The sequence below is a fragment of the Hakea prostrata genome, chromosome 2 (genome assembly GCF_041222555.1).
Source record: "Hakea prostrata isolate BN-2017 chromosome 2, UWA_Hpros_2, whole genome shotgun sequence".
Classification (NCBI taxonomy): Eukaryota; Viridiplantae; Streptophyta; class Magnoliopsida; order Proteales; family Proteaceae; genus Hakea; species Hakea prostrata.
The window spans coordinates 65627252-65771430 of record NC_142601.1 but is presented as its reverse complement, the minus strand read 5'-3'; the positions used below and the strand labels follow the sequence as shown (position 1 = coordinate 65771430).

Below are 144179 nucleotides of genomic sequence, written 5' to 3'. Positions count from 1 at the left end.
AATACCGAAACCGTTTTTTTGTAAATATTGAAACCGTACCATACCATGTAAATTCAATACAGTGCAGTTCTGGTTTTCGGTATTCAAAGTTGGTATCGTACCAATTGACACCCTTACTTTGGGTCCCAGATGGATCCCTATCTCGAACTAGGAAGGTGGTGGCATGTCCCCCTGATCATCCTTTGCATCCTCCTACATGGCATCGTCACCTCCCTCCTCACCTGCCTCCTCCTCTATAATAATTGGCATCTCTGGTGAGTGAGCTCCGCCTAACAGGTGCATTTGTGCTATCAATCGGTGACCAATGGTGCCATCGTGGCCAATAGGGACATCCTCCTCTCCAGTGAAGTTGACCTCAAAGTGCTCAAAGATCTGAGTCAACAATATCCCATAACCGTGGTTTCCACCCCTTGGATGCATCATCGATAGATCAAGAAATTCTGGATGACAAATGCCAAGTCCATCTGATAACCGGTATAAATGGTGAATGCCATTAATGCCTACAGTTGGGAAATCTCACTCTGGTGTTCCACCTTGGGCAGCAGGTTTCTACTAATAATACATGAGATGACTCTATAGGATGGGAGCAGAATAATCAGAGAGGTGACATTGTTGCATGTGTCGTCACATATGGTTGAAAAGATGAGTACCCTCTCCTCCCAATGAATGACATTGTCTAACTTAGCCCCTGGTGCAAACCATCTCCTCTCTATATGGATATATGGGACATCCAGAATCTAAGCGAGAGTCCAAGTGGAGAAGCGAATCTCAGTGTTCTTCACCCTACTCTCTATAATCCGCCTAGTGTCCTTGTCTCCCATGGGCTGCTCATGTAAGGTCATATTGCTTTAAAACAACCTAACAAGTTTGGGATAGGCGAGGTCGTTCAAAGATAACATGCTACCCCAACCCATAGCCACAAATTTCTCTGCAATCTTGAGCTCCTCTAACTCATCAGTGACTATGGGGTGACCCAACTCAACCGGTAGGTTCCTAAGGTGGGCAAAGTACAAAGCCTAAGCCCCCTCAAATCTGAAGAAGTCGGGATGCACTAGATCGTGGGCATCACCTTGACCACATCCATGACCATGACAGCAAATGGGGACCATCCTAAAACCTCTACGGGCTGCCATCTAAGTGAAATCTGAATTATTTTGAGAAAAGAAGAAAAGAGGAAGTTAGAAATTGTCAATGAGATATCCATGAGTGTCTAGAAATCCATGAGTGTCTAGAAGCATAAAGAACAATAGATATATGCTTAGACATCACTAAAAGAAGAAAAGAAATGGCTTTACAACAAGAAAACCTAGAAAGGGAAGTTATATTGTAAACTGACAACCCAACCGAGAAAAAGAGGGTTTTGATTGGTGGTTTACCTGTGTGGTGTGAATGGAACACGTAAAGGACAGATTCGTAGTCAATCAAGTCTTCGAAAATCCTCTCTTGACCTAAGAACAAAGTTCCCTAGAGCTCCAAGGGTTTTGAGAAGTGTTGGAGTGAAAATGAGACCCGAAACACTAATTTATACTTGGTTTTGTTGCAGACAAGCAAACGGTCGTTTGGGCCAGTCGATTGAACCAATCAACCTCCATAAGTGATCGGTCGGTGTCCAAAAACCAATTTTGCCTAGTTTTAATCTTGTTTTGGGTATTTTGGAATTTGTATTGAATCCAACCTTTGCTTGCTTATGTTTGCATGAAATGATGTATGCTTTAAGTGAAGAAATGCTTTCTTTGGTCTAACAATGTAATGTTTCAAAATTGGAAATTCACAGGATGGTGCAGTTAAGGAACCAAAATGTGAATTATGAAATCCTGCAACACCTTAATCCAGAAATCCATAGTGAATACCCGAAGTGTCACATCCTCCCAGCCGGTACTTAGACCAATGGTGATGTGAGAGAGTGGTGACCTATACCCCCAGCCATGGAATGTCCCGAGGGATGCCGGACCCATTACCAACTGATGATGAGTGATTGAGACCTTCCTAAAGAAGTACGGTGCTATGACTTAAAGCATGTTTGCCGATAGAGACCAGCATATGTAGAGTTAGATTCATACATTCATTGTTTGTTTCATACCATATTGCATTTATGTTTGTTCTGAAATCCTGCCATTTATGTTATTATGGATTTAACTGCCTTACTGAGTTTCTTTGAAACTCATTCCTTTATTGTACAATGTTTGTTAGACTATTCTACAGGTACTGAATATTATGACGGCCCCTATAAAGAAGCGCAAGGAGAAGAGGCATATCTCTAGGAAGGTGATTGCGGTTACAACAATTACACTGAAGATCCCGCGAGTGGTTATGCTCCGTACGATGCTTAGTCCAACCATAGAGTGGAAGCGCCCTTGTGCTGTTTATGAGATTTATACTTATAGGGATGTTGTCTATAAAGTTGAGAACAATTTAGTTACCTATTGTACCTGCTACTAGGATTAGATTCTGTCTTGCTTATTCTCTCTTAGAACTACTTTTCCGCTGGTTGTAGAGTGGGATTTCGCCTCACTTTACTTATCTGATTTAGACACTCTGACTATATCTAGTACTCTGATTTATATATGATTCATTCTTTCCTTATTTGGATCTATGGTTTATCTTCCGCACTTTTATTGTTATTGTTCATGATTATGTTATTGTTTATGTGGGAGGTTGATTACTCGATACCTGATCTTCGGGCTGTGGATCACACTCTCGGGTATGCCAGATAGGGTACCGGCTGGGAGGATGTGACAGATTGGTATCAGAGCCCAAGGTTCGAGGAAATCCTAACCACAAAAGACAATAACTGAACATTCTTGAGTCATTGATCTGAAATGACTCCTCTACTCTTAGAAGTGAATAATAGAACACTTGGATTAGAAACTTAACCTATGAAGCATAACAGAACATTTCCGAATAACATACCATAATTATACTTAAACAAATGTCGCTAATGCAAAGAAAAGAAAGGTGCATAATATACAATAATTAAGTGAAACAAAAGGAACTTCATTAATTTCAAAAGCTTTTACAACGATTACATCTGAAATGCATAAATGAAAATCCTAGGGTACAGTCTATCTAGGTGATCTTCTCGATCTCTCGTATGCTCTTAACTCCTCCGCTAGCCGAGTCACTCGATGCTCTATCCTATCCTCGTCGTGACTCCATCCTCTCATACATTTGCTCTCTCGTCCGACCTCCATCCTCTCTAGCATGGAAGTCATCGATCTCATCTGTGCCTCAAGATCTGAAGTCTCTGGAACTGCATGAGAAGGGCCACCTGTCTCGAAGTGTGATGAAGGAAACCCGTGATGCACTGGCTCAACCTCGTGCATATCTCGTATCATCTCCGGCCCGATCATCACTATCGGGACCGATATCCTCTCCTCCATCCTCCGACTCCTGATCCTCATCCTCCGACTCCTCATCATCCTCACCCTCCGGACCAGGAGATCTCTCGGATTGCTGCAGCCTCTCATCCGACGAATGGTCCGAGTCCCGATGACGTATCCCCGTGGAACCGGTGTCCACTAGTGTATCCTCGAAACTCACCCCGAAATGCCCGAAGATCAAGGTCGGTAGCCTCCCATAGCAAAGGTTCCGCATGCTAGGCCGCAGAACCAAGTCCAAAGCATGACCTGCTGAATAATGTCGGAGAGATCGATCTCGAAGCCCATGTAGATGCGGTAGATGACTAAGGCCTCCATCACTGTGACCCGATGGTGATGTCCGGCCTTCGGCATGATGTTTCAGCCGACTATGCGACCGATAATCCGTGCAGAATCCGTCATCCGTCCGCTGGTCCACGGAGTGAAGCATCGACGACTATCCCATAGCGTAGAGCATATCTCGTGAAGCTCGTACGGCATCGGATGGCTGTCCAAATCTGCTCCTGCAGGTATCCACACACACCGCTTGTGGATAGTAAGGAACCCGCAAGATCTCAGCCAGTGCTCGGGTGGAAAAGCGAATCCGAGTCCGGAAGACCCCGCTCCTTAGGACAAGTCTAAGTGGATGTCCTTGACCTCGAGCCTCCTCTGTGTAGGTTAGGTTGCTGAAGAACAACCTCACTAGCTCCGGGTATACCGGCAGATCCTCGGTGAAGAGATGAGTCCACTGCAACGTGTCGAATCTCTACCGAATCCTAAAGACTCTGAGCTGGCGTAGGTGAAGTAGACGTCCCAACTCGATGTTACAGTAACTAAAGTAGGCCTCGTACAAAAACTCGGCCTGAGGTGTGTCGAACATGTCCGGTCTCCGAACCTCCTGTCTAGGCTCTGAAGGAACCTGACCTCTGCCCCTAAGTGCCCCTACAATGCGACCACGACCTCTACCTTGTCCTCGCCCTCCCCTCTGCATAGTGTATCTGTGAAAGAGACAAGAGACATTTCCAGTTAGTGCTACTTTAAGATTTGAGCCAAAAGGGTATTTTCGTAATTTTTCGAAAAATTTCAAATTTGGGGGAAATTTGATTTGAACATACTAGCATGTGCGCAATACTTGGAATTTCATGTCTATGAAGTTTGTTTGAAGAAAATCGATCGAAAACTTGAATTAAAGCAAAAAAAATCAGCAAGAAGGAAAATTTGGGGATTTTGCATTTAGGTCAAAATTGGATTTTTGAAAAGTTGAAATTGGTTAAATCAAATTTTATGGACCTATCTACAATATCATCTTGAGCATGTAGCATTTGATTTCATGCGAAAATTTCAAGCGGTTTGAGAGAAAACGAAAATTTTCTAAAGATAACGATTTCGGTATGAAAACGTTGCGAGATGAACACCAATATGTTAGAACTTGTTGTCTATGCATGGCATTGTGTTTAAAACCTAAGGAATATGTTTCTAAGCATTCCTAAGCATGATTTCTAGCATTGGATACAAGCAAAGCATGGTCTTGATTGAAATGCAAGCATGAGAAGATGAAAATGGAAGAAAGAATGAGAGATTTACCTTGTTTGTGATGATTGTGTGTTGATGTGTTGTTGTTGAAGCACCAAAACACCTCAAGAACACTTGTGAGAACCTTTGGAGACTTTCCCTAGAGCTCTCTCACCTTTGGAAGAGGATAGAATGAAGTTGGAATGTGGAAATGAGGCTTATAATGCGAATTTTCGCATTCTGTCTGCATTGGTCGACTCATTGGTCGACTGGGTCAGTCGACCAATCACTCGACCAATGGTCACAGAGACCTCTTTTGCTGTTGAATTTTTGGAAAATGTGATTTTTGCCTTATGGATTATTGTTTGATGACTATATGGATATGTTTGAGCATGATTTAAGTTTTCAAATCATTTGGACTTGTGGTTTATGTTGAAACTTCAAATTCGGTATTTTGATGTTCTCGGTTTTGCGGGAATGGTTACTCCGAGAAGTGGGCGTGGTGAATCCAGTGGTCAAGGAGGTGGTGAAATACCTCAGGGAGGTGGTGAAATACCTCATGGAGGTGGTGAGATACCTAATGTTGATCAGGGTACCCATGAGATACCCGGTGCCCCGAATGTTGGAAGCTTCCGTGATATTGCCAATATTATGGGCAATATGATGCAAGCAGCAAAGCAGCTCGGTTCAACCAGATGTTGGTGGGTTTCATGACTCGCATAATGAGACTCGAACCGGTGCTAATGTGAATCCTCATGCCGCAGTCCTGAATGCGGGAGGTTTAGCTGGAACTCCTCATACTCGCCTGATAGAGAGTTTTCTGAAGATGCAAGTACCAACTTTTACTGGAGTTACCAAGGACCCCTTGTTTCCTAACAAGTGGTTTCGTGAGTTGGAGAAGGCTTTCCGACATCTGCAATGCTCGGAAGCTCGAAGATTCTCGTTTGCTGAACAGTGTTGCAACAAGAAGCCGATGCATGGTGGATCTCCACTCGGCCTGTTTTGGAAGGTTTGCATGCAGGGAGTTGTAACTTGGGAGTTGTTCAAAGAGGCTTTTTGTATGAAATATTTCCCCGAGGCGGTGAAGGATGCGAAGGAAGCTGAGTTTATGGTTCTCACACAAGGATCTCTGTCTGTGTTGGAGTACCAACAGAAGTTTGAGGAGCTTCATTTCTTTGCTCAAGATTCTCTGAAGGTCGATCTCGCCAAAGCGAAGAAGTTCTTCAAAGGACTCGCGCCCGCCATTAAAGCTTACCTCACAATCCAGCCTATAGTGAGCTATGCTCAAGTGGTGTAGAACTCGAAGAAATTGGAAGAAACAGAGAAGGAAAGTGCACGTGTGCAAAAGCCCTGGCAGCCAAGGAACCCTGGGATGGTGGATCGTAATGATCGGCGTTTTGTGAGACCTACACCCTACCCCACTCCTACCTTTCAGCCTAAGAGTGTAGGTCGAACTCGGGTTTTCAGCAGCCCGGCCGGTTTAGACAAGATGGCGGAAACCGACCACCAGTGAGTGCAAGTGCTAGGCCTTTTGTTCGAAGCCCTCTCGTTGCAGCCACCCCAGCTTGGACCCAAAGAATCCTGTTTGCTTTTACCGCAAGCAAGCTGGTCATTTCGCTCGTGCTCGTCCCGAAGCGGCCCGTCCAAAGAGCTCCGCTCCAGTGGTGAAGAGTGCTCCTACTCCTCCCTCCTCGGTAGAGTGTTCAGTATTTCCAAGTCTTGAGCAGGATCCAAGCCATGAAGTGATTACATGTACATTGTTAGTTGCTTCTATTTCTGCATTTGTCTTATTTGATACGGGTGCATCTCATTCGTTCATGTCATCTCGCATTCATCAAGAAGACTCGACCTAATCCCCGAGAAGTTGTCTAGTTGTTTATTGATTAGTACACCTACTGGTCCTGTTGTGAAACTAGATAAGGGGTTATCTAAATGTCCCGTGTTGATTGGTGAGAAGAACTTGGAAGCCAATTTTGTAATTCTTGATATGAAGGACTTCGATGTTATTTTGGGAATTGATTGGTTAACAGCCCACAAAGCTGTGTTTCTTTGTTCCTCAAAGAAGATTCAGTTCCATATTTGTGGAAGTCCGGTCTTAGAATTTCATGGTGAGAAGAGAAGGGTTTGTAAGAAGGTGCTTGTCTCGCATTGATGCAAGTCTATGCCCTAGTGGATGATGCTTCATCTGAAGGCAAGGGTAAAGTGGAGAAAAGAGTCGATGAAGTCAGGGTTGTCTGTGACTTTTTTGATGTCTTCCCTGATGATCTATCGGGAGTGCCTCCAGACAGGGATGTCGAGTTTTCTATTGATCTCGTCCCTGGTGCCGCTCCGGTATCTAAAGCTCCGTATAGGATGGCTCCTACCGAGTTGAAAGAGTTGCAAAATCAGTTGAATGAGCTCATTGATAGAGGTTTCGTACAACCTAGTGTATCACCTTGGGGAGCTCCGGTCTTGTTTGTCAAGAAGAAAGACGGTAGTATGCGCCTGTGCATCGACTACCGTGAGTTGAATAAGCTGACTATCAAGAATAGATACCCGCTGCCCAGAATAGATGATCTCTTCGATCAGTTAAAGGGTGCAGTGGTGTTCTCAAAGATTGACTTAAGATCCGGATATCACCAATTGAAAGTGAAGTCTAGTGATATCTTCAAGACAGCTTTCCGAACACGGTATGGTCACTACGAGTTCAGGGTCATGCCCTTCGGATTGACCAATGCTCCTACGGTGTTCATGGATCTCATGAACCGAGTATTTCACGATGTGCATGATAAGTTTGTGATTGTATTCATCGACGACATCTTGATCTATTCGAAGAGCGAAGAAGAGCATGCGAGTCATCTAAGTTTCACTTTGCAAAGATTGCGAGAAAAGAAGTTGTACACTAAGTTTAGCAAGTGTGATTTCTGGCTTAAGAGAGTAGTATTCCTTGGCCATGTGGTTTCAGCCGAAGGTATTCGTGTCGATCCTGAAAAGGTTCAAGCTATGGCTGATTGGGAAAGACCGAAGTCGGTAACGGAAATAAGAAGTTTTCTTGGATTGGCGGGTTACTACAGAAGGTTTATTGAGAATTTTTCTCGGTTGGCTGCTCCTATGACTAAGTTGACCAGGAAAGAAGAAAAGTTTGTTTGGTCTGACGCCTGTGAGAAGAATTTCCAAGAGTTGAAAGATAGATTGACAAGTGCCCCGGTTTTGACTATACCCGATAGTTCCGGTGGTATGACAATTTATACCGATGAGTCAAAGATTGGATTGGGTTGCGTATCGATGCAACATGGCAAGGTCGTAGCCTATGCTTCTCGGCAATCGAAAGATTATGAGCGGAATTACCCCACTCACGATCTAGAACTTGCCGCTGTTGTCTTTGCTTTGAAGATTTGGAGACATTACCTCTACGGTGAGAAGATTGCCATTTTCACGGATCATAAGAGTTTGAAATACTTCTTCACCCAAAAGGAGTTGAACATGAGACAAAGGAGATGGTTGGAACTAGTCTCCGATTATGATTGTGATATTCAAGATCACCCTGGGAAGGCAAACGTTGTTGCTGATGCTCTTAGTAGGAAGAACCAAGAAGAAGACCTTGGATTTGAATGCTTTGAGTTTACCATTGTGGTCTTCTATTGAGAGTTTTGATTTGGAAATTGTCCCCGAGAATTCTGATTTTATTCTTTCTCGCCATGACGGCAAGATCTGGTCTTAGAGATAAGATTGTTGCTCTGCAGAGTTCCGATCAAGAACTTTTGATCAAAGTTGAGAAGATTTCTTCGAATCCCGAGTCGGACCCCGACTTTGGTATATCCATGGATGGTGCTTTATTGTTTAGAGGAAGACTGCGTGCCTGCAAACGAAGAAATTAAGAAAGAAATATTGAAGGAAGCACACCAGTCAGTCTTTACTATACACCCGGAAGCACCAAGATGTACAAGGACTTGAAGGAACATTTTTGGTGGATTGGTCTCAAGGCTGATGTTGATGATTTTGTTGCCAAGTGTGAGACTTGCCAACGTGTGAAAGCCGTTTGACAACCCCCATCTGGATTACTTCAACCTCTTCCTATTCCTAGTTGGAAGTGGGAGGATATCTCTATGGACTTTGTGTCTAGCTTGCCTCGGACAAGTAAAGGCAATGACACCGTGTGGGTGATTGTTGATAGGTTGACCAAATCAGCCCACTTCATTCCTATGAAGATCACTCATACTCCGGATAAGCTAGCAAGGCTTTACGTGGATAATGTGGTTTGCCCGCATGGTGTGCCATTGAGTATTGTTTTTGATCGTGATCCTAGGTTCACCTCAAGGTTTTGGAATAGTTTGCGAAGGCCTTGGGAACCCAATTGAACTTGAGTACCGCTCATCATCCACAAGTCGATGGACAATCCGAGCGGACAATTCGGACATTGGAAGACATGCTCGGATCTTGTGTGGTGGATATGGGTGGTAATTGGGATGAACACCTAGCTTTGGTTGAGTTTGCCTATAACAACAATTATCAAGCAACAATAGGCATGGCTCCATTCAAGGCTTTGTATGGCAGTACTTGTAGGACACCTTTGTATTGGACTGAGACAGGTGAAAGAAAAGTCTTAGGTCCTGAGATGATTGAAGCTACGAGTGCTATGGTAGATATGATAAGAGAAAGGATTAAGTCTGCCCAGTCAAGATAGAAATCTTATGCTGATAAGAGAAGGACAGATTTGGAATTTCAAGTTGGAGAGAAAGTTTTTCTGAAGGTTTCACCAATGAAGGGTGTGATGAGATTTAATGTTAAGGGAAAGCTTAGCCCTCGTTTCATTGGACCTTTCGAGATTTTGGAAAAGGTTGGACCTGTTGCGTATCGATTAGCATTACCTCCGCCTCTTGCTGGTGTTCACAATGTGTTCCATATTTCGATGCTCCGGAAATACATAGAGAATCCGGAACACATTTTGCAGCAAGCACCTGAAGGACTTAGTGCTGATTTGACCTACGATGAAGAACCGGCCGAAATCTTGGATAAGAAGAACAAGCAGTTGCGGAATCGCACCATTCCTTTGGTGAAGATTCGGTGGAAGAACCATACCCCTGAAGAAGCTTCTTGGGAGAAGGAAGAAGACATGAAGGAGAAGTTTCCTTACCTCTTTGGAAGCACAGGTACGCTTTCAATTTCGAGGACGAAATTTCTTTAAGGGGGGGAGAATGTAAAACCCAGCCCTAACCTTGACCCGGAAACCTTGTTATTTGTAGGTCCAGTGACCCGAAGTAAAGTAAGAAGTCAGCTTTGGGCCATCCCAGTGGAGGACTTGGTGTCTGGCTTTGAATCCATGAGAGTTGATGATGAAGTTCTATTTATAGAAACTGAATCTTGATGTAGATCGGATTAGTTGATGGAGTTGGAGTGCTCTCTAGCATGGTTTGAAGGCATTTCTACCTATTAGGTAAATCACTTGATAAGTGTGCAAAACCCCTTTAGGATTGGATTTGATCTGGGTCTTCAATTCCCTGTTTTGGAATTGCTGTCTGCATTGGTCGACTGATTGGTCGACTGGACCAGTCGACCAATCCACTCGACCAATGAGTGCTGTCTTTGGCAATTAGGTCTTGCTTGCTCTATTTAAGTCCAATCTCGAGTCTACTTCGTATTTTCTGCCTCCAAACTCTTTGGAACGAACCAAAGACCTCTGCAAGTCATCTCCCTTGCATCCTTGGTGATTTTCTTGACGGATCTTCGTCAAAACTCTTCCTTTTGCATCAAAGGTATGTCTACACTCTCTTCTTCTCCTCCATCTCTGTTTTTCTTTCCTTTTTGAGTTGAGATAGTAGAGGAGATGCTGCATTCTCTGTTGCAAACATCTCTGGACTTGTCTCTCATGATCTTCCTAAGGATTAATGGCTAAAACAATGATCTTAACCATGATCATTGCAAGCTTTTGAAGGAATCATGATCAAACCATGATCTAGTCTTTGTTTATCTTTTGATTCGAATTCTGATCTCCTTGGATCTACTATATTGATCATGTTAGTAGTCAATTGCTGTGTTTTCTTTTCATGATCCATGATCTATCAATCTTTAGTTGTTTCTCTTCTACCATACCATGTTTTCTTCATAAATCATGATAGTTACATATATGGTAGGTTTTGTTTCCTTATTTAGATTTATGCTCTTAGGCCTATTTTCTTGAAGATCTAAGTATGCTTTTCATGATACCTCTACCTGAATCAATGATCCATTCTCCTATTGTTCTTGTCTTTGATTTCTATCTTGAATTCTTCAAGAACCATGATTGATCTAATTATGGTAACTTTTTGTTTCCTAATTTGTATCTTGATGACTTGATTTGATTAGTGTTTTGAGATCCCCTATATGTTAGGATACTACTAATGTAGTTTACCCCTTGATTAGTACCCTTTTGAACCACCAAATTCGGATTTTATATCTTAAAACTCTGATTTTATAGGCTACTGTCTGCATTGGTCGACTGATTGGTCGATGGACCAGATCGACCAATCCACTCGACCAATGAGTACAGCAACTCCAGAATTGGTCTGTTTTGGATGTTTTGGTATCTTTTCTGTTAGGGATCTTTCCTAATATGTTGTATGCACTTGTTTAGGACCTTCTTTCCAAGTTTGTCAAGATCTTACTTGATTTCTTAGGATTCCTTTGCGAGTTATAAAAGGTAAGGATGGTTACTTCTTTAACAACATGAATTGTAAATCTTAGTTTCTATATTTGAATCTTGTTAAGTTATTTCTTTAATTAGATTCTTATAATGTTATACTACTGTGGTACTGTCTTGATATCAGTAGCATTACTTATTCATATTGAATTGACTCATGTATGATTTACTTACCAGTTATATACAAATTGATTGTAGTTATTGATTTCTTTCCATATATGAAGTTACCATGTATGTGTTGATATGAATTGATGCATGTGTATGCTTAAGTATGGTTTGGAAAGGAGAGGTGTCCTTTTGACACTTCTGTCCTTGGACTACTACGGGAATATTATGGGATGTTTCCGGAGATGCCCTCTGGACACCTTCCTAAACTGTTGGATGACATATTTAGGACTATCTAGTAGTGTTTGGCTAGGATGTCCCGTTATGTCAGACCCTAATCGGAGGGGTATTGAGACCGAACGACCTGTGGTAGCAATGGGGATTCATGGGCGCTCAAGACCGGTAACCAACCCGTGAGAGGACAGGAATCACATTGTGGGGGCCATTTATTGGTAGGGTTGCATATGGATAGACTTGGGCTCACGGGCGCTTAAGACCGGTAACCAACCCGTGAGAGGACGTGAGAGCTTCCCGTTTACCATATGTGGATGACCAGTAGGGTTGATGAGTCCGTAGTCAGGGACTATGAGGACTCTAGTGTGAAGGATACCGGAAAGGATCGTCAGGGACGAGGAATGGACGTATCTGGATCTGACTTGATGTAACTAAGTAGAAGACTTGCATTTGTCTAGGCTTTACCCTGACATGCGCCGGTACTTAGACCAATGGTGATGTGAGAGAGTGGTGACCTATACCCTCAGCCATGGAATGTCCCGAGGGATGCCGGACCCATTACCAACTGATGATGAGTGATTGAGACCTTCCTAAAGAAGTACGGTGCTATGACTTAAAGCATGTTTGCCGATAGAGACCAGCATATGTAGAGTTAGATTCATACATTCATTGTTTGTTTCATACCATATTGCATTTATGTTTGTTCTGAAATCTTGCCATTTATGTTATTATGGATTTAACTGCCTTACTGAGTTTCTTTGAAACTCATTCCTTTATTGTACAATGTTTGTTAGACTATTCTATAGGTACTGAATATTATGACGGCCCCTATGAAGAAGTGCAAGGAGAAGAGGCATATCTCCGGGGAAGGTGATTGCGGTTACAACAATTACACTGAAGATCCCGCGAGTGGTTATGCTCCGTACGATGCTTAGTCCGACCATAGAGTGGAAGCGCCCTTGTGCTGTTTATGAGATTTATACTTATAGGGATGTTGTCTATAAAGTTGAGAACAATTTAGTTACCTATTGTACATGCTACTGGGATTAGATTCTGTCTTGCTTATTCTCTTTTAGAACTACTTTTCCGCTGGTTGTAGAGTGGGATTTCGCCTCACTTTACTTATCTGATTTAGACACTCTGACTATATCTAGTACTCTGATTTATATATGATTCATTCTTTCCTTATTTGGATCTATGGTTTATCTTCCGCACTTTTATTGTTATTGTTCATGATTATGTTATTGTTTATGTGGGAGGTTGATTACTCGATACCTGATCTTCGGGCTGTGGATCACACTCTCGGGTATGCCAGATAGGGTACCGGCTGGGAGGATGTGACACGAAGGCCCGAAGTGAAGGAAGAAGACAGTCGTGGGCCACCCAAATTTGAACCCATTAGGTCTTACCTAGAACCAATGGATGTAGATGATGAAGATCCCATTTCGAAAACCCTGAGTGATTTTGGAAGAAGTTGCAGTTTTATTGATGATGGATTTGGAAAATGGACTATGAGTACAATGTTGACACAATCGAAAGGTCCTATAGAACCAAGTAAGACCCTTTCTTAAGTTGGAAATGGACTCAAGTGGAGCTTGTGGCTTCCGGAGACCAAAGGACCATTTTTTACCAAAAGGAATTGCTTGGTCAATTGCCTTGGTTGCCCCAAGCGACCAAGCCAAGTGACCAAAGCTTCCCCGAGATAGATTTGTTATTTTTGGAAATTAGGTTTCCAGAGCTCTATATTTACAAACTTCGATATAATTTAAGCCACTTTGCCTCTAAGCTATTAGAGAACGTTTGAAGAACCCTAGAGCTCTCTTTTCAAGGTGAAGGAAGATCCCCAAGCATCCGTGAGAGTTTCCTCCATCAAATCTTCTTCTACAAGGTTAGTATTTGATCTCATTCTCTCTAGATCTATTCTTTCTTCTGTTTCTATCCATTATTGTGATTGTGAGGAAGGTCATATGCTATTGTAATGACCTACTTCTTCATCCTCATAGTCTTGAAGTGAATCCCTATTCACTCTATTCTTTCTGTGAGCAACACGGTGTGATTTCGGTATTTAACCTAGCATTATGACCATGATCTTATTCTTATTTGAGTTGTTTGACTTCTTGTCACATCCACCCAGCCGTCACCCCATTTGGAATACCCGGGATGTGATCCACAGTCCAAGGATCAATGATCTGAGGTCCATGACTCCCATATACATGGTAACATAATCATGAACAGTAATAATCAATGGTAAAAAAACAATTAATACTAAGTATCATGAATAAGATAAGATTAAATAAATCAGAGTGCGGAAGACAATAACAGTAAAGTATAAACATAATCATAAAGGTGACAGAAGGTATGATAACCACTCTCTCAGAGCAGCGGAAAAGAAGTGTGATAACGTTAATTACATGTCCAAGTGTCAAAAGATAATTCCAAAGATAAGTTAGTTACAAGACCAAAGGTTCCATAAATACACCAGGGGAATGGGGCACTAAGCTAGGGTTTCTTCTATACTAATGGTAGTCTCCTCAATAGTACGGATGAAGTAAACCCAACGTTGCCGCTCCCGCACAACTGTGGGGCTAACCCTGGTGCGGATAGTAATCCTCCTCGGCTCCAATATACGGATCCTCACCGACGCCACTACCTGGAGGGTAGTATGTGGAATCATAGTCCGCCTCAAAGGAGGTGCCATCGTAGTCCTCGGTACCTGGAATATAATCTAAAAACATTTGTACAAAAAGGAATGAGTTCGAAGAACTCAGCAAGGCAGTTATTCCATAATTAGAAATCATACACATTCAGAACATAGTATAATGCAATGCAATATGGAACATATGATGCGAATATGAGTCTAACTCTATGAATGCTAGTCTCTAGGGTAGACATGCTTTAAGTCATAGCACCGTACTTCTTTTGGATCATTAGTCACTCTCCCATTTCCATATCTTGGGAATGCCTGGGGAAGATCGGTAAAGTTATCAAAAAAAAACCATGGTAAGGGGATCAGTCACCGCTCTCTCACATCACCATTTGGTCAAGTATTGGCGCATGTCACAGTAAAGCCTAGCCCAATGCAAGTCATCTACTTAGTCGGTCAAGTCAAATTCAGATACATCCATTCCTCGCCCCCGACGATCCTTTCTGGTATCCTTCACACTAGAGTCAGCGAAATCCCGGATTCCGGACTCATCAACCCTATTGGTCATCCACATATAGTAAACGGGGAGCTCTCACGTCCTCTCACGGATTGGTTACCGGTCTTGAGCGCCCGTGAGCCCAAGTCTATCCATATGCAACTCTACCAATAAGTGGCCCCTTTCAGGTATCCGTAGCATGGTTTATGTCCCCTACCGGATTTATTACCGGCCTAGAGCGCCCATCCAACCATACACTACCACGGGTTGTTCGGTCTCAATGCCCTTCTGATTCGGGTCTGACACGACAAGATAAACCTAGCCAACCAACTAGACAGTCCTATGTATGTCATCCAATAACCTGGGAGAGTGTCGATAGGCACCATCGGAGAACATCCCATACTATTCCCTCCGATGCCTAAGGACAGAAGTGTTAATAGAACACTCCCCAATCCCAAGTCAATACGTAAGCAATCACATATTCAAGTTCATCATCTTTCATGCATCCAATGCATCTTATCATAAAAGTTAAAACATGATATTGAAATGAATCATCATAGACGTAAGTAAACAAGAATAGTAATGTAACATGACAAGAGTATAAAGATGTCAATACTACTGTTCTAATACATATATAACAGTCTTATTAAGATTTAAAAGTAATCCAAAAGGTTCCATTCATAAACAAGAACATAAATCATAAGTTGGTGACCTATATGTTTATGGAGATAACCATCCTTACCTTGGGTTGGATTGATGATGAATTGAGAGTACCAAGAAATAGTCCAAAATAATTGTTAAGGCCCTAAACAAACATCAATAATAAGTTAGAGAAGGGATTAAGAAGATTGGATATCAATTGGATCAAAACTCGCCAAGGTTGCTGTCAGCAACAACTTTGGTCGATGGTTTTGGTCGATGGTATCAACCAAAAGGATCGACCAAAATTTCCTTCGGACCAGAATGATGGATTTTGGATGTTTTCATCCTAACTTGGTTTTCCGGTGTTCGGATCAATCTGAAACTTGGGGAAACACTTAACAACAGTAGTAGGACACTATAAGTCAAGAAAATTACCCAATCCAATGGTCCAAACAAAAACCCCAATTTGAGATAACAAGTTCAAGTGATAAACATCATGGCATGAGTTGGAATTGATTGCATTGATGAGGAATGGCATGTAATAGTTAGAGGAACTAATAGAAATCCAATTGGAATCATATAGAAGTGATAATCATGAACATAGCATGCCCTACAACTCAGTTTGGTACAAAATGACATGATGTTAATAGAAAAATAGAGGAGTACATAAGCTAGGCATGAGGTGGAGGCATAGCATCAATGGATGGCTAAGAAACTCATAGATTAATCATGTGTAGACACTTGGAGTGGTGGTTGCAAGGTTGTAGCACCATTTCCAATGTCTCACCAGCAAGAAGGGAAAAGAAAAGAGTAGAAAATGGTAGGGTAGAGAGTGGAATGGTGATTCATACCTTAGTGTGGAAGAAGTAGACAAGAATCAATAGTAAACAATGAGTTTTTGATGAGGTGCCCTTCACATTAGCCAAGGAGGTGCCTTGGGAAGCTCTCCCCACGATTTCAGGTGAGAAAATGATTGCACAAGGTTCAAGGCTCGAGGTCATAATAAATAGAATAGGAATATTCCATGGAATCTTTAACTTGGCAGATTGGGAAACTTTGGTCGATGGTTTTGGTCGATGGTATCGACCAAAAGGATCGACCAAAATGTTTCTCAACAAAAAAAACAGGTTTAGTTCAGCAACTTCAAGTAGGGATTTGAAAGGCTATACAAGGTCAATTTGAGTGAGGTTTTCTTCCACAATTCAATCAAGAAGTCTAGTTTCGGGGAATACCTTTGGATTGTGTACAGGAGGTCAATAGGTACATCAACAAGATTAATCTTCTTCGATGCGCAGACTTTCCTTAAACACTGATAATGCATTTAAGCAAGTGGTATCATCATCAATGTCCATAGGCTCAGTCTCCGAATCATGATCATCAATCAGAATGGTCCATAGGTCTCTTCTACCACCGCTTCGGGTCTTCGGACCTGAATACAACAGTGGATCCGGGTTAGGGTCAGGGTTAGAATAGGGCTAGATATTACACTTCTAATCTATGCTAGATCTATTCCTAGGTTATTTTCTGATCATGATCTACTAATTTCTTATCTCTAGAGTGAATTCCCATTTAGTCTAGTCTATCCGTGAGAATCTACGGATTAGGCCTATTACGTGATTTGTTAGATCTTCACTCCGATGACCATGTTAGATGTTTAGATCATAATAGATAGTCTCCATATACTATTTCAGAATTTTTCCTTTTAATTTCGGAGTGTTTGGAACCCAAATGAGGAGTTTTCGATCGAATCTTAAGTTTTCTGTCCATACACAAAGGCTTGGTCAACTGCCTTGGTCTCCCCAAGCGACCAAGGGTGTCCTAGACAACAACTTTCTGTGTTTTGACCCCGATTTGACTCCAATCCTTTAGGGTTTGTTCCTTATGTTCGATACTTGTTTGTTTAAGGTTTCTTTGGTGATTTTGGACCTACCCTTTGATCTTTTCTTCAAGGTTTACGAATCGAGATTGAGGTGAGTACATTCACTCACAATTGACTGATTACATCCATTATTTTGATAGAACTTGTATGCATGTATTAGCTACTGTTATAGAACTGATTCATAATTGTTGTACTTCGGTAATTTTAGAATATGTGTCACTATGTTAACTTGCATACTTGTATGAATGTAATTGATTTGATTGTGATTGGACCTTGATATGATATATTGTGTAATCGTAGTAAGATGTGATTGCGTAGGTTGGGTTGTGGAATGGGGAATGCCCTTTTGGCATTTCTGTCTTGGGACACCAGTGGAGGTGGTATGTGACGTAGTCCTATGGTGCCCCTTGGCACTTTCCATAACTACCAATTGACATACTTAGGTTTTCTTTGGAAGTGTTTAGCTAGGAAACCTGTCACATCCACCCAACTGGCACCCTATCTGGCATACCCGAGTGTGTGATGCAGAGCCCCAAAGATCAGTATTGAGGAAATCAACCTCCCACATTTACAATAATATAATCAAGAACAAGACTAAATCAATGTTAAACTATATTAACTGAAAGATCAAGATAAGATTTAAGAAAATATATAATAAAATCAGAGTGCGGAAAATGATACCAATAGAATAAATCAAATGTAGAGTGTAGCGAAAAATCACTCTACAGTAGCAGCGGAAAAGTAGATCGAAAGTAAAAAGAAGATTACACCAATTCCCAAAATAGAAAGAAATCAAAATCAAAATCTAAACTAATATTTCTTCAAACTTAAAAAGAATTCTTCTAAGAGTAAATGTCTCAATGTCCAAGTGCTGCTGTACTAGCACATGAGTACAACTAATCCTGATATGCTCCAGTCTCGTACTGGCAGTCTTCACTGTTGTAGTCACCGTAGCCAGTACCTTGGGTGTAGTATGAGTCATCCTGGGTAACCTCATTTGCTTGTCCTTCATAGTCATCTGTACCTGCAGATAAGTCTAACAAAGATGTTGCAAAAAGGAGTGAGGTCAAAAGAACTTTGCAAGGCAATTTATTCCACAAAAGCGTGATAGCAAAACATGAAGGATGCAACATAATATAAAATAGACATGCAAGTATGATTCCAACTCTATGTATGCTGGTCTCTGTTGGCAAACATGCTTTAAGTCATAGCACCATGCTCCTTTGGGTAGGTCTCAAATCACTCTCCCTCAACCATCTCGACATCTTGGGTTCTCCTGTGGTAATTGGGTCTTGCATCCCTCTTGGACATTCCTTGGCTGGGGTTTAGGTCACCGCTCTCTCACATCACCATCGGTTTGAGTATTGGCGCATGTGAAGGTTAAACTTAGTCCAATGCAAGTCTTCTACTTAATATATCAAGTCAGAGTCAGATACTTCCATTCCTTGCCCCTCGCGATCCTTTCTAGTATCCTTCTCACTAGAGTCAGCATATCCTATGGCTACAACCAACTTGGACTACGGACTCATCAACCCTATTGGTCATCCACGAATAATAAACGGGAAGCTCTCATGTCCTCTCACGGGTTGGTTATCGGTTTTGAGCGGCCATGAGCCCAAGTCTACTACTGCAACCCTACCAATGAATGGCCCATCACAATGTGATTCATGTCCTCTCACGGGTTGGTTACCGGTCTTGAGCACACACAAATCCCCATCGCTGCCCCGAGTTGCTCGGTCTCAATAACCTTCCAAATCGGGTCTAATATAACAGGGTAAACCTAGCCAAACACTGCTAGACAAGCCCTAGGTATGTCAACCAATAATCAGGGAAAGAGTCAAATGGCACCATTGGAAAGCATCCCATACCACCTCCACTGATGTCCAAAGACAGAAATGTCAAAAGGACATTCCCCATTCCCCAATTATACTTAAGCAATCACATTCCCAAATCAGTCATTCACAAGCACAATTGATAACACAATACATAAGGAAATAATCATTCATACATGATTGAAATAATAATTGAATCACATGAACAAGTCCTACTGTAGTTGAAGAGATTATAGCAGTAATATAATTATAAGAAAGCTAAGACAACAGTAGTATGATCATGCTATCCAAATCAAATAGAAGTAAACATGCATATTAGGTTATTAGGGAACAACAGTCCTAACCTTAAACAACTTCGAAGAATTCCAGAGAAATAAAGAGGATAGGTCCAAGGTTAGAAAATAAACCCTAAACAAGCATAGTTCAATCATTAGGAACAAGTTCACGAAGATTAAAAGTCAATTGGATCGAAATAGACCAAGAAAATAGCTACTATCACTGTGGGCTGATTGGCCGGGTCTACTGGGCAATCGACGCAAGGTACAATACAGAACAGAACCCTGAATTTTGATCTGAAACTCATCTTCTGGGATTCAAAACACTCCGAAATTTTAAGGGAAACTCTAAAATAGTAGTCTAAGACTATCTAGCATAGTTTAGACATCAACCATGATCAAAATGATAGAATTCTAAATTAATAAAAAACTAGGGTTTTCAGAGAAAACAGTCCGTGAATTCTATAGAGAGGCTAGAGAGAATGAGAATTCACTCTAGAAGAATAAGAACAATAGATCTTAGATAGGAACTAACATAGGAATGAATCTAGCATGCTACGAAATATAAAACAATAGAATGGTTAACAAATCATGAAGATCACACTTGATTTCCCTTCGAAATCATCATGTGAAAAATTCACAAGGTTTTAGAGTGTATGGAGATCCACTCTAGAACAGCAGGGATAGAAGGACCAGTCATGGTAATGACATAAGATCACCCTCCTATCAAAGGGAATCGAAGGAACTAAAAGAAATAGAAGAGGAAGTGTAGATAGTAGTGAATACCAACCTTAATGAAGAGGATTCGCCGAAAAAACTTGAGAATTCGCAAAGGATCTTCCATAAACCCAAGGAGAGGTCTTGGGAGAGGCGTCCTACATTATCCAGAGGCTTTAGAAACAAGTGTGGCTGAAAACCACGTAGTCCCATTAAATAGAGCTTTAAATCAGAGAATTGACAAAACAGCCCCTGTCACTGTGGGTCGATTGGCCCAGTCAACCCAAGCAGTCGAACCAGGTTGACAGAAAGCCCAGATCAAGGAATTAGAGCTCCAAACCTCAAACTTTTCAATGGGGCTTCTCCCAACTCAACAAGTGATTTACCTAGCATTGAGGGACCCTTCAAACCAAGTCCAATCAACCAAGCTCTTCTTCTTCAAGATGCAGCTTCTTCTCCAAATCTGACAAGGTTTCCAAGTGTGGGACTCCATCATCAATCTCCATGGGTTTTGGGTCAAACACCATGTCTTCCATTGAGATGGCCCACAATTGCCTTTTTCATTCACTTCAGGTCTTTGGACCTACAAACAAATGGGTTCCCGGGTTAGGGTTTGGGCTGGATTTCACAAAACCCTCTCATATCACACCCTATCGGTAGGGGCATAGAGGTTGAATGACCTGTCGCAGTAATGGGGATTTGTGAGCGCTCAAGACTAGTAGCCACCCCGTGAGAGGACACAAATCACATTGTGGGGGCCATTCATTGGTAGGGCCGCACTTAATAAACTTGGGCTTGTGATGCCTAAGAGTGCAAGAAGCATAAAGGGACACGAGAGCTTCCCATTTATTATCTGTGGATGACCAATAAGGTTAAAAGTCTACGGAGCCGAGAAGGAGACGGTGACTCTAGACGTAAAGCGGAATGGATCACAAGAAGCAAGCAAGGGAAGTATATGACCCTAAAGTAGATGTGAATGAGTAAATGACTTGCATTGGGCTAGGTATAACCCTAACACGCACCAATTCTTATACCAATGGTGGAGTGAGAGAGTGGTGACCTAAACCCCAACCATGGAAAGTCCAAGAAGGATGCCCTGACCCAATTACCGAGGAGAACTCAAAAGACATGCTTAAGAGCAGTGAGGGAGAGTAACTGAGATGACCCAAAGGGGTATGGTGTTCTATCTTAATGTATGTCTACCACTAGAGACTAGCATATATATAGAATTAGAAGCACACTTGCATTACTGTCTCATATCATATCGCATCATGCTTGTGCTAAACTGTTTGTATTTGTTAATTGTGAATTGAACTGCTTGCTGAGTTTTTTTGAGCTCACCCTTCGGGGACAATGTTTGTTAGATGACTATGTAGGTTCAGAAGAGATCCCAAGCACCTATGCAAAGGACCCTTCCATATATGATGCAACTACGGAGCCAGTGGAAGAAGTTGGTGACCAGTGGTACAACCTAAACACCGGTCTAGACTATTATGATGTCACCTACTAATAGCAGTAGACATCGTCTTGTTCGTCGTTCGGAGCGTTAGCTAGATGCTGATCGTAAGATGCAAGTGTATAAGCCCAAGGTGAAAAAGGCGAAGGTCGAAGAAGAAGAGGAAGAGGAAGAACCGATGGAAGACATAGACTAGATGTAGACTTCCTTTATTTTATTCGATTGTAGTACATTAGATTCGACCTAGCTTTCGCATTGATCTTAAAGTTTATTTCCGCTATACTCTATACTCTGATTTTGTTATGGTATCATTTTTTCCACACTCTGATATTCTTTTGTGATCCTTCTAATATCCATTTCTTGATTGTTCCTTTAATTACTTTTATACAATGATTATTCTTTGCTCTAGGTTACACTATTGTGCCATGTGGGAGTATGATTGCCTTAAACTAATCTTCAAGGTTGTGGATCACACCTCTGGGTATTCCAGATAGGGTACCAGTTGGGGGATGTGACATAAATGATGGCTAGAATGTCTTTGGAAACAATACGAATGCCAAATGTTGGTATTGCTGCTATTAATGTGAATACCAGGAATCCATGAAATGGAGAGCCTCAGTTGGAGGAAAACCTAACCCACCAAATCCCTTTCTATGGTTACGGTGCAGGATGTTATGAATATTTTGGGGAATGTAATGCATCTGCAGCAAGCTCAGTTCAATGATATGATGCAAGGATTTATAGCAATGCAACAAGTCAAGCAAGCAGCTCCTAACTCTCATGGAGTTGGTACTGTAGAAGCAGGTGTTAATACGGATGGGTATGCTCTTAGACCACATGCAATGTTGATGAAACATTTTTTGGAACTCCAAGTTCCTGCTTTTACTAGAGTAACGGAAGTATTTAGCCTGGCACTTGTCACATCTCCGAACATAATATTTAGTATCTTCTTGCATGGTTGACCAAGAATATCCCCGTCTTAATGCTTTATCTACAAGTGCTCAAGCACCTATTTGTGCTCCGCATACTCCTTCATGTTTCTCCCTCAAGACCTTATTGGCTTTTGGGGAACATAAACACCGAAGCAATGGTTGGGTTGTTGATTTCTTGTATAGTAGATATTCTCTAACAGTGTACCGTGTTGCTTGTTGTTGAATTGTTTGAGCCTCCTTTTTATCTTCTAGAAGCTAATCGTGCTTTAGAAAGCAAATGATCGGTTCCATCCAAACCTGTTTGACCTATATTTGCATCTAGTTGACCACATTGCTCAAACTTTTTAATTCTTCCAGGTGGACTACTAGCTTCATGATGTCTAATTCTTCTATAGCTAGGTCAAATAATGCATTTGCCTGGTCATTCTCTGCTCTCGGCACTTGTCTAATTAGTAGATTTATGAAGTGTTGCCTATATTGGTCGACCAGACTGAGATATTTACCCATTCTCTTTTCTTTCACTTCATATACTCCATTCACATGGTTCACAATCAACTGTGAGTCGCTTTTTACCTCCAAATTCTAGATTCCAAGCGTTGTAGCTAATCTGAGGCCGGCTAGCAATGCTTCATACTCGGCTTTCTTATTAGAAGCCCTAAACTTGAATAAGAGTGCTTATTTTATTCCAAATCCACTGGGCTTTGTAGGAGTAACCCTGCTCTGATCCCTTGTGCATTATTGGATCCATCTACAGATAGAGCCCAACTTTTCACTTGCTTGGTGACAAACTCATCTCCACCTACTCATCCATTGATGTTGAGTTACAACAATAAAGTCCGCCAAGGCTTAGCTCTTAATGGTCGCCCGGAGTCGGAATTGAATTTGATGTTCATTGAGTTCGACTAGCTAAGTCTGGTCAGTGCAAGATCTTCTTTAGTAGAAAATTTGTCAAAACTGCTATTGGATGAGACTGAAAATATGGTCCGAGTTTTCGAGCAGCTATTACTAAAGAGGGCATTTTTGTCTACGTTTGGGTACTTGGTCTTAGCATCAATCAACACATGGCTTATATAATATATTGAGTTTTAAATGGTACATTCTTCTTAGATGAGCACAACACAGATAACAGGATCATGTTGCTAGGTAGTGGGGCAGCTCTTTCTTAGGGGTCGAACAGACAAGGAGTGGAGGATGTGATGGTTTTGGCTTCAACTCATTGAAGGCCTTTTTGACATTCTTCGTTCCAGATTTTTGTCTTATGATTAGTCATAGCTTTGAAAAAAGGTAAACACTTTTCTCCCAATTGAGCAATTACTTGTTTGATGTTGCTACTTGATCAATAAGACACTAGATTTGTCACATCTCCTTAGCCAATACCCTAACTCCGATACACGGAGGTGTGATCCATAGTCCCAAAGACAAGTTCAAGGCGAACATATACCCACATAGCACTATAATATAATCATAAGCAAAGAACAATTACTGTTTAACTATTATTAATGAAATAAATCAATAATTAATCTCATAATAAATTTCAAATAATATCAGAGTGCGAAATGAAATGATACAAATCAAGGAAATAACTGTAGAAAATAGTGAAGAATAACTCTACAGATCAACGCAGAAGGTAGATCAAATCTAATGTGCTACAACTGAATAAACTAAAGAAATGAAGAAGTCTAAGAATCAATGTCTAATCTAATTCTTCTATAGGTTCTTCATCTTCATCTTCTTCTTCTTCTTCTTCGATCTTCATCTCCTTCACCTTGGGCCTATGCACTTGCATCTTCAGATCAGCAGCTAACTCACGTTCCCAATGATGAATAAGACGGTGCCTATTGCTATCAATAGGAGCTATCATAGTGGTTTAGACTAGTGTATGGGTCGTACCACTGGTCACCAGTTTTTCCCATTGAGTCTGCAGTTGTATCATATATGGAAGGCTCATCTACACCGGTGCTCGGGATCTCTTCCGAACCTGAAAAATCATCTAAAAACAAATCACCGAAGGGTGAGCACAAAAGAACTTAGCATGTAGATCATTCACAATAAACAATTACAAACAGTTCAGAACAAACATGATGCAATATGATATGGAACAACAATGCAAATATGCTTCTAACTCTATACATGCTAGTCTCTAATGGCAGACAAGCATTAAGATAGAATGCCATACTCCTCTGGGTAGTCTCAGTCACTCTTCCTCACGGCTCTTAAGAATATCTTTTGGGTTCTCCTAGGTATATGGGTCCTGGCATCCTTCCGACATTCCATGGCTGGGGTTTAGGTCATCACTCTCTCACTCCACCATTGGTATGAATATTGACGCGTGTCAGGGTTCTACCTAGCCCAATGCAAGTAATCTACTGAGTCATATCAATCTCAGAGTCGGATACCTCCCTTCTGTGCACCAGACAGTCAGTTCCGGTATGATAGCCTCCCTTCTGTGTTTAGGCAGTTTGTTCCAGTATCTCCCTCCCTTCTGTGCACCAGACAGTCAGTTTCGGTATGATAGCCTCCCTTCTGTGTTTAGGCAGTTTGTTCCAGTATCTCCCTCCCTTCTATGCACCAGACAGTCAGTTCCGGTATGATAGCCTCCCTTCTGTGTTTAGGTAGTTTGTTCCAGTATCTCCCTCCCTAGAGTTGTCGTATCCTATGGCACCGAACCTATTAGACTTCGGACTCTTAACCCTATTGGTCATCCATAAATAATAAATGGAAAGCTCTCATGTCCTCTCACGGGTTACCTACCAGTCTTGAGCGCCCATGAGCCCAAGTTTATTATGTGCAACCCTACCAATGAATGGCCCCCACAATGTGATTATGTCCTCTCATGGATCAGATACCGGTCTTGAGTGCCCATAATCTGCATTGTTGCCACGGGTCACTCGGCATCAATACCCTTGCTGATGGGGCAAGATATGACAAGGTTTCCTAGCCAAACACATCTAGACAAATCCTAAATATGTCATCTAATAGTCATGGAAAGTGTCAAGCAGCAACATAGGAAAGCGTCCCATACCACCTCCACTGATGTCCCAAGACAGAAATGCAAAGAGGGCATTCCCTATTCCATAATTACAACTTAGGCAAAGGCAACACAATATGATTTCACAATATATCATATCAAAGTCCAATCACAATAGGATCATTCACAAACATACAAGTATGCAAGTTAGCATGATGAAACATATTCTGAAATTATAGTGGTATAAACAATATGAAAAAGTACTAACACGTGCATACAAGTTCCATCATGATGTAAACATGCCAATTGTGAGTGAACATACTCACCTTAAATTCAATTCGTAAACTTCGAAGAAAGAGATCAAGGGTAAGTCCAAGTCACCAAAGAAAGCCTAAACAAACAAATATTTAACATAAGGAACAAACCCTAAAGGATGAGAATCAAAACGGAGTCAAAACAAAGAAAGTTGTGTCCAGGACACCCTTGGTCGGTTGGCAAAGCAGTCAACCAAGCAGACTGTGTATGGACAGAAAACCTAAGATTCGATCGGAAACTCCTCGTTTGAGTTACAATCACTCTGAAAATTAAAGGAAAATTTTGAAACAACATATGGAGACTATCTATGAAGATCTAAGCATCAAACATGTTCATTAGATTGAAGATCTAATAATCACATAATAGGCTTGATCTGTAGATTCTCACAGAAAGACTACATTCACTCTAGAGATAAGAAATCAGTAGATCATGATTAGAAAACAACCTAAGAGTAGATCTAATATAGATTTGAAATCAATTAACTCAAGTAAGAAAAGAGCATGGTCATCATGCTAGGTTAAACACCAAATCACACCGTTTTACTCAAGGAAAGAGTGAATGGAGATTCACTCTAAGACTATGAGGATGAGGAAGTAGGTCATTACAATAGCATAAGACCTTCCTCACAATCCCAATAAAGAGTAAAAACAGAGGAGAGAATGGATCTAGAGAGTAAGAGATCGAATATTAACCTTGTAGAAGAAGATTCAACGGAGGAATCTCTCACGGATGCTTAGAGATCTTCCTTGGCCTTGAAGAGGGAGCTCTAGGGTTCTTCTCATGTTCTCCAAAAGCTTAGAGGCAAAGTGGTACGAATTAGATCGAAGTTTGTATATATAGAGCTCTAGAAACCTAAACTTCCAAAAATACTCAATTTGTCTTGAGGGAAACTTTGGTCACTTGGGGCGACCAAGGAAATCGACCAAGACATGCCAGAGGGTATAAAACAAACTTTCGATCTCTGAAAGCCTCAAGCTTCAGATGGTCCTTCACCCACTTAAGAAAGGGTCTTACTTGACTTAATAGGACCTTCCAAATGTATCAACATTGCACTCATGATCCATCTCCCAAGTCTAGCATTATTCAAATTACAGCTTCTTTCAAGGTCAGTTAGGGTTTCGGTAATAGGATCTTCATCATCAACCTCCACTAGTTATAGGTTAGATCTAATGGATTCCAAAGGGATGGCCCACAGCTATCTTCTACCTTGTCTTTGGGTCTTCGGACCTACAATATTGATTTTCAGGTTAGGGTTTGTGAGGGATTTCACAAGATTTCTCTTATGTTCCTTAGTGGTTTCATATTTTGAATTGCCTTGAGTTTTTCTGGATTAGCTTCAATTTCTTTTTGAGACACAATGAAACCTAGAAATTTTCCCGATGAGACCCTAAATGCGTACTTTTCTGGATTAAGCTTCATTCTATTTGTTTGGAGTACATTGAACAGTTTTGTTAGGTTGGCATTGTGGTCACTTTTAGAGATGTTTTTTACCACCATATCGTCCACATGTACATCCATATTTCTGCCAATTTGGTACACAAAAAATTTGTTTGCTGCTCTTTTATAGGTTGCTTCGGCATTCTTTAATCAGAATGACATTATCTTATAGTAGTAATTGTCCCTGTCAGTCATGAAGGTGGTATACTTTTGATCATCTGGGTGCATCAGATCTGGTTGTACCCAAAGTAGACACCCATGAAACTGAGCATCTTGTGGCTGGCAATTGCATCTATAAGAAGATCTACCCTTAGAAGTGGATAGCAGTCTTGTGGATAGGCTTTGTCGAGGTTGGTGTAGTTCATGCACATTCGCCACTTGCCATTGCTTTCTTGACCATCACTACATTAGCCAGCCAAGTTGGATGATTGATGGGTCTAATGAATTCTGATTGCTTTAGCTTTTGGGCCTCTATTCAGATTGCCTCATGCTTCTCAAGTGAGAAGTTTCTTCTTTTTTGGACAACTGAAATCGCTTGAGGATCAATACACAATCTGTGCTCGGCCACTCATCTGTTAATGCTAGGTATATCATCTGCTGACCAAGCAAAGACATCAAAGTTTTCTTCTAAGAATTGGGTTAATTTGACCTTGAAATTTGTATCTTGTTCCACCTCGATCATCGTTCCCCAACCATAATCTTTAGAACTAAGATAGATTCTCTCCAACTTTTCCACTAGTTATACTCTCTGCATTGCTTCCTCATCTTGATCATCATTTACCTCTACCATCATGGTAGAACTTGCTTTTGCCCTTCTCTTCATATAGTTCACATAACATCATTGACTAGATTTCTGGTCGGTGCTGCATTCACCAATATCATTCTTGGTTGTGAATTTCATCTCATGTGTAGTGTTTACACTACAACTTCTAGGGCACAGAGGGTTGGTTGGTTGGTTGACTTAAGATGACGTTATAAGACGAAAAGTCCCTAAGAACCATGAAGGTTGATTGGACGACCTTGTCATGTGGGTGCTCGCCAACCCTTAGGTCTAACATAATTGTTCCCTCAACATGGGTGGAGGATCCTGTGAATGCATATAATTGAGAACCACATGGGACAAGCATCTTCTCGCTTAATTTAAGCTTCCTGAAAGACTCTAGGGATACTATGTCTGCCAACGAACTAGTGTCAACCACAACACTGTGAATTTCTATGCTAGCCAAAATTACTTTAATCACTAGTGCATTGTCATGGGGAGTCTTGATCCAGCATGTCGTTTAAGAAGAAAGTGATGGGTTCTAATGCAACCTTGACTTCCGACCTATCGAGTTCAGCATTGCCTATATACCGTGCTTTTCTTTGTCTTTGATTGTCTGACAAACTCTTCTGTTGGACCACTGAGCACTGTATAAATTGGAGATTGTCTTCGCTTTTGATTCTCATCTCCATTCTATGGTTGATCTCTGCTAGGGCTTCGACGTCTTTCTCTACTGGTTGACCTCACCCTCTCTTTGTCTATGGTAGGTGACCAAGGAGCTTCTTGCTTTGTTTGGAGATACTTCTTTAGATGTCCCTATGCGATGAGTTTCTTGATTTATGCCTTTAGCTGCCTGCAATTGTTAGTCCAATGACCACGATCTTTATGAAATTCATAGTATTTCTTTTGTCATGTTCTTCAAGTTGGGACTGAAGCTTGCTTGGCCATTTAAGAAGACCCTCACATTTAATCTACATTAGAATCTCTGAATAGCTTGTATTCAATGGAGTATATGCTCCTTCAGGAGACTCTTTTTTGGGATTTGGTTGAGCATCTTTGTTGGCTGCTGCAGTCAAACTCTTGTCTACTAGAGTTTGTCTTTACCAACTTTTGTCTCTATCGCAGGCTCTTTCTTATTGGACTCGATTATTTATGATATTAATGCATGCTTATCGCATCGTTTGAGCAAATCCGCATAGTTCTTTGGCATATCTAACATGAGATACTCAAGTAGACATTCATGGGTAAGTCCTCGATAAAGTGCATGAAAAGCTATATTCTCATCCATATTTTCAATCTGAATAGTTAGATTGTTAAATCTCCGAAGGAAGTCCCTAATTGGTTTTGAAGGACCTTGTTTAATTGAGGAATAGGATGTCCTCTTTCTTCTTGGTACTTACCCTACTTTGGAAGCATGGCAGGAAGACTCAACCAAGCTCGTCAAAATTAGAAATTGACCCATTCTTTAACCTTAGAAACCATTCGGACGTTGCTCCAGTCAATGAGGCTGGAAAGATTCAGCACAAGGCTACTTGACTGTGCCTATACAAGGACTTTACTGACTTGTCGTGTATAATGTGATGCTTGAGGCACTTGGTCCCGTCGAACATAGTGGAGGTCAGACACTAGAAGTTTTTGGGGATGCCTGCTTCTGAAATATCCTGAACAGACGGATCTTCCTTTAGTACTGAATAAAAGTCATCTTTGCTTGAATCTTTCAGCTTTTTTAGTTTTTCATCTGGTTCCTTGAACCACCTGTCAACATAATCTACTTCTTTGGACAGAATTTCATTATTACCAACTCCTTCGCTGTGGTCAGCCAGGGGAGAACTACTTTTTCGATCTTTAATATCTTCATCCCCTGGGAGAGAGGGTCCTCGATGTGTACTGACACTGCCCCGCACGCTGGTCTGGTTGGATCACTAAACTTCCCTTTTTCTTTCTCTCGATCTCTCTAAGAGGATCATGGAGATTGATTGAGCGGAGGTGCTCGTCCATCTTGCTACTTTGATGCTCTATCATCCTACCTTCTGTCAGGATTTCTCTGTTGGTCGAGCCCTGATGGAATTACTTGTTGATGGATGCTGGCTCTAATTAGCTCATTCATCTCCAACAGTTGTTTTTGTGATTCGTTAAACTGGATGATGGTTGCAAACTGGTAAGATGAACCTACAAGGGCAACATTACGAAGAGGGGGTTTTTCCCTTCCTCGTGGTACATCCTCTTTATTCACCTCCTAACCATCTTTCTCATTCGGGTTACCCCCAATTAGAAACCCTAATCTTGTGCACATGATGGCATTTGTATCAATTTTCTTTAGATGGTACCAAAAACTGTTGCTCCAAACACCTATTTGGCATGCAAGCAAATCGACTTGCAAGAACATGTGTTCAACCGGTTGGTCAAGCAACATCTCTGATGATCAAGTCAATGGAAGCACTCAACTTTAGAAGAAAATAACACTAATTGTAGAGCTTAGAATGCTTGGGAGTAACCAAAGAGTGCATACCTGTTGACAGTAAAGGTGTGGGTATTTATAGACCCTAGGAAGTTGTTAAGAAATATCACCTAAACGCAGCGGAAACAACACAAGAAAGAAAGAAAGAGAACAAGACACCAGATGTACTTGGTTCGGTCCAATGACCTACATCCAAGGATGAGTAGTGAACTCATCAAGCAATGCAACTATCCAATAACAAAGGTATGGTTACAGCTCTAAGATCTTGAGATAAGAACTCTATACATGGACATGAAAGGTAAACAACAAGACTAGGAACAACTACACCTGAAACTTGTAGAAGAACCGTAGCTTCAACCTCTCACCAATGCAGATTCAAGAACACCACAACAAGTGTCTTCACTCCTCAATAGCAAGTGCTATTCAACCACCATGAGAGCCAAGTCACAAGAGCAAGATCAACACTAGGGCATATCAACCGAAACCACCACTCAACAGAGGAAAAGCAAGAACCAGAGGAGAACGAGAGAGAGAGAGAGTGTCGTGTTATATGAGAGCATAACCCTAAAACCCCCACATATGATGATAACACACAATGGAGCTGAAAGGACCAAATTGCCCCTCTAACAAACACGTAAGACACACCCTATCATAATTACAAGTAAATGACAGAAATACCCCTGTTACATATACAACAGAAGTTACTTGCATAATGGTTGTAGAGTCCACCCTAGATTGTCGTTATGGAGTCAGACTTAAGACTCCAAAAATAATTCAATCCTCCTTTCTTCTACCGGAGTCCTTATCACGGACCTTGGGGAAGTTGGTTACAATTCAAACTGAACACGTTGCTTAGTGCACTCGTATCTGAGTCGGTTTAATGTTTTGTCCATAGTTTGGTCGATTTGGTTCACTATAGTTGACCCTGGTCGGTCAATAGGGGTCGACCATATCGATATTGCTTTTGAATTGCCTGCTTCCTTTTAAGCCCCTAGGCTTCTTGAAGATCCATGTCTGTTCCGCTACCGTGATTAATTACACCCTTGGTTACCAAAAAGAAAAAAAGAAAAGAATAATAATACTTTTCTTTCCAGAGAAAAGACTCGTATATTGCAAGCGTCAATCGAAAATGCTGAAGCTTCCCGCTTCTAACTGAAAAAGTGTGGAAAACAGATAAATGTTTTTATCATTTCTCTGGAAGCAGGGAGACTTTCCTCCTTTTGCTTTTCTTTGTCCGTTTGGTGGTGAGAGCTTCTCTGAATCCTGTTGCCGATTCCAGTAGTGGTGCTCGGGGCTGGAATTCCACAACAATAAAGCAAAAGGCCAAAGCTGAAGCCTCGTCACTATCTTGTATCCCTTCCACCATGGCAGTATTCTTAAACAAAACAAAGAGCTTCAAAAGCACAAGATCTCTCACTGCTTTATTGTTATTGAAGACAACGGTAGACACTTACCCCACCTGGTCAAAAAGGAACGACGTCAACAGTTCCTCTGCACTAGAAAAATGGCCATTCTCTATCAGTTTCACCTTCCATTGCCCATTTCCGAACAACTTCTCTTCTCTGCTTTCCTGCTGAAACCAAACACAGACGGGAAAAAAAGCGAAACCTCATCGATTCTTGTGTTGCTTCAACGGCCCTTCTGCCAGAAATGGCCAGTAGCAGCGGCACCAAGAATGATGGTCCGCCCAAATCCCTCTCCAGAAGGTTGACGAGGATGCCTACCACGGTCGATGCTCTTCCTGAGGAAGAACTCATCGACAGTGAACTCGTGCCATCATCAATTGCGGAGATCTCTCCAATTCTTCGTGTTGCTAATGAAGTAGAGCCTGACAATCCGCGGGTCGCGTACCTATGTTAGTTATTCTTCCTCTTTTCATTTGCTTTTGTTTTGATTTGTGTCACAACTTACATTTGCCTGTCTGATGTTGGCGCTATTTTGAACTTTTCCATATGAACTGAACTTTGAGCTTTTTTCTAATTATGCATCTAGCCTATACCAACGTTGTCATGTAGGAATAAATATCTTGAAATAACTACCAACAGTAAACTGCTCAAATCTGTAGACCGTCCATAGTAACAGTTTATTAGGATGATTGGGATTAGAAGCAAAGTTACTGCTAAGAACTTTTGACTGGTGTGTGTTTTCTAGACTTGGAGATTAATGGGTTTAATCTTGAAGAGGTGGAACTGAGTTATCCATGTCTTGGTTTCAATTTAATATTAATGGCGGGAAAAAAGGAATCTTATAGAGATCATTAATAGGCTGAAACATATGGCCATTATGTGAAATGGTGTACTGACTTGGGCAAAGTTCAAAAGCTTGTCTCTAACAGGTCTCGACTAGGTCAAGTTTCTTGAGACCTCATTGATTTTATGCATTTCATTCCCCATTTTGGAATGATATTTCGGAAAAAAAATGGCCATGTTGGATATTGACTTTCTGGGAAGATTATTTTAGGCTTAATAAGCTTATTTAAATATTCAAAATGTTAAAAAAGAAAATAGCACCTAATTTGGTGTTTTGCTTGCATCCTTGGCTAGTACATAATGTCAAACCCTAAAATGACCTGTATACATATCTTTTGAGTGCTGCAAGACCTAACTATGCATTAAATATATTGAAACACATAGTTTTTGCTACAAACCACATGATACAGTTTTCACAATGCTTATTATACAGACACCCAACTAAGTACACTGAATATTGCATAAGTTGTAGACACCTTACTACTCTAGTCTTGTGTTTGTCAAGACTCTCAAATTGCAAGTAAATAGTATAGTACCATGAGTATGTAACTACCTACTAAGGATGTTGAGGTTCATAAACTATTTGAGATTTCATTGAGATTTTTCCGAGATTCTCGAACTGTTTGAATTTTTCCGAGATTCTCGAACTATTTGAGATTTCATTGATATTTTGTCTCGACATGGTCGAGTTCGTTAAGTTCTCTAAGATCTTGCCTATTTTTTATCTATAGACTTGCAAACAAATTCGGATAACTTATTATGTAGAAAACAAGATGATTTTAGTCCTCAAAGATGCTCGAGTTAATGGGATTTATGAGGTGGGGACTCAGTTAGAATCTCCATGTCCCATTGTGAAGAGTAGACATGGTTTTACTTCTAATTTGGATCAAGGTTGTCAAGGCGACAAGGTGAGGCGAGGCGATAGAGGGCAATGAAAACCAAGGCGACAACAAGCAAGGCAACAAGGTGACACAAAGTTGCCTTGATCCAAAGATGGGCCTCGGCGGAAGCTTTGACAACTATGATTTGTATCCAGTGAATGGGACTGGAAAGCCATTGCTGTGAGTACAAGGGAGGCTAGTGTGTCCATGTACAGCTTTGCTCAAGCATTCCTGAGACATAGCTGCTGGATGTGCATTGGTAGCTGTTAGAAGGGTAAAACAGTCAAGAAATAATCTTTGGGGTTTAGCGCCTGATTGATTAGGAGTAGTAAGTCCCCTTCTAAGTCTGTCTTCATTTCCATGTTCGATTAACTTGTTTTTCATATAAATAATAAAGATTGAGAGCTGGAGACTTCATGACTTGACTGTGAAGCTCCAATACCAGAATCGTGTCTACTTCCTCTTTCTCTCATCTTCACTCAATATTTTACGTGGTATCAGAGCACAAAGTCATCTGATTCCCTGCATCTTCAGCTCATTCCATCTCTGATATGGTCCTGGAGATCCAGCAATACAAGAGGTTTTGAAGGTTTGTAAAACTCTCTTTTGAAGGTGTTTCTAGGTTGTCCACCGCTTCTGGTTTGAGACATTGATAGGTTAGTACCATTATTTTCTGGATTTTTTTTGGTAGGCAAGAAGAATTTGCCAGGTTGTTTCTGCTATACCTCTTTAGGAAAAATTTCTTTGTTTCTACTGTAGCTGTTTTGGAGTTTTGTCTCTGCTGATTTGAAGTAGGCTCTTGGACCAGAAGCTTTGCTTCCTTTCTGTTTTTGATCAACTGAATTCTGTGCATAAATGTTCTGTTTCTGCGAATTTTTTGAAGAAGATCCCAACTGTGATTGAAGTTTATTTACTGTCCTTGGTTTAGAAATTGGTTTGTCTAGTAGATTTGAGATGATAATTTTCTGTTTCAGTGAGTTTCTTTGGTTCCTAAAAAAAGAGGGAAAATAGGAAAAGAAATATATAGTTGCTGGAAATTTGCTGTTTTTTGGCTGAATCTGTTTGTTCTTACTGTAGTTGGGTGAGGGAGATATTCTTGTCTTTTTCGGGTGGCTTTGTCCTTGCTGTAGTAAGGTTTCGAGAGATTTTTTGTATTCATTGGGTAGTTCTTGGTTGAGGGCAGCAGTTATTGTTTGTTGGGAAGTCTTATCTGTTTGAACTTTGAAGTCTTAAGTTTGGATTGATCTACCCTGATTATGGAGAAACTGAAACTGCACCTAATAAGAGCACCTAATTTGTGATTAATGATTTGGGAATAAGTAGAAACTCTAACATCCTAAGGCAAAGAAGCTAGAATTGTCTATTGAATATGGTAAAATGATGCCATTGGCACTTGTCCCAGGTATTACTATGTTTCAGAAAAGGAATCTTTCTTGCTCTTCTTTATATGGATCTTTTCTCTTCAACTCTGACGAGAGTATCAATTATCGTTGTTGGAAACTTGTGTTGCTTCTTTTTTCCTTTTTCTGTCTAAACATTTGATATTTTGCACAATCTTTAGTAATGCCTGACGTCATAATATACTTCTTCAATTAGGTCGCTTTCATGCGTTTGAGAAGGCTCATAAAATGGACCCGATGTCAGCTGGACGTGGAGTTCGTCAATTCAAAACATATCTGCTGCATAGACTCGAAAAGGTATAACAGACTACTGTTGGCATTTGATAATATTTTCTGAAAGATGCATTCTTCTTTTTTTTTCTTCCAATCAATACAATCCATATTAAAAGCAGTTTGACACTGAAACTGAATGAAGAGTCTCCAACTTTTATTTATTTCATAAATGTTGACAACTTGACATGATTTGGTTGATTTAGTTGCTTAGGTATTGCTGAATGACATTTGTTTACTATTAACATATAAAATCTCATTCTCTCTCTCTCTCTCTCTAAAGTAGAACCCATGTAAAAGGGTTTGTCTGGGGTTTTTCCAGCACCGGGACTGCTGACCTGATGCACCAGCCTCCTTTACCAGACTTGGGACCAGCAGCAAACACTGGCATAGTTCATTCTCCCCTCTCTCTCTCTCTCTGACCATAAAATACTGAAATTTTTTCTATGGATGATAAGTGGAGAGCAAGTAGAGGATAAACATAAAAGGAAAATAAAAGCCACTACTCAGAACAATTGCTATCAAAAGAAACCCATCCCTATCACCTCCTTCATTATACCGGGAATGGTGCAGCCTTACTATATACCATTCACAACAAAATGACACAAAACTGACATAAAAAAATTACCTTCCCCTCCCTCTTTTAAGAAAAAAACAAAGACAAAATATAAGATGGCATCCTAGACTTTCAAAGTTTTGTAACACTTAATTAAATGATATTCTAAAGCATAATAGAAGCCATCCTTAGTCTGTTTATCACGCAAAAACACCAGATAGTTCCGAACTTCCATGTACCTACTCTCTGCATCTCCAGCAACCTTGCTGTTGCTGTAAGCCTGTAGCTTGTAAGAACTAAGAACCAACCAACCAAAGCAAGAAGGTTGAGAACAAAGAGGGAACAGAAAAGAGGAGACATCAGACAAAGAGAGAAGAATCTGAACCCAGCAATAGATTCAATGAGGTGACTCTAGTGCTGGTAGTGGTCTTTGTTTATAATAGTAACATAATTATAATCTACTAGCAAAGCTAAACGTACAAAGCGCTAGAAAGAACCGCAAATAATCCATAACTACTAAAAGGACTAATAAAAACTAGGACTCTCGCTTATTCATTAAAAAAAAGGGTAGGACTCTTGCACAATTTGGATACTTCTGCCTATTGTGAGCAATCATATGCTACTACACTAAAATACTCTTATAGTATCACACTTAAAAACTCCCTTCAGTCTGGAGATACAAATCTCCCATGCCTATCTTGGATCAACAATCCGAAAAAGATAGCCAGAGAGATTGATGATGCAGATTCACCATTGAGGTAGGCTTGTTTATTAAGAATTAGTGTAGGGTTGGGTTCCATATACATGTTGGGCCTTTCACAAGGTGTAATCACTAAGAAATTAGTTTTAAGAGCCTAAGGTGGTGGTTATTAGGTTGCATACGGGTTAATGGTTTTATTTCCAAAGTTTGTTTTTGGTGTTTTGAATTGTACCTGTTTTTGTGGTTTGAACCTGCTGTTCAATTGACGTCATTTTGGCTTAGGGAATATTCCTTTTCATCTTTTGTGTGTTTAATGGAGCTGTATTAGGACTTTCAGTCCATTTCAGATTCATTCTTATGTTAAGTCACCTAGTGACTTAAGGATTGGTGTAGGCCTTTGCAACTGTATAGGTGCTTTTGAATCTGGACTCAGATCTTGAAGTGACTCTTTTGGCCACAGTGCTTCACAAATACCCTGTGCCATTGCTTTAAATTCTGCTTTGACATTGAACTTAGCAACCACTGCCTATTTCTTACTCCTCCGAGTTACTAAGTTTCCTCCCACGTAGGTGCGGTATGTAGAGGTAGACTTTTGACTTCCTATCATCCGGGCATCTTGCCCAATCAACATCTGTTTATGCCTCAATGTTCAACTGTCAATGAGGAGAAATCCAAATTCCTTTCCCTGAGGTGACCTTTAGATTTCTTAGGATCTAGTAGTCAACAACCAGGTGTGTGGAGTAAGGATCATGCATGTAATGACTCACCAGGCTTACAGAAAAAGTGATGTTTGGTCTAATATGAGACAAATAAATCAGTTTCCCAACTAATCTCTGATAGCTAGTCTTGTCCATGGTTTCCCCTTCTTTAACCTTCAAGTGTGAGTTAGGCTCACTAGGAGCTTCAGCTGGCTTGCATCCCAACATCCCTGTCTCTATCAATAGATCAAGAGTATATTTCCTCTGAGAAAGAGAGATGCCATAAGCTGAATATGCCAGTTCAATGCCCAAAAACTATGACTTTCCCATGTCTTTGATTTCAAGCTCAGCCCCCAAGAATGCCATTAGAGCTGAAATCTTTGCTGCACTACTGCCCCGTGATAGCAATGTCATCTACATATATTAGTAGTGCTGTTATGTGAGTGCTAGTCTTCTTGATAAACAAGGGATGGTTAGGGCCGATGGACATGATGGCTCCGTGATATCTTCCAAACCATGCTTTTGGGGACTGTTTCAACTCCCACAGAGCACATTTAAGTTTACATATCTTCTTGTGAGTTTGTTTAGAAGTAAACCCTGGTGGTACATCTTTTTTTTTTTTGGTATAATACCTTGGTGGTACAGTGATTAATACATGCATGGTTAATACATTACCATGCATGTATTAAACGATTGCAATAAATGAGTAATCTACCTAGAATAGAAAAATACAATAAGAAAAATACCTGTAATAGAATATTACAATCTGATCTACTTAGATTAAAGATACTAATAAAATATTATGATATGATTCTAAGATTTTCCACACTCCCCCTCAAGCTGGTGAATTGGCATTCTCCATTCCCAGCTTGGATATGCATTTTTGAAAGGCTGAGTTGCTCAATCCTTTAGTAAGTACATCAGCAAGTTGACTATGTGTAGACACATACGGCGTACAAATCAGTCCGCTATCCAGCTTCTCTTTGATGAAGTGTTTGTCAATCTCAATGTGCTTGGTTCGGTCATGTTGAACAGGGTTATGTGCTATACTGATTGCTGATTTGTTGTCACAGTAGAGTCTCATTGGTCCACCCCATTCAGCCTTTAGGTCTTCTAAGATAATCTTCAACCAAAGTAATTCACATATTCCTTGAGCCATTACGCGAAATTCGGCTTCTGCACTTGACCGGGCCACAACATTCTGCTTCTTGCTCCTCCATGTCACAAGATTGCCACCAAGAAAGGTGCAATATCCTGTGGTTGACCTTCTATCTATTGCTGACCCTGCATAATCAGCATCAGTGTATGCTTCTAGTATCATTCCTTTATTCCTTCTAAATAAAAGGCCTCTCCCTGGCGTCCCTTTTAAATATTGTAGCACACGGTGAGCTGCATGCAAGTGAATTTCCTTTGGACTGTGCATGAATTGGCTGATTACACTAACTGCATATGCTATGTCGGGCCTTGTGTGAGACAAGTAGATTAGTCTTCCTACTAGTCTTTGATACATCTCTCGGTCCACAACAACATCTTCTTCTGCATTCCCAAGTTTACTGTTGGGATCTATTGGAGTGCTTGCTGGTTTACACGCGGCCATTCTTGTTTCTTTAAGGAGATCAATGATATACTTTTGTTGAGAGATGAAAATGCCTTGTTGAGAGTGAGCAACTTCAATGCCAAGGAAGTATTTTAATCTTCCTAAAGCCTTGATCTTAAATTCCTTAGCCAAGCATTGAGTCAAATTTTGTTTCTCTTTTTCTTCATTTCCTGTCACTATTATGTCATCAACATACACAAGTAGTGCCATGATTCCCCCTGATGATGAGTGCTTGATGAACAATGTATGGTCTCCTTGACTTTGCTTGTAACCCATACTAATCATGACTTTAGTAAATCTGCCAAACCATGCCTGCGGTGACTGTTTGAGTCCATATAAGGCCTTTTTTAACTTGCATACAGTATTAACAGCTAAATCATTCTCATAACCCGGTGGAACTTCCATGTAAATTTCTTCCTTTAGTTCACCATGCAAGAATGCATTTTTAACATCAAACTGTTGCAAGTCCCAACCATAATTTGCCACCAAGGATAGTAAGATTCTGACAGTATTCATTTTTGCAACTGGAGCAAATGTTTCAAGGTAGTCAATCCCGTAAGTTTGGGTGTAGCCCTTGGCTACCAACCTTGCTTTGTACCTTTCTAAAGATCCATCTGCTCGATACTTCAATGTATAGACCCATTTGCACCCCACAGGTTTCTTCCCTTCTGGTAACCTTACAAGTTCCTAGGTTCCATTGCTTTCTAATGCTTCCATCTCCACATTCATAGCTTGCTTCCACTCCTTATTGGATAAAGCCTCAGATAAGTTGTTAGGAATGGCAATGGTGTTTAAAATTACCAGAAAGGCTCTATAAGATGGGAAAAAATGTTTAAAGGACAAGAATTGGGCAAGAGGGTACATGGGTTTCATTGTGCATTCTCTAGTGCCTTTCCTAATGGCAATAGGAAGGTCTAGTTCATTACTATCTGTGGGCACATCAGATTCGGTTTGTAGTGAAGGATTAGTCATTTGTACCTCATTTCCAGAATTTGGATTGGAGTCTTGAACTTGCACTGATTCTGGAACAAGATTCTTCTTCCTTGAAAACACCTTTCCTTTGCCAAATCTCACATGCTCAATATCAGAAGTAGGCTCTTTCATTTCAAAGTTTGTCATATGTTCATGTTGTTCACAGTTTGACACAGGTGAGTCTGACACAAGTTTAGGTTGTTCACAGTTTGACTCAGGTGACATAGTGAAGTATTTGGGAGTGAAATCTAAGTCAAGTAAGGAATTCCCATTCTTATCTTCCATTATTGAATGCTCCCCCTGAAGATGAGATGTGGAAAAATAAGACTTATGTTCATGAAAAGTGACGTCAATGGAAACATAGAACCTTTTTGAAGGAGGGTGATAGCACTTATAGCCCTTTTGAGTGGAGGAATATCCTATAAATAAACATTTGAGTGCTCTAGGATCTAATTTACCCCGATGTGGTCCATGAATATGAACAAATGAGACACACCCAAAAATTCGAGGAACAATGTTATTTGTCATTTGTAGGTTTGGGTAGAACTGGGAAAGGACATCCATTGGACTCTTGAATCCTAAGACTCTCGAAGGCAGCCGATTTATGAGATGAGTTGCTGTGAGGACTGCTTCCCCCCAAAATGACTTAGGCACATTGTGTTGGAATAGGGAGGCTCTAGTTACATCAAGAAGGTGGCCATTTTTCCGTTCAGCTACTCCGTTTTGTTGTGGGGTATTAACGCACGATGACTCATGTATAATTCCCTCCCTTTGAAAGAATGGAGTTAGAATTTGATTGAAATAGTCTTTGGCATTATCAGATCTAAATCTTTTTATACTAACTCCAAATTGGTTTTTAACCATGGAATGGAAGTTGGGAAGAACACAACTAACGTCGGATTTGTTTTTGAGTAGAAAAATCCATGAGACACGAGTGCAATCATCAATGAATGACACAAACCACCTAGCCCCAGACACATTAGGAACTCTAGAAGGACCCCAAATATCACTATGAATGAGATAAAAGGGGATGGAACTTCTTTTCTTGCTTAAAGGAAGTGGTACACGCTTGTGTTTAGCAAGCTCACACACATCACAATGAAACTCATCAACATGTATGCCTTGAAACAAAGAAGGAAACAAAAGACTGATTACCCTAAAGGAAGGATGTCCAAGTCTATGATGGTAAAGCCATATTTTTTCTTTATTGGTTTGAGAAGGACTACCATTAGTAGCATGTGATTGGCTTGGTGCCTCAAGTTAGTAGAGTCCATCCCTTTCTCTAGCATGTTCAATCGTCCTCCCCGAATCCTTGTCCTGAAATACACAATGACTATGGTGAAAGACTACATTACAATGTAAATCTTGTGTGAGTTTCTTCACAGAAACGAGATTTGTAGATAGTCTACGAACATGTAGGACATTTTTCAAGGTGAGGGAGGAGTTGAGCTCAATATTTCCAGTTCCAGCCACAGTAGTTAATGAGCCATCAACAGTAGCTATCTTCCTACTACTTGGACAGGGAGAATATGTGGTGAAAAGATTTGGTGAGTGTGTCATGTGGTCAGTTGCACTTGAATCTATGATCCAGGGGCTTGAAAGAGAATTACTAAAGACATTTAATCCAATAGAAAGTGGAAACACACCTAAATATGCCAAAGAACATGTACCTGGTTTTTTGTTAAGGTTGCTCAAAAGAGTTTTTATACGTTCTATGTCCTCCTGATTAAGGCTAGCAACCTCTTTATTAGTGGCTTCAGGTTGCTGTGTAGATGTAACATGCGCCTGGCCATTATTTCCAGATTGCTCTCCTTTGTGCCCCCACTCTCGGCTAGAAGGTTTACCATGAAGTTTCCAGCATTTTTCCCGTGTGTGACGAGCTTTCTTGCAATAGGTACACCATAGATTGTCTCTTTTTTGCTGTTTGGATTGCCCAGTTTTTCCACTTTCAACAGCAAATGCCTTGTCGGTTGTGGGAGTTGAATGCTCTCCTCCTTGAGATACCATTGCTGAACTATCAACACTTGTAGGCTCTAACATCAGTCCTCTTCTGCTCTCTTCCCCTCGAACCAATGCTACAACTTCATTGAAACACGACACATCTGGTTTTCCAAGAATCTGAACCCTTATTTGGTCAAACTCAGGATTTAACCCAACCAAAAAATCATAGACTCTATCTTGCTCAATATACTGCTTTACTACTGCAGCATCCTCAGAGCATTTCGTCTTGATGACTCGGTAATGATCCAACTCTTGCCACAAAGCTTTCAGCTGGTTGGCATATTCTCAGAATCGTTTTATTTCCTTGTTTGGCTGCTACTGTTTTAACCTTGACCTCATAGACTTGGGCCGCATCTCTCGCCTTAGAATACGTCTGTTGGATAGCCTCCCAGATGTCTTTGGCAGTTGCCAAGAACATGCATGTATCACTGATTTCTGGAATCATAGAATTCCACATCCATGCCATAATCATAGAATCTTCTTCGTCCCATGCTTCATATTTTGGATCTCCTGGTTTCGGTCCATCTCCAATCAGGTGGCTCATCTTTCCTTTGCCCTTCAGAATGGTCCGAATGAGTTGAGACCATTTATAAATAATTTCTTCCATCGAGCCTGTAGGCAGATTGAATATTCTGCAATCCTCCATTCTACAGATTTTTGATTGTCTGATCAAATGCAGTCCCGGAAGTAACCTCTCTTGGTTCTGACATACTCTTTGTAGGTGCTTAAAAATAGTATGTGAAATAGTAACCAAAGATGCAGTAGAACGATAGACAAGACGGAGAAAGAAAAAAATTTGTTTTTCAGGTAAGGAACAAAAAAAAAACAGAACATAGCTGAATAAAGAATGGCGATAAAGGCCAAAGGAAGAATAATCTTTGTTTGGTGGAAACACCAGAGATTAAAGGCAATGAAGGCCTGAAAGCTGAACAGCAATCCCAAGATTGGTTGGCTCTGATACCATAACGAAATAGGAATTGAAGTGTTTTATTCTTGTGTGTATTATTCAGAACCTTACAATCAATATATACACAGCTGCTATCTATGAAATAGGAAAGAATATCCTACCTAGAAGATTAGAATAAATGAGAAATCTTCCTAGAATAGAAGATTACAATAAATGAGAAATCTACCTAGAATAGAAGATTACAATAAATGATAAATCTACCTAGAATAGAAGATTACAATAAATGAGAATTCTACCTAGAATAGAAGATTGCAATAAATGAGTAATCTACCTAGAATAGAAAAATACAATAAGAAAAATACCTATAATAGAATATTACAATCTGATCTACTTAGATTAAAGATACTAATAAAATATTATGATATGATTCTAAGATTTTCCACAGTTGTCAAAGCGACAAAGCAACCAAAGCGATGGAGGGTTTCTAGGCACTAAAGCGACAATAAAGCAGGGATTAAGTGGTCAAAGCGTTATAGTGTTTTTTTTAATTTTTCTTTTTAATATTTGATCCAAATATCAAAAGTTACATAAAATTCCTAGCATTTAAATATGGAACATTTTGCAAACTTAATGAAAAGTTCATTCATTTAATCAATATATAGGATTGGAAAATGTAACATAGTCATTAACTTCAAATATCACAACGTTAAAAGTCACAAATCAAACTTCAAAATTAACTCAGACACCAGCTGATGCAATGACAAACAGACAAAGATGTTTGCATCAGATTTACAACACATCAAGCAAGGAAAAATGGATCCAGAGAGACAAAAAGGAACTTAGACACTAATAACCAAGAAAAGTAACACAAAAAAGTGCAATATCAGAATGTCACAAAATAATGCTATTTCAAAATAACAGAGATGTGAAAAATTGCCCCCCCAAAAAAAAAAGAAAAAGAAAAAAGAAAAAAACACCTAACATGGTCGCCTGAGAAGACTATTGTGCTGCAGAAATCGCTGGAGATAAATAAGATAGAGGTGCTGCACTGCTGCTGGTGTTGCAAAGAAAGAAAGAAAAAAGAACCAAGAAAAGTAACACAAAAAAGTGCAATATCAGAATGTCACAAAATAATGCTATTTCAAAATCACAGAGATGTGAAAAATTGCCCCCCCAAAAAAAAAAAGAAAAAGCAAAAAGAAAAAACACCTGACGTGGTTGCCTGAGAAGACTATTGTGCTGCAGAAATCGCTGGAGATAAATAAGATATAGGTGCTGCACTGCTACTGGTGTTGCAAAGAAAGAAAGAAAAAAGAGGCGTTCTGTCGATTGGAACTCAGTCAACTCACTCATCGCCAGTGAGGAAGAAAAAGGGGGAAAGAAAGATTAAAAAAGAAACAAAACCACCTACCATTGGTGATTGGAACTCGGTCAACTCACCGTTGTAAGTCCAGTAACCAGAAAATGAAGAAATAGGTGTTCCTTTAGAGTCACTGAGGAAGAAAAAAAGAAAAAAGAAAAAAAAGAAACACTTACTGCCGGCGATTGGAGAGAGAGATGATGCAAAGAGGAGTTCCGGCGAGCGTGAGAGCCGAGAGGACCGAGGAGTTCCAAAATGAAAAAAAGTTCCGTTAGTGTCAGTGAGGAAGAAAAAGGAAAAAAAGAAGAAGAAAGAAATAGTTACCGCTGGCGATTGGTGAGAGAGATGATGCATAGAGGAGTTCCGGCGTGAGCGAGAGCCGAGAGGACTGAAAAGTTCCAAAATGGAAAAATAGTTCCGTCAGAATTATTGAAAAAAGATAAAAAGAAAAGAAACGCTTACAGCCAAAGAGAGAGATGATCACTGGCACTGCAGAGAGGAGTTCTGGCGATTGAAGAAAGACTTTGAGAGAGAGGAGACTGAGGAGTTCTGTGAGTTCCGTCTGTTAGGCGCTGCAAAGAGGAGTTTATTTCGATTTGGAGTTTTCAGAGTTTTCGATTCTTTTTAAGTTTGCCCTTTTTTCCTTTTCAACCCAATTTGCCATAGAATTGATTCCATGTACAATAGTTCTTAATTGATGTATAATCTAACCAATGGAGACCTTTAGATTAGAATCAGATGCATTTATATTATACACCACTAATTTGGTATCTTCTTTTTTTTTTTTTTTAATATATATAAAAAGATTTTTTAAAAAAAGCCAATAAAGCGGTCGCTTGGTGACCAAAGTGTCCGCTCTGATGCTTAAGTGACATAGTGGCTGCTTTATTGATTTAAAAAAAAGCAACGGTCCCTTTGACTGGACAAGTACCGCCCGGACACTTAAGCGACGCCTTGGCAACTGTGACTACATGCATATACACCTCCTCTTGAATCTCCCCATGAAAGTAGGGATTCTTCACATCAAATTGCTGAAGATCTCGCCCTTGATTCACTACACATGAGAGCATCACTCATACTGTGTTCATTTTTGCAACTAAATCAAAGTTCTCTTGGTAATCAATTCTATATGTTTGAGTGAATCCCTTGGCCACTAGTCTGGCTTTGTATCTTTTTGCAGTACAATCAGCTTTATGCTTTATGACAAACACCTATTTACATCTAAAAGTCCTCTTTCCTATAGGTAAGGTCACTAGATCCCACATTTGGTTTTTCTTCAAGGCTCTCATCTCTTCATCTATAGTTTCTTTTCAGTATGAAAGAGCTAATGCTTCCTGCTTGGTGTTAGGAATAGAAGCATTGGACAACGAAGAAATAAATCCTTGAAAAAACTAGGGATAGAGAATGATATGAAATAAAGTTACAAATAGGGTGCTAAGTGCATGCTCAGAGTTGCATCCTTAATGCAATTGGTAAGTCTAATGAAGGATCATAAAATAAAACAGGAATAGAATTACCAGGATTAGTCTCTGCAGGACCAGGAAGTGGAGCTTCCGACTTGCTAGAAATAGTAGCGGGAATTTCTGGTGTTGTTCTCCTTTGATAAGTTTTCAAGGGAGATTGCAATTTAAGTAGTTGCTCCCTTTATGTGTCACAGTCCTTATTCATTCAACGACAGTTGTTCATGTTCGGTTACTCCATCTTCTGCATGGGCATCATCAGCAAGAATATCAGAAGGGATTTCCATTAGAGGGATGAGAACTGGAACGTCTTCACTAGACTCAGTCTCCCACTGAAGAGGTGTAGAGGAAGAATAATATCAAAAGGGATTTCCATTAGAGGGATGAGAACTAGAACCTCTTCACTAGACTCAGTCTCCCATTGAAGAGGTGTAGAGGAAGAATAGGGAATGTTTTCTTGGAAAACTACATCCATGGAAACAAAGATTTGTCAAGAAGGTGGATGATGATGCTCAAGGATCGATGCTTATGTTTTGAGGCTGGTTTCATCCTGGCCAAAACCAAAATCTTGAGATCTTGATTGCAATTTCGATCAAAACCTAGTACTTTTCAAGCAAGGTTTTGACCCTAGGTTTTGGGCTTATGTGGCCTCCATTTCATTTGTTTTCTTGTCTCTTACCTATTTAAAGCACAATAAACACAATGGAACTAGTAGCTTGCCCAAAAAACCACTGAAAAGTTATCATTCAAGTATACTAGCAAATGATTGGTTCCAACAAGTACAAATTGTATTGCTTATAAGTATAAAATCATTAGCATATATGAATTGTTTAATAGAATGGTTACATACACTACAAGTCAACAAATTACAATGTCCAACTAGATCAAGTGATGGTGTCTCACATATATTAAGTTCAAGCCCATACATCATGTATACATATGTATGTCTTCAAAATACATAATCTAAAACATGATTTTTTAAATAAAAAAATTAAAATAATAGTAGCAATAATAAAAACAAATATGTTTAATAACACTCATTGAACATAGTCCTAGACTAAACATATATTAATTTGAAAGCAATACAAGATCATTTAACGCATGAATAAAGCAAAAATAAAGAACTGGGAAGTTTGGAATTGTTGGGTATGGCTTGTGCTTCACATTTTGTTGTTGACTGACATGGGGGAAGGCAAAGGAATTGTGGAAATTAGGTGATAGAAGTTGTCAAAAACCAAGGAAAAGCAAGTTCGAATGCCAAAATCTAGTTGGGAAACATAGGCTGAAATGGTCGAAACCTGCGAAATATCATAGGTTTCGACCGAAAGCAGTGAGTTTTATAAAAGAAATGGATCGAAACCTGGTTTTGACCAGTTTCAGTTGAAATTTCAGCATGTTTCGGTCAAAACATTGTACCAAAATGATGTCTGCGTAGTTTCTTTTCATTTTAAAAAATTGCAGGCATTTCAATCTAAATTTCAGGGGTTTCAATTCGAAATTTATTCTATAATAACGCTTGTTCCCCTTTTTAGTGGCAAAGTATCCATTGAAAATACATTGTGAACCGTGAGGATCAATTTTACCATGAACATGATGGTTCAAGCAAAGGCAAGAAACCCAAAGACCATGGTAGAAGATCTTGCCCACCTTGAAAATTTGAGATCGCGATCATCTCGGCGAGATCTCGGTCGAGATATGTGATTTTTTGGCATTGACTCAGTGGCCCATCTCAGTGGGTTTAAGGTCCCAATTGGGTTATTTGGTATTTAGCCTATTTAAGGCATTTTGAACACATTGGTGGCCTTGGATTTGTCAGAAAAGAACCCTAAGTATGATTTCTAAGTCTACTAATAGTGTGAAACTGAAATGTTGTAGGAGTAGGGAATGCAAGGTTATAAATATACAATAAGGAAGATGAACTAGTCATGTGATTGGTTGCCCCAAAGTCAATTATTTAGGAGGAAAAGCTTGAGGACATGCTATGGCAACCAAAAAATACCTGAGGTGGAAGGAAGCTCAAAAGGGACCATGCCAGAGGTAACACTAGCACTAGACGTTGGTGTGGAAGAAGACATCTCAAGCTTGGTCACCAACTGATGTTGATGCTGGAGCTCATTTGACAAGAGAGGGGTTGGTGCACTAGAGTCTGTTAGATGGGCTTGATTTGCAGCTGCTGGGAATTTCCACCATGATTGGCAGTGTCCCCTTGGCCCCTCCATAGGAACTGGATGGTCAACCACGTAGTTTCCAGTACTTATCTTTTGTATGACTTTCATGGCTGCAATACCGCACTTAACTGGAGCACGAGAAGTGTCACTTGTACGATTTTGAGAGCCTCCTGTAATAGCAACCAAGGCTGATCTCTTTGGTGTACGAGTATGAACCATAATATTTCTGCGGTTATCCTCTTTGTCAACCATGGCATATGCCTGCTTTTAGATGGGAAAAGGTTTTTGTGAAAGAATATGTGCACGTATTTGATCATATTCTATATTCAGACTAGACAGAAAGTCATATACACGAAGCTTGTCTTCCCACCTCTGATAAGTAACAACATCAGTGGCACACGTTGGGGTAAACCGCCTATAGAAGTCCTAGTGTTCAGGAATATCCTTGAAGGGTATTATAGTATTGAGAGAGGATGAGGTCTTTTTGCTGTAATTGATGAAGTTTCCTTCGTATTTCAAAACATTGTGTCATTACCAACCTTAGAATATGTCTCTTTTGCAACTTTCCAGACTGTAGCAGCATTAGGAAGGAGGTGATTTTCAACAATAAAAGGTTTGATTGAGTGAAAAATCCATAACAAGGTTCTCATCAGTTCCCCAATTATCTTGAGCTGAACTAGGCATTGTTGGTTTCATTGTCATACCATGAAGATGTCCGGTAAAACCTCGAGCACCCACTCCAAAAGCAACAAAACGAGATCATCGAAGATAATTCGTCTAGTTGAGTCTAACAGAGTTCATCTGAAAAGGGGGAAAATCATGTTTACAATTAACAAGAGCATCCTTTGCAGTAGACGAGCTAGAAGAGGCGATAATGCCCTGGGTTTTTGGGGTTATTTTTCGCTTGGTTTTCAGTGTGCAGCCTAATTTGAGGCCAATGAACATGATGGGAGTATTATTTTTGCCCAAAATCTAATACAAAGTGGTGTTCTTGACAGACACATGCCTGGCTGTATGTGGGTGAAACTGGAAGTCTGGATCATGAATTTTAACAAACGTAAATATGGATATGTTCATGGAGAAAATTTCAACTAAGACTGAAATTTTGGTTGAAACATCAAAATTTCGGTTGTAACCTAGGACTTTTTTCTAAAAATTTTGACCCTAGGTTTCGGGCCTTATATGACCTCCAAATGGTCTGATTTCTTGTCTCCTGCCTATTTAAAGCATAATAAACACAATGGAACTAGTATTTTAACAAAAATACCATTGAAAAGCAAACATTCAACTATATACTACCATATGACAAGCACCAAGAAGTACTAATTGTATTACATTTACATATCATGGTAATGGTTAGAAGTTACTTAATTTAGGGCTTAAAACTTACGAGTTACAAAGTTTTAAGAAATACAAGTACATAGATAAGTAGGCAACAAACAAACAAAACTACAAAGGTGATAGACTACTACCCTTTAATACATCTGTCCTTGTAATGTTTGCTCCCTATCCCAAGCATAATACATATCCCATGACATATGGACTATATGGTTGTCGAGGTAATCGATAACTGCAGCTCTTTACGTCGCCTCATCCGCATGGCTAAGAATTTCTAATGTGGGAAGTCGGAGTAAATAAATGCTAATGGAGGGGCTGGTAGTGGTGGTTGAATGTCTAAGATTTGATCTACAAGCATATATGACCCCGAAGAACCTTGGCAGTCAGAAGGGACACCATAATAAGCATAACCATGAGGTCCCATTAGTATTTGACTTTGATAGTTGGGAGATATACTATAAGGTCTATAACTGGAACTAGAAGCAGAACCAACACTCTCAATAGCACTATCAAGTGACTGGGAATCGGCCGGTATATACCACTTGATCCTCTAGAGGTTGTGGCTCTAGAATCATGTAAGCTTATGGATCCCATAGAGCCCACCAAGCTTCCTTACATCAACCGAACAATAAGATCTATATGATGATGTGTCCTCTGTGTCATATACGTGCTGTTTCCCCCTTCCCCTTCTTGGTATATGTTAGAGCAGTACGACATTGAGATGTAGCTCCAGCATGGTCAGAATCCTGTGTCACATAGGTGAATTGACTCTCATTTTTGAATCTTGGTGGTTGTTCTCCCCATCCTTGACTCTCAGCTGCTGGTGGTTGTCTCTCCTTAGGATTAGCCGAATCTTGATCATGAGGTCTAACATCATCATCATCCCCCTCCATCATCATAATCATCATCATGATCAGTAGCAGAGTGGGGGGGGGGGGTGCCTAAATTGCATCATCCTGTTTGACCACATAATCAAATCCTCACTCTGTGTGGATGCACCGGGTGTGGCACGAAGGGACATGCAGGCGTTACATGTGCTCTCCCCTTATGGGCCAAGAAGTCATCCACATCAGCCCCATTTTCTTTGTAATATGTCTACTCGGACAACCTCCTTCCTCATCTAGCAATGATTCTCCACTATCCTTGATCCACTCAACTATGGGTTGTCATCATCATCCATCTCAAATATGTCAGCTAACTTGATTATGTTAGTCTCTCTGTCCATCCCTGTCTAATATGATCCTCTCGTAGTCTCATATTATAGTGTATGTAGACAAGGTTCTCTAGACGCTTCACACATGCACCTCTTTGAGTGGATGAGGCTGAAGGTGCTCCAATGGTAGAATATGTCTAAGAGATCACTTTACATGCAAACACACTCAAGTGGGGTGAGTTACAGCCATATTGCAACCACCATTCAGTTGCAACAAACATAGACTTGGAGTCAATACTTAAGTAACTAACTAAAAGATAGAATATAAATAATTAAATACTAACTAAAAGATAGAATATAAATAATTAAATATATAATGAATCAACTTACCTCTAGGGTAGATTCCCTTCCCGATATGGCCACAGAGCGACCAAAACTCCCAGTAGCATCCCTAAATTCCTTTATTTAATATAAAATAAAAATAATAACTAGGTTAATAACTTAGAATAAAACTATGAATTATAAGTTATGAAATCACAATCTCACCTTCATAATGATGATTGCTTGTTTAAATAGATCCGGTTCCATCCTCTCCACTGTAGTTTGGATGGCATTTATCAAATCTTGCCTTATCCAAGCATGTGTTTGTAGTGGTACTTGGGATTTAGATAGTATGCTATGTAACAAAAAGCAAGACTAAGAGGAAATATTGTGATTATATTATGAAAACTAAATCCGCCACTAGACTTAATAATTCACTAGCCTTATGTAGTGGATGTTGTAGTTGCTTCTCCCATCTATTTTGGACGATGTCAAGGATTTTCTTGTTGCCTCGTTGGATGAGTTGAGCTACCATCCTTAAAACATGCACCACGGGCTCTAGCATCTTCACAACAATCCTCATATTAAATCAGGAGATGTCACTAAGTATGGTATTCTTTGCTCTCCTCCTTGTGGTTGAAGAACCCTCCTAGTTAAACGTTGCTTTGATGCAAACATGGTCCTAAGGCCAACATTCTTACACTCAAAGCTCTGTAGCGCAATCTAATTGGTTGTAAATCTGGTTATCCCGGCCCCACCAACTCACCCTGACATCGGTCCCTCATCATCTTTAGTACATGGGCATGTTATAGATGAAGATGGTGACATGTTGGGCTTGCTCCACTGTCTTCTTCACAAGCTTGACGTCACCCATGTCCTTTAGCATGAGTTCAATGCAATGAGCAGCACATAGAGTCCAAAATAGCTTATATTTGTCCAGAGAAGAATGTCTAAATTAGTAGTGAACCATCAACATCAAGTACGTATGTAAATGTAATGTATTTAAAATTATTATTAGAATTATAAGCATGTTTTGATGCCTGGGGTTCTCCATCATCATCAACCTAGCTTTCATGTAGTTGGAGGCATTATCATTCACAATTGGGACCACATTCTCCTCTCCAACCTCCCTTATCACTTTCTTCAACAATTTATAAATGTATTTTGCATCCTTATTCTAACTGGATGCATCCACTAACTTGAAGAACACTGTCCTCCCATCACAGTTCAACATGAAATTGATGATTAACTGTCTAGTGGGGCTAGTCCAACCATCAACCATCACAATTACTCCATAATGAGCCCACATAGGCTTCATTCCCTCAATGTAGTCATTCAGTTTCCGTTTATGCCTAGGCAGGTATACATTGTATATCTCATGCGGGGTGAGCCCCTGTATACCACAATCCACCCCTCCTATCTCCTTAATTATATCCCTATAGTAGGGCCCTTGGGCTGCATGTGCTAGAATGTTATGGTATAATGCCCTTTTGGAGAAAGCCATCCCCACTTTCTCCTTCACACTCCCCCACAAATGCTTCATCTTCTTTTGTTTATGCTCTGACCTCCTAAATAGTGCCGGATCATTACAAAGAATCTCAAGATTAGGATTTGTAGCATGTGCTAATGAAGCTTGTCCCATGTCAGGGCCTATGGGATAGGAATCTCCTCCTTCACACTCTTACTCCTCATAGGGGCCTAGGAGCTGCCCCCATACCTACTGGCTCTCTAGAGGACCCACAACCCATAGCTCTCTGCTGCTTCCTTACATCATCCATCCTCCCTTGCTTTATACTCATCCTCATTGCTCTCCTCATTCGTGCTGCCTTTGGGTCAAGATTGGTTCCATACTCAGATGGCTCATCTGGGGCAAAGTCCTGCTCTCCTAGATCTAGGAGGTCATCTAGATAAGCATCCTTGAATGCCTCCTTCTGTATTCTCTTTCTTTCCTCTTCTGCTTTCCCCCGACCAAGTATTGTGCTATTATCTTCTTCACCTCTGAGGGCATTTTAGTGCATCCTATTACATTCGCCCAGTTATATGAATCTTTAATCTAGTAGCCCCACCTTCTCTTATTTGTTTTTTGCAATAATTGCACTCATTCTTCTTCCTATCAGTTATCGATGGCCTCCTGTGTTGCCTAGCTATGTTTGACATCTTTCAGATAGAGTGCCTAATACAAGAGATACAATCTTGAAAAGCATCGCAATGTGCTCTAAAAATTACATACATGCTTCTACTAATATTCTTCTAATTTTAATTATATAATAAAAATAAATATAGTATTTTTAAGTATTTAAATAATTTTTAAAAATATTTTAATATTTTTAAATAATTAAAATAAATACTAACAACAAAAAACGATTCAACACCATCACAACATAGATCAAGTGATGGTTTCTCACATACGTTAAGTTGAAGCTCATACATCATGTATACATATATATTTTAGCTATATACCTAATTTAGAAAATAATTCTTAAAAAGAGAAAAATCTTAAAATAGTAAGGAAGAACCAAAAATAAATTTTAACACCACACAATCATATATCAACACTCTGAACTAAACATACTTTAATTTGAAAGCAGTCCAACATGATTTGAGGCATGAACAAACAAAAATAAACAATGGGAAAGTTTGTTAACTCACCTTGCAAGAATCTCAAAAACCCACCAATGGAGGACCAATTGTGGTGTTTGAATGCAATGGAGTTCCACAAATTAGGTGAAATGATGGAAGAAATCAACAAAAAGTGAAAAAATTTCAAAGGGAGCCGAAATCTTGAGGGGCGGAAGTGGGAAACCTATGGAACTCAAAATTGGGTACTTAATAATGTGTTGTTTCGGCTGAAACATGTTGGTACTAAAATTTCGGCAAGTTTTGACCGAAATTGCCCCCATGTTGTGGTCAAAACAAAGTACTAGGATGAAATTTGAAAGTTCCGTTTCGTTTTCAAAAAGTGCAGGCATTTAGGTCAAAATTTCCCCAATGTTGACCGAAATTTATTCCTTGTTTTGGGGTAAGGAGGCTCTAATGAATCTCTCATTTGCTTTCGCTGGTTCAAGCTTTCAAGGTCAAGTTTGCACTACTGGAGACACAAAAATGGTGCTGGAGGTTGATGGCCTGCAGAGGTGGATATTAAGCTGAAGAGAAATTGTAGGATTTTGGGGCTGTGATACCGAGTTGAATATCAGAGGATTTGACTTGGCAGTAAAAGACGGGCCTAATGAGTTAAAGATGCTACAAATAAAGAATGCTAGGTGGAGATGACTCAGCTTCACCTTAGCATACAAGGTATATTGTACATGGACAAATACATTCCAATTGACACCATCAGCAATATCCTTGTTTCTAAAGCCGAGTTCACTCCATTTCTGTTATAGTTTGTTGGTCTCTATAGTTTGACAACCTGAATTGCCGAAACACCATCTCAATGCCAATCAGTGTTTCAGTTAGCACTGTAGTGCTGGTTGCCAAGCACTAAGTGGCATACCATAAAAAAGTGTCGAGCTTATATTTTCATGAAAGTCAATTTTAAACCATTAAATATAGGGCATATAGCACATTACTCAGTACATGAGGCTCCTGCAACTGTGCAATCGAGGGATGGTCGTAATCTGTGCATCCTTACTGGTACTTCACGGAGAGGCTGTTTTCCTGACTTGAACCTATGACCTCTAGGTCGCAATGGAGCAATGTCATTGTCGTGTCAAGGCCCACCCTCTAAATCACACCTTTCTTATGTGGACCGTTTTCATACTTTATAATCTGTTAATCATTTACCATTTTGTAGTTGCTCTATTTTGTTTTTGATATTGAGAAGAAAAACTAATAGCCAAGTCTACTGACAGGAGTTCTTCATGTGTGTGTGTGTGTGTGTGTATATATATATACAACTGACTAATTAATTACTTTTTGCATATTGGGGAAGTTCTAAAGTGCTAGTTGACTACTCCCTCCATTCTTTAAAAACTGTCCACTTTGAAAAAATACTAATTTTAGGATTGAATATTGTTAGGAAAGGGCAATTTAGGAAAGGACAGATCCATCGAGAGTTAGTGCCTTGCGCTAACTCTCGATAGGAAAAAGAGGCGGTAATTAAGTGTTTTATACCAATCGAAATTGGTTGATGCTTTCCTATATAGAATAGACTTGTAAATTAGCCTATATATAGTGAAGTTATTTTGAGGACTGCTCATGAGTTCTATATGAGCCTCCAAAACAAAGTCGCTACTTCCATCTTCTCGTCTCTCTTATTATTCACCTTATTCTTTCTCAAACTAATATGGTATCAGAGCTGTAGGTCCTCTTATTCCTTTCGATCCTAAGAGTTAGTAGCACAAACAGTAGATTCTATAGAAAGGAAAGAAATTGCACCTGGTGTGAGAGTCGTTTCCAGAAATTAAAGGGGATGCAACACCTTACGCTGCACTTGTTGGTGGTGTTTGTTTGAAGATTGATGCAGCTCCTTACGCTGCCACTATTTGGGTGTCTCTATTAAAGATCGATGCAGACTGAGCTTTCTTTTCAAGGAGAGAGCTGTGCGATGACCTCTTCTCAAGATCGTTGCCTCGATTGATGCTAGACTTGTGCTGGAATTTGCCATTCTCAGGTATGATAAATCTCCGATTGATGAAGAAAATTTCTTTTTCTGCGATTTGGGGCTGAGGAAGAGTGACCGTTGTTGTCTTCCTCACTCACAATCTGTTTAGGGCTGAGAGAATCTCGTTTTTGGGCATTTTATCAGTTTTGAAACTGGTTTTGAGTTGGTTCAGTTTGCTCTATTGGTTCAAGTGGTTCAATATCTGGTGGTTCGTTTTTGGAATTAATTCTGATTCTGAGATTAATTTGATTATGGGATTATTCTGGAATTAATTCCGATTCCGGGATTAATCTGCTTCGATTTCGATTTCGATTTCGATTCTGGGATTAATCCGATTCCGATTTCAAAACTAATCTGGATCTGATTTCTGAGATTAATCTGATTTGGTTTTAATTGTGTTTGGATATGGGAGAAACTTCAAGTAAAAATACCATGACTGAAATTATTTCTTCATCCTCTCATCGGTTAACTAAGAAGAAATTGGAGGGTATATCAAATTTCCACCAGTGGAGGGCTATAGTTAGAATTGTTCTTATTGGACGGGGACAGATAGATCATTTGACTAAGACTGTACCTAAAGATGATGATACTTAGGCAATTGTTGATGCTCGAATACTTGGGCAAATGTTTAATTCCTTGGCCGATAATATTGTAGATTTGGGTACTCACTTACAAACTGTGAAGGAATTATGGGAGTATTTGAATGTGTTGTATTCTGGTCAGAATAATTTGGCTAGAATCGAGTAGATAGGAAAGGTAGAGATATTACCCAATATTTTGCAGATTTTAAAAGAATGTATGAAGAACTAAACTCTCTTCTACCTATCTCCTCTGATGTCAAAACTATGCAAAATCAAAGAGAGCAATTAGCTGTTATGGGTTTCTTGGGAGGTCTTGGAAAGGAGTTTGAGGCAGTTAGAGCACAGATTCTTGGTAGTGATCATGTACCCACGTTAACTGACACATTTTCAAGAGTTCTTCGTGTTGTAAGGGAGAGTACCAATAACTCTACAGAAAATTCAGCTTTGGCAACAATTTCCCGAGGCACTTCTGGAGGACAGGCCCCTGGTGGACAGAATATAGGACGAACTCAAGGAAATAATATTGGAAAATATTCGGGTTCACACAACTCTACTAACAATACAGGACTAGTTAAGACTTGTCATCATTGTGGTCGTCCAGGACATATTCAACGATATTGTTGGAAGCTTCATGGGAAGCCCCCACACATGGAGAATGCAATCATCACCTCTGAATCAGCGTCTACAACTCCTAAAGTTCATCCTGAGGGTAAGACTGTAAAGATGACTGAGGAAGATTATATTCGTTTCACTCAGTTTCAGGCCACTCAACCACAATCTGCCACTGCCACCCTCGTTCAGACAGGTAATGCTACTGCTTGCCTTTCAACCACATCTTGCCCATGGATCATTAATTCAGGAGCTTTTGATCATATGACTGGGGCTACAGGTATATTTTCCTTTTTTGTTCCATCATCCTCTTTGGTTACACTTGCTGATGGCTCTCATATCAATGTTAAAGGAGTGGGTACAGTTCAACTCACTCCATCCATTACCCTACCCTTAGTTCTTTACGTACCTAATTTGCCTTTTAATTTATTATCTGTTCATAAATTTACTAATAACTGTTTGGTGAAATTCTTTCTTGGATATTGTTTATTTTAGGATCTTACTAATAAGGTCAAGTTTGCACTTCTCGTATGTCTGGGGGGTTGTATCTATTTGAGGAGATATCCTCTACTGCTTGTTATAGTATTTCCATCCCCCATCAAATACATTGTCGGTTGGGGCATCCCCTTTGGAAAACCTAAAATTGGTAGATAAAAGTTTTCATTCTCTTTCTAAGTTGGACTGTGAGTCTTGCCAATTTGGAAAACTTCAGCGTGTGAGTTTTCCCCCTTGTATAAATAACAGATCAAACCACCCTTTCTCTTTAGTTCATTCTGATGTGTGGGGACCATGTCCTGTTACTTCTACTTCAGGTTACAAATACTTTGTTACATTTATGGATGACTTTTCAAGAGTCACTTGGCTTTATTTAATGAAAAATCGTTTAGAATTATTTGACATATTTTGCAATTTTGTTATTGAAATTCATACTTAATTTGGTGTTCCTATTCGTACTTTTTGTAGTGATAATGGCAAAGAATATTTCTCTGATCCTTTTTGTAAATTTATGGCTTCTAATGGGATTCTTCACCAATCCTCCTGTGTCGATACTCCTCAACAAAATGGGGTTGCAGAAAGAAAAAATAGACACTTATTGGAGGTCACCCGTTCTCTTTTATTTGAGATGAAGGTTCCTAAATCCTTTTGGGCTGATGCAGTTTCAACTGCTTGTTATCTTATTAACAGGATGCCTTCATCTGTCCTAAATGGCGGCATTCCTCATTTTCTCTTATTTCCTTCATCTCCCTTATTTACTTTGCCTCCCCATGTATTTTGTTGTGTATGTTACATTCATAATCATCGCCCAGGGATCTCTAAACTTGATCCTCGTGCACTAAAGTGTATGTTTGTGGGGTACTCTCGCACTCAAAAGGAATATCGTTGTTATTCTTCCGACTTACGAAGATATTTTGTTACTGCAGATGTGTCATTTTTTGAGTCCACTCCTTTTTCTACTGAATCTCGTCATTTTTTGAGTCCACTCCTTTTTCTACTGAATCTCATAGTTTAACTGAACTAAATGATGATCTATGTATTCTTCAAAGTGTGTTTCCATAGGGTACAGTTCCTTCACCTCCACCTCCGCTAGACATCACCAAAGTGTACACACGCCGTCCGAAACCACCGGCTCTCCCCTCTGCACCTACGGTCTCTACCTCTTTGCCAACTTCGTCTGCTGATCTTGCAGACGTCCCTGCCAAATCTAACCTTGATATTCCCATTGCTCTTCGGAAAGGTACTCGTTCTTGTGTTCAGTATCCCATCTCTAACTTTATTTCATATTCTACTTTATCACCTGGGTTCTCTACTGCTCTATCTACTATAGAGACTTATCTTATTCCTAAGAATGTTCTTGAAGCCTTGTCTAATCCTGGGTGGGTCATTGCAATGAACGAAGAATTACAAGCCTTAGAAGACAATTAGACTTGATATCTTGTGCCTTTACCCTCAGGAAAGACAACTATTGGTTGTAGGTGGATATTCATTGTGAAAGTTAATCCTGATGGTTCTTTAGCTCGCCTGAAAGCTCGTCTCGTTGCAAAGGGCTATGCTCAAGTTTATGGCGTAGATTATGTTTATACTTTTTCGCCTGTTGCCAAGCTTACTTCCATCCGCATTTTAATCTCTCTTGCTGCTACCTACTAGTGGCCCTTGTTTCAGTTGGATGTGAAGAATGCCTTCCTTCATGGAGATCTGCATGAGGAAGTGTATATGGAGCAACCACCTGGTTTTGTTGCTCAGGGGGAGAAGAATAAGGTTCGTCGCCTCCGCAAATCATTATATGGTCTCAAGTAGTCACCTCGAGCATGGTTTGGACGATTCACTACTGTTGTAATAGAATTTGGGATGACTTGTTGTGAAAGTGATCACTTTGTATTCTTTAAAAACTCTGATGCAGGCAAAATCTTTCTTGTAGTTTATGTTGATGATATTGTCATTACAGGAGATGACACTTCAAGAATTGATAGGTTAAAGACCTATTTACAAGAGAAATTTCAGACCAAAGAATTGGGCAAGTTAAAGTATTTTCTAGGAGTTGAAGTTGCCCAATCAACAAAGGGCATCTTCTTATCTCAACAGAAGTATGTACTGGATTTGCTTTCTGAAACAGGAATGTTGAGATCAAAACCCATAGACACTCCCATGGAATGTAACTTAAAGTTAATGCCCGAAGATGGAACCATTCTTGATGATCCAGAGAAGTACAAAAGGCTTGTTGGGAAGCTGAATTATCTGACTGTGACTAGACCTGACATTGCCTTTCTTGTCAGTGTTGTGAGTCAATTTTTGTCTGCCCCACGAACATCACACTGAGATGCAGTTATACGAATTTTGAGGTATCTTAAGAAAGCACCAGGATGAGGACTTCTTTACACTAATCATGGACATAGAAATGTAGAAGGATTCTCTGATTCTGATTGGGCTGGATCACCTATTGATAGAAGATCGACTACAGTCTACTGCACATTCGTTGGATGAAATCTTGTATCATGGAAGAGTAAGAAACAAACTGTGGTAGCAAGATCAAGCGCAGAATCTGAGTATCGTGCTATGGCACAGGTAACATGCGAGATGGTATGGATAAAACAATTACTCCAGGAATTAGGAATTATTGATGACACACCAATGAAGTTTTGGTGTGATAATCAAGCTGCGGTTCATATAGCATCAAATCCAGTTTTTCATGAACGTACGAAGCATATTGAAGTTGATTGCCACTTTGTTTGTGAGAAGTTACTACAAGGCATAATATCCCCCAAGCATGTGAGGACTGGAGAACAACTCGCAGATTTGTTCACCAAAGCTCTAGGGAATACAAGGGTTACCTATATTTGTAACAAGCTGGGCATGAGTAATATATATGCTCCAGCTTGAGGGGGAGTGTTAGGAAAGGGCAATTTGGGAAAGGACAGATCCATCGAGAGTTAGTGCCGTGTGCTAACTCTCGATAGGAAAAAGAGGCGGTAATTAAGTGTTTTATACCAATCGAAACTGGTTGATGCTTTCCTATATAGAATAGACTTGTAAACTAGCCTATATATAGTGAATTTATTTTGAGGAGTGCTTATGAGTTCTATACGAGCCTCCACAACAAAGTCGCTACTTTCATCTTCTCCTCTCTCTCATTATTCACCTTATTCTTTCTCAAACTAATAAATATCTTTCATCCCACTTAGGTTGACTATTTCCTAGTTCACCCTTAATCTACAACATGAATTTCAAGTTGATCTTCATTGACAACATAGGAAGTAGAACAACTTGGGTATGATGTCAAAGGGTAATACAGAAACCGACCAAAATTATTGTGTTTAATGTTTGAGGTGGACTATCATTCCAGAACAGTTAAGAAGCCAAGGTGGACTATCATTCCAGAACGGTTAAGAAGCCCAAGGGGACAGTTTTAAGGAATGGAGTGAGTATTTTACATTTAAAATTTCCCTGATGCTGGCTAAAGTATCATCTGCATCTTTTTCTTGAAGTATATGCGAGCTTCAATTGTAAATGTTTAAATTGTTTATAACATTTTGAGAGTATTTTGGTACCAGGAAGATGTTGAAACAAGGCCCCAGCTTGCAAAAACTGATCCCAAGGAAATACAGAAATACTATCAAATTTTCTATGAACGAAACATCAGAGACAGCCACAATCAGAAACCGTAAGACTTATTGTTGAATATAATATCTGTTTTCCTGGTTTTCTGTCTAGATTCTGACAGTTATTTATAGGGAGGAGATGGCCAAGATCTATCAGATTGCTTCGGTGTTATATGATGTTCTGAGTACTGTTGTGCCTGACAAAATTGATGAACAGGTTAGATTATTTCTTTAACAATATTAGTTGATGGTTTTTTCTTGTAAATACTTTTTAATCTCAAAAACAAGATTATTTGCAGATACACTATTATGCTAGAGAGGTTGAGATGAAAAAGAAGCAGTATGTTATCTACAACATCCTTCCTTTGGGTGCAACTGGAGCTAAGCACGCAATAATGAAACTTCCTGAGGTTTGATCTGTGTTGCACATTTTCTTAGCGGCTACAAATATATTGTTCCATCTGAAAACTCAGCCTAATCTTTTTTCCTACTGGAAATATAGATCAAAGCCGCGATTAGTGCTTTAAGCAAAGTGGAAAACTTTCCAAAGCCTAGACCTCTGCCTGATGAGCCTGATATCAGGGAAATAGCCATCCATGATCTGCTTGATTGGCTTTGGGTAGCTTTCAGGTTTCAGGCAAGTTTCACTTTCTGTTTCTACTGATTTGTGACCTGTTGTTTTGCTATGTAGATGTCTTCTTTGAGACCATGATTGTGAATTTCTGTTCACTGAATACTTAGTGTTGCATACCAATAGGTCTAAATGCCCTATCCCTTGCTTATGTTCAATGCAACTCTAGCTTGTCTAAAATGCAGTCATGTGATTCAAGCAAATAAGCACGCAATGCGATTGCAATATCAAATCAGGACACACAAAGTCCATGAAAATGGTGGTCCATCTATTATAAAGTAAAACACACGTAGCACACAAAATAGTGGCAAGGCCTACTCGAATGGGAGAATCAGAAACTAAAACCCAGCAGTCGATGGCTTGAAGGGTCTGCAACAGCCTTTGGGTTCTTTTTATTATAGCAGCATGCCAGCACCAACATGGTTTGACTAGAAGAAAGCATCACCAGATGCTTTCTCAGTTGCAGTAAAAAACACAATACTCATGGTGAAAAGAATTCAGAAGGAAACAAGATAGTTAAGAGAGAAGAGGGGGTTGGGTGGGGGGGCCGTATGGGTGTCTCATTCTAAGTTATCTCTGCTGTTGAACATAGATTACTCTATAAGCGATGGCAACATGGACTTTTAATGTCTCCAAAGTCTAATTTTCTATTGCAATGCGAGGGCCCATTTGGGAAAACTTTACAAGAAAAAGTTAAGTACTAATTCAAGTTATTCAACAATCAAAAAAATACTTTGTTGAAGAAGAATCAACTCAACAATAACATGGGAGCAAAAATAGAAACTACCTAACTAAAAGCTGATTGGAGACTAAGCTTTATATATCAGCCAACAATGCAAATTAGAAACGAAGTTGAATTATAAACTAATAATTATAGAAACTTGTAAGTCTACAAAGTTAGTAACTATGCTGCAGTCAAATTTTGGATGTGGGTCCCACACCTCCAACAAATTTTCTAGGAGTAAACCAACCAAGGCAAAATATGGGTTGTGACACAGTTCACATGAACAGTGTTTTTGGCCTTTTTTTCTTCATGTTTTGTCCTACATCACCAAAAATGTTTGTCATATAGGGCCATATATATTTTGAGCCAACATCTAATGATACAAGCCAACTACTACCAAGCACCCCTATTTGTATATGTTTGTGCTAATATTGAACAAATGTTGGGCTTCAAGTTTAAATCTTCTCCAAGGAATGTGTTCTAAAAAATTCTCCTCCAATTGTTGTTCTTGAGCATCGAATCCAAGTGTTCTTGTCTATTTTTAATAAAATTGGAACAAATAAGTTATTTGGAACTGTTCTCACAAACTGGTGATACCCAGTTGAGTTTAGCAAGGATAGTTGAAACATAATATTTATATCTCTAACATTCCATCTCCGTTTGACCGAGTTGTTTATATAATTTAGGTATCTGTGATTTGAATTATTACACCATTTGCTGTGGCACCAATTTTCGAACATGTTGTTCGAAGAGTTGAAGAAATCTTGACTTGTGTTTGAAGGACACAACAAGGTTTTATTTATACTCGTAACTTACCAATAGAGCAAACCAAATCTTCCTATTATGGGAATCTTACAAGAAAAATAAGAGATCCTAGGATATCCTAAAAATCCTAGTAAATCTACCCTCAATAAGGAAAACACAAAAATAGAAAGTAAATCTAAAAAATAAATCTACTACCATCAATTTTGTCTTACAACACTTCCCCTCAAGTTGGAGCATAGATATTTATCGTGTCCAACTTGCCAATAATTCCACTAAAAGACCTTGGTGCTTAAGCTCTTTGTAAGCACCTCAATCTTCTCTTTGATAAAATGTCTGTCAATCTGCACACTCTTGGTCCTGTCATGCTGTACTGGATTGTGAGCTATGCTAATTGCTGACTTATTGAGTACAATTGTGTAGGAACCTCTGAATGTGCCCAATCTCCTGAAGTAGCCCTTTCAGCCACAGTTCCTCAGGAATACCCTGAGCAATCGCCTTAAACTTGGCCTTGACACTAGACCTTGCAACCACAGCTTGTATATTGCTCCAGAAAAAAATTTATGTTGTTTCTTAGATCATCTCTTATTGATGAGGGGATGTATTAAATATATATTGACCGTGTAAATTTCCTAATTTGACTAATAAAAGGATTCCCAATCACTCAAAAAGATTCATTAAGATAAATAAAACTGAAACAGAATTCTACTTGCTATTCAGTATCCTTATCTAAAACTTAAACACTGAATTATTTTTCTTTGGTGATTTATTAAGGTTGTTCAAACGGGTCAATTCTTTGATGTGCTCTAAGAACAAGTCTGCAGCTGGTTGATGAATTTGGACCATCTGATTTTTGTTTTTTCTTTTTCTTTCTCATGTTATACATAGACGGGACATTATCTTTACTGGAAAAGCTAAGTGAGTGAGGGAATGCTCTAGGGTTTATTTTTATAGCTTTCTAGGTCTCCAAGTGAGACTAATGAAATCATGGGTCTTGATCCTTTATAGCTCTTACACATCCAATTATTTGAACAAATTCTTAGTAATTTGCCCCCTCGACATCATTTGTCTACGATTGTCCTAAGAAATATTACTTGGACATGTATATGTCTTTATACATTCAATTTTAAAATTTTCGTCATTTCCATAATTTATACTGTATATCTTTGTCTAATGTAAACTTCCAGAAATTCTTTTACTTATGTTGCTGTAAAATGTAAATAAAACATTCATCACTAATTATCTTCCCTCTGTAAAAGAATAGTTATGTCATTTTACTCAACATTCAGAACTCAAATTGTGTGGCAAGTGAAATTCCTAAAAACTTGCCTAAAATTTGAAATTGTTTAATAGCCAACTGGAGTACTAGACAGAACATGGTGGTTATAATGATTTTAATTGATGATAATCTTGGTAGGCTGGTCCACTGTTGGATTTGAATATTTTGCAGTAATTTATGTGTTCTAGCTTTATGATGTATCTCATCTATTGGTCTAGTGTATGTAATGGAACCTTCTTTTCTAAGAACTTAAATTTTGTTAACAAGTAAGCAGCAAATAAACAGCACTATTCCTCTGACTTTTTCTTCTTGTCATCATATATGTTCGATATCAAAGAAAGGAAATGTTGCAAATCAGAGGGAACACTTAATATTATTACTTGCAAATGCCGATTCAAGGAGCAGGCAGAAAGAAGAATATGTTCTGGTAATTCTCCTGTTGGGCAGGATCAGTATTTGCTTTCAGCACTCTGGACTTGCATGGTTCATTATGGATTGACATAGACCCTTGTTGCAGCTGGATACAACTGTTGAGGATTTGATGCAGAAAATATTAAAAAATTATTTCTCATGGTGTAAATACTTGCATCGAGAACACAATGTCAAGTAAGTGGTTGGAAGTCATATCATGTATATGGCTTGGAAGTAATTGATTATATTTCATGTCTAGATCATTTATTTCTTTTCTTATTTTTGTGTGCAGAACTGAAGATGCTGCTGCTGACAGACAACAGTTACAGCTTCTTTATATTGGACTGTATCTTCTTATTTGGGGTGAAGCTTCAAATGTTCGATTCATGCCAGAATGTATTTGCTATATCTTCCATAATGTATGTTTCCTTTCATGTTGATGAACTAGTATAATCTTTTCACACAGATTTTGTCTGTCTTCGGCTCTCTTAGGTATCATTTTTATTTATTTTTCCAAAATCAGTACTGAATCATTGTTGGTCAAAACATAAAAAATGTTTGGTGATCAATGCGTAATTAGTTTTATAACTTTTGAAAGTTGTATTTCAGAAACATGTTTATTGCCCATTAGCAAATTCACTCTGACACCTCCTCTGTCACATTGTCACTTGACAGTTACGAATTCCCATTCTTTAACATCTCCTAGAAGCCCATGACTTTTCATTTCATATGCTTAACAGGGGCAAATGATTAGACTTAAAATTCAGGACCAAGAAGGGAATCATGGTTTTTTTTTCTCAATCTTTGCAAAACTGATTATCACTTGGCTTTCATGTCCAAAGGTGAATTAGTTTATAAGACATGATTGATAAAAGATGTCAGAGGTGAGGATCATGTCCACCAAGTTCTCATAGCCCAACTTGAATATCCACCCTGAAGAACTGATGGAAGTGGTTATCAGCAAGAAGAAAAGGAAAACAAAAGGGGGGAGTGTTTGTGTTTCACTGAAATTGAGGACGAGCAGCAAGTCTTGCTGGAATCTCTTGCATTAGGACTGAATGATACATGACTCATTGAACCTCTCCCTCCACTCCAGTATCTGCATATCTGTTCCTCCATCAAGGGTTTTCAGATTAAATTAAAAAAAGAAAAGAAAAAAGAAAAAGAAAAAGAAAAAGAAAAAGAAAAAGAAAAAGAAAAAAGAAACCACCAGTCCAGAAGTGTGAGAGGTGCAGTGTTGGACGTCAGGGGGACATACGCTGGTTTGAAGCAAGTAGATGTGTGAGAGGTGCCACTTGACAATGCTGAAATGAGAAGGTTGTAAGGGTTGGGACATGGAATAAGAAGTAAAAGATGAGGGACAGGAGGGAGGAGATCTTTAAGAAGTACTTATATAAAATAGAGGGTGATAGGACACTAATGTGGATGGGCATTCTAAAGGCAGGTGAGTTCCAGGGGATCATCTCCACACAACCATGTGGGAGACAGAATTGAAAGACAAGGAGACGTGGCAGGGAATCACTGGGGAGCAGCTACTGTTGGGTGTATTCAGAGGGTATGGCTGAGGTGGAAAGGAGTTAATTAAGATTTGTCTTGGGGTTGTGGTTTTTGGGCATATGATGAGAGGAGGGAAGGGAGGGGGAATGGAATTTTCGGGCAATTTTTCCTGTGGAGAGGGGAAGACCCTCGGTTAGGGAAAATTCAGGACAGCATTCAAGTTAGGGAGGTTGTATAATGCAGTTTGAGTACAGTTTAATGGTTGTAATGCAGCTGAATTCATTCAATGAATGAATTAATCAAGAAAGGGATTCATTTACATCCTTCTCAAGCTCTGTTTTGCCTTTGAATTGCAGGAGGTGTGTGTCAGTTGTGATGGTAATCGCAGGAGGAGATTGCAAGAGGTTGCTTTAATCATCGAGTGTTAACGGGGGTCTTATCAACTGGTATCCAAGCAGCCACGATTCCAGGGAGACGAGATGCCATTGTCCGTGTTTACTGATGAAGAGAGTGCGCAAAGCTGGTTGGTCGAAGTTGTGATATTCTGTCTGGAACACCAAATCAAAGAGGAACTTTGGCTATGAGTGGCTCTCCAACACTTATAAGAGGAAGCATTGGAGTGGTTCTATAGGAAGATTTGGCCAGAGCTTGATTGGATGAGCTTCAAGGAAGCCTTGAGAGTCAAGTTCAGTGGAGGGAAGGAGAGAGCCGAGTTCAGATTTGGATTCTTACCACAACAAAACCGCGACTAGAGTTAGTGAGATGGAATTGCAAGGCCAAGCTGTACAGGGAAGGAGAGGTGGATGGGTGGCCGGAAAGAACCGGCTGGCTGTATTGTCAAACTTGAAGAAGAAGGCATCTTCTTAAGGTGGTCCATTCCCTGATGTTCAATATGAATGTGCCTTCTCGAATTTGGGGGGATGCAGTCCTTACTGCAGCCTATCTGATTAACTGAATATTGTCCTCTGTTTTGCAATAACACTGTCCCCTTGAGGTTCTTTTAGGGACAACAACTTTTACTATACCACCCAAAGTGTATGGTTATGTTGCCTTTGTCTGGAACCCCCATGTTCATGGTAAGTTGGATCTACTTGGATTATAGTGTATTTTCTTAGGTTATCTTGCTACTAGAAGGGCAATAAGTGTTATCACCTTGCTTTTAGTCGTTTCTTTCTCTCTATGGATGTTGAGTTCTAGGCACAAGTTCCCTTCTTTGTCCCTACACCTCTTTAGGGGGAAAGTATAAGTGAAGAGGTTCTGGTTCTTGTTCCTCCTTTGGATATTTCTCCCTAGATTCTTGCTAATGATACTCCTTTGGAAGTTGGAGTGACTGGACAAGAACAGTTGGTGGATGATGTGTAGGGGGAGCAAAGGCCCCAAAAGACTTATCAAAGGCTATCTGTGCGAGAAGATCCCCCTTTTATGCCTATTAGTTGGAAGCTTCTACTCCTAGTCTTGAGGAAACAGTTCTTGGTGAGTCTGTTACTCAAATATTCCTTGATCCCACTTTGGACTTACCAATTGCATTATTGTAGTATCCACGCACATGCACCAAACATCCTATTTCCAACTTTGTTTCATATCAGTCCCTATCCCTAAATTTCAAGGCTTTGTTTCCTCTTTGTCCTCTACTTTATTTCTAACACTTGATAGAAAGCATTGTCTCATTCAAATTGGAAGGAAGCAATGGGTGAGGAAATGCTAGCTTTGGAAAAAAAGAATGTGGGAATTAGTGTATTTGCTTTCAGGAAAGCAGACTGTTAGGTGCCTATGGGTGTTTGTTGTCAAGCACAACGCATATTGGACCGTGGAGAGATACAAGGCAAGATTGATGTCCAAAGGGCTTCACTTAGACTTATGTGATTAACTACTAGGAAACATTTGCCCTACTTGCCAAGATGAATATAGTCTGGGCTGTCCATTCATGCACAGTAAATAAGAGGGGGGGGGGATCCTACAACGGCTAGATGTGAACAATACTTTCCTCTATGGAGAACTTCTAGAGGAGGTATATATGAATGTGCCACCTAGATACGCTACCACTAGACTCATGGTAGAGTGTGCAATCTGAAGAGCGCCTTGTATGGGTTGAAGCAATCTCTTAGGACTTGGTTTGGGGGATTTGATATAGCCATGATTTCCAATGGCTACTAGCAAAGTAATGCAAATAATACCCTGTTCATCAAGAGAGAAAATTCCCATACCACTATACTTCTAGTCTATGTAGATGATATTGTGATCACTGCAAGTGGCGATGAGGAGATTTCAGCCTTGAAGAAATTTCAGGGAACCAAATTTTAGATCATGGACATGGGGAAACTTAGATACTTCCCTCTGGGGTATTTTGCTTATTTTGAATTTTCAAGCAAGCACAGAGTTTCCCACCCCTTTCCCACCTCCCTAGGCCATCACACCTTTACCCTAAGCCCTTTCCCTGACATGCACACCTAGGTTTTCCCCTCCCTGTTGTACCTGCACCAACACAGTGGCATTCCCTCACCCCAGTGGCTCCCTTCTTCCCCTCCCCTCACCCCACAATAGCAACAGATCCCTTAGGAAATTCTGCAGGTCTGAAGTTATGAAAGTTGCATCTGTTTCAGTTCTGAAACTGCAGACAGTAGCCAATTTGCCCTTCCCTAACCCTAGCCGACACCTACCCTCACCCTAGATTGAGTTTCACTTTGAAATTCAATGTGAGGTTTCAAATTTTTTACAGCAACCTCAGTCCTAATTCCCTGTTGCAGCAAGGTTCCCTGAAGCCTTAAGATACCCTAAACCACCTAGTTCAGCCTTCCTAATTGCTGGAAATCCTGGGCAGCCCTAGAAATCTAGTGAGATTACCTTACTACCCCTAACCCTAGATTCAGGTTGCATTATGGAGATTGGCAGACATTTTATCAAAGAAAAGATTTAAGCTGGACTGATTAGTATCATTTTTGTTACCTTTGACAATCGGCGGGCTCAGCCCATAAATGGCCTTTTGAAGTTGGTAAACTTTACTATGGGCCTCCCACTGAGCAAGAAATCCTGAGGTTGTTCTATATAGACTTCCTCCTAAGCATCACCATAGAGAAAAGCATTCTTAACATCTAGCTGAAGGAGGGGCCAATCAATTGACTGCCAATGATATAATAACTCAAACATAATATAGTTGAGCTACGAGGTAGAATGTTTCAAAATAGTCCACACCAAAAGTCTGGTTCTAACCCATAGCAACCAACGGTGCCATAAGATGCCCATTTGACCCATCTAGAAGATCTTTTGCTATATACACCTACGGGCAATGAACTAAATCCTTATTTGAAGGTAATTCCATTAGAGACCATGTCTGAGTCTGATGGGATAATATGGCATCCATCTCAGCATCCATAGCAAGTTTCCACCCAGAATAAGAGAGAGCCTTATGATGAGATTTAGTACAAGTAGGAGATATGTAGGAAGATGGAATGACTGATGGTTGGAAGATGGAAATATGTTATATATTTTGCAATAGGATATGTAGGAGAAGGTGTCACACCCTGCCTAAACTAGGTTCAATGTGTGACTGGTATGCTACACTGGCAGACCGCACAACTCAAGATTGCATAGCTTGGGCCAATTTCACATCCACACATAGATCTCAATATCAATGGCATAAAGAGGGTAGGGCATGCCACCAGCCCTTGATGAGCTAGGGGCATATTCCAATCACTGGGCTGGACATGGGCAGCAGCAGCCCAGGGTGGTGGGGGGCGCAAAGGGTTATTTTTCTGAAGGCGGTGAGGAAGGATAATACATGCTAGGCACCCAGTCTTTTCCCAATACGGATACCCTAATCAACCAAAATGAAGTTTGGAACAACACATTATTTTAAGTTAAAAAGGTCAGGACACAATACTTTCAGATTTATGAAATTAATACAGAATACTTGATCCTATTTTCCCCTTATTTTTACTCAATTTCCTCTCCCTCCAGGGAAGGAATTCTGTTAACAATATCTTACATGTATGAAACTGCGACCTTACCAATATATCTTAAACCTATTCAAAAACAAAGATTTGTTTGGACAAAATCAAATTTTTGCCAGAAAGTTTGGGGGGGGGGAAATTGAAGAACGGAACTCTGTCCTACAGTGTGTAACATATACTCATAGATTCTGTGAGGTATCAATTAATAACAAAAGTACCTACGAGCTTTTATACTTATGTATGACACACCTACTTTCCAAAATACTTAAAAATAAGTTAATCCACCCCTTTACTTGCTCCTGTTAGTTGTGACTTGTGAATGGTAAGAATGTTGTTGTATTGAAATTTGGAAGCTTTATACTTGTGCTAATTCAGAGCAAATAAAGTCTTCATGCCATTATTTTTGGCCGATAGGTTATTCGTTTTTTTTCCTTCAGACATATTTGTGTTCGAAATAGTAATCATTTTTCATCCTTATGCTCTAATTATCCTTTTCTCTGTGGACAAATAAGATGGCAAATGAGCTGAATAAAATTTGGAGCAATGCACATTTAGTTACTGGAGGTACAATTCAACCCGCCCACCAGCATAAGGATACATTTTTGGATGAAGTTGTGACGCCTATTTACCAGGTCCTGCGAAGGGTAATTACCATATTCCAATTGTTGTCATAATGTACCAATTAAGGTCAACTCTGAGCATTTGTTGTTTTGTGGAAAAGGAAGCCAAGAGAAACCAAGGAGGCAAAGCAAGCCACTCAAAGTGGAGAAATTATGACGATATAAATGAATATTTTTGGTAAAAGGGCTCATATTGTTATTTTTTCTATGGGGGCTGAATTTGGAGTATAGATTATCTTCACATGCAATGTGCTTAGCTCAGTATTCATACCATGTTGTTGAAATTTCTTGTTCTATTCCAGGTCAGACAAATGTTTTGAATTGGGGTGGCCAATGGACCGTACGGCAGACTTTTTTGTGCATTCTGATGCGACGCAGCCTAGAAATGAGGTTTTTAACCATTTGTATCTTTGCAACTGGCTGGAGAAATCGAGTTTAATATTTTCCATTCTTTGGTGCTACAGATTAAGAGATAAGATCACTAATTCCAGTGTGGGCAGCTGATAGCAATGACTGGAAGTTAAAGAACAAAAGTGTTGTACATCAATGTATCCAAGGGGAAGACATTCTCAAGACAGGGATTAGGCATTTTCAAAGTGTAGGAATTGGGGACAACGGTTTTAATGGGCATGGGAATAATGAGATTGAATTTTTTATTTCCTGACTGCTGCTTCTTGGATTTCTCTTCTTCAGGGTTTTTGTTGAAATTTTGGAGAAGTTTTAGGGAGGGTTATGGGAGCAATTGATTTCTTGTTTCCCTTTGCCAGTTACTTGATTGGTTGCTAATTTTCCTGTTTTCTCTTCTCCTTAGACTCTGATTTGCTTTTTATCTGGATTTGTCATGAAAATGAATGAATTAAAGAACTGAAAGGTGAATCATGATGCATATGTGGAAGAGATTAAAAATTTACGTTGAAAGATCGAAGGTTTTATATGGGAAGATGAACAAATATGCTAATGTCATTTCTTGAGCTGTTCTGAGAAACCAAATAAATATTGAGAAGGGGGATACATAGTGCATGTCTTAGCTTTCCTGTTGAAGTATATGGCTTTTTAGGGGATCCATTCTAGATGATCTAGGTGATGATAAAGCATGATGTTAGTGCTCGGAAATCCCCTAAAGACACTGATGTATTTGGTTACGACTACAATTTTATGCTGGTTTTGGTTCTAGCACTGAATCATCCGTTGTAGCTTTCCCAACCTTTCTTTCATCTTATTTGGTTTTTGGTGTAAATTTCTGCTTCTACAATGGAAGTCATGCACTTTAAAAGACTTTTGATATCATGCTTGTTTGTTGTGCAGCGGCCTAACAATGTCACTGCTGGAAAGAGAAAGCCCAAGACAAATTTTGTCGAAGTCCGGACATTTTGGCATCTTTATAGAAGTTTTGACCGAATGTGGGTATACTTTATATTGTCTTTCCAGGTATGTTCAGTTATACGTTTAGCAAACTAGGTGTTTTACTTTCCTAGGTATGAAATACAACTATAGTGGTACTTCTATCTGGTCTTCAGGCTATGGTAATAGTTGCATGGAGTGCTGGAGGATCCCTGTCAGCTCTTTTTGACGAGGATGTGCTTAGAAAAGTCATGAGCATTTTTGTCACCTACTCTATACTGAATTTATTGCAAGGTTAGTGACTGAATCTCCTTTGACTTCTCTAATATTTCTCTGGTAATTTAGTTTTAGTGTTGTTAGAGCTAGAATTCACTGTCCACATTTGGCTAATGTGCACTGTAGAATGTAGTCTTGAGCTCATAGCTGTATCTATTTTCACTTCATGCATCATTTTTACTACTGTGGAGCCTACAACGGCCATCTGTTGCTTGGAAATGGTTTCATTTAAAATTTCTCTGTTGTTATTTTATCTTTAGTGCCTGCTTTCTACTGCAGCTTCTCTGGATATAATTCTTAGCTGTAGAGCTTGGGGAAGCTTGAAATGTACTCAAATAGCTCGCTATCTCCTGAAGTTCATGCTTGCAGCTGCATGGGCAGTAATCCTTCCCATAGGCTATTACAGCTTTCTGCAGAATCCTACAGGACTTGTCAGATTCTTTAGTAATTGGGCTGGTAATTGGCAAAGCCAGTCCTTCTTTAACTTTTCTGTTGCAATTTTTATGATGCCCAATATATTGTCTGCAATACTATTTGTTCTTCCACCTTTACGGAGACAATTGGAGCGCGCAGATTCGCATGTTGTTGTATTTATTATGTGGTGGGCTCAGGCAAGTCTATGCTTTGTCTTTTAGCAAGTCTTTATTTCCTGTCTTTTGCATTATTTGACTGATGCCTTTACTCTTTACCAAACTATGGGTTTTTGCAGCCAAAACTATATGTTGGAAGGGGCATGCATGAGGGCTTGTTCTCACTACTCAGGTAATATGCAAGAAGAAGACAACTTCTGGGTTAAAGATAATTCCTTTGTTTTGCTGACAGGGAAAATATTTCTTCTTCTCAGATATACTCTGTTTTGGGTTCTTCTGCTAGTCAGTAAGTTTGCATTCAGCTACTATGTTGAGGTGATTTGGTTTCACCCAATTGTGTACTCTCGCAGTTTACCATGTTTTGTCTGTTAAACACAAATCTTGTGTTAAACATCTTCTGAATGTTTTGGTATACATATATATATATATATATATATATATATATATATATATATATATCTTTGATTTGAAACTTCCAATTTAGCAATTACAGAATTACTGTTCTCGCAATTATCATTTGCAGCTACTACATTTTTCAAAGTCTAACAATACACTTTCTGTGAGCAGATATTACCATTAGTTCAACCAACAAAGTTGATCATGCAGTTGAAAGTTTCTACTTACGTGTGGCATGAATTTTTTCCCAATGGTAATTTTTTTTAGTGTAACTCATTTTTCTTGGAAGAAGTTGTTGCCTATCCTAATATACTGAAACTATTGCAGCAAGATATAATATTGGTGTTGTTATTTCAATATGGGCACCAATATTTCTGGTAAGAAACTCCAGACCAGGCCTCAAGGAGTGATGTTTTGATTATCTTTTGATTGTAGGCTTCAATATTCACATTATACTGTTGGCATGTAGGTGTATTTAATGGATCCACAGATATGGTATTCTATTTTCTCCACCATATTTGGTGGTATCAATGGAGCCTTCAGTCATTTGGGTGAGGTTAGTGGCAATGTAGCAACCTTCTTCAGTACCATTAAGAAACTTGTTATGGAAATTGTTCAAAATTGTCTTGATAGTAATTCTCCTTATGTTGCTGATAATTGGTTTCAATGGAGAGACACACGTGTTGTCGGTTGTAATAAATAATGTATAATGCTGGTCATCATGTATGCTTTTTGCTTCTCTTTAGATACGGACTCTTGGGATGTTGCGCTCCAGATTTGATTCTGTGCCAGGAGCTTTCACTGAACGCCTTGTGCCATTACCAAATGAGGGTATCAAAACAAACAACTTGGTATGGGTATTTATGTGAGACAATCTTGAGATGTTTATCATACGTTATATTTCACTACTGAATATGTTTAAAAAGTATTAACCATATTTAAATTTCAAACTGCCATAGCTGTTGTACATAGGTTGGTATGGATCATATCCATCCTGAGTCTAAACAAAATATAATCTGAGTTGTGAATTGTCAATTGTGATTAATCAGCTTTAGAAAAAGCAGGATACTGAATGGAGAATTAAAGAGGAGAAAACATCAAACAAGCAAAAGGAGAAATGTTTATAGTAATTTTATGGGTTGGTTTGGCGGTTCAAAACTGGAAAAAGCTTGGCATCTTCAAGAACTCTAAACCTTTGGATCATATCAGTTATCCAGCCCAGTTCTGGTAGTGAGATTCTAGCTGGATTAGGATCTAGCTCTCAAGAAATTTGTAGAATGGAGATGTATATCTGAAGGCAATAAAACTAAGCACAGTATCCCAACCCAACCTAGATCTAATCTTTGTTTAAGTTCCGTTAGGTTGGATATGTATCACATAGATGCAAACAAAGATCTGCTCCTAGGAATCTGAACTGGATTGAGTATTTTGGATCTGATCATGGTTTGTGTCTTTGTGCTAGTCAGCTGAAAATATTTTACAGCTAGTTTCTGACCAGTCTAATTAATGACACCTGGTTTGTTAAAAATGTATATTGTGCATAATTAGGATGAGTCATTGGAAAGAAAGAATATAGCAAAGTTCTCCCAGGTGTGGAACGAGTTCATCAATTCTATGCGCGAGGAGGACTTGATCAGTAATAGGTAAGACTTCTCTTTCATGATGCATTCTGTATTTAGGCCTGAGGTTTGAGTTATTTCTTAGGTGGTTTTTATTGTCCAGGGAGAGAGACCTGCTTCTTGTACCATATTCTTCAAGTGACATATCTGTTGTCCAGTGGCCACCTTTTCTTCTAGCAAGTAAAGTATGTCTCATGCAATGCTTCTTATGTTCAATACTTAAATTATATGATTGGCAAATTTACTGTGCATCACTCTCTGGTTTTATTTTAACTAGATACCAATAGCATTAGACATGGCGAAAGATTTCAAGAGGAAGTCAGACACTGATTTATTTAAAAAGATTAAGAGTGATGCTTACATGCATTCGGCAGTTATTGAATGCTACGAAGCAGTCAGAGATATACTAGATGGCCTTTTGGATGATAAAGAGGATAAAGCGTGAGAATTAGTGCTTTTCTGTAACATTCTTTTGATTATAAGATATATTCTCTTGGTTTCTCTTCCTAATTAGCAGGCTTTATGATTTTGTGGCTTTTCTCCATACAGGATTGTCACAAACATATGCAGTGAACTGCATACTAGCATACACGATCAGAAATTCTTGAATGAATTCAGGATGAGTGAACTGCCCAATCTCAGCTCTAAGTTGGAGAGACTTCTAGTCCATTTGGTCACATTCTTGTTTAAACTCTCGTTTTCCTTCATTATTAAGTTGTGAGCTGTTGATTTGCTTTCCTATTGATACCATCAATTTTCATATTTAATGCTACATATTGACAGAAAGCCAATCAAGACAATGTTGAGTCATATAGGACCCAAACAATCAATGTCCTTCAGGATATTATGGAGATCATTACAGAGGATGTCATGGTTAATGGGCATAGGTAAGATTCCATTCAAATGGTTAGTTCGTTACTGCAAAATGCTTGATAATTTAGAATCTTATTTTCTTTTTCCCTTCCTATTTCTAGAATCATGCAAGGAGCTCATGGAGACAAAAAAGATGATGATAAGAAACAACAAAAATTTGGAAAGATAAACTTCTACCTAATGCAAGATAGTTCTTGGATGGAGAAGGTAAACCTTGGCTTCTTGTCTTTATCTGATTTCTGAAAGCTTGCATCTTTATCTTTATATGGTCAGTTCTTTGGTTATGTGTTTCCTCTTAATTTTCAGGTTGTTAGGCTTCACTTGCTTTTGACTGTTAAGGAATCTGCAATTAATGTGCCCATGAATTTGGAAGCACGCCGCCGTGTCACTTTCTTTACTAACTCCTTACTGATGAAAATGCCAAGGGCTCCAAAAGTCCGAAAGATGCTATCATTCAGGTTTGATCCTTTGAATCAAAGTCCTAGTAATTCTGTCATGCATGTCGGTAGTGATAGTATGTACATTCATAAAAGATGCTGAAGTATTGTTGAAAGAGATCACAACATAGAATAAAGAAATTATACAATATTAAAAAGCCAAAAAGAAAAAGGCACGTGACCTTCAAATGGCCTAAAGTGTCCTTCTGATGAATAAAGGCACAAGTATTTTTGAGGAAAATAACTTTCCTTTAAACATGTACAGATGAGATCCATTTACCAAAACAGTAAAACTACCAATGTCGCATCAAACTACAAATCAATTTTTCCTCGACTCATGACTGAAAAGCATTGTATCATCATCTCCATTCTCCGTCAAATAAATGTATGGCAATAATTAAGGTATTGACTACTCATCTACCTGTTGCTAGGTTTACTAATGTGTCAAATGAAATATTAAAATATCAAACTTGTATAACATGGAGAATAGTGCAGAACCAGTGCATTAATTTGGAAGTCTTAGTGAAGGTGAGTTTTTCATATATGGTGGTCTATTTCCATGAGGTGTCATATAATATAAAATCCATATTGTAAAAGTTCTTGGAATACAGACCTTTGCCGATCAATCAAGTATAATGCATCAAATGCATGAATTAAACTGAAAATTAAAATTCGAAAAATACCATGATTTCGACTCACAGACCATGTAAATCTTCAATCAGGAATAAGTATGTCTCCATTGCCACTTAATTGAACCATCCCTCTAGTGTTACCTATGTATATGAAATTTCTGTGTTAGAATATAAGGTGAAACAGCAAAGTAGGGAAGAAAAAACAGTCCTGGGATTTAGTGCCTCCATGTAGAACCCTTGTACTGGTTTATAAGTCCTAGTGTGATTTGTGTAATTTACTCTATAAATAAAGGTTTTCTTTAGGAGTTCCTCACAAGGAATGTGAGGTCTCTCATATTCCCTTCTCCCTTTTCTCTGTTTCTCCTAATCCCTGAAGATGGTGTCAGAGCTGCAGTGCTAGCATCCTATTCCTTGCACCAAAGCCTTCTTTTCCTGCTATTTCTTGACGACAACTGCTGGTGTTTTACTTGCTTATCAATTTTGAGGGTGGTCTAGAAGTTTTGGTTGAAAAGGGAGAGTACCCTATGCTGGTTGTGATTTTTTGTTTGTGAGACTGGTTCAAACTTAATGTGAAGGAACCCAGTTTCTTATTTTTTGTTGAAGGGTTAGAGGAAATTAAATTTAGCTTCCGTCCAGGTATGTACAGCTGAGCTTCAGTCCAAAACATATCTGAATCTAAATCTGGACCTAACACCACTGTTACTGAGATTATGTCCTCTATATCTTACAGTAGTACTCAACAAAAGCTATAAGGGACTATCAATTTCAATTAGTGGAAAGGGTTGTATTGACAGGCCGTGGTCAGCAAGGGCAATGAGACATGGAAAGCTGTGGATGCTCAAATCATAGGACAGATGTTAAACTCTATGGAGAGAAACTTTATTGACTTATTCACATATTGGTACGGTGAAAGAGTTGTTGAACTGTTTGAACATGCTAGAATTTCAGCACCATCAGCCTAGGGACTGAAAGTAAATTTAGAAAGAAGAAGAAGAATAGAAGAAGACTGAAGAAGAAGAGAAGAAGAAGAGAGAACAGCAGCAGCCTGCGATTCTGGAACAGCTCCACAGAATTGCAGGCCTAGTTTATTTATAGTTTTCAGATCTGAATTACATCCTTGAGTAGCAAGTAACCTTGCCCTCTAAAAAGGAAATAAAATTACAGCCAAAGGACAGACTTGACTAACACAGAACTCTGTCCAAAATAGAAAGAAGAGAAATAGGAAGTATGAGAATAGAAAGAAACTGAAAATAGAAAGTAATAGAATTCCAACTCTTCAAGCTTGTGCACCAAGTAATATATTGAGACTTGCACATCAAGGCTTGTGCAATTCTCAACACTCCCCCTTAAGCTGGAGTATGCACAAAGAAAACTCTAGCTTGGATAATTAAGAACAAGCTTGAAAGGCAGCACCAGTCTTGGAACTGTATAGCAATAGCATGTGTTGATAAACACTGAGAGAACATCATCCAGGAGACAATCAACAAAAAAAAAACCCTTTAATTCTTCTTGTCGAATGAACCATCCAATAATGAAAGCAATCGGCGATATTGAAGACAAACAAAATCCATTAGGATTGCAACATCAAAGGCACTATCCAAATAATGCCAGTAGTAGGGAGGAATCTCCACACTAATAAATTAAAAAAAAATAAAAAAAATTGTAGCTCTAATGTCCACACATAGCCTCTTGCAAGAAGGCAAAGTAGTAGGCAAAGGTATGGGTAGGTAAAAGGCAGTATTGGTTACTGTGGACCATGTAGGTAGGTAAAAGGACTGTATGGGTTATTGTGGACCAAGTAGGTAAAAGACAGTAAGGGTTACTGCGGACCAAGTAAGTAGGTAAAAGGTAGTATAGGTTACTATGAACCAAGTAGGTGGATAAAATGTAGTATTGGTTTCTCTGACCCAAGCAGGTAGGTGAAGGTAGTAAAGGTGTTGTTGTAGAATACTATCTTAGGAGGTCAAAGAACTTCACCAATAATATTCTTCAACAAATCCTAAGTAGATATGGAAAGAGTCTCCAATCTCCCCCTCATATGTAGCATTACACGTGGACAATTAATGAGAACCATTGTTCAGTATAGGAAGATTCCAAGCAATAGTTTCCAATGTGCCCTTTTATGGTAGATATAATCTTCATTCTTCTAGCAAGTCTGAATCCAAGAAATACTTTCCAAACTCTCCTTATGGTAGATTATATGGTGCATGCATCTGCCAAGCTTCAAAAAGGTGGATTCACAAGCTGATGTAATAGGAGTCCACACACACAAAAAAATGGTTAACATATGAACCCACTAGTAATTCTATAATAAACCAGATTTTTTTAAGGGGTATTGGTAATTGGTAAATAACGAAGTGATAAATAAGAAAGGAATATGGAATAAGGAAGCAAATTAATGGTAATCGAGTAAAGAGAAGCTGAAATCAGATTAAGTAGATAAGTAATGTAATAATTTTCAACCCTTAATCAAGAAAAAGCTTATGATAGAGTTCTTAGAACGTTAATTTGGCAAGTACTAGAGAAAAGAAGTGTTGCAAGTAAATATGTAGACATAGTTAAGGATATGTATGATGTTTCGGTGACAAGTGTAAGAACAGTGGGGGGCAAAGTAATGAATTCCCAATTACAGTTGAACTACATCAATGATCAACTTTAAACCCATATCTATTTGCACTTGTAATGGATGAATTAACCAAAGACATTCAAGATGAGGTCCCCTAGTGTATGCTTTTTGCTGATGATATTGTGTTGATAGATGGGACTCAAGTGGAGATTGATACCAAATTAGAATCATGGAGAGTAGCTTTGGAATCCAGAGGCTTTAAACTAAGTAGAACAAAGACAGAATATCTGTTTGTAACTTTAGTTATGATTCTGACAGATGATGAGGTGGTGATACTTGATGATAAGGAGATTCCTCAGAGTGATTGTTTTAGGTACCTAGGTTCAATCATAAATAAAAGAGGTGATATAGAGGATGATGTTTCCTAAAGAAATACAATAGGGTGGATGAAGTGGAGAGGTGCGTCTAGGGTCTTGTGTGATTGGCATATTCCATTAGAGCTTAAAAGAAAATTTTATAGGACCATTGTTCGACCAACTATGATGTACGGTGCAGAGTGTTGGGCTGTTAAAAAGAATCATATAGATAAACTTAGTGTAGCAGAAATGAGGATGCTAAGATGGATGAGTGGCAAAACTAGGAAGTATAAGATAAGGAATGATCATTAGAGTTGGTTTGGGAGTTGCTCCCATAAGTGATAAGCTTCGAGAAAGTTGTTTGAGGTGGCACGACCACGTTCAACAGAGACCTATAAATGCCCTTGTATGGGGAAGTAATATAATCCAAATTGAAGGGACTAGAAGAGCTAGGGGTAGACCTAAGATAACCTTAGGAGAAGTGGTGAGAAATGATATGCATAGCTTAGGCGTTGTATCTAGCATGACCTCAAACAGAACTTATTGGAAGGCAAGAATCCATGTAGCTGACCCATTTAGTTGGGACAAGGCTTATTGTTGTTGTTTGTAATCAAGAAAGCAAACAAACTGTATAAAGGGGAAAAAAAGAAGGAAAAACAAAGTAGAGGTTTTTGTAGGAAAATAGAAAAGTAGAAGGTTATGCTCAACCTTAGTTGCCAAAAACCTGGGAAGGAGGTGGTAGTACTTTGGTATTGCAAAAACAACCATATCTTTTCAATATTTGAGAAACAAGGAAAGAAAATGATGCAACCAGTCATGGATCAGAAGCTGAACCAGAAAATCCCAGAAAATAGTGTCTGTCAGAAGAAAAGAGGGCAATAGAATGTGGTAACGAAACCACCAGAAACTTCGCAGATTGTGATTAAATTTCCTTCTAGGTAGATACACTAATCCCTCAAAGTTTCAGCAGCATCAACATCTATTGCAGAATGAGGCAGCGTATCCATCATAACCCAGATGAGAGGGTAAAAAAAGAAAAGGAAAAAAAAAAAAAGCAGATCGATCCAAAAAACCAGAGCTGTCATGCACAGATTCAGATCTCGGTCAATAAGAAAACATATCACCCTGGGTCTTCAGCAGTAGGAATGGTAGATGACTTCATATGTGTCGTTGGAGAAGTTATTACCACATGATTATAGCAGCTATAGGTGTTTGTGCACCAGGTAAGAAGAAAAAACTTAGAATTTGATCACTGGCGAGAGAGAAGAAGGTAGTCCCTAGGCTGATTAAACCCGCTTTGAGACCATGTTAGAATTTTAGCACCTGTAATTAGCCTAGGCACTGAAAGGAAATCTAGAAAGAAGAAGAAGACTAGAAGAAGATTGAAGAAGAAGAGAAGAAGAAGAAGAGAGAACAGCAGCAGCCTGCAATTTTGGGACAGCTCCACAGAATCGCAGGCCTTGTTTATTTATAGTCTTCAGATCTGAATTACATCCTTGAAGAGCAAGTAACCTTGCCTTCTAAAAGGAAATAAAATTACAACCAAAGTACAGACTTAACTAACACAAAACTCTGTCAAAATAGAAAGAATCGAAATAGAAATTATGAAAATAGAAATAAACTGAATTTAGAAAGTAATAGAACTCCAACTCTTCAAGCTTGTGCACCAAGTGATCCTCCAATACTGATTTGCACATCAAGGCTCACGCAATTCTCAATGGAACATTTTGTAATCGGGTAAGAATAACCTTTCCCACATCTATGAGGTGTCACAAAAGTTTTATAGGGTTAATAGGAAAGGCTGACTTTTAACCCAATACTTTGTTGATTTTAAGATATATCAAGAGTTTAATGGCATAGTACCTATTACTTTTGATGTGGTTGAGAGTTGAGACAACAATTAGCCATTATGAGATTTTTGGGAGAGCTCTGAAGGAATTTGATTGTGGTACATCTCAAATTCTTGAAGGAGATGACAAACCCCAAGTACTCCGTATAGAATTTCTTGAGTTTATCTCCACCAACAATTCTACTCTAGCTCCTTTTACTTTAATCATGGGTCTAGTGGTGGTCAGCTTCTGGTCACTTGTAGTCATGGGGGTTGAGGATGAGAAAAAAACCCAATACAAAAGGAAATACACAAGGATCTATATATATTATAGGGAATGTCAGGACTTGTCAACATTGTGGACGTCTTAGCCACAGAATTTGTTGGACACATCATAAAAAGCTACCTCAGGTTGCTAACACTGTATCATCAACTACTTCTACTATTGCCATTCCGCAGTCTAACTAAGAAGCTTTGAAAATGTTTGATGAAGAATATATATTGTTCATCTAGTTCCAACTACTTCAGTCTCAGCCTCCTACTGCTACCGTTGTTTAAATAGGTAATGCTACAGCCTGTATTTCATCTACCTCTCTTTCCTGGATCACTAATTCATGTGCATCAGACCATATGAATAGTGTCTCAGGTAAGCTTTTCTCCATTTACCCATCTTCATCCACTGTGACCCTTGCTGATGGTTCCCATGCTAATGTTGAAATGTTGAAATCATAGGAATAATTAGTCTTACCCCTTCCCTATCTTATCAGATGTTCTATAATTATCAGCGTTCCTTTTAACATGTTATCCGCTCATAAACTTACCTTTTCCTAAGTCTGTTTCTAAAGCTTTGTCCAGTTTTGGGTGGACTATGATGATGACTAATGAATGGGCTACCTTACATGAGAATCGAACTTCGGATATAGTTCCCTTACCCTTACCCTCTGGCAAAGCTACCATTTGATGCTGGTGGGTGTTTGTTGTTAAGTCAATCCTGATGGTACACTTGCTTGGCTAAAGGCCAGACTTGTGGCTAAAGGTATGTTCAGGTTTAAGGTGTGGACTATCTAGGTATCTTTTCTCCTGTGATGAAGCTCACCTCTTCCCGGATTGTGATCTCATTAGTATGGTTATCAAAGCTTCCACCTAGGCGCCTAGGGGATCAAGGCGATGCCTTGTCTCCTTGCTTGGTGTTGCCTTGGTTTTCTGCCTCTATCGCCTTCCCTTGCATTGCCTTGTCACCTTGACAACCATGCTCATTAGCTGCTACTTATCATTCGCCACTGTTTCAGCTTGGTGAAGAATGCTTTCCTCAATTACGTTCTGCATGAGAAAGCCTATACGGTGCAACTTCTTGGGTTGTTGCCCAGGGGGAGAATGGGCTCTAGTCCTTTAGTTTGAATTCTAGTATCTTATTTCTTGTCAAACAAGGTCACAGCGATCTGAAATTTTATTGTTCGTCTATGAGTCCCATACTTACACAAAAAGTTTCATATAATAAATTAATGGGGACAAGGAGACATACCAGTTCTAAGGGTGTGAATTTAGTATCAGAACTAAAACCACCGACATAAAACCGTCCTTTCCGAATTGTTTCTTCCATATAAATAATTAATATAGACTAGGAGATATACCGGTTCTAAGGGTGTCAATTTTGGTGCGAAACCAAAACCACCCTTATAAAATCATCCATTTGAGCTGTTAAAAAAATGGTACAGTATGGTTTTTATAAACAATTTCTATTGCAGTATGGTATAATAATGGTTTTGGGTGCAGTAAAGATGGTAGATACCAAAACCGTTCTGCATAAACTGTTTATACCATTTTCTGTGTTGCATGCCATTTTTGTACTGTTTGTACTATTTCTGTACCATTTTATACCATTTATATACCATTTGTATACTACCATATCGTACCATTTAATTTCGTATATGTACCTTTTTTAAATCGCTACCATACCATATTGTTATGGTACCAAGGTTTTGTAAATGTAGATATAAAATGGTATGGTACGGTTTCGGTTTTGGCTATTCATCTTTAGTAACATGCCAGATTACCAAAATTTATTGGTTGACATCCTTAACTGGTTCCCCTATGAGTCAACTGCATCAGTCTACATCGATAGGGAATTGAAAATCATCCTAAACCTCTCTAGAGTTTGCCATGTGGTCTAGGTTTCTCCTTTTATTGGTTACAAAACTAAGGAAGCTATAGACAAGCCAATATAACCTAATGCGGAAACCATGAAAATACCTAGATGAGGTTGGAAAGCACCTGAACGTTCTTCTTGTTAAGATTTGTGTGAGATATGGATACAGCTTCTGTTGGATTGGAGATTGGGACCTTCTATAGTTTTGTTTTGGTGCTGCCTTCTATAGTTTTTATTTTGGTGCAGCAATTTTTTTTTCTTCTGTAATTTCCTATTTTCTTGTTTTATTTTTTTGTTAACAGAATATTGGCTGAATATTCTGTCTTGATCTCTTGTAATATTTGTTTCTAGTTTAGTGGACAGAATATTCTATCCTAGTATATTGTAATTGCAGTGGTTGGCAATTCTGGAAGATCTATCCAGAATCGCAGGGAGTTGTTCCTTCTCTGCTGGTTCTTCTTCTTTCTTCTTTATTCATTTCAGAATCTGGTTTGATTTTTAGAGTCTGGTTTCTGACATGGTATTAAAGCATTAATCTAATTCCTAAGTTGCTCTTTTTCACCTGCTGGTTTGAGAGTCGTTTCCAGTGATAGTTCAATTCCACCTACAGCAATCACCTGTCACTGCTTTACATATGATATAGATCCTTCTTTAAAAGATATTTCAAGTGATCTAATTTTTGCTGCTACTATGGTTGAAGACCCTAGAGAAGCTTAGCATTATCAGTTTCCTTCTTCTATACAGATTAAGTTCCGTTAAAAAGAAGAATCTGTTCGAACTAGCACCTATCAATTTTTTTTTTTTTTTGGGTTCTATCTATTTTATTTGGCTCTCTAGGCTGCGCTACTTTTTTTTTGGATGAATAAATAATTATATTAAAGAAACGAAAGCAAGAGAACAAGGTCTTTAAGAAGAAGACCGAAAAGAAGAACTAAGACCCCAGGAGACAACAATAAGCCTGTTCCTTGGGGTGTCATCAATAGGGGGATGGAGAATAGCTAACAATCTAGAGGAAACATCAAAATAAATGTCATTCCAAATCCTGTCTGTAGATCGAGATGAGATTTGGAGGTCCATCTCCGAAGATTGCGCTCCCACCAAAGGTAATGGATCAAGGCACAAAACACTAGCTTAGTGATCCAATTGTAGATGGAAGAATCTGAAAAGTTTATTAAAATCCAAGACCAATCTCGCCCAAACCCATAGGAATGCCCCGAACAGGGCAAAATGGAGGTAATGACTTTTCCGTAGATAAATCTGGAGAAAGGGCAGGAAAAGAAAAGGTGCTCAAGGTTCTCCAAACCGGACCAACAGAGGATGCAGTTGGGGCTAACGGGGATGTGGCGGGCAATGAGGAAGGATTGGGTGGGAAGGGCGAGGTTAAGGGCTCTCCAGAGGGTTAGGGAGTGACGGGGAATGTGGTTTTTGAACCAAACCAATGGGAGCCGGGGGTGTTAGGGCTTGTGGGATTTGAGAAGGTACCAGGCTGATGAGGTGGAGAAGGATTTGGTGGGGGGAAGGGAGCCAAATGGTGAGGTCACAAGGGGAGCTATAGAGAGTAGGGAGAGATTCCCCAAACCTGTGTGAGAATGGGCAGGGGGATAGGGATTCAGGATCCATTAGAGATGAAGGCTGCTAAGGGGGTGAACTTGGGGATACGAGTGTTATAGATAGTGCGGGGGCCAAAGTGTTTAAAGAGAATGCCCAAAGGATGCCACGGGTCAAGCAAGAAGGAAGTTGAGGAATCAAAAGAGATGGAGGTAGAAATAACTGAGATGGCTTGGGGACGAAGCAGGAGAATTTTCCTCCAAACCTATGAAGGGTTGGAGGGCATAGAAACAGTCCAGAAGGAATCCGACCGGAGAAGATAAGAGTAAACCCACTTAACCCAAATAGAGTCATGTTTTGAGGAAATTTTCCAAATGAGTTTGAGGAGGCAGGCTAAGTTAACATCGATGATCCGGCGGGTACCAAGGCCACCTTCGGAGGTAGGGCGACAAATGGAGGACCAACTGACCGGGTGGATGAAGCGTGAGGCTTCCTGCCCTTTCCAAAGGAAGGCACAAAATAAAGATTCCATCGCATGGATGTTGGACTTGAGGATGGAAAAGATTCCGCACCAGAAGAGATAGGAGGACTGGAGCACAGAGCGGATGAGAACGGCTCGTTCGACAAAGGATAAAAGCTTACTCTTCCAAAGTTGCAATTTCTTACGAATAATGTCAAGCATTGGAAGGCAATGGTGGCGAGTGAGCCTACCGGGAATGAACGGGAGGCCAAGATTGACCACAAGAGAGGAGTCGGGCGAGAAACCCGAGAGCTGGAGAAGGGAGGCTCGAAGCTACTCAGGGATACCAGAGAGGAAGATGGTGGACATACCGAGGTTAACCCGAAGGCCAAAGAGAATTCATACTGTGAGAGAGCTAAGAGGATGGAGGATATGGAAAGGTGGTTTGTTTTAGAGAAGATCATGAGATTGTCAACAAAAGCAAGATGGGTGAGATTTAGGGATTTGCACTTGGGAATGGGGGAAATGAGGAGTTGATCGGTTTCGTTTGAAGGATATGGGAGAGGACTTCCAAGGCTAGAGAGAAAAGGTAGCAAGAAAGGGGATAGCCTTGGTGGATGCCAATGCGGGAAGGGAAGAAGCCAATTGGGGATCCATTGGCAAGGATGGAGAAACGGGGAGTGGAGATACAAGAGTCGATCTAGTGGATGAAAAGGGTCGTGAAACCCGTGGAAAAGAGGACATCGCTAATGAAATCCCAGCAAATAGAATCGAAGGCTTTATGGAGATCAACCTTGAGGAGTGCAGCTGGGGAGTGGTCGAATCTATTGAAGCCGCTAGCAATCTCCGCGCAAAGAAGAATGTTATTCGCAATATTGCGGCCTAAGATGAAGGCTGATTGATTCGGGCTAACAAGGGAGGGAAAAGCCTTTTTTAGCCTATTCGCAAGGACCTTAGAAATGAATTTGTAGATGAGGTTACAGAGGGAGATGGGCCGAAAATCAGAGAGGGAAGAGGCTCCTTGCTTTTTGGGGATGAGACAGAGGAAGGTTTGATTGATGGAGGAGAGCTGGGAGGGGTTGAAGAAGAAGTTGCGGATGGCGTGGACAAAATCGCTCTCAATAAAATCCCAAGAGGCAAGGAAGAAGCCCATATTGAAACCATCGGACCCGAGGCCTTGTTAGGCTTGTGGGAGCAAATGGCAAGAAGGATTTCTTCTGTGGAAGGGATACCACTGAGAAAGGAGATGAGAGAAGGGTCAATGACTTTATTGATGAGACTGGGGGAGGGGGGGGTGGGGGCGGAAGAGAGGAAGGAGACAATCTTGGCCTTGATACTAGCGGGATCAGAAATGCAAGTACCAAGGTTAGTGATGAGGGAGGGGATGGAGTTGAAGTTAATCTGGGCCTTGAGAGATTGGTGGAAGAAGGCAGAATTGGAGTCCCCGAGCTCCAGCCATTTGATTCTGTGGCTGCGGTACTTGACTAAGCTCTATGAGTAATCTATGGAACTGTTTCATTGTGCCTGTCAACCATTGATTTTTGAGTTTTTACAGATCTATTGAACCTGCCAGGGGAGAGAGGCCATCTGAATTTGAGAGTTGTATTTCTCAGGTTTTTTTGTTTTGGGAAAGCTTTATACATAGATACTCCTAAAACTTGTTACAACAATATTTCTATCCTGTACTACCTGCTGGTTTGGGTGCTGGTTTGAAAACCTCCAAATCTACTCAAAGGATCTTCAATCCATGTTCGGTGACTAAAATCAATTTCTGGCAGTTCCTTTCATAAAAAGCCTTTTGGTGGACCTGCTCTTTTTATACCTTCCTTGGTCCATTACAGTCCTCTTTTTCTTCAAATTCTGCCTAGGATATTGTCATTGCAGCATTTTTTTGCCCTCTTTGTCTAGTTTTAATCTTATCACAAGGAGGAAAATTAGAATTTCCCTTTGTTTGGTTTTCACTGGCTAGGATTTTAGAGCTGTGATGGCAAGAGGCCAGAAGACAACCATGACTTCAAGAACAATCCTGATAGGCCCCTCATATCTCATGTGTATCTCACTAGCACAAGAAGAAAGCTAGACTTGGCGAACAACAGCTAGGGAAGGCAATCAGATATGGTCCTGAGAAGGAGGTTGTTGAATAGAGAAAGCAATCAGATCTGGTCCTAAAAAGGAGGTTGCTGAATAAAGAATGATTTGCAGAATATTGCAAAATATTTATTACTGAATAAGAGTGATTTGGGGACAGGCATAATATTTCAAAATATTTACTACTGAATGAGAGAGATTTGGGGAGATTAGGGTTGATTAGGGGTTATAAATAGGGATAAGATGTGAGTAGTAGTTAAGGATTATTTATGTGAGTGTTTGGGCAGCAATGGGGTAACTGGCACCATTGTAATCAATCTATCATTGTTCTTCGTTATTCTATCTATTAAACAATATTAGTCTTGCATTCAATTCGTGGGTTCTTATCAAGTCCCCTTAGTTTAGGTTAATTAGTTTCTTTTAAAAGTTTTTTAAATGACATTATTAGCACTTTCCTTTTGCTTATTCCACCTTTAAATCCTTTTTCTAATAGGCTATGTTTTTTTTCCTTTGATTATTATTATTATTATTATTATTATTATTATTATTATTATTATTATTATTATTATTATTATTATTATTATTATTATTATTATTATTATTATTATTTTAAATTTATTTATTTGGGAATCTCATCACTAATTGTTACCCGTACCTTCCAAATTATTTACATGCTGCCATTAAAAGTTTTTTCCTTTCAAGTTTACCCTTTGGCTTTGATTTGTAATTCCTTCTGAGATTTCTTCTAATTATATTGATGCCATTCCGATTTCAATTTTGTGATATTTACAGATTTGACATTCCTTTCTTGTATTAGAATTTGGTTGCTGTGCTATTTTTTGGTTATTATTTTGTCTAGTCCATGTGTAATACTGCATGTGAGGGGGAGATTGGAGACTTTTTCTATATCTACTCAGGATTTGTTGAAGATTATTATTTGTGAAGACTTTTATTCTCCTAAGACGGTATTCTATACCTTTTACCTACATGGTCCGCAGTGACCCATACTGCCTATTACCCACCTGGTCTGTAGTAACCCATATTGCCTTTATTTACCTACTTGGTGTGCAGTAACCAGTACTGTCTTTTACTTGCCTACTTGGTCTGCAGCAACCCATACGGCCTTTAGCTACCTACTTGGTGTAGTAACCTATACTACCTTTGACATACCCATATTGTTACCTACTACTGGCTTCTTGCGAGTACATATTTGATTTTGGGCTGCACATTTTATCTTATTGTGTGGAGATTCCTTCTTACTATTGGCATTATTTGGATAATGCCTTACATGCTACTATATTTATGGATATGGTTCATCTTTAACATAGCCTATTGTTCTAACTGTTTGATGGTTCGCTCGAGATAAAGATTTTTGCTTGGCGAAGTTCTCTCGGTGTTTATCGGTGTCGGCTTGTGCTCAAGATTAAATGAGTTTTTAATATGTTTCTTTTATTTAAAGGTGTAGCCTTTTATTTATATACTGTAGCTTGAGCGGGAGTGTTAAGATTTGTGTGAGATATGGATACAGCTTTTGTCGGATTGGAGATCTAGATCTTTTGTAGTTCCTATTTCGGTGCTGCAATTTCTATTTTCTGTAGTTTCCCTTTCTTTTGCTTTCTATTTTTTTTTGAATAGAATATTAGACTGAATATTCTGTCTTTGATTTGTTCTAATATGTGTTTCTATTTAGTGGACAAAAAATTCTATCCTGGTATATTGTAAATGCAGCCTATAAATAAAATAGCCTACAATTCTGGGAGATCTATCCAGAATCGCTGGGAGTTGTTCCTTCTCTGCTAGTTCTTCTTCTTTATTCATTTTTAGAATATGGTTTGATTTTTAGACACTTTTGTTTACTTCTTCCTTTTCTTTTTCTTTTTGGTTTCCTACTTTTTCATTTCTCTCTCTCTCTCTCTCTCTCTCTCTCTCTCTCTTCTTCTTCTTCCCACTTGGACTTGGACCCTCTCCCTGTCATGATTCTTTTTTACTCAGTTTCTCATGTTTTTCTCCTCTCTTTTTTTTCCTATTTGAATTGGGATTTCATAAAAGCTGTTTTAAAAAATAAAAGATCCTTTATTGCACTATGGGTTCGAACATGGTGCAAAATTCGCCGAAACTGGTCATTTTGCTGCCCTGAAATTTTGGAATGCTTCAGCCTAATTTCTACCCCCAGCTTCAGGTGGTATTTGGGGTCATTTTGGCTTGGGTTTTGGTGTCTAGCCTAATTTCAGGCCAATAAACACTAGGAGTGTTAGTTTTTTCTAAAACCTAACCTAAAATGTTGTTAATTATTGGCACATGCCCAATTGTATGCGGGCCAAAGTCTGGATATAAACAAATGTAAATGTGCAAATGTTGCAAGAGAACACAGAGATCTTCGTTAAATTGCATAAAAAAAGACATCAACTAAAATTCATTGGGTGCAAGCCTTTTAATCTATTTTTTCATAAATATTTAATAATTTTTAAAAAATTAAAATAATTATTTATTGGGTGAAAAAGTATTTCAACTACGTGAGATTGTGGATTGGCCCGTGGAGTTCGACATATATTAAATTCATACACATTCAAGGGATATATCATGTATATTTGTTGCATTTTTAGTGTAGAAAAATAGAGTTTTTGACGCCCAATAATAAATAAACAAATTACTTTGTGATTCGACACGTTGAGTTTGTAGATTGACCCACAGTTTTGAACATATATTAAGTCCATACCCAACCGACAACATTCAATCATGCATTTTCTAAAAATCAAGTTTTGAGAAGTGTGGTTACCTTTGAGATGAAAATCTCCAAGATTAAAGTGATACACTGCTTGACTGACATGATACATGTATTTTCTGGCAAGAATCATGCAAGAACTACCCCCAGACGTCAAAGATCGACTCAAAAAGTGAAAAGAGTCAAGCTAGAGGAAGAAGCTCTTGAGTTGAGAATCAAAATTTCGCCCAAATGTGGTGAAATTCCGATTCTGGCATGGCATTTATGAGATTTCGCCCAATGGTCAAAATTTCAGTGGCATATTAAACTTTTTGTTTTCAAAAGGGTGAAATGGAAAAATTTTGCCTCATTTCGCGGAAAAGTAGTACTATGGTTTCGAACCTTGACCTATCACTAATTACACTTAAATCCAACCATTCAGCTAACACTTGCTTATGAATATCTATTAAAATAAGCACTTTAAACCATGGGTCTGGCTTGTTGCTCTAATATTTACTCATTTCTATTTTGTGTAGTGTATTAACACCATATTTCAAAGAAGATGTTCTCTATTCTGACGAAGAACTTAACAAAGAAAATGAGGATGGAATATCAATTTTGTTTTACCTACAGAAAATATATCCTGGTAATCCTTCTCTCCTAGGGCACTCAAATATGTAGTGCTCTTCTTTTCTTGAATTAATATGGACTCACTCAGGTGATTAATTGTGTGAACTCCTTTCATGACTTGGAACTAGATGAGTGGAACAATTTTCTGGAACGTCGTAATAATGAGAAAGATGTTAATAATAAGGCTGAGTTAACTCGTCAATGGGTATCTTACAGAGCCCAGACACTTTCCAGAACAGGTTTGAGGCACCAAAAAACTTTTGCAATCTGTCTTTCATATGTGTTAATTTTGACATAATATTATTTATATCTTTATCCAGTGAGAGGGATGATGTACTATAGGCAGGCACTTGAACTTCAATGCTTCCTGGATATGGCAGAGGATACCGGTAGGTGGTTTTCTGCTGCAAATTTTTGTGCCCCTTGTTCCTATTCACTGCTCTTCAGTTTTTTTCATTACATATTTGATATTCATATCCTTCTGTAATCATGTATGGCCATTGACGGAATTAATGACCTTGAGTTATTCTGGATTCTCCTGCAGCCATTTTTAGTGGTTATAGGACAGTAGACCATCAGGAGCAAGCAGTTGCAGATATGAAGTTCACCTATGTTGTTTCCTGTCAGATCTATGGCCAACAGAAAAAATCCAGTGATCCTCGTGACCGCAGTTGTTACCAGAACATTTTAAATCTCATGTTGCAGTAAGCTATAATTCTTTTATAGGATGCTAGTAACTTCTTTTAGTCGGAATGCAAATATATTGATTATTTGTGACTGACAATCACACAACCTTGCACAAAATTGCAGGTATCGATCATTACGTGTTGCTTACATTGATGAGAAAGAGGAGAATGTGAATGGGATACCTGAAAAGTTCTATTACTCTGTTCTTCTCAAGGGAGGAGATAAATATGATGAGGTATTAATTATTATTATCTATATCAGATGTTTCCAATTACTTCTTCTGGGATAGAGTTAAGATTCTTTAAAGGGTTAGAATTTTTTACATTAACCAATTACGGTGAAAGTAAGGATGGAGCAAGGTTTCAAAGTTTTATTTTGGTCACCATTTTGACCATGGTTGAATCTGGAAATATTTTGCAGAAATGATTGCATAGCATCAAATCCATTTTGTCTGAAAGAGAAATGGTCATTTGTATTCCCAGTAAGTGGTAGTGTGGTACATTGGCTTGAAATTTCTATGAATGCTCATTTAAGCACAACTAGAATTCTCACTGTAAAAACAACACCCAAAATGATATTTGGCTTTGAACCCCAGGTTTCTTGCTCATAATGCTGCAAGTTGTATTCTTTCCTTAAAATTAGATGTAGATTGAAACATTTTGATATGTGTATCTCTTAAAATTTGACGTGAAATATCCTTTTTCAGTCATGTCATGGGAATTTAGATGAGTTTGGAGATGTTTGAATTCTCAACGAATAAGTTTTCAAAGAATGATGAATCATATCTCTGTCAGAGCAGCTCTCATGATTGATAGAAACTCCTAACTAGGGTGTCACACCCTTTAGCATTATGGCCTCAAAGGATGTATCTGGACTCTTTCTTCCACATTGAAGCACCTTCCCACCCAAATCACCGTAAACAAGAATAAGCTTTGCATACGTATTGTGTATTTAATTTCTACCATCAAGTCTTGAAGCTGGAGTGGACATGAAAGAGGACCGACACCCCCCTCTCACCCCTCCTCCCTTGCCTCTTGCTACCTCCATCTTTCCGGCCACCCCTTCTCTTCCATCCCCCTCACGGCCTTATCCTTTGGGCCTCTCTTGTTACCTTACCTTCCCAGCCCCTTAGAAGCTGGGCTTCCCTGCAAGTCTGGGACTAAACCCCCCGACCCTAGTTGACCACCAGATCACTGAATTCTATACAATTGGTGTACTTGATAATGTAGCTTCCATTTTCTATGCTCATGACCCCCCTTCCATATTGTCCAGGCCTCACTGACCAAGCAATAGAAGCCTTTTGGTACCCTAGGGGCATTTCTGTTAGACCATGCCTTCTTTCTAAATTTTCTGATGAAGACAACAGGCAAAGCTCTTGAAGGAGGGCCATGGATGGTTGAGAAAGGCACTTATTTCTTTGGCTATAGCACCAAAACTCCAGCTTACAAGCAAGGACCACAACTCCCTTCCCCTGTGGGTCTCACTCCTTTGACTCCCTCTCCGCTACTAGTGCATTGAGGGGCTGAGCATCAAAGGATCCACATTGAGTGCTCCTCTCTTCTGATACACCAAAACACTGAAGAAAGACCAACTCTCTTTTACTTACGTATGGTTATATGCATAGCAGTGGTTCGCTTCCTTTCATTGATTTCTATAATGGAGTAAATTTGGTTCTCCTTCAGGCAAGAGGTTGCATATGTTCGAAACCCCCTCACATCCAAACCTACAAAACCTTCGGCCACCACTCTTGTGCGAAGGACAAACAACCTATAGCTCCTGAAGCCAACATAGTTCCCCTAGGTGGCTCTCTCATGGGAAACTCTCTCCCCCCCCATCCCCGCCTCCATCCCCCACCCCCCACAAAAAAATAGAAAAGAAAAAGAAAAATTGCTGGTTAAACTTAATAGAGCTCCCCCAGAGGCAGGTTAAAGCAGTGAACCATGCTGACCTCGCCAGTTGCCATCTCCTCTGGTAATGTTAAGCTGAGAAAATGTAGCAGTGGTACCACCAAAATGACACTAATCATAATTGCTTTTCTCCACTAGCAGAAGATGCTGACTTTAGAAGCTCGATAGAGATCTTTGTTCGAGATACCTCCCTGTAGATCTTTGTTGCCTTTGCAAACACCTGCTGCTGCTTTTGCTAAATGCTACCTTATCTCTTTGCTGCCTCTCTATCCTGCCATCCTTCTGGGTTGCTCCTGCCAACTCCTTATCCTTTGACCATTTCTTTCGTAAATGTAACCCTTCAGCCTCTGTCACAATCCTCTACAACAGAAATTCTTCATCCTTTTAAGTTTTAACGTAACTTACTGTTGAAAGACCCCGGTAGATTTATTAGTACTTTTCCTTTTTGGTTATTTCCTTATTGGGAGTAGATTTACTAGAATTTTATTTTTCTTGTAAGATTCCCACATTGGGAAGATTTAGTTGCTCCTTCAGAAACAAGTCAAGATTTCTCCAATTCTTCCAACATGGTATTAGAGCCACCTTTGATCTAGGAAACTTGAAAACTCCATCGCAGACCTTCTCCAACACCACCACCGTCCCTGTTCCCATTCCACCACCATCACAGGCCTAAAAACTTCTCACAATAGCCTCAGCCATGATTGTTTAGCTTCCATCACCACTTTTTTTCTCCCGTTGTCCCTCCATCAAGCCATCGCCTAGATCTTTCTCTCACACACACAAACAAATAATAATAATAATAATAAAATAAAAATAAAAAAGAAAAAAAGAAAAGAAAAGAAAAGAAGAAAGAAAGAAAGAGAGAACAACCCATTGCCACTATCTACAGGTATTGCCAGTGACTTGTAGCAATCTAGAGAGGCTCTGCCATCTTCCTCTTCTCCTTTTTTCCATCTTCTGCCTACAACTTATCTTCCTCCATCTTTTCACTTCTTCTTTTTTCCATCTCCTAATTGCAGCTGCATTGCTTGACCTGCGCAGCATTTCTTTTTGTTCTTATTCCCCACCAGAATTTTGCACCTGAAAAAATCCCATTAGAACTCCATCGTGAGCCACCCATGACCAGTAGCCTCTGCTTGATTCCCTTTTTGAGCATCGGATCTGGTTTTTTAGCATCTAAGCCCTCCTTACCTATCATAACACACTAGCCCTGGCATTGATTTCTATTTTTTTACCTTCTAAGCCCTCCTTCTAATCTGTAATAATACACTAACCCCTATAAAAAGGAGGGGGGGGGGACTAGAACCAAAGTTGCCTCTCCATGTTCTAAATTTTTTTCCCACCCTAAATCATCCTTTATGAGTTGTTTTTGGTGCTGAACAATTTTTCTCCCACCAAAATCTATTTTTTCTGAGTGATCTGTTATAGTTCCTTCAATGGCCGATCCAATTACCCCCGCCTCTTCTGGTACATCTGGTATTAAGAATCCTCCCATTTCATATGTTTCTTGGAACTGTGATTTTCCTCCATTCCAGTTGACAATTGTTAAGCTTAATGGGACCAATTACCTAAACTGGTCTCGTTCTGTTTCTTTTGCGGTTGGTGCTCGTGGACTTACTGGGCATCTTAACGGAATTTCTATTAAGACTTCTTCACCTGGTATAGATTAAGACAAGTGGGAAACAGAAAATGCTTGTTTATAGGATTTCTTCTCAATTCCATTGAACTAACTACTGCAGAGAGTTACATTCTTCTTCCTGGTACTGCAACGATTTGGAGAGTTGCCAAGGAAGCATATTTTGAGGTTGGGAATGATGCTTAGGGCTTTGAAATCAGAGGAGAATTCATCAGTTGCAACTGAAGAAGTTTACCCTGTCTCAGTAATACAACACTTTTTGAGGCTATTATTAGTCTCTTGACTTCTATGGCCATTTTAGTCCATCTTGTGTTGTGGATGTTGTTGCCTATTAGAAATGGGAAGACAAGCTTAGAGTGTATTATTTTCTGGCAGGGCTAAATGTTAAGTATGATCAGATTCCTGCACACATTTTATCATAGGAACCCTCTTTGGAAGAAGTCTATGCTATGGTTGACACTCAAGAGAGTCAGAGGATAACTATGGTTCACACTCAGACATCTGACAAGTCTGCATTAGTGGCTGGTTCTAGCAACAATTAATTCAGTTCTGATGATTCTTGCGCTCCCGTGAAGTGCAAGTACTGTGGAAAAGAGCATCATGCATCATATAGACGATAATTGTTAGAAGTTGTATGGACGACTAACAAATTCTCGTGGATGAGGTAAGAATGGAAATAGGAGCAACAGTTAAGCATCTACAAATGAAGCTAGTTTTAGCACCATGAGTACTCTACACCTCTTTCCTCATACGAGCTCCAACACCTTCTGTTGTTAATATCCAGACTTTATATATCTTGATTGGGCCTTGGGATCACAATACTATGCTACATTGAGAGGGGAGAGAGAGAGAGAATTAGGGTTGATTGGGGGTTATAAATAGGGGTAAGATGTTAGGAGGGAAGGATTACTTATGTGAGTGTTTGGGCAGCCGTAGTCTAAGGGGTAACATTGTGCTGTGGGGGTGTCTAGCACCATTGTAACCAGTTTGTCTTCATTAATTGTTCTTGCATATTGTCTTTGTAATTCAATATTAGTATTTCTGGTATTCGCTCATCGAGTTCTTATTAAATTGGTATCAGAGCACGTTTTGATCCGTGGGAAGCAATGGAAACCGGATTATCCATGTTTTTGGGGGAAGGGGATGTGCATGAATGGCTTCTTCAAGTTTTGTTTTTCTGTTGGAAACACCAGATCAATGATGAACATAGGTTGAGAGTGGCGCTCCAACATTTAGAAGGAGAGGCATTAGCATGGCTTTACCGGAAGAACTGGTCAAACTTCAATTGGTCAACCTTCAAGGAACCCCTAAAATTGGATTTCAGTGTTGAGCAAGTGATTGAAGTAGCGGATGAGCAAAAAATATCAGGTCCGAGCAAGTTAATGGCATTACAGTGTATGGATAATCAATAATGGAACAAATAGAAGCAGCAAAGGTTGAAGTCGTAGAGAATGCTTTGAAAATTTTCGTAGCCTTCCAGACAATGGGTGAAGGTATCCCCAAAGAGTAATCATGGCGATGAAGCATTAGTAGAGATTTTCAAAGAGTGAAAAAGAGGCCAAAGGTAATTTAGGATGGGAGGAGCGATGCCGGGATAGAGTGGAAAAAGGCTGGGTGACAAGGTCTCCGGCAAAGCCACCTTGAATAAAGGCAGAAGCATTAGTAGTAGCACTTGCCGAGTTGCAACGCCGGCATTGGAGGAACCACATTATGCCTTGGAGGTTGTTACTGCATGATTTGCAACACTGTTTTCTCCAAAATCACAGAGAATTGGTGATTGAAGATCTGGCGCCAAGCTTTGAGAAGGAAAGTGGGAATTGATTATCGGAAATCTCGTTGAGGAAGAGCTGGAATCGATTTTTCCAGATCCAGCAGTGAAAATTTGGGCGGTGGTTAGGGTGTGGATCGCAGGTGAAGTAAGGAGGAAGAAAGGGATTGAACCGGCGGTTCAAGCCCAAGTGTGGTTCAAGTGTATCAGACCCCTGGGCCATTTGGAATATTTATTTTTATGTAATAAACCCACGTAATGGGCCTTGAGAACCCAAATAGATTTGACTACCCAAAGGCCCAAATCCATGGGTTGTGGACCAAATGTTAAAAAGGAAGCACTAGGGCCTGCCGAACTAAGCAACGCGCCCAAGATTCAAAATCTGAAGTGTGGACCTGAAGGAGCCAAATTAATTCAAAAGAACAGTGGCCCACTCACTTATTTTATGGACCCAAGGGTCAAGACGCTAGGCAGGAGCCCATCCGGTGTTATATTTTCAGGCCCAACCCAGCAGTTGCTTTAGCTCCCAAGCAAGTAAGGGTCCAAAAACCAAATGGCCCATTTGCCAAACATCATAAACAGTGGTATTTTAGGAAATACTATGTTCAACCTTCTTCTTTTAACCCTACAACTGATTTAGGGAACCAGCACCGCCTACAGTTGCTCGCGATCAAGAGGAAGGTTGCGGTGGCTCGTGCGGTAGTGAGCGTGGCTTCTATGGTTGACGGCGACCCTGAGGAGTGTGTTGGCGCTTTCTATTTCGCCAAGGACTCCATTTTTGGTTGGACATGTGTGTTGGAGACAAACTGCAAGCCTTCTACAGCAAGAGAAAAATTGGAAGTTAAGGGTGTTTTTGGTGCATGTGAGTACACTTCATTGCATATGCTAACAGAGACGCTTCCATTCGAGTAACTGAAAGCAATTACTATGTGTCGCATTCCTTTTGTAATGGATCCTTTTGCAACTTCGACATCAAACAACACATTTCCCCCCGCCAACTTGATGGACCAGTATGTAGGGGACTATGCAAAATGGCCTACTTTTGGTCGCTTCCTATGTACATTTGCAGAAAATAAGTGCATCGTTCTCAATCTTGTAGGGGAAAGGGCTGCAAATGATGATGGTATGGGGCAATCAGTGCTGCTAATCCACTGCATGCCCTTAACACATATATTGACACGAAAATCAGGGAATCCACAGATTGGCCAAGCTTGAGCCTTGAATACATTCTTGATGCTTCAAAGAACGGAAACCCCCTCCCCCACCCCAGTCACCTTGCAGTGAATGATCTTTGGAACTTGCTTCCTAACTTCCAAAGAAATTCCCTTGACTCTTGCAACATAATCAGCTGGTGTTGTGAGAATTGATTATGGTAGAATGGCTTGTTAGATAAATGTGATGTTAACTCCTTTATTTATAATCATGTGAAAAGTATATTGTTACATAATTACCCTTACTTGGAATCAAGAAATAGCAAACTAAATAAATTAACCAAACTATTTATAGAACCAAACCATAAAATCAAACCAACCAACACTCCCCCTCAAGTTGAGGCATAGATGTTAATCATGCGCAACTGGCCTACAATTGGGAGAAAATCTCCTTGCTTCAAACCCTTAGTGAAAATGTCAGCAACTTGGTCTCTAAAACTCACAAAAGGATACAAATCAGTCCTTCCAGGCTTCCGGCTTTCCTATGACAAAGAGCTTGTCAATCTCATTGTGCTTCATCCGATCATGTTGTGCAGAATTATTAGCTATCTTAATGGCAGCCTTGTTGTCACAATACAACATTATAAAGCTTGGAACTTGGACTCCAATGTTTTCTAGCAGACTTTTCAGCCATAGCAACTCACATACTCCATGAACCATAGCTTTGTATTCAGCTTCTATATTGGATAAGACGACCACATTCTGTTTTTCACTCCTACAAGTAACTGGGTTACCTCCAACAAAGATACAGTAGCCTGAAATTGATTTCTTGTTAGGAGACCCAACCCAATTTGCATCTGTATATGCTTTTACCTTTAGGTTTTCTGTGGGTGACAATATATCCCTTTTCCAGGAGTTCCCTTCAAATATTGTAATATTTTAGTAACAACCTTCATATGAGCCAATTGAGGATCATGTGTGAACTGACTCACTAGGCTTATAGCATATGCAATGTCAGGCCTGGTATGGGACAAAATAGATAAGCTTCCCTACCGACCTCTAATATCTTCCTTTGTCAACTGGTTCTCCCTCTTTCTCCTTGAATTTAGTTCTACCTTCAATAGGGCACTACCTTATAGCGCAACATTTGCATTTCAGATAATATGTCTAGGACATATTTTCTATGGGATAGGGAGATGCCATTATTTATTCTGGCTACCTTGATTCCTAGGAAATATTGTAGCTTCCAGATCTTTATCTCAAACTCCTTGCCGAAGAAGTCCTTTAGCCTATGTATTTCTTCTTCATTATTCCCTGTGATGACAATATCATCACATAGATAATGAGAAGAGTGATTTTGGTACCTGACTTCTTGACAAACATTGTATGATCAACAATACTTTGCTTGTAGCCAATAGAAGTCATTGCCCTCTGGAAGTGTCCAAACCAACACCTAACAAATTACTTCAACTCATAAATCGACCTTTTCAACCGACAAACTTTCCCTATAATACTGTCATCAGAAAAGCCATGTGGAATCTCCATGTAGTCTTCCTCCTCCAACTCTCTACGTAAAAAGGTGTTTTTTACATCCAATTGATGCAAGCTCCAATCTTTGTTCACAACTACAAACAATAGAACTCTGACAGTGTTCAGTTTTGTAACAAGGGCAAAAGTCTTCTGATAATCAATCCCATAGGTCTCTGTAAATCCCTTTGCAACTAGTGTAGCCTTCAACCTATTGATTGACCCATCCATATTCTGTTTAACCACAATCACCCACTTATAGCCCTCGGATTTTTTTTCCTGGAGGAAGTTTAACTAGCTCCCAAATATCATTTTTCTTCATTGCCTGCATTTCCTCTGTCATGATTGCCTTCCGTCTTTTATCAGCATAGGCTTCCTGCCAACTCTTAAGAACAAATATAGATGATAGAGAGGATATAGAAGCACGGTAGGAGTCGGACAAAGAATCATAAGAAACATACTTAGCTATAAGATGTTGAGTACAAGATCTCACTCCTTTTCTAATAGAAGTAGGAAGATCATAAGAAGATACCTCAGGGAGAGCATTGGAATCTAATTTTGGAGCAGGAGACTAGAGTGGTAACATGTCTACTTTCTCCACATGCTTTGGTGATTGGGATACTTTCTCAGATAAGTTTGCACCTCCTTGTTTAGATCAATTTTTTTTTGAAAAACCTCAATAGTATGCCTCACAAGATTGGTTTCCTCCTGACCAAGATCCTCATAAAGCGCAAAAGGAAAGGAATTAAATCCTCAGGTATGTTGGCTGAAGTCTCCCCTTTGTTAGGAATTGTTCCTGAACCCCTAAGTTGTGTTGTGGTGGTGTCTGGGAGTCTAGGAGTCTGTATGCATGTTAGGATAGTCTGGAGTAGGAAAGAACATCCTAGATAGAAAGTCCACATAAGTTTGCACCAGTGCACCCTGATCTGATCATATTCCACATTTAGATCAACCAAGAAGTCATTTATTCAAAGATTGTCAACATGCTTCTGATAAGCAGCCACATCATCAAGATTCGTGAGATGATAGCCCCCATAATGATCCAACTCTTTCTAAAGAGATCGCAATTCAGCATAGTATTGAGCTACAACCAGTTCCTTCAGGGTAATCTTATGAAGCATCTTCTGTAGCTTATAAACCTGTGCATCATTCCCCAAATTGTCCATACATCTCTGTAGTAGACTTCCAGATTTGGATTGTAGTATTAAGCAATAGATATCCACGGGCAAGATTTGGATTCATGGAATTCAAAAAAAACGACATAACAAAAAATTCATTTAAAATCCACTTATCTTGAGAAGCGCCGGTGGTGGTGGGTGTTGGTAAATGACATTTTAGCATTGCCACATCAGCCTCCATTAGTTTTGATGATATCAAACACGAATTACTAATGTCTATATTAAGTTGTGATTGTCTAGCTCATTACAAAAGTAAGTGGACCAAATCCAATTCATTGGATCAAACTCACTGAATGCTCAAGCCCAAGTCAAGATCAAATCAGTTTAGACAAGGAACCAAAGTCAAGATAAGTGTCAAGATCAAAGCACAAGAAGATGCGAAAATCAAGTTGCGGGACTTAGGAGACCTCCACATGCAAATCAAATGTAATCGCACTAAATTATACGCATATCATGTCACTAGACTGACCTAGAACATATTAGGAGAGTGTATGACGCTTAGGGTTGGCTAGAAATACCAAAAACCCAATTACTTTGCACTCTGTGCTGCAAACGGACATCCGTCTGAGCCAAACGCTTGTCTGTCTAGTCACAGAGTGCCATACGGAAATCTGCCTGGCAATTGAAAGCCAGACGGACGTCCGTTTGGTTTTAAGTTGCCTTAATGACTACTTTTTTTAATAGATACGTTCCAGACAGATGTTCGTCTGAACTGAAAATTGGGAGAAAAACTTGTCCGTTTTCTATCCCTTGGGTTTGGGCTAAGGCACTCAAAGACCATCTATGTAAGTCCAATTCACCCCATTTGAGAGCAAAAACCTTGCCAATTGATCAACTACTCTCCAAACACTCTCAAGCTCTCAAATTACAAGAAATCAATTGTGTTTTGCTTCTTATCCTCACTCAACCTTGAAGAACATACCAAGGTGTTAAACATGTTTGTGGAAGCCAAGCTTGAGGTGATTGAAGGCATTGGTGGTGCATTCATTTTGATTTGAGCATACGCTCTCATTGCATCACACTCACACAAGAGGTAAAGTGTCACACCTTTTGTTAGGTAACATCCTTCTCTTGTATATTGCTTGTTTCCAATTCTAAGTCTAGGTAGATAGAATTGTTTGGGTGCTCTTGCCCGTGAACAAAGATTGAAGAGGTTGCTCTTGCCTCGTAATAAAGATTTTAATGGGTAAAGAATATAGAAAGAGAATCACTAATGGAAATCTCTTTTGAAAACAAAGAGAGGAGTGGACATACACTTGTAAAGTCGAACCACTATTACTTCTTGTGTTATGGTTGTTTGTTATTGTTTAATTTCATTTGGATTTTCAATTCATCTTAAATTTGCAATCAAACCAAAGAATTGGGCAACTTCGCAAGTTGCAACCTATTCACCCCCTCTAGGTTGCACCAACAATTGATATCAGAGCGGGAGCTTAATTTGAGATTGGAATCAATCTATAAAAGAATAAAAGATTATGGCCTTTCCTTTTGACCAAGTACCCTTAAGAACCGAAGGACTTAACCCATCTAGACCTCCATACTTTAATGAAGAAGGTTTTGCCTATTGGAAAAATAGGTTTGAAGATTTCGTTTGTGCACATGACTTCTATGTTTGGGACATCATCGCATGTGGACCAAATGAAATTCTTAAGTTAGATGAAGATGGCAATAAGATACCCAAACCCAAGGTCGAATGGAGTGTAACTGACAAGGCCAAAATTCAATTAAACCACAAAGCAAAAATATTTTTGCAATGTGCTTTAAGTGAAAGAATCTACAATAGATATGTGATTTGCAAGAGTGCTAAGGATATTTTCGATAAGTTGGTTGTTACATATGAAGGGACCAACCACATAAAAAAGATGAACTTAGATATTTATATGTTTCAATATGAAGACTTTAAAATGTTAGATAATAAGAATATTACTTCTTTATTCAATAGATTCATTAACGTTGTTAACAAGTTGCATAGCCTTGGAAAGGACTTCACAAATAAGGATATGACAAGAAGAATTCTAAGAGCTCTTCCACCTTCATGGAGACCTAAAAGGACTACAATTCAAGAAGTGAAAAATTTCTTAAAAACTATCCTTGATGAGTTTATGGGGTCTTTGCTTGCTCATGAAGCTAAGCTTGAAGAGGATGACAAGGTCAAACCAAGCGTGCAACAGGATCGAAAGAAGAAGTCCATATCCTTAAAAAGTGCCATCAAAGTGAAAGAAGAAAGTGAGAGTGGACGGGGACTTTGAGAATGAAATAAACTCAATCATCAAAGAGCTCAAGAAACTTCTCAAAAAGAAAGGAGGAAAGCATTTTCACAAAGGATAATCCTCTAAGGAGCACAAAGCTAAAAATCTTTCTAAGGAAAGAACTCATGCTTCTAACAAAAATGTAACTTGTCGTAAGTGTAGGAAACCGGGTCACATCAAATCCGAGTGCCCAAATGAAGAAAAGAAGAGAGCCTATATGGCCGAAACATCCTACATCACTAGTGATGATGAAGAAGAAAAGGAAGAGTCTGATGAAGAGAGAATCAACTTGGTTCTTATGGCAAAGTCCAAGGAAGAACAAGAGGACCTTGAGGTAAATTCTTCTTATAGTTTAAATTCCATTAATAATGGTGATATGGGATAAATGAATCAAATGACATGGATAGGGACAACTTAATTGGAGTCTTGTTCAAAATAATTAAGGACCCTAAAAAAGCTTATTAAAGGAGAGCGTGTTGTTATCTTCTCTTTTATGCATTCATGTAGGGGGAGAGTGCATATATGAGGGAGAGAATGTTGTTTTATACATTAATATAGGGGGAGCATATGTTAAGGGGGAGAGTTATTTGAGGGGAAGCATTCCATGCTTTTCTCGTTTTTGTTGATGACAAAGAGGGAGAAATTTTGGTAACATAAAGATATATATGATGTTTTATGTAATTTTCCATGATCGGGGGCATTTGAGGTACTTCATGCATAAGTGATAATTTTACTATCTCTAATGATTATTCATATGCTATATCACTTGTGTCTTCATTATCATAAAAAGGGGGGAGATTGTTGGAAAATGACATGTCAGCATTGCCAAATTAGCCTTCATTAGTTTTGACGATAACAAACACAAATTACTAATGTCTATATTAAGTTGTGATTATCCAACTCAGTACGAAAGCAAGTGGACCAAATCCAACTCATTGGATCTAACTCACCGGAGGCTCAAGCCTAAGTCAAGATCAAGTCAACTTGGACAAGGAACCAAAGTCAAGATGAATGTCAAGATCAAAGCACAAGAAGATACGAAAATCAAGTCAAGTTCAAAATCGGGACGTAGGACATCTCCACATGCACTCATATGTAACCGCACCAAATTATACACATATTATGTCACTAGACTAACCTAGGATATATTAGGAGAGTGTATGAGGCTTAGGGTTGGCTAGAAATACCAAAAGCCCAATTATTGTGCACTTCCAACCGACTCTATTCAATTTTTTGGGAATGTTCCCCAAAATTTTTGCCTCGAGGCCTCCCACCCCTGAACTCCCATGCCTACCTTGGGAATCCTATTTGCTGACCTACCATTGATACAAAGTTGCCAACAATGACGACACCCAAGAACAGCCATTGCATTAGCAAACTACCCCTTTTGGAATCGTTCGCAACAAATCAAAGTAAGCACTCTTCTCTCCCTTTGTCAACATTAACGAAGGAGCCAGCACCAGCCACGTGCTCCCCCTGAGGCCCTGACTGAGGTCTGCTAGGACTGCTTGAACATTACTGCACTAAATTGATCTCTTAGTTTCTCAATGCTTTCTTTGTAAGAGCCTTGGTAAAGATGTGAGTAACTTAATCACTTGTTGGCATGAACTCTAAATTAATAGCCTAGTGAACCACATTGCCCTTTAGAAATGATAAGGGTTGTCTGGTGAACATTATTTTGGGAGTTGTTTAAAGCACTCATATTCATGGTAGGAGATTCAATCTCAAGCTTCCAAAAAATGCGGGATCTCAGTAAAGATATTGTAATTTTTAGAGGGCTCAACTTGAGTGAACTCGAGGGCGCATCTCATAGGGTCAGGTTGGGCTGAAACTTGGTATTTTGCATATTTTAGGCCTTCTAAACACATTGGTGGCGTTAAATTTGTGAGAAAACATCCAGCCATATACTCCCCTTGACTGAGGTTTGCTACAACTGCTTGAACAATCAATTGATATAAATGAAAACTGAGTGATAAGATACATCAAAATAACATAAATCGTGCAGAATTCCTTAGGAGTGTTACAGGTGAAGATTTGGTGAGATTCAGGCAAAAAATACGGCTAAAAAGGGTCTTGCAGTCTGCTGTCAAGAGAAGAACCGAGAGGTACGACAGGGAGTCGAGACAAGATAGGAATCTCATCTCGATCGAGAGAGTAGATGTAAAAAGGGGTTGTTTCGAACCGAGATTTCAACTCAACCAAGATCTTAGTCAAGTTTGGGTATTATTCCAGTATTGCACTTGGTCTAGCTAGAGCCCCTGGAAAGCAAGATCTTGATCGAGGTCTTGGCGAGATCTCCTACCATTCTCCCATTATCACACATAATGGAGACTAGTAATCTATGACAACTCCAAAGTCAGCCACATGTCTTTTCATAGAACCTGCATGCAACATGTCACTGCTGCTATATGTTCAGCCCCTGCAATACTCATAGGTACAGAATCTTGTCACTTGCTGTGCCATGCAACTAGGCTTGAACCTAGATAAATAGCACCAACACTTGTACTTTTTCCATGATCAATGGGACCTGCCCAATTAGCTTCTGAAAAAGCAGTCAATGTGAAATTAGAATTCGGATAATACAATCCATATTCAACAGTAACCCCTCTGAAAACCTTAGTGGCTAGAAGCTCGAAATCACTGAAATTTGTGAGTTTTGGGCCGGGACAAGTGACTTTTTATCCCATAAAAACTGTTTTTGCCCCATCTTGGTCGAGATTTTGACCAACTCAGCCGAGTTGTTAACTTTTTTCTAACCATGTACTCATCTCCCTTTCTTAGGGAACCCAGATTTAGGCAAAATTTTGATCGTTTTCTACCAGAACTGAACCATGGATTTATGCATTTTGGGTATACTTGTAGATCTACTTGTAGTTGCCCTCTTTCTCTTATTATGCATAAATCATGGCTGTGCCCTCTTGAGATATAAGTCATTATTTTTCTCAATGCTCTCTTTACAATTTAGTTTTTGAACTTTTCATTTTGGCACACGGTCATGATGTCAAGCACATCATCTTTAACCTTTTCGGAACTGGCAGAATTCTGAGCACATATGATGAGAAAGGGCCGAATCAAGCTGGCTTTTATGAATCTCCGCCCTACTAGAAAGCAAAGGAGGTGGCCTAATAGTAGGGGACAACTATCTGTCCCGCCTCTATGGGCATAGGTTCAAGTGTAACAACAGAGTTTTATCAAAAGGGATATTCCAGCATTGATTATTTTGGTCCCAATAGCTTCTTTTTCAAGGTAGGACGAAGAAATGATTACAATTATTATGAACTTTTAAAGTGCCATAAACAAATAACAGAATAAGGAAAATGATACACTTTGTCCAATTCTTGAATACATAACAAATATAAACAGCGATGGATCCTAGAGATTAGGGAACACCATTGAGAATTTCATTCCCATGGTCTGAATACATTTTAAATTGTTGCATTTTATATTGCTGTCTCACTGTTATTAGAGCTGGTCCAGAAGTAGCTCCAATAAATGATAAGCTACAAGAAAATCTTTGAGCTGTCTCGGTTACATTCAATGGAAGCCTGTAAATGCCCCTACACAAAGAAGCAATTGAATCCATATTGAAGGAGTTAGAAGAACTAGGAGCAGTCCTAAGATAACCTTGAGAGAAGTGGTGAGAAAAGATATGTATAGCTTAGGCCTTGAATCAAAAGAGAGCTGATTGGTAGGCAAGAATCATGCAGCTGACCCCAATTAGTTGGAACAACGCTTGTTGTTGTTGTTATTGTTGTTGTATATTGCTGTCCCACTCCCCCTACCTGCTTCACCCCACCTCCCCCCCCCCCCTCTTCAAAATCCCTACTTCTGGAAAAAAAAATGGAAAAGAAAAGGTCGCAAACAACCAATAGCATATTATAGGTTTCAAAATTTTATATTTGTTCAATGATATGACACCTTATCTTACTTTCTGACTGTATATGGATTTGCTTCTGCCTGCATAGGAAATTTACCGCATCAAGCTCCCTGGCCCTCCAACTTATATTGGTGAAGGGAAGCCAGAAAACCAAAATCATGCCATAATTTTCACTCGTGGAGAAGCACTTCAGACCATAGACATGAATCAGGTACGGTTGGAACCACACTTCAGACTACAGACATGAATCAGGTAGGGTAGGTAAAAAATCAGCCTTTGTGTAGCATGTCTTTATCCTATACCATATTTGATACCTGAAATCAAGTCAGAGATCATCCAATGTGTTTTCTTGGTTTTCCATTCTTGGTACATACTAAAACGTGAGTGATAGGAGTCCATCAACCACACGCTTATTCCAGTGCAACTCTTCCTGGTAAAAAAGAAACCATTTCCTGTTGAGGCTCAAACTTTGTCAGCCCAAGTCACTTAGCTTATGTGCATGATCTTGAATTTTCCTCCAACTTTCCACTGCCCAACTAGATTTTGCCCTATCCATTCAACAACGGACACTTATAATTCCTTTTCCTTTCATTTTTGCATTTTTCTTTTCCTGTCTGCTGTTGACAATTTCTTTTCTTTTTTTTTTTTTTTTTTTTTTTTTTTTGTGGTATTGGTGCTTTTTTAATACTAGAAATTAAACGTCGCCGGATGGGTGCGAACCCAAGACCTCCCCATGGGAGGCTGGGCTTTTAACCGCTCTACTAACCCACCATTGACTGGCAATTTCTTTTCTATGTTGCTAAAAAATGCAAACTTCTGTTGTGGCTTATTTAAATAATATCTTTCACCTTCTTAAAGAAACAGAAAGGCTTACTGACCTGTTATCTATTCCTCTTTGAGATTGATTAACACTTAACACTTTTTGTCTTATTAAACTATATTTTTAGGATAATTACCTTGAGGAGGCTTTCAAGATGAGAAATGTCTTGGAGGAATTTTCAGAACATCGTCATTGGCGAAAGCCCACAATTTTGGGTCTTCGGGAGCATATTTTTACTGGAAGGCTAGTTTTTTCATAAATAATCTAGTTTCCTTTTTCAATTTTATTTTCATTAAAATTAGCATTCGATGAGGAGTAGTTTAGTGTTTTTTACAACTATCTGGCTTAATATCTGTTAGTTTCATCATTTTCCAGTGTTTCTTCACTTGCTTGGTTCATGTCCAATCAGGAGAGTAGTTTTGTTACTATAGGGCAGCGAACTTTGGCAAACCCTCTTCGGTAAGTGTTTTACTTTTCATCCATGAGATGTTAATGGTAGATAATAGAAAAAGGCAAAGAACATTCCTCTTTTATTATGTGCTCCTCACTCCTTGTACTGAATTACAAGTTAAAACATCAAATGATACAATATGCTTTCCAGTAATAAGTCTCTCTTTAGTCAATTATTTAGTCTTCCTTTTAGATTAATATCCTTTTGTTGTGTAGGCCGGAAGCTACTAACGCTATCTTCTCCTCCATTATAAATAAGAGGCTTAGTGGTCTTATTAGATACACTCAGGCATTAACACTTGTTGGCCTTTAAAGTTTATTTTTTTATTTTTTCCCACCTTTTTGGATGAATAAAGAAATCCATCAACCAAAGAAGAGAGAGGGGTGGGGGAGAGAATACAAAAGTGAATCAAAGGAAAAAAGAAAACAATGCTCAATAAATGGCATGAGGTACTCCAAACTATTCTTGTTGAACCCAGACTTGGGAAAAGAGTTGTCCCCAAAAAATTAAACTAACAAATTCAAATTTAAAATCAGAAATGGAACTCAATGGGTGGTGCTACTACAAAAAAGGGTGTGTGGTGGTGTGTTCTAAAGAGGAAGAAAAGAAGACAAGGAGGAGAAGACAAAGAAGAGGATAAAGGTTAGAATCATCAAATATGATGGGTCTTTTTATTGATGCTATGAGTTGACAATATTAGTTGTACGGGATGCAGTTGATTGATTTCCAAATCAAGTGGGGTACACTATATTATGATATCTTAAAGGGGTGGTACGTGAAATTGAGCCTTTACTAAATTATTAAGTGATAGGTTCTAATAGAATATGAAGCATGTTTAGAATAAGAAATTGAATGTGAAGCATGTTTAGCCCATGAAAAGAAAAATTGAAGACATTTTTGAACTTTTAGTCTTCAACTTACCAAATTGACTTTGAAATACAACAGGAGAGTTGAAAAGAAATATTTGACATGGAAACTTGGGAGAATCTGTTTGTGTAGATGACATCAGTGTAGATGAGCTGAAAAGGAAAAAACTACACATAACAGTTGTTGGTAGATTCAGTTGAAGAAGAAAAAAATAGTCTAAATTTTTTCTGTTGAATTACAAGTTTTTTATCCCAAAACCTACATTAAATACCAAAATTATTGCTAATAATTCTGACTAAAAAGGTAAGATAAATACACCTAATAAAAGAAAGAAAATAAGGTTCAAAATATGAAAAAACTTCAAAAGTAGAGCTTGTGGCAACTGGCAACAGAGGTCTGGTAAATCAATATCATCCTTTCCCTTCTCTACTGCTATTCATTTCATGGAACCTGGTAACTCTTGCTTGGTGACGCTAACTGAAGGAGCTCTGCTCTCTCATGAGGGAGAATTGGTTGAGGTATTTGAATTGCAATCAGATCCACCAAGTTTTGGTGTCCTTTCTCTGTTTTGTGATCCTGAGCAAACTTCTGTAAAAATGTAGCTCTCTCTCTCTCTCTCTCTCTCTCTCTCAACAATACAAAGTAATAGTCGGATAATTGGTTAGTTCCAAGGCCACGTACAAGTACTGCTGGATAGGTACACCTTGAAGACATAAAAGTTCTAAATCTTTTAGGTGTTCTGAAGCCAGAGAATATAACTATGATTACTAACAGATTGTACTTAATATAATAAGTGGACTAGTTTTTAATTATTTCACATTTTTTTAGACATTGAGGTGGTTTTACAGAATGACGAAACTAAATCTGAATATAAACGGAAATGAATTTCTTATTTGTACCTTGAAGTATTCTGCAAGACGTTATTATGTGTAATTTATATTTATAAAAATAACATTCATGAGGAATTTGGATGTTATTGGAAACTAATGAGTGGTACTTTTTTTAAAATTTTTTTATGGTACAATATACTACTTTTACTTTGCTTTGATATCGATAATTCTTTTTAATTGGTATTCATTTACAAAGTTTGTATGCTTTTTATTCAGGGTCCGGTTCCATTATGGTCATCCTGACATATTTGACAGAATCTTTCACCTTACACGAGGAGGCATAAGCAAAGCTTCAAAAACGATTAACTTGAGTGAAGACATATTTTCAGGTAACAGTGTACTTGTACAAATCTATTTTATTCAGTAGATAAATGAATGGATAAGTGGAAAAGGAGAGTAGATTTGGGTGTCAATTACCTTCAACAGTAAGAACAAAGTTTCCTCTCCAGTTGTATTGACCCCAAGGAACAAGCATATTGTTATCTCCTAGGGTCTTCACTCCTCTATTGCTTGTCCTCTTCCTAAGGGCTTAGTCTGGCTTTTTTTGTCTTTTGTGTTTGTTTTTTTCCCTCTATTTGTGGCCTTCTGTATTCTCTCTCTTTGGCAACGAATTGTTTACTCATTAAGAAATGTGTTGAAGTTCTGCAGGATTCAATTCAACTCTACGTGGGGGATATGTTACACACCATGAATATATCCAAGTTGGAAAGGGACGTGATGTGGGAATGAATCAAATTTCACTTTTCGAGGCAAAGGTGGCAAATGGAAATGGAGAGCAGACACTGAGCCGTGATGTTTATCGGCTGGGACGTCGTTTTGATTTCTATAGAATGCTGTCGTTCTACTTTACCACAGTTGGTTTCTACTTCAGTAGCATGGTATGCTAACTTCATACAATCCACTGTAGTTACTGCAATCAAGAACATGATAACCATGCTGAATAGTCTAAAACTTGGTGCAAAAGCATATTATTTTTGCAATTTGGTTCTATTGTTCCATTAATTTTCAATTTTACTATTGTTTGAAAATCCAATATTCAATAGTGATAATTCCAGAGAAAGATAGAAAGAGAAGAGGAAGTGTTGAGAAGGATATAGCCGAAGGAGGTTTCACATAAGATGTGAAGGCCTCTAATCTCTTATATATATTGAACAGAGAAAACAGGAAGTACAACTTAAAAAGGAAAAGAAAAGAATACAAAACCCATGCACGGCCTCCCATTGGGATTAGTGGCTAGCCCCTGATAAGATATTGTAGTCTCTATTTGACCTTTTCACCCTTGAAACCTGTCTCTTTTCCTATTCTATCCTTTTATTCTTGTGCTCCCACTCAAGCTTGCTCGTAAAATTAAGGGTAAATATCACATACCTTCCCTCTTAGTTGACCAAATGGTGCTTGGAGTCTAGGACCCCCTCTTAGTTAGATGATATCACTTGCCTCCCTTCTATTAACTTTTTAAGTTAAGTTCTACTTTTACCATTAAATATTTCTCTAGAGTCCCAAACTATCCTTAACTGAAAAGATGTTTTAGTAGTTAAAACCCTATTACCCTCAATTAATATTTGTTTTAATACCACAAAATACCCTCAATTACCCTAGTCGTTAAAACCCTGAATTACCCTAAATTAATTTTATTTCTTAAAACCCAATATACCCCTTATGTTTTTCAATCTAGACGTTTCTCATACATTAGAAAACCCCCAAAAAGGAAAAAAGGAAAAAAGGAAAAAAGAAAAAAAGTAAAGGAAAGAAAAGAAAAGAAAAGGAACCATAAGAAAGACATCTAGGTTTTTTAATTTTTTTTTTTAAAGAAAGACGTCTAGTTTAAACAACATAGGGGTATTTGGGAGTTTTTCAAGAATAAAATTAATTGAGGATAATTTGGTGTTTTAGCTACTGAGATAATAGAGGGTATTTTGGTGTTAACAATAATATTAATTGAGGCTAATTTAGGGTTTTAACTACTAGGGTAATTGGGGATAACTTGGGGTTTAAAACTTAAACATATTTTTAGTTAAGGGTAGTTTGGTGTTTTAGAGAAATATTTGATGGTAAAAATAAGAATGTTTTTGGTACCTTTGCCAGATAAGAAGGGAGGTAAGTGATATTATCCAACTAAGAGGGGGTACAAGTGCCATTTGGTCAACTAAAAGGGGAGGTAAGTGATATTTACCCTAAAATTAATCAATGCCCAATATGTTACAAATATAATCAACTCTCACCATCCCTGAAGATGTTCGTAAATGAGTCTGTTAGTCGTTCTTCTGGAGAAACATGGCTTGGAGAAATTTTGTTTCAGCTTTTCACAAATAAAATGATAATCAACATCAGTGTGCTTTGTGTGCTCATGAAACACGGGATTAGATGCCATACTGGTAGCAACTTGATTGTCAGTCCACAATACCATAGGTTAACTATCGACAAAATCAAGCTCATCCAAAAATTTTCTCACCCATATCAACACACATCACAAGTGACTTGACTCTACTTTATCTGGTCACCACTGTATACTGCTTACTTTTCCATTACAGAAGGTTTCCTGCAACAAAATTTCAATAGCCTTTATTGTGATTCTCATTAAGGCATTCTGTTTTCCAGGTAACTGTGATTATTGTGTATGTGTTCCTGTATGGGCGTCTATATTTGGTATTGAGTGGATTGGAAAGGTCTATTCTTTCTAGTGTCCAGAGCAACTCCCTTGATGCGGCACTGGCTACTCAGTCTGTCTATCAGCTGGGTTTGTTGCTGGTGCTGCCCATGGTGATGGAAATTGGCCTGGAAAGAGGGTTCCGCATGGCAATCGGTGATTTCATAATCATGCAGCTGCAATTAGCATCTGTGTTCTTCACCTTTCAACTTGGAACAAAAGCTCATTATTATGGGAGGACACTGTTGCATGGAGGTGCTAAATACAGAGCTACTGGTCGAGGATTTGTTGTGTTTCATGCAAAATTTGCTGATAATTATAGGTTGTATTCTCGAAGTCACTTTGTGAAGGGGTTGGAGCTGTTGATGTTGTTGATAGTTTATGATGTCTATGGGAAGGCATACCGTAGTTTGAGCATATATTGGTTTGTCACTTATTCCATATGGTTCTTGGTTGCCTCATGGTTGTTTGCTCCTTTTGTGTTTAATCCTTCTGGATTTGAGTGGCAGAAGACAGTGGATGACTGGACAGACTGGAAAAGGTGGATGGGAAATCGTGGTGGTATTGGTATCCCACAAGATTTAAGTTGGGAATCCTGGTGGGAATCTGAGCTGGAACACTTAAAACACACAGACATCCGGGGTCGAGTGCTTGAGATAATACTGGCATGTCGTTTCTTTTTCTACCAGTATGGCATTGTTTATCACCTCAATATAGCACACCGTAGCCAAAATTTGCTGGTATTAGCACAATACTTGTTCTCTTTTAATATTATCAATTAGAAACTGAAGTGTTGCCATCTTTACCTTCTAACATTACTCCTTTTCATTCTTAGGTTTATGGACTTTCATGGCTGGTTGCAGCTACTGTTCTGTCGGTTTTAAAGGTACACCCATACAATCACAAAATTTAATGGTCTCTGGAAATAATGATGATTTAATAGTTTATTCCAACTATCCAAGACAAATCCACTAACCATAATCCTGCATGTATGTGAAAAAATAAATAAACAAGGCAAAAGTGCAGAGGATAGTGACTAAACAGCACCTTGCCTTTTGATGACTGCTTTATGCCTATGTACAGACAACTGTAAGATTCTTTCCCTGTTTCCATGTCTCAGATGGTATCAATGGGGAGACGAAAATTTGGCACCGACTTTCAGCTGATGTTCAGAATCCTGAAATTGCTTCTCTTCTTTAGCTTCTTGTCTGTCATGACTGTCTTATTTGTAGTCTGCGGCCTCACTATTGGAGACTTGTTTGCTAGCATCCTTTGCTTCATGCCCACAGGGTGGGGAATACTTCTTGTGAGTACCAATTATTAACTTACATTTATTCTATATTAAGTAGATTTGCAGATTACAGTACCACTGTGCTTCAATGAACCATGTTGATAAAAGGATGCAAAGTTTCTCCTTCCAAGACTGAAACAATAGTTGAAGGAAAAACTTTTTAGCCAAACATGGTCATTCAATGTGGCAGCTCGTCAACAACTAGATACATTTTTGAGAAAATGTTGGTGTTTTAGAAAAAATTACATATTTTGTGAAAGCAGCACACTAACATATTCATGTGTTTACCCTTTGAACAAGATTTCCCAAGCTTGCAGATCCATGATGAAGGGTATAGGAATCTGGAACTCTATAAAGGAGCTAGCAAGAGGATACGAGTATGTAATGGGACTCTTAATTTTCATGCCCATTGTCACTTTGTCATGGTTCCCATTTGTTTCAGAGTTCCAAACACGCTTGCTCTTTAACCAAGCATTCAGTAGAGGACTACAAATCTCAATGATTATAGCGGGTAAGAAGGATAAAGCATCATCATCAGCAGCTAGTTGAGACATGAATGTGTCATGCACATTGGTCTATCATTTTTGGTTAGTTCTATTTTTCAGAGATGCAGTATCACTGCTTTCCTAAATGCAGAACGGTAGAAAACTGGTGTAGCCAATTGTTACATTTGGTGTTTCTGAGAATCTATCTGCCTTTCAGTGTTTTGATAGTTATTGATTCACAATGTTTGGACATGTAACTATAGACAGCACTGTGAACCTGTAAATCATTGAATGCAAATATATAAATTCTGGACCTTTGTTTAGTGCAAGGTAGTGATCAACCCGACCACAGCGATTGACCAGCATTTCTGTGTTCATGGCTTGACATAATACAAGACACTTCTTTTCTGTATTAAGAGCACTTTAGAACTACAGTCTACATTGTGTCTTCAGATTAGATGGTGACCAAATAAGATATGCTCTTAGTTATGTTAAAACTCAACCTGTGATTCAACAACGATATGGTTTGTTTCCCTACGCTCAAAATTATTATTTATCTTTTTCTGTCTTGTTGGGTGTTACACTTTATTTTAACTGCAAACAGAATGTATTGCCGTCTTTGTCTTTCATCTTTGAAAATACTCATCAGTTATATATTGAAGAAAAATCATCCATACAACGTTTTCTCTAACCTTCTTACTTGCTATAGAAGTAGAAAACCAGAGAAGAATTGGAGACTGAAGAAGGAAATATCCAAGGGGACTCCAGAGCTAGCTATATATATATATACCAATAAATTTATACATGCTTCTCCCGGCTTAATAAAGCTCCTTTGTACAAAAAAAAAAAAAAAAAAAAACAGTTATACGTGCGTTAATGGTGTACGTTATTTCTTTATTTATTATTCTTTTTTTTTGCCCAAAGTACGACTTAAAGGTCTAGTAGTTTGTATGAGCAAGGGTTATTTTAGTTGCGGAATATCTAACCATACTTTTGAAGTAAATATTTTTGGTGTCCAATAGTTTTGGACATTTTTCTTTGAGTAACCAAAAAAGATTTTTTTTTTTTACGGGAATTAAACACAAATTCTTGCCAGGCTTATTTACCACCCCCCCCCCCCCCCCAAAAAAAAAAAAAAAAAAAAAAACCCTCACCAGATTTACTTCGTCATCTATTATCCCAGTTGCCCTATTTGGCATTCCCCTCAAGCTGAAGCATGTATGTTCATCAATCCCAATTTGTCAAAAAGTCACTCTTGTATTCCCCAAAAGCTTGGTAAATTTTTCTGCTAATTCTTATGTACGAACATGAATGGTTGATCTCAATCCTTGTAGCAGTCTCTCAAAAAAGATATGAGAGTCATTTCAATATACTCTGTACACTTATGGAACAGAGAGTTTGAAGATGTGCTAGCATTCGCAAGATTATCCCACAATGAGGCAAGTGAATTATCAACAAATCCAAAATTCTCTAACTAATCATCAGAGTTACATCCATTCACAAGTATAATGTGACTCCGCACATGACCAAGGCACCATAATCTATTTTTGGCTCTTCCAACAAGGTTCGATATGTCGACCCATGTCGCCGTGTCGGACCTTGGCGACACGGCGACATGGCCGACATATCGCCAAAAGTCGGGCGACTTTTGGTAGGGGTTCGATGAAAAATCGAACCCCTGTTTCGATGGGTTTTTTAGGTCATTTTGACCTGAAATTTGATGTGTAGCCTAATTTGAGGCCAATAAACACATTGGTAGTGTTATTTTGATCTAAAACATTACCTAAACTAATGTTCTTAATCGACCCATGTCCTACTATACGCGGACGAAAGCCCCGAAACTAAAAACCTAAAAACTCATAAAAACCAAATCATATAAAGTCTACAATTCATTATACAAATACTGAAATACATAAAGTCATCCAACCATATAAAATCTGAAACTCTTAGTACCAAGTACTGTGCCTAGGTGGATCGAACTCCTGTGACTCAGACTGTCTCCAGTGATGCCCCCCCAACAAATTCACATACTCATCCCATCTCATACGATATTGAAAATGGTCTAAGTAATCATTAACTGCAGTTCTATAGCGGTCATCTTCCGCCGCCATGAGAACTCCAATTTGAGGGAAGTGAGAATAGGGCCAAGGAACGTTCCGCATGCCATCAGATGCCCTTGTTGGTACGAATGACTCTGATTGTGAAGGAGGGAGAGGGACACCATAGCTCCCATGATACGAAGAACTAGAGGGGTTACTAATTCCCATATCATACTGTCCATGTGAAGGAGGGAGAGGGACACCATAATTACCCGTAGGCCAATAACCTGCTGTGGAGCCTACAGACTCATCCAAGCTCATGGACCCCATTGACGCAATAGCCGCATCCCAAGGATTAACATAGTCATGGCCAGCTCCCCTTTAATGGTGGCTCGGCCTCGTATCAGGATATTGACGACCACGCTGATAATCACCATCATGATCATAATCCCGAGTGGCATGATCAAAATGACTCTCCCCAGTGTATCTGGGTGGGGGCTGCTGTGTCTCTGGTATTGGAACATGTATACGCTCTCCAATGCCTCCACCACCACCACCACCATCATCATCTCCACCAGTCTGACTAGGTGAGAGTGTGTCATCGGGATTGTCGTCCTACGGCTCCTCCGTGCCTGGTGCCATCATCCAATCCTCATCGGCGGTGGCAACCTGCTCTCGCATGTGCCCGACCCTCTTCAGTGGCCATATACTCATCCACATTAACCCCTGCAGCTTGAGCTAGTTCTGGGTTAGGCCTCCCTCCAGGTTGGTCCAATACCGGCTCACCCCTGTCCAACATCCACTGAGTGAGGGGATCTTGGTCATCTTCGGCAACATCAAATATATCATCGAGATTGATGTATTGCCTATCATTCTGAGCCTGCTCCCTGGCATATTGTAGCTTCAACCTCATATTATAGTGAATAAATACGAGGTCATTTAGACGCTGGCTTCCCAACCGGTTCCTCCTCTTGGAGTGGATCATGCTGAATGTACTCCAATTCCTCTCACATCCAGAGGGCGAGCAAGTCTGAGACAAGATCCTGATTGCCAATCTTTGCAAGTTTGATGCACTATTGCCATAGAGATACCACCATTCAGCTGCATTATCACAAAAACATTAAGTTAGAAACTCAAAAGTCAAAAGACTCAAAACATTTATGCATCTAAGCCCTAAGGATCTAACTATATAAGTATCTAATCTGGATCACTGGTTTCTCTGCCCCGTACAGCACCAGCTCCACTAAAAGACCCAAATGCATCCCTAAACAATTTGATCTGCAATAATACAATCATTAGTATTGATTGGTTATCTAAATTATTTAAACAAATAATACAACTCACTAATCGTTTGAAATTCCCAATGTCTCACCTCATTGTGGGAAAATGATTGGAGCATCTCATCTGGCTCCAACTTCGTTATCACCTGTAGCAGGGCATCCAATAGGTTTGTGTCCAACCCTAAATGTTGACTATATTGATACTTAGGGTTTAGAAAATATGCTGCATAATTAAAAAAGCTTAAAATCAGTACCAACTACCAATACCTACAATGCTACAAGCCCACAAGTCTACAACTACAAATCAATAACCCAGAATATTTACTTATCGGCCCTATGCAGAGGATGCATCAGATGAGCTGTCCATCGTGCATCGACAATATCTAAGAAAGCCCGATGTCCTCTAGGGTTTGCTGCCTTTATAGCATCCTTCATACGCTCAAGGGATGCATACAAGTGGGGCATAGTGGGTCCCCTCAAGGAAGAGTCCACCATACGCAAGACCTTTACTATAGGATCTATGGTCTGCAACACCACAGTAACACATCTCCAGAAATCATCAGATGATATTGTGTACTGTGCGGCGCGCCCATTGGTCATGCTAAATTATCACAAACTCATTAAGTCAATAGACAATAAATATCATACAAGATAATCATAAACTCATAATATAAATATAATAATTTATAAGATGAAATAGTAGATAGTTATCTTACTTGGATCCAGCCCAATCAAACCACTCCTGCGATGCAAACATGGATTTGAGGCCCGACTTCTTATCTTGCATGCTGCTCAAGGCGAAGAAATTCGTCGCAAATCTTGTCGGACCAGGTCGCACCAACTCACCTCCACATGATCTCCTCATCATTGCCAAAGCAACATTATGATTGTAGATGAAGTTGGTTACCTGTCTTGCACTCTCAACGGTGTTGTGGACAATGCTGATTTTTCCAATGTCCTTCAGCATTAGGTCAATTGAATGTGCAGCACAAGGTGTCCACAAAAGGTTATAATCAGGTGAAGCCATCGACACTTCACCGGCCTTCTTATAGTTGGAGCCATTGTCATTGACAATTTGCACCACATTTTTCCTACCAACCTGGTCGATCACATCCTGCAGGAGACCCATGATATATCTGTGGTCTTTCATATGACCAGTAGCATCCACTGATTTCAAGAAGATAGTTCTCCAATCACAGTATACCATGAAGTTGATGATGGACTTTCTCGTCGGGCCGGTCCATCCATCAGACATGATGGTGCATCCATAAGTATCCCAAAAGGGTTTCATACTATCAATATACTCCTGCAGCTCTTGCTTCTCCTCTTGAAGGAGGGTGGTCATCAACTCTGTAGGGTTGGGACCATCATATCCAGGGCCTGCCGCTGCAATAGTATCAATCATATTCCTATAGTATGGACCCTGTGCTGTGTTTGCTGGGATGTGATTGTAATAAATCCACTTTGACATTGCTTTCTTTACCTTCTTTGCCATACCTTTCCATGCACCAGATATCTTGGGCTGCTTGGCCCCTTTTCTCCTTAATGTATCAGGATCCTGCTCCATGATCAGGTCTTGACGGCATGGATAATCAGATGGTTGCCGTGGCAGTGGCACTGAACGGTCTGAACCTGATGCATGAGGGGCCCGCTGACTCTGTGATCTGCCAAACATGCCAAATACACCACCCCTCCCCCCAAAATCAGAAGGTCTAGCCCCTGTAGGCCTAGAGGGACCAGCTCCTGTAGCTCTAGCTTTGGCCATATCCTGCTCCTGATGGTGTAATCGTCTGCTCTCTGCCATGGCCCGCCGCATATCCCTCTCCTCCTGATCTCTGTCCACATCAACAGGATCAACATCCCTATCATCATCTGAATCATCCACATATGATGACGGTCCCCACTTCACATCATCTAGTGCTCTGTTGACTTTCCTCCGATCATCTTTCTTCTTCCCCTTTTGTTTTTGTAAATCCCTGAGTAACTTGATTACATCTGGATGGGCCTCTGTGCATGTAGTCACATCCTTTGAACTCCCAGTGATGTGACCCTTGAACCTACTGATGCCACCTGAGTATATTCTTTTGTGACAAAAATTACACTCAGTTTTATTTTTGTCTCCATCAATAGCCGTACAATATTGCCATGCTTTGGTCGGGTCCTCCCTCCTCTCTCTGATCTCTCGGGTTGTCCTCTGTCCCTGTCCCCGTCCCCGTCCACCCTGGGAAGACCCAGTTCCCCTCTGACTCCCACCAGCAGACATGATGACTGTTGCATTCAAATATGAAATAACATAACAAATAACAACATCATTATAATTGTTTATACACAAATAAACAATCATATATGAAATTATGAATATTGCATGTATGATATAATTATAAAAATAGGCTGCCCATATCAAAACCGGCGATGAAGCCATATGGGCAACACAACCAACAGTTGAAAAATACTTACATAATTATTCCATAATTTTCAAAACATTTTTCCCTATTTTCTGCATTTTGCCTTTCATAATTATTGATATTTTTTGAAAAATAAAATAATTTATTTTTGGGTCAAAAAATATTTCGACTCCGTGAGTCCGTAGATCGGCTCACGGAGTTCCACATATTTTTTTTCTATCATCATACAACCACTGTATCACTTAAAAAGTAATCATAAAAGATAATCAAAATATCATTTTTTACCCACAAAAATAAAAAAATAAAATACTTTGCGGAAAAAAATTCCGACTCCGTGAAATCGTAGATCGGCACATGGTATTCAACATATATTAATTTCAAAATCATCCAACATCATATAGCATGCATTTTGTGAAAAATTACTTGGGGAAGAATGGTTACCTGTTTGACGAAAAAACTCCCAGATCTGTGCGAAACGGCTCTTGATCGACAAAAACAACGTGATATCCGGCAACAAGGAAGCAAGATGTACTCGTAGATGTCGAAGATCGGACGGAAATATAGTGAAAAGTGCAAAAAATGAGAGAGAGAAGCTCTGGAGAAGTGAGAGAAGAGAGAGAAAATGCAGAAATCGAATGGGAAATTCGGGCGAAATTTCGCCCGAATCCCCCCTTTTTATCGCCAGAAGTCGGCGACTTCTCGCGATATATTGCAAACGGTCGAAATTTCGACCGTTAGCGATATATCGCGAGAAGTCGACGACATATCGTCGACTTCTTGCAATATCGGTGTCGCTGGGGGGTGTCGTGTCGCCCCCCAGCGACATGTCGAAATTTCGCCTTGTGTCGGCGATGATCGCGAACGCACCCACCCCGCCCCCAAGGCACGCCGCCGCCGCGGGGGGGGGGGGGCGGGGGCCCTCTAAATAGGGGGCACCCCCCACCGGGCGGCCTCGGACCCCGAAAAGTTTTGGGAAAAACACCCCCCAAAGAAAAAACCAAGGCCAAAAGGAAAAGGGGCCCGGGGTAGAGGATGGATGACATGTTTGAGTTAGAAGCAGAAGTCGGAGACCTTGTAGGTGCAGATGGGTAGTCACTTGATTTGGAATAACATGTTCTAGGTTTATTTGTTAGAACTTCTAGGGTTTTCCTAAAAAGCCTAATCAATAATAAAACCATGCAAGAACTATAATACGATATTAAATTTAGAAAGTATTGGACAATCTTTACACCAGATGTATATTGAAGAAGATTGATGCAAACCTTGAATGTCAAATCTGCAGAGTGACGAAGCCTTCTCCAATATCCTCGTCTTTCCACCGTACCTCTTTCTTGTGGAGACATAAGAGAACAAAAGAACTTGAGAGATTGGAGGGACCCATCATAGCTATTTATAATAGCAATCCCAAACCCTAGTCCACTTCCACAATGGACCGGTTTGGCCCATCTCAAACCTAATGGCAGTGCATTGGCCCGATGTATTAAGACCCCATCAATTATTAACCCCAGTAATTAATCCAGGCCCATATATTGCTTAGGATAAACCTAACATTATTATGTTTGCCCATGTCACACTCACACTTACAGTGCTGGGCTATGCCAGACTAGGAGGAAGAGAACAAAGAAGAGACCAAGACGAAGAGATAGAAATCCTAAAATGTCGTAAACTATATCTATTTACTAGATATTATTGAATCTTCAAATTCTACAATTTTGTATTACTGATATTAATGCAGGACACTGACAAGTGGAAAGTTTAGAGCCAATTTTTAAGATGTTCACATTTTATCTGTATCATGGATATTTTGATTTTTGTATCCATATTATGTGCAACATGATTTAAGTAATAACTTTGTGTGTTAGTAATAAATATTTACGTTAGAAACATATTTTCCAGAACATGTTTATCAAACAGCAACATGTTCTACAGGTATTCTTTTTCCATTCTTAAATGGGTTTATAATAAACTAACTTCTTCAAATAGTGTTCTAGATTAAATTAGGATCCACACCTATTTTCAAACAGAGAATAGTCTCTCAATAGGGAAGCATAGAAAAACCATCTTACATAAGAACTGGTATTTAAGAATGCAAATATTATCAAATGCATACTAAATACCATGCTATGGCATCCATGATTGAAGAGCTGACTTGGATTTCAATCTTCTTACGTCACCATACGCCCGAATGTAACCCCTTCAAGTGAATCGTGGTCAACCCTACAAGCTGGTTATGTAACCTATTCACACAAGAAGAAGTGTGAGAGTGGGCCAACTCTGAGGTCAATTAGCCACCTTTGAAGGTTAAGTCGGATTCAGGAATAACATTTTCCGAGGTCAAGGGCTTGAAATAAATGAGCAAGAGCACTCAATAAGAGTTAGGAGAGTAAATGTGCACTACCAGATCAGTGGTTGGTGAGGGAAATTTATAATTAAACTTGATTCTTCTTGACTATTGGATTTTCTAGCGTGGCCTAGATCTCCTCTAAGGTCAACATGTGGTCAGTAGGGATATGATCGTTTCTAAAAGGTCTACTCCTAATGTAGGTGTGGTAGCAAGGGTTGACATGACAACTCTTGATCTAAGCACCACCGGCGAGACCCGGGAAGGCAACCCGATTGGGAGTCAGAGGATCCATAGTACCTGCAGCCTTCCGGACTTCATATTCATCATTTTTGAAAGCGGGGGTAAGGGATCTCTTTTCTGCAACGGAAAAAAAGCGGAGCAGATTTGACTCGGCCAATTCGATGGAAACAACGTCCTTGGAAGACATGGGTAAGGTCAACATGTTTCTGACATATTAAGAAACAATCTCAATGGGAAAAATAGTTGAATGATTTCATATGCGAGAACCTCAAATATATAGGCAGCATACATCCCATGCTGTTAGGTAACTATGAACAATAAAAGAAAGATATAAAACATAGAAATACAATACATGGAAATGTTTGTATGTAAATATAATACATGGAAATTTTTGTATGGAAATGATTTAATAGAGAAACCTAATCAAGCCAAAGCCAAATTAGGATATTGATTAAATGGAAGGATGAGATGGTATAGAAAGAATTCAAATGTAAAGAATGATGAATGGAAGGAATTCAAATGAGAGGAGTGATGAATGGAAAGAATTCAAATGAGAGGAGTGATGAATGGAAAGAATTCAAATGAGAAGATGAAATGATATGGAATGAATTCAAATGAGATGATGAAATGATACGGAAAGAATTCAAATTAGAGACAATTAGGGAAATGATGAAAAATCATCCTTATTACGCCTAATATGACATGTACAATGTGTCAAACCTCGAGACACAAAGCTTTCCTGCCTTTTCCTTTTCCAAGGATAGGGGTCATCCCCCTTGTCAAGTGATTTTTGTCTTTGGGTTTAAAGTTGATCCTCCAGCCTCGATTGAGGGGGGGGGGACCATAAATGGATTCTTGGTGACCCCTAATATTGCTTTTGTTGTGGAGAACATATATCCCGAGGACACCCCCCCTCAAGACAAGCGCACACCCCCAGTCGGGGTAAAGAAATCATCTTGAGAGGATTTTGAGAATCCTCTTTTGCAGAAAACACATACCCCTCGGGACATGTATCTTCTACATGCTCGGGAGTAATAGTGCTCTCTCAAGAGAGACAAAAAGCCTCCTCGGGAGAAAGTATATTAACCCTCTCGGGAGGAAGCATATCCACTCATTCAAGGAACATGTTTGGAATAAGCCCAAGAATCCCATTTGGACTAAGTCCAAGAGAGACGTTGAAGATGGCCAAGTCAAGAGAGTTAGTTACAGATAACTACTCAGTAAGGCCGTTCCGAGAATTGGGGAGATCAGTCATCAGATAAAGGCTCTATTTGGTCCGACAAAGAAGGAGCCGTTATTCCAAATATATTCCACTCACTCTTCAACTGTCAATCCGAAACTCAAGGAAGAGCCTCCTCTAGGTAACCTCTATATAAACCCACCTCCTACATGGAGAAAGGTACAAGAAATCATCTGAGTACTTATTCATTATGTTCTTGAAAACTCTCTCAAGAACCCTTATTGTTGCCTAGGCTGACTTGGGCGTCGGAGGCAGTTCCCTGGCCAAAACTTGGCTGGACAGTTCTTGTTTTCTTTGTGAGTGCAGGCATCCAAGTTATTCCAACTTAGCTAGAGAGCTCTTAAGGCGGTCAGCTCAGTATCCGGCCCTCGAAGAAGTTCTAGACGCAACAAATTGGCGCCGTCTGCGGGAATCGTCACAGAAAGTCATGACGAGACGTACCACTCCGCAGGTGACGAGTTCTCATCAGGTTATTACTCGAGCGAGAAAGGGAGATAGAAAACGGACGTGTTGAAGAACAGACTCTCCTTTCTTCAGATTCACAAATTCCTATTACAGAGGAAGTTCAAGAAGGGATTCCAGAGAATCCCCCATTAACTATTCCAACTCCATTTGGAGAAGGAGGTTCGAATCAACCTCCGATTCCAGCGACAGTGGCCGATTTGCAAAATATGCAAAGAGAAGTCCAACAACAAATGTTGGAACTCCAAAGAGTAGTTCGTGGCTTAGTCCATCAAGTCGAAGTACCACCCGGACCTGCCATAAATTCCCAAGAAGGACGAAGGCCTAAAGCCGTCCGACAGACTCAGGATAGGCAACGTCCGTTGAACGAAGAAAGGTGAAATCCCAGAATACCAAGACGACCAGCCGAACAAGTTGGAGAAAGATCTCAAGGAGTTCATATTGAAGAACCACTTCCTTGAGGAGATCGGACGAGGGGAAGTGTGTTCAACCCTTTGGCTGGGCTCAGACAAACTCAAGATTTACCAAGGAGGGAACGCCGAAATGAAAGAGTTCGGGAAGAAGAAGGTGAAAGCCACAGAAGAGGCTATTCCAGATCTGATAACCCGGGAGGATCAGTTAGTCAGTATGGATCTTCTCATGGACCAACTTCCCAATATTATGATCTTGGAAGTGTTTGGTCTCCACAAGAACGTCAAGAGGCGCATGGACTCGGAAGAAGATTAGATGCCATGGAGAGAAGGCTTGATGATCCGGACCTTGACGACGACTATGACGTGGTTGACAGAGAACCCTTCTCAGAAGAAGTCATGAGAGCACCTCTTCCACCTAACTTTATCATGCCAACGTTTACTCCCTACGAAGGTCACTCCAATCCTCGAGAACATATTAGTTATTTCAAATCTGTCATGGCTGTGATTGGCCGAGAAGATGAGCTATTATGCAGAACATTCCCAGCATCTCTCAAAGGCCTGACGATAAAGTGGTTTTCTAGTCTACAGCCAAGATCCATCCGAAACTTTCGAGAGCTCGGGAGAAAATTTATTGCCTGATTCCGAAGTTGCATCGGGAGTAAGAAGACAGCAGATAGCCTTTTTGCCATTAGGCAGAAACCGAATGAGTCTGTTCAAGACTATCTTCTAAGATTCGATAAAGTTGCTATCGAGGTAGAAGATTTGGATGACACGGTAGCATACAATGCATTATGGAGTGGAATTGTAATATCCAGCCCTATTCTAACCCTGACCCTAACCCGGATCCACTGTTGTATTCAGGTCCGAAGACCCGAAGCGGTGGTAGAAGAGACCTATGGACCATTCTGATTGATGATCATGATTCGGAGACTGAGCCTATGGACATTGATGACGATACCCCTTGCTTAAATGCATTATCAGTGTTTAAGGAAAGTCTGCGCATCGGAGAAGATTAATCTAGTTGATGTACCTAATGACCTCCTATGCACAATCCAAAGGTATTCCCCAAAACTAGACTTCTTGATTGAATTGTGGAAGAAAACCTCACTCAAATTGACCTTGTATAGCCTTTCAAATCCCTACTTGAAGTTGCTGAACTAAACTTGTTTTTCTGCTGAGAAACATTTTGGTCGATGCCATCCACCAAAACCATCGACCAAAGTTTCCCAGTCTGCCAAGTTAAAGATTCCATGGAATATTGCTATTCTATTTATTATGACCTCGAGCCTTAAGCCTTGTGCAATCGTTTTTCTCACCTGAAATTGTGGGGAGAGCTTCCCAAGGCACCTCCTTGGCTAATGTGAAGGGCACCTCATCAAAAACTCATTTTTTACTATTGATTCTTGTCTACTTCTTCCACACTAAGTATGAATCACCATTCCACTCTCTATCCTCCATTTTCTATTCTTTTCTTTTCCTTTCTTGCTGGTGAGACATTGGAAATGGTGCTGCAACCTTGCAACCACCACTCCAAGTGTCTACACATGATTAACCTATGAGTTTCTTAGCCATCCATTGATGCTATGCCTCCACCTCATGCCTAGCATATGTATTCCTCTATTTTTCTATTAACATCATGTCATTTTGTACCAAACTGAGTTGTAGGGCATGCTATGTTCATGTTTATCACTTCTTTATGATTCCAATCGAAATTCTATTAGTTCCCCTAACTATTACATGCCATTTCCATGACAATGCAATCAATCCCAACTCATGCCATGATGTTTGTCACTTGAACTTGTTAGCTCAATTTGGGGCTTTTTGTTTGGACCATTGGATTGGATAAATTTCTTGACCTATAGTGTCCTACTATTGTTGTTAAGTGTTCCTCCAAGTTTCAGATTGATCCAAACACCGGAAAACCAATTTAGGATGAAACACCCAAAATCCATCATTCTGTCCCGAAAGGAAATTTTGGTCGATCCTTTTGGTCGATACCATCGACCAAAGTTGTTGCTGACAGCAACCTTGGCCAGTTTTGATCCAATTGATATCCAATCTTCCTAACTTCTTCTCTAACTTATTTTTGATGTTTGTTTAGGGCCTTAACAATTATTTTGGACTATTTCTTGGTACTCTCAATTCATCATCAATTCAACCCAAGGTAAGGATGGTTATCTCCATAAATATATAGATCACCAACTTATGATTTATGTTCTTGTTTATGAATAGAACCTTTTGATTTCTTTTAAATCTTTATAAGACTGTTATATATGTGTTAGAACAGTAGTATTGACATCTTCATACTTTTTTCATGTTACCTTACTATTCTTGTTTACTTATGTCTATGATGATTCATTTCAATATCATGATTTAAATTTTATGATAAGATGCATTGGATGCATGAAAGATGATGAACTTGAATATGTGATTGCTTACGTATTGACTTGGGATTGGGGAGTGTTCTATTGACACTTCTGTCCTTAGGCATCGGAGGGAATAGTATGGGATGTTCTCCGATGGTGCCTAGCGACACTCTCCCGGGTTATTGGATGACATACATAGGACTGTCTAGTTGGTTGGCTAGGTTTATCCTTGTCGTGTCAGACCCGAATCGGAAGGGCATTGAGACAAAACAACCCGTGGTAGTGTATGGTTGGATGGGCGCTCTAGGCCGGTAACCAATCTGGTAGGGGACATAAACCATGCTACGGATACCCGAAAGGGGCCATTTATTGGTAGGGTTGCAAATGGCTAGACTTGGGCTCACGGGCGCTCAAGACCGGTAACCAATCCGTGAGAGGACGTGAGAGCTTCCCGTTTACTATTTGTGGATGACCAATAAGGTTGATGAGTCCGAAATCCGGGATTTCGCTGACTCTAGTGTGAAGGATACCGGAAAGGATCGCTGGGGGCGAGGAATGGACGTATCTGGATCTGACTTGACCGACTGAGTAGATGACTTGCATTGGGCTAGGCTTTTCTGTGACATGCGCCAGTACTTATACCAAATGGTGATGTGAGAGAGTGGTGACCTATTCCCTTACCATGGTTTTTGAGATGACTTTATCGAACTTCTCTGGCAGACCCAAGATATCTTGTATGATTGAGGGGGAGTGACTGACCACCCAAAGAAGTATGGTGCTATGACTTAAAGCATGTCTACCCTAGAGACTAGCATTTATAGAGTTAGAATCATACTGTAAAACCCAGCCCTAACCTGACCCGAAAACCTTGTTATTTGTAGGTCCAGTGACCCGAAGTAAAGTAAGAAGTCAGCTTTGGGCCATCCCAGTGGAGGACTTGGTGTCTGGCTTTGAATCCATGAGAGTTGAAGATGAAGTTCTATTTATGGAAACTGAATCTTGATGAAGATCAGATTAGTTGATGGACTTGGAGTGCTCTCTATCATGGTTTGAAGGCATTTCTACCTATTAGGTAAGTCACTTGATATGTGTGCAAAACCCTTTTAGGATTGGATTTGATCTGGGTCTTCAATTCCCTGTTTTGGAATTGCTGTCTGCATTGGTCGACTAGACCAGTCGACCAATCCACTCGACCAATGAGTGTTGTCTTTGGCAATTAGGTCTTGCTTGCTCTATTTAAGTCCAATCTCGAGTCTACTTTGTATTTGCTGCCTCCAAACTCTTTGGAACGAACCAAAGACCTCTGCAAGTCATCTCCCTTGCATCCTTGGTGATTTTCTTGACGGATCTTCGTCAAAACTCTTCCTTTTGCATCAAAGGTATGTCTACACTCTCTTCTTCTCCTCCATCTCTGTTTTTCTTTCCTTTTTGAGTTGAGACAGTAGAGGAGATGCTGCATTCTCTGTTGCAAACATCTCTGGACTTGTCTCTCATGATCATCCTAAGGATTAATGGCTAAAACAATGATCTTAACCATGATCATTGCAAGCTTTTGAAGGAATCATGATCAAACCATGATCTAGTCTTTGTTTAATTTCTGATTTGAATTCTGATCTCCTTGGATCTTCTATATTGATCATGTTAGTAGTCAATTGCTGTGTTTTCTTTTCATGATCCATGATCTATCAATCTCTAGTTGTTCCTCTTCTACCATACCATGTTTTCTTCATGAATCATGATAGTTACATATATGGTAGGTTTTGTTTCCTTATTTAGTTTTATGCTTTTAAGCCTATTTCCTTGAAGATCTAAGTATGCTTTTCATGATACCTTTACCTAAAGCAAGGATCCATTCTCCTATTGTTCTTGTCTTTGATTTCTATCTTGAATTCTTCAAGATCCATGGTTGATCTAATTATGGTAACTTTTTGTTTCCTAATTTGGATCTTGATGGCTTGATTGGATTAGTGTTTTGAGGTCCCCTATATGTTAGGATATTACTGATGTAGTTTACCCCTTGATTAGTACCCTTTTGAACCACCAAATTCGGATTTTATATCTTAAAACTCTGTTTTTTTTAGGCTACTGTCTGCATTGGTCGACTGATTGGTCGACTGGACCAGTCGACCAATCCACTCGACCAATGAGTACAGCAACTCCAGAATTGGTCTGTGTTGGATGTTTTGGTATCTTTTCTGTTAGGGATCTTTCCTAATATGTTGTATACACTTGTTTAGGACCTTCTTCTCAAGTTTGCCAAGATCTTACTTGATTTCTTAGGATTCCTTTGCGAGTTATAAAAGGTAAGGATGGTTACTTCTTTAACAACATAAATTGCATATCTTAGTTTCTATATTTGAATCTTGTTAATTTATTTCTTTAATTAGATTCTTATAATGTTATACTACTGTGGTACTATCTTGATATCAGTAGCATTACTTATTCATATTGAATTGACTCATGTATGATTTACTTATCAATTATATACAAAGTGATTGTAATTATTGATTTCTCTCCATATATGAAGTTACCATATATGTGATGATATGAATTGATGCATGTGTATGCTTAAGTATGGTTTGGAAAGGAGAGGTGTCCTTTTGACACTTCTGTCCTTGGACAACTACGGGAATATTATGGGATGTTTCCGGAGATGCCCTCTGGACACCTTCCTAAACTGTTGGATGACATATCTAGGATTGTCTAGTAGTGTTGGGCTAGGATGTCCCGTTATGTCGGACCCTAATCGGAGGGGTATTGAGACCCGAACGACCCGTGGTAGCAATGGGGATTCATGGGCGCTCAAGACCGGTAACCAACCCGTGAGAGGACAGGAATCACATTGTGGGGGCCATTTATTGGAGGGTTGCATATGGATAGACTTGGGCTCACGGGCGCTCAAGACCGGTAACCAACCCGTGAGGGGACGTGAGAGCTTCCCGTTTACCATATGTGGATGACCAATAGGGTTGATGAGTCCGTAGTCAGGGACTATGAGGACTCTAGTGTGAAGGATACCGGAAAGGATTGTCAGGGACGAGGAATGGACGTATCTGGATCCGACTTGATGTAACTAAGTAGAAGACTTGCATTTGGCTAGGCTTTACCCTGACATGCGCCGGTACTTAGACCAATGGTGATGTGAGAGAGTGGTGACCTATACCCCCAGCCATGGAATGTCCCGAGGGATGCCGGACCCATTACCAACTGATGATGAGTGATTGAGACTTTCCTAAAGAAGTACGGTGCTATGACTTAAAGCATGTTTGCCAATAGAGACCAGCATATGTAGAGTTAGATTCATACATTCATTGTTTGTTTCATACCATATTGCATTTATGTTTGTTCTGAAATCCTGCCATTTATGTTATTATGGATTTAATCGCCTTCTTGAGTTTCTTTGAAACTCATTCCTTTATTGTACAATGTTTGTTAGAATATTCTGCAGTCTTGAATATTATGACGGCCCCTATGAAGAAGCGCAAGGAGAAGAGGCATATCTCCAGGAAGGTGATTGCGGTTACAACAATTACACTGAAGATCCCGCGAGTGGTTATGCTCCGTACGATGCTTAGTCCGACCATAGAGTGGAAGCGCCCTTGTGCTGTTTATGAGATTTATACTTATAGGGATGTTGTCTATAAAGTGGAGAACAATTTAGTTACCCATTGTACTTGCTACTGGGATTAGATTTTGTCTTGCTTATTCTCTTTTAGAACTACTTTTCCGCTGGTTGTAGAGTGGGATTTTGCCTCACTTTACTTATCTGTTTTTGACACTCTGATTATATCTAGTACTCTGATTTATATATGATTCATTCTTTCCTTATTGGAACTATGGTTTATCTTCCGCACTTTTATTATTATTGTTCATGATTATGTTATTGTTTATGTGGGAGGTTGATTACTCGATACCTGATCTTCGGGCTGTGGATCACACTCTCGGGTATGCCAGATAGGGTACCGGCTGGGAGGATGTGACACATACTACATCATATGTTCCATATCACATTGCATTATGTATGTTCTGTATGTGTATGATTTCTCAATATGGAATAACTGCCTTGCTGAGTTCTTCGAACTCATTCCTTTTGTACAAATGTTTTTAGATTATCCTACAGGTACCGAAGACTACGATGGCACCCCCTTCGAGACGGACTATGATTCCGCATACTACCCTTAGGGTAGTGGCATCTATGAAGATCCGAGTGTTGGTGCCGAGGAGGATTACTATCCGCACCAGGGTTAGCCCCACGGTTGTAGGGAGCAGCAAAGCTGGGTTTACTTCATCCGTACCATTGAGGAGACTGTTATTAGAGTAGAGGAAACCCTAGCTTAGTGCCCCATTTCTCTGGTGTATTTATGGAACCTTTGGTCATGTAACTAACTTATTTTTGGGATTATCTTTTGACACTTGAACTTGTAATTAACTTAATCACACTTCTTTTCCGCTGCTCTGAGAGAGTGGTTATCATACCTTCTCTCACCTTTATGATTATGTTCACACTTTACTGTTATTGTCTTCCGCACTTTGATTTATTTAATCTTATCTTATTCATGATACTTAGTATTAAATGTTTTTACTTTGATTATCTTTGTTCATGATTATGTCATTGTGTATGTGGGAGGCATGGACCTACGAATCTTGATCCTTGGACTGTGGATCACATTCCTAGGTATTCCAAATGGGGTACCAGCTGGGTGGATGTGACAAATTGGTATCAGAGCCCCAGATCAAGTGGAAACCCCGACCACAGAAACGGTGACGGAACATTCCGAGTCACAGATCCGAAAGTGACTTAAGTACTCTTAGAAGCGAATAATAGATAACATGGATTAGAAACCAAAATATTGAAGCACAATTCGATTCATGAATAAGACACAATAATATAAACAAAATAACTGATCTTCATTAATTACATAGGAGAATTTTACAAGTCTGAAAAAGAGATACATCCAAGATAGCATAAAAGGAAATTCCTAGTACTATCTATATATGTAATATCCAGCCCTATTCTAACCTTGACCTTGACCCGGATCCACTATTGTATTCAGGTCCGAGGACCCGAAGCGGTGGAAGAAGAGATTTATGGACCATTCTGATTGATGATCTTGATTCGGAGACCGAGCCCATGGACATTGACAATGATACCCCTTGCTTAAATGCATTGTAAGTGTTTAAGGAAAGTCTGTGCATCGGAGAAGATTAATTTGGTTGATGTACCAAATGACCTCCTGTGCACAATCCGAAGGTATTCCCCGAAACTAGACTTCTTGATTGAATTGTGGAAGAAAACCTCACTCAATTTGACCTTGTATAGCCTTTCAAATCCCTACTTGAAGTTGCTGTTCTAAACCTGAGTTTTCTGCTGAAATCATTTTGGTCGATCATTTTGGTCGATACCATCGACCAAAATGTCCCAGTCTGCCAAGTTAATGATTCCATGGAATATTCCTTTTCTATTTAATATGACCTCGAGCCTTGAGCCTTTTGCAATCATTTTTCTCACTTGGGAACGTGGGGAGAGCTTCCCAAAGCAGCTCCTTGGTTAGTGTGAAGGGTATCTCATCAAAGACACTTAGTTTATCATTGATTCTTGCCTTCATCTTCTACATTAAGGTATGACTCCTCATTCCACTCTCTACCCTACCATTTTCTACTCCTTTCTATTGTCATCTTGCTGATGGGACATTTGGAATGGTGCTGCAACCTTGCAACCACCACTCCAAGTGCCTACTCATGCTCAATCCATGATTCCCTTAGCCATTCATTGATGCTAATGCTTATATCTCATGCCTAGCATACGTATTCCATGCTTTATCTATTAACATCATACCATTTGATATCAAACTGAGCTATAAAGTGTATTATGTTCATGTTTAACATTGCCATATGATTCCAATCGAATTCCTATTAGTTCCTCTAGCTATTGCATGCTATTCCTCATCAATGCAATCAATTCCAACTCATGCCATGATGTTTATCACTTGAACTTGATAGCTCAAATTGGGGCTTTTTAATTAGACCATTGGATTGGGTTAATTCCTTGATTTATAGTGTCCTACTACTGTTGTTAAGTATGCCTCCAAGTTCCAGATTGATCCGAACACCGGAAGACTCATTTCGGACCAAAATCCCCAAAATCCACTATTACGCTTCGAGGACTATTTTGGTCGATCATTTTGGTCGATACCATCGACCAAAACCATCGACCAAAGTTGTTGCTGACAGCAACCTTGGTCAGTTTTGACTCGAATGACATCCGATCTTCCCGACTTCTTTTCTAACTTATTATTGATGTTTGTTTAGGGCCTTAACACTTCCATTGGACTATTCTTGGTATTCTCAATTCATCATCAACTCATCCAAGGTAAGGATGGTTATATCCATAAACATATAAGTCATCAAATATTGAACTATGCTTTATTCAAGGAATGAAATCCCTAAATTTCTTTCAATCATTATGATACTGATACATATGTGTTAGAACAGTAACATTTAAACCTTTATACATTTGTTGTGTTACTCTATCATTTTGATTTGCTTATGTTTATAATGATTCGTTTCAATATCATGATTTGAGTACTATTATGAATATGCATTGGATGCATGAGAAACGATGAGATCTGATGTGTGATTGCTTACGTATGACTTGGGATTGGAGGGTGTCCTACTGACACATTGGTCCTTGGGCATCAGAGGGAATAGTATGGGATATTCTCCGATGGTGCCTATCGACACTTTCCCGAGTTATTGGATGACATACATAGGAGTGTCTAGTTGTGTGGCTAGGTTCATCCTTGTCGTGTCAGACCCGAATCGGAAGGGCATTGAGACCGAACAACCCGTGGTAGTGTATGGTTGGATGGGCGCTCTAGGCCGGTAGCCAATCCGGTAGGGGACATAAACCATGCTACGGATACCTGAAAGGGGCCATTTATTGGTAGAGTTGCATATGGATAGACTTGGGCTCACGGGCGCTCAAGACCGGTAACCAATCCGTGAGAGGACGTGAGAGCTTCCCGTTTACTATATGTGGATGACCAATAGGGTTGATGAGTCCGAAATCCGGGATTTCGCTGACTTTAGTGTGAAGGATACCGAAAAAGATCGCCGGGGGCGAGGAATGGACGTATCTGAATCTGACTTGACCGACTGAGTAGATGACTTGCATTGGGCTAGGCTTTACTGTGACATGCGCCAGTACTTGACCAAATGGTGATGTGAGAGAGCGTTGACCGATTCCCCTTACCATGGTTTTTGATGACTTTACCGATCTTCCCCGGGCATTCCCAAGATATGGAAATGGGAGAGTGACTGACGACCCAGAGAAGTACGATGCTATGACTTAAAGCATGTCTACCTTAGAGACCAGCATTCATAGAGTTAGGCTCATATCTGCATCATATGTTCCATATCACATTGCATTATTATATGTTCTGAATGTGTATGATTTCTAATTATGGAATAACTTCCTTGCTGAGTTCTTCGAACTCATTCCTTTTGTGCAAATGTTTTAGATTACATTCCAGGTACCGAAGATTACGATGGCACCTCCTATGAGGCGGACTATGATTCCACATACTACCCTCCGGGTAGTGGCGTCGGTGAGGATTCGTATATTGGAGCCGAGGAGGATTATTATTCGCACCAGGGTTAGCCCCACGAGTTGTGCGGGAGCGGCAGCGCTGGGTTTACTTCATCCGTACTGTTGAGGAGACTACTATTAGTATAGAAGAAACCCTAGCATAGTGCCCCATTCCCCTGGTGTATTTGTGGAACCATTGGTCTTGTAACTAACTTATCTTTGAGTTTATCTTTGAGTTTATCTTTTGACACTTAGACATGTATTTGATGTTATCACACTTCTTTTCCGTTGTTCTGAGAGAGTGGTTATCATACCTTCTCTCACCCTTATGATTATGCTTTAATGTTATTGCCTTCCGCACTCTGATTTATTTAGTCTTATCTTATTCATGATATTTAGTATTAACTGTTTTTACCATTGATTATTACTGTTCATGATTGTGTTACCGTGTATGTGGGAGGCATGGACCTCAGATCATTGATCCTTGGACTGTGGATCACATCCCGGGTATTCCAAATGGGGTACCGGCTGGGTGGATGTGACAATATAGGTGATCGACTCCGATGATCTGTCTTACCCCTCCTAGATCTGAACTCCTCCTCCAGTCGTGCAAACCTCTCACCAAGGGTGCACATGTGTAATTCTATCCTCTCCTGTCGAGCCTCGATCCTCTCAAGTATGGAGTAAATAGACGGCTGATGAGAAGCCACATCTGGAGCCTCAGAAGTCGCATGAGATGGACCTCCAACCTTAGTGAATCGTGGAGTGGGAACCTCCTCATGTCTCGGAGCCTCATCATGACCCTGATCATCATCCTCACCATGCTCATCATCGTCACCACCATCATCATCATCAGCACTATCATCCTCTGAGTCATCATCTCCTGATGCATCATCGATGTCATCCTCATCCTCTGATCTGACGGCATCATGGAGCCCCATCTTCCTGATTGACCATGAGCCAATGTTCTCACCTAAGTCTCGACCCTGAATCACGAGTCAAGAGTCAATCGAAAGCCAAGTTCCTATCCCCAGGAAACTCAACCCGATCAATCATAACATTCGGCATGATGTATGCTAAATCGATCTGCACTCCAGTATACATGCTATAGATAACCAGTGCCTCCATCGCTGACACCTTGCTATGGTGCCCTGCCTTCGGAAGGATGTTTCGCCCGACGATACGAGCGATAACCCGAGCTGAAGGACGCATCGCGGTACCACACCGGGGTGCATAGCAATTAATGTCATCCCATAGAGTCATGCATACCTCTTATACCTCATAGGGAAGAAGAACATCTGTGATGTCTGTACCAGTGGGAATCCACCAATGGGAATCTCGTACAATCAGGACATCTAAGATACGAGCCAATGTCCTGGTAGTGAAGCTGATCTTCCTGCCTACAACCATAGAATCCATGACAATCCTAGAACCATCCCGTGGATCATCCTCTATACGGTAAGTCAGGTTACTATAAAAGTACCTGACAATAACCTGACAAGAGCTGGATAGACTGGCTGTGCCATAGTGTATAAATGAAGCCAATCCATAGCCTCTAATCTCTCTCGGATGCGAAATACCTCTAAATCATCCACGTCAACCAATCGTCCATGCTCGATCGGTATATCATGAAAATAATGCTCGTGTAGAAACTCCGCCATAGGAGTAGTAAAATGCTCCTCATCTGTAACCTCAGCCTGGGGAACAAGTCCTCGACCTCTATCCACTCGTCTACCTCCTCTAGGCATAGTGAATCTGTTGAAACAAAGAAAGAAACCCATTTGGATTAGTCCCAATGTATGATTGTTAGATGAAGGGCATTTTCGTAAATTTTCAGAAAATTTCGACCTTGGTAAAATTTTGATTTGATTATTCTAACATATGCATAAGACCTGTACAAGCATGCTAGAATACTTCATTTGGTGAAAATCCATCTTTTTAGCTTATTTAAAGTGAAAATTCAGCAAGTAGGAGAGAGAAAATCCCTCCTTTGGCTTGCATTTGTGATTTTTGAGAAATTGGAATTTGATCAAATGGAGAGTGGGAACACCTTCCCCATAGTAAATCAGTATTGTAGAAATTTATTTCATGTTAAAATTCCTTTTGGTTTGAAAATGAGACAAGTTTTTGTAAAGATGAGTTTTTGGTGAAATGAATAGTGTTGTGATAACCAAAATGAATGCAATCTTGTGTTTGGAACTTAGACTTACTTGAAAAATCATGGAAACATGTTTCTAATCACTTACATGCATGATTCTAACCATTAGCAACATGTATTATTCAGTTTTGATGGAAAACACATCTATGGTAAAAGAAATTTTCAAGAAAAGAGAAAGAGAAGGAGAACCTACTTGTGTTGATGATCAAATGAGAATCTCAAGAATGGTTGAAGCCTTGAATCAAGTCCTAGCACCTTTGAAAGCCCTAGAAAATCGTCTTCCCCAGAGCTAAACTCGAAATGGTTGAGTGAGAAATGAAAATGAAATGAGAAGTGGGCCATTTAAATCTGATTTTTCGCGCAGAAACTTTTTGGTCGGTCATTTTGGTCGATACCATCGACCAAAAGCATCGACCAAAGTTGGTCAGTTTCCTGCTTTGGGCTATTTTTGGGAATTTCTGATTTTTGACTTAACTCCTTTGGATTTTGTGCAATATTGATTTATTTGACTACTATATTGATGATTCGGTTATCCTATTCGTTGACCAAGTTGTTTTTGTCAGATTTGAAATCTTGGTATCCTTATCTTTGATTCTTGCAAAATGGTCTTACTTAGAAACCATTTCGTCGGATCCGGCAGCAACGGAAACGAGGAAACCCCTGCTGGGGGCTTCGATCAGCAGACACAGGATGATAGCCACACCACGAATGGCATCCCTGGTGCCCCCGATATCGGAAGCTTTAGAGATATCGCCAGCGTCATGACCAACATGATGCATCAGCAGGCTGCCCAATTTAATCAAATGATGGCTGGTTTTGCTACCCTTCGCAATGAGAACCGTGCCGGAGTTGGAACTTCTGAAGCCGCAGCCCCTCTTGTGGAAAGGTTCACCGGGACACCCCACACCCGTTTGATGGAAAGTTTCCTAAAGTTACAAGTACCTTCTTTTACTGGTGTGACAAAGGACACCCTCTTTCCGAACAAGTGGCTTCGAGAATTGGAGAAGGCCTTCAGACATTTGCAATGTTCTGATGCTCAGAAAGTGTTGTTTGCCAAGCAGAAGCTTCAGCAAGAAGCTGATGCATGGTGGGCTTCCACTAGGCCTATTCTGGAGACCTTGAATGCTGGTGTTGTCACCTGGGAGAAGTTTAAGGAAGCTTTTTGCAAGAACTACTTTCCGGAAGCTGTAAAAGATGCTAAGGAGGCCGAGTTCATGGCTTTAGTACAGGGTACCTTGTCTGTGCTTGAGTATGAGCAAAAATTTGAAGAACTCTTTTTCTTCGTCCCCGAATCCTTTAAGTCTGATGAAGCCAAAGCAAATAAGTTTTTCAAGGGTTTGCGGCCTTCTATCAAGGCATACCTCACTGTCTTGCCTCTTGAAGGATATGCTCAGGTGGTTCAAAACTCGAAGAAGCTTGAAGAAAATGAAAAGGAAAATGCCCGAGTTCAGAAACCCTGGCAGTCTAGGCCCCTTGGCTTTGTAGACCGCACTGATCGGCGTTTTGCTAGACCTGCTCCTTACCCTGCTCCCACCTTTCAGCCAAGAAACTTTGGCCAGAATCCTAATTCCCTTCCTATGAGCTATCATGGTTAGTCCAATGGAGTCAGACCTCAGGGAGCTACTTATCCTCCTAGACCTGGGATGGTGAATCCTAGGCCAGCATATCAGAGACCTCCCCCTGCTGCAGCTCCTATTGGACCAAGAGACTCCACTTGCTTCCTCTGCAAGCAAGCAGACCATTATGCTCGTTTCTACCCCAAGAAGTTAGTGCAACCTCAAGCTCCTGTCGTGAAGAGTACTCCTGCTGCTACTTCTGCCCCTCCCTCTGGCAGAGTGTTTAGCATATATGGCGTCGAGCAAGATCCCTATCACGATGTTGTCACAGGTACTCTGTTAGTTGCTTCTCTTCCTGCATTTGTATTATTTGATACGGGTGCTTCACATTCATTCATATCATCTACTTTTGCCTTGAAGACTAACTTGACACCTCAATGTTTATCTAGTTATTTTTCTATTTGTACCCCTGTTGGGTCTGCTGTTAAACTAGATAAAGTGTTAGAAGATTGTTCTATTTTGATTTGTGGAAGGAATCTGAAGGCAAATCTTGTATTGTTTGACATGAGAGATTTTGATGTAATCTTGGGAATCGACTGGTTGACCTTCTACAATGCCATGATCTTATGCTCCTTGAAGAAGATCCAGTTCCGTGTAGAAGAGAATTCGATTTTTGAATTTCAAGGAGAGAAGGGAAGATTTAGCAAGAAGACCTTGTTCACTCTAATGCAAGTCCATGCCTTTTTGGAAGATGCTTCGTCTGGAAGCAAGGTCAAAGGGAAGAAGAGACTTGAAGAAGTCAGAGTTGTTAGTGAATTTGCTGATGTTTTTCCGGATGACTTGTCAGGTTTGCCTCCTGATAGGGAAGTTGAGTTTTCTATAGACTTAATTCCTGGAGCGGCTCCTGTATCCAAGGCCCCTTACAGAATGGCACCTACCGAACTCGAAGAGTTGCAAACTTAGTTGAATGAACTCTTAGAGAGAGGTTTCGTGTAGCCAAGTGTATCACCTTGGGGAGCTCCGGTCTTGTTTGTAAAGAAGAAAGATGGTAGTATGCATCTGTGCATTGACTACCGGGAGTTGAACAAGCTAACAATCAAGAATAGATACCCTTTGCCTTGAATTGAGCTTTTTGATCAGTTGAAGGGTGCTGCTGTCTTTTCAAAGATTGATTTGAGATCGGGATATCACCAGTTGAAAGTGAAGTCAAGTGACATCTTTAAGACAGCGTTTAGAACAAGGTACGGACATTATGAATTTAAAGTGATGCCTTTCAGCTTAACTAATGCCCCTGCCGTGTTCATGGACCTTATGAACTAAGTATTTCACGATGTGCTCGATAAGTTTGTAATCGTTTTCATTAATGACATCTTGATTTACTCAAAGAATGAAGAAGAGCATGTGGAGCACCTGAACTTCACATTGCAAAGGTTGAGAGAAAAGTAACTCTATGCTAAGTTTAGCAAGTGTGACTTTTGGCTCTCAAGTGTAGTATTTCTTGGCCATGTTGTTTCAGCCGAGGGTATTCGTGTTGACCCAGAGAAAGTTCAAACTATTACTGATTGGGAAAGACCGAAGACCGTGATTGAGATAAGAAGTTTCCTCGGATTGGCAGGATACTACCGGAGATTTATTGAAAACTTTTCTAGGTTGGCTGCCCCTATGACTAGGCTAACTAGGAAAGAAGAGAAGTTTGTTTGGACCGATTCTTGTGAGAAGAATTTTGAAGAGCTGAAAGTTAGATTGACAAGCGCTTCGGTTTTGACTATACCTGATAGTTCCGGTGGATTGACAGTCTACACTGATGCTTCTAAAATTGGTTTGGGTTGCGTGTTGATGCAACACGGTAAGGTAGTGGCTTATGCCTCTCGGCAACTAAAGGATTATGAGTGGAACTACCCCACTCATGACTTAGAGCTTGCAGCTGTTGTATTTTCTTTGAAAATTTGGAGACACTATCTATACGGTGAGAATATCGCCATCTTTACGGATCATAAAAGTTTGAAATACTTCTTCACCCATAAGGAGTTGAATATGAGACAAAGAAGATGGTTGGAGTTGGTCTCTAACTATGATTGTGACATCCAGTACCACCCGGGTAAAGCAAATGTAGTGGCGGATGCTCTTAGTAGAAAGAGTCAAAGAAAAGAGTTGGATTTAAATGCTTTGAGTCGGCCTTTGTTGTCCTCGATGGAAAGATTTGGTTTGGAAGTGGTCCCTAAGGGTTCGGATTGTATTCTTTATGCCATGACTGCAAGATCCTCCCTTAGAGATAGAATTGTTGCCTTGCAAAGTTCTGATCTAGAGTTGAAAGAGAAGATTGATAAAATTGCCTTGAATTCATAAATGGACCCTGCTTTTAGTACATCCATGGATGGTACCTTATTGTTTAGAGGTAGACTCTGTGTGCCTGTTGTTGATGAAATCAAGAAGGAAATATTGAAAGAAGCACACCAGTCCATCTTTACAGTACACCCTGGAAGTACCAAAATGTACAAGGACTTAAGGGAACATTTTTTGTGGAACGGTTTGAAAGCGGACGTTGAAGACTTCGTTGCCAGGTGTGAAACTTGCCAACGTGTAAAAGCTGTTCGTCAACCCCCATCTGGATTACTTCAGCCCCTTCCTATTCCTAGTTGGAAGTGGGAAAACATCTCAATGGACTTCGTGACTAGCTTGCCTCAGACGAGTAAGGGAAATGACACTGTGTGGGTGATTGTTGATAGGTTGACCAAATCAGCCCATTTCATTCCTATAAAGATCACCTACACCTTGGATAAGCTAGCTAGACTTTATGTGGACAATGTAGTTCGTCTACACGGAGTGCCGGTGAGTATTGTTTCTGACCGTGATCCTAGGTTCACCTCAAGGTTTTGGAATGGTCTGCAGAAAGCCTTGGGAACCCAATTGAATCTGAGTACAACTCATCACCCACAGTCTGATGGACAATCGGGGCGGACAATTCATACTAGAAGACATGCTTAGATCTTGTGTGGTTGACATGGGTGGAAATTGGGATGAACACTTAGCCTTAGTTGAGTTTGCCTATAATAACAGTTATCAAGCAACAATAGGCATGGCTCCGTTTAAGGGTTTGTATGGTAACACTTGTAGAACGCCTTTGTATTGGACTGAGACTGGTGAAAGAAAAGTCTTAGGTCTAGAGATGATAGAAGCTACAAGTGATATGGTTGATATGATTCGGGAAAGGATCAAGTCTGCTCAATCTAGACAGAAATCTTATGCCAACAAGAGAAGAACCGACTTAGAATTTCCAATCTGAGAGAAAGTTTTCCTTAAAGTATCACCTATGAAAGGGGTGACGAGATTCAATGTGAAAGGAAAGCTTAGCCCCCGCTTCATTGGACCTTTTGGAATTTTGGAGAAGGTTGGACCTGTAGCATACCGCTTGGCCTTGCCTCCGTCTCTTGCTGGAGTTCACAATGTGTTCCATGTTTCAGTACTTCGAAAGTACATAGAGAACCCGGAGCACATACTACAGCAAGCACCCGAAAGACTTAGTGCCGATCTTTCTTATGATGAAGGACCAGCCGAGATCCTAGATAGAAAGGACAAGCAGTTGCGGAATTGCACCATCCCTTTGGTGAAGATTCGATGGAAGAACCATACCCCCGAAGAAGCTTCATGGGAGAAAGAAGATGACATGAAGGAGAAGTTTCCTCATCTTTTTGGAAGCACAGGTACGCTTTTAATTTCGAGGACAAAATTCTTTTAAGGGGGAGGGGAGAATGTAATATCCAGCCCTATTCTAACCCTGACCCTAACCCGGATCCACTGGTGTATTCAGGTCCGAAGACCCGAAGTGGTGGTAGAAGAGACCTATGGACCATTATGATTGATGATCATGATTCGGAGACTGAGCCTATGGACATTGATGATGATACCCCTTGCTTAAATGCATTATCAGTGTTTAAGGAAAGTCTGCGCATCGGAGAAGATTAATCTAGTTGATGTACCTAATGACTTCCTGTGCACAATCCGAAGGTATTCCCCGAAACTAGACTTCTTGATTGAATTGTGGAAGAAAACCTCATTCAAATTGACCTTGTATAGCCTTTCAAATCCCTACTTGAAGTTGCTGAACTAAACCTGTTTTTCTGCTGAGAAACATTTTGGTCGATCCTTTTGGTCGATGCCATCGACCAAAACCATCGACCAAAGTTTCCCAGTCTGCCAAGTTAAAGATTCCATGGAATATTCCTATTCTATTTATTATGACCTCGAGCCTTGAGCCTTGTGCAATCATTTTTCTCACTTGAAATCGTGGGGAGAGCTTCCCAAGGCACCTCATCAAAAACTCATTGTTTACTATTGATTCTTGTCTACTTCTTCCACACTAAGGTATGAATCACCATTCCACTCTCTATCGTACCATTTTCTATTCTTTTCTTTTCCTTTCTTGCTGGAGAGACATTGGAAATGGTGCTGCAACCTTGCAACCACCACTCCAAGTGTCTACACATGATTAACCTATGAGTTTCTTAGCCATCCATTGATGCTATGCCTCCACCTCATGCCTAGCATATGTATTCCTCTATTTTTCTATTAACATCATGTCATTTTGTACCAAACTGAGTTGTAGGGCATGCTATGTTCATGTTTATCACTTCTATATGATTCCAATCGAAATTCTATTAGTTCCCCTAACTATTACATGCCATTTCCATGACAATGCAATCAATCCCAACTCATGCCATGATGTTTGTCACTTGAACTTGTTAGCTCAATTTGGGGCTTTTTGTTTGGACCATTAGATTGGATAAATTTCTTGACCTATAGTGTCCTACTATTGTTGTTAAGTGTTCCTCCAAGTTTCAGATTGATCCAAACACCGGAAAACCAATTTTGGATGAAAACACCCAAAATCCATCATTCTGTCCTGAAGGAAATTTTGGTCGATCCTTTTGGTCGATACCATCGACCAAAGTTGTTGCTGACCAAAATTTGGGAACCATCCTCCCAGCCGGTACCCTATCTGGCATACCCGAGAGTGTGATCCACAGCCCAAAAGATCAAGTTTAGGAACGATCATATCCATTTCGCACAATAACATAATCAAAAGCAAAAACAAATCATAATGTTCAAGTAATTTATAATAAAAGTCAAGAAAGGATCTCAGAAGGATAACTATAGAATATCAGAGTGCGGAATAACAAGATACCAAATCAAAAGACAACTGTAGAGTATAGCGGAAATACACCCTACAAACACATGTGGAAGGTAGATCGAAATCTAAATAAAGCTCTAAGCTAATACAAGTAAAGTAAAAGATAAGTCTAGAAGAAACAAAGGAAATCTAATCCACATCTTGATCACTCTTCTTGTTCTTCAGTCTTCATCTTCTTCACCTTGCGCTTCCTCATACGGGCCGTCAAAGAAATACAAACCTGTAGAGAAGGCTAACAACATATTGCACAAAAAAGGAATGAGTTTCAAAAGAAACTCAGTAAGGCAAGTTAATCCATAACAACATAAATAACATGGAAGCAAACCATAACAAGATGCAATGCAATATGAAACAAGTAATGTATGTATGCATCTAAACTCTATGTATGCTGGTCTCTATGGCAGACATGCTTTAAGTCATAGCACCGTACTTCTTTGGGTAGGTCCGCTCACATCCTCAACCATTTAAGATATCTTGGATTCCCTCCAACCATTTAAGATATCTCGGGCGACCGATTGGT

At 39.6% G+C, this 144179-nt stretch overlaps 1 protein-coding gene across 1 annotated transcript; it reads left to right on the top strand.

Moving 5' to 3' along the window:
- The first annotated feature begins 31757 nt into the window (after nt 1-31757).
- LOC149025744 (callose synthase 7-like) lies at nt 31758-115132 on the top strand. Its single transcript, XM_089145950.1, has 42 exons — nt 31758-32528; nt 35400-35500; nt 60544-60653; nt 60724-60808; nt 60891-61001; nt 61094-61228; nt 64325-64414; nt 64505-64593; nt 64691-64817; nt 70355-70486; nt 70564-70640; nt 70765-70852; nt 71768-71890; nt 71980-72097; nt 72359-72690; nt 72789-72841; nt 72924-72984; nt 73237-73318; nt 73393-73442; nt 73535-73621; nt 73812-73916; nt 74614-74708; nt 74788-74869; nt 74962-75125; nt 75234-75357; nt 75468-75571; nt 75659-75764; nt 75864-76015; nt 90856-90965; nt 91078-91188; nt 91270-91338; nt 91494-91653; nt 91760-91871; nt 107018-107140; nt 107877-107992; nt 108125-108208; nt 110174-110286; nt 110606-110835; nt 112556-113344; nt 113440-113490; nt 113725-113910; nt 114196-115132. The coding sequence occupies exons 1-42, from the start codon at nt 32324-32326 to the stop codon at nt 114442-114444; spliced, it is 5691 nt and encodes a 1896-aa protein (XP_089002076.1). The 5' UTR covers nt 31758-32323; the 3' UTR covers nt 114445-115132.
- Nucleotides 115133-144179: the final 29047 nt, after the last annotated feature.

What these genes read in the sequence shown, in the direction of transcription:
- LOC149025744 (XM_089145950.1), top strand. Translation starts at nt 32,324, where the DNA reads ATGGCCAGTAGCAGCGGCACCAAGAATGATGGTCCGCCCAAATCCCTC. An exon ending in TTTACCAGGTCCTGCGAAGG is followed by an intron (nt 70,487 to 70,563) that starts GTAATTACCATA and finishes TTTGTGGAAAAG; the next exon opens with GAAGCCAAGAGAAACCAAGG. An exon ending in TATACTGAATTTATTGCAAG is followed by an intron (nt 72,098 to 72,358) that starts GTTAGTGACTGA and finishes TTTCTACTGCAG; the next exon opens with CTTCTCTGGATATAATTCTT.